Here is a 144179-nt window from a genome sequence, read left to right on the forward strand (position 1 = left end):
TTTAACGTATTTTCTTGTTAATGAAAAAGAACTACTTTACAGTGATCTATATGTTTATCTGACCAAGTGTTCTGAAAACCTTTAACAAGCTCCCCAAATATCAATTTCTAATTAAAGTTCTTTTAACCTCCAGTTAAGTTTGGGATGCTACAGAGGGCCCCTGAAACATCCCAAAGAGAGATTTTAAAGTAGTAAGTTTCATTTGGCATGCTAAATAACATGGTATTGTCAAATGAATAATAGATCTTCCTAGGTTATATTGTATGAGAAAATATTATTAATATAGATATTCTATAAATTATATGGATTCCCTAAAATTCTGGTATATCTGAAATGTTACCAGTCATAATTCTAGTTATAGTGACCAGCTTTCTTTATCGATTATAGTGTGACATTGTTTAACCATGCTTTTAAATCACTTGTCATTTATATACAGTTAATTGTTTCCTTCTGATGATTTTGCAAATTGCTTTCTCTTCAAGGAGATTTCTTGATTTCAAATAAATTTCGAACTATAGCACTGAACTAAACTGGGTAAGAAATTTTAAAGGTCTAATGAAAACTCTGAGTAAAAGAATTAGTTACATGGGACTGAGTAAACTGGGGAATATGGTTATAATTTTTGATTTTGTCTGACATACTACTGGCTTTTAACCTGTTTCCCAGACATAAAGAAACTCTTCTCCTTAAGCTAGTTATGATTCACAGAAATTTGATAAGTTATACCTATGTAAGCAGACTTGGAACAGTTATCTTTTCTCTCTATCTGATCCCTCAAGAGACTAAAAACTCTAAGGTCCCCAGTGGGTCTATCAGACAAATGAGGAAGATCATCTCCTAACAGATATAGCAATCTCAAAGTATTTTATGGATTTTAAAGAGAAAAGAATTTACCTAAATCTGTAAGGCAGAAATCCATGACAAGCCCTTGACGAGGCATTCCGGGCCTAAGAAAACCTTATTAACATTCTACCCTGAGACTCCTAATTAAAAGTTCCAACACAGCCAATTTAAAAAAAGCCTATATAATCAAATAATCAGACTTAGCTTGTAAATAAATTAATCTTGATTTGACTATATTTGAGAAAACTGAGGGTAACTTTAGAGAGAAAAAAGATTATATTTTAGTGGATATTAATTTCTAGTTTTGTTGATTGAGGTCTATATTTACTTAGACATTTCCCAGATCATTCCTTGCTGTTATGTCACATTGCTGTAAAGGTTAATTGAATTATGAAAAGAATACTCTAGGTTTGTTTCTGAGGCTCAGTAATCTATCCTTGGTAAAGTTCCAATGCCCCATGACCAGCAGCCAGGGTATTATAAATACTGGAACAGGCATGACTTAAAGAACTGTCTCCAACCTGAATGGAAGGACCCTTTATCAGGTACTCTTAACAAGACCATACACACCAAAGCTGAAGGAAACGGACTTTCAGATTCATTTCCTATCAGAAACAGCCCCTGCAGTGCACTGGCCTATAGAGCACTGCTCACCTTAAAACAATGCCCAAATGAAGAAAAATCTACCAGGTCAGGATGAGAAGAAGACAACATCTGAAGAAGACTGCAGACCCAAGACACCGAACCAGGCCTGTATGCCAATTACTTTGATAATTTCTCCTACCTTTGATTATGAACTACTCCAACTGTTAAGTTTATGGTAAATTACCTATGTCTAGTTCTTCTGTGTTACCTTGGTGGGTTTCCCTACTCCAAGGCTCTAACTAGATAGCCCTCAGAAACGTTACTCTAAAAAGAAATAATAGTTCTATTTAGGCCACTGTTGATCTTACAAGGTGGGAGACTTCACCTGGCCAATTAATACCTGCTCTGACCCTGACCATAAATATGAAATTTCTCATAAGATCACTCAAACTCAATCAGGAACACAAGGAAAATTTTAACCCAAAAATATAACTTCTCGACTATTAAATTCTTACTCATGACTTTATAAACATTACTATCTGAATTACTTATATCCTGTCTATATAATAAAATTGTTGTCTGTTACATTTCCCAATGTGTAACTAGGCCTACAAGATTGATGATGGCTAAACATCTTGAAGGAATAGATAAAATTTATAACCCTGTATAAAATAATTGTAATAGTGCGATTCTAGTTATGGTAATGAGCAACGAAGGGTAAACAATTCCTGGATCATAATAGACTAGTAAGACAGGCGATCCAGAGAACTTTTAGTATCAATAGGGTCTGATAAAAAACTAACACCTTGAATGGCAGCTCAGAAGATACTTCACCAGAAGTAGGAATGAGCCATCCTAGCACCGTGGGACAAAATTGGTCATGAAACCTCTCTCAAAATATTGGTCGAATTTAGGACAAAGGGGGAGCACTGTGAATGAAAGTACTACAATGTGAAAGAAAATACTGCAACCACGTCAGTAAACAAAGAATCCTGAAGCCAAGCCATCAGCAGCCGCTGCCACACCCCAGCGAGTACATGCCTGAAACCCAGCCTCTCAGCCACTCATATTGGTGCCCTCTGAGCAGACTCAGAATAAGAAAGGACAGGATACTTGCCCTAGATAGCTAGGTGCTTGTTAAAGTATGAATTCAGTGAGTCCAAATGTTTGCTTCCCCCATACATAGAAAACCACTAAATTCTTGAACTTGAGATACCTGGCTTTCTTTAGATAACAAGCAATCTTTTATTGTTCCAACTACCTGGTCTTTGTTGTAAAGCTCCTGTATATCCTAGCTCTTCCCATACCTCTTGGGAACAGTTCCTCAGAGTGATCTGAGAGGCTGTCATCCCGGCTCGAGTCCTCCCACCAAATGAAACACAACTCTTAATTTTAGGCTGAACGTTTATTTCAATCAAGTCCCAGAATAGACACAACTCATCACTTCTGTAATGGAATACACTGGATCAGGAACCAAAAGCGTGTTCTAGTCCTGAAAAACTACTGGTTCCTCTTTCTTCCTGTCATTATACAGTCCCACCAGAACTCATTACTTTGCTGTCTGCTCATCTGGTAACCAAACTCAGAGAAGAGTCAACTCAGCAGACTGCCCTACTGGGGAGAACAGCCGGCAAAAGCACTGTGGGCTGCCTGCCCTCCCGCACGCTCTGCTGACACCTAGTGTCCTCTGTGGAGACCAGGGCAACAGAGATGTTCCCAACAGCTGCAAAGTCCCACACGTTAAGAAAATCATTTTATTTTATATGATATGTTACGTATATACCCATCTCTGAAAACAGCTTTGCCAGAAGCCCAAATATTCAACATTAATCTGCAAAGGCATATCTGGTCCCTAAGTGAAAACAAGTCTTAAGACGATGCTAAGGACTCCAAAGTTCTCTCCACGACCATCAACCAAGCTCCCTGCAGGTCTGCAGCTGCAGGCGGCAACATGTCTGCTTTTAAAGCAAACCCATCCTGCCCTCGGGTGCTACAATGTCCCTCTACGCCCTCCCATCTCAGGGTAAGAGCAGCCGCTACAGAACCTCACAGGGCAGCACTGACAGGACTGGACACAGAGGATCAGAGCTAAACTAAGCCTTCTGATGACACGAGCTTGTCACTGTGTCACTTTACAGTTGAAGATATATATAGAGAGAACTGGGGTGATCTTGCTCAAAGTCACACAGCTAATAAGTGGCAAAGTCTATAACTCTGCTCCTCCCTCCGGCGTGACGCCCCAGCTGGGATGCCCACAGGGTTCTCTCATGCCTGCCTGACCAGTCCTTTCCTGTCACTCATAAAACACCACAGGGTCTGAACCTAGCCTGCCTTTTCAGCATCTTTTACCTCCAGTCTCTCAGGAACAAGGCTGCTCGGGCCACTGTATGACTTCTGGCTTCCCAAACACTCCGTGCTCAGGCTGGTCTTGCCTGTGCATCCTTCCCCCTGCTCAGAGGCTCTTCCTCACCTGCAGGAGGACGTTTCCACTCTCTGCAGGGACACCCCCTCAGGGAAGCCCTCTTTTCGCCCTCAGCATTGCAGGTGTCCCAGACCACATCCCGGGCTGCCCCATTAGGACTGCATGTGCCCAGGGGACTAATCAGACTAGCAGCCTCAGAGGCAGGGATTATGCCCGGGTCTCCCTGCAAACCTACTGCCCGCCTAACAGTCCCCAGCCAGCAGGTCACCTGGAAGTCACAGCAAGTGCCCCACCCAATCCAGAAGTCTCTTCATTTGCCAGCACCGCTGAAGAGTGGTTTCCAACCTTTGGTCAGTTTTGCACAAAAAGGACCTTCCACTGTGAACCGGGAGGGGTTTTGCTTATGCTACTTACCCTTACTGGAAACGTCAAGGGAAACCAAAAGGCCTTTTCTTGACACTTTTTTGATGACACCCTCCCACCCACAATACTCAAATGTTCAAGAGAATTGGGTCCACGTGATTTTGTTTTCCTTACGCTAAGTGGCTCAAAACACTGCAAGGTTCTTTCTCTTTTGAGGTTATTTGTACTAAGTTTATAGGCTTTAATCTGCTTTTGTCTCACTCTTCAGTATCCCTAGCAGTTGCCACTTCTTAATCCCTTCAGCAGCCTCCCTCCCAACATCAAGTCTAGGAAATCAGCTGTGATGAGGGGCCCAGGGGCAGTCACAGAAGATGCAACTAAGGCACAGAGAGGCGACATAATTTGCCCAAGGTGATCAGCTTCCACCCCTAACAGTGTGTGTCACGTCCCTCTGTTTAACTCTTATGTTAAGCAAGTTAACTTTTTGTAGATTATAGTTATAAACAGATGAGGTATCAAAATATACACAAGGACACACATCAAATCTAAGATGTTGATTAACTCCACTATTTTGTTTCTATTTATTTTATTTCTCTTAAAAAATTAAGAACCTCTGCAGTCAATAATGCAAAATGTTACTGGGTTTTAAATCCAGAATATAGAGGTGTTAAGTGTGTCATTGCTCATCCTTATTTGTATGTTCACAAGACAAAATGATTTGAAAGACTCTCTCCCCTCCCCCTACTCACTACTGGCTCTCACCAGAGCTCCATGTCCACACATCTAACAGCCTTTCATTTACCCACAGCTGAACTCATCAGATTTTCCCCAGAAATCCCTCTGCAGGTTTCCCTCATCACAGCACAGCAGGGCTATCATTTACCTCATTAATCCACCCAGAAACCTGGGCCTTACTCCATTCTAACTTCACAGAGAGCATTCATCCTTTCCTTTTTACCATCGAAACATGTCTTCAATCTGTTCGCTTTAACACACTGACCGTCCCACCGCTCAAGTGGAAGCCACCAACACTGCACTCCTGGACTCACGAGTCTCCCAATTGGCCCTACAGCCGCTCTCCCCTACTTGAGACAAATGGGATTGTGTCACTCCCGCGCTTTTAGGACTCTTTTCAAACCCACTTTTCTTAGAAGAAACTCCCAGTTCTTCACCTGGTGAAGGTCTTTGCCATCAAACTGTCAGCTCAGGGAGGGCAGGACACGCCCTCTCCCCTTGGCCCCACCCTCTGGCAGAGCATCAGCATGGGAGGACCTGCTGAGCTACACCAGCCTGTATTCTAAACCTGGTCTTGATTTCTTAGCAAACTGCTTCACTTATCCATACAAATCCAAGGTAGATTAGAAAGATTTTAGATGTTGATCTAGACTATTGATTTGGGGATTTTGCACTAGCAACCTGCAAGTACATGTTCTAATGATTCTGTCTTCTAAAAACCACACCCAGATTTAAGTAGTACTTGTGGAATGTCTTCGGAGTAAAAGGGATTGTAGTTTTACAGAATTTATATTTTATAACATGAACAACCCGCACAGGGTCACAAATGGAACTGCCTCACAAGTGACAGAAGACAGGTGAGAGGCATATAGCAACAGGTCACAAAGATGGTAAGAGAAACGTTGATTCTCCAACCCCCGAAAAAATTCCTCAATGAACTGAAAACTCTGAATTTTGAAAGTAAAATACTATCATATAAAGAAATAAAATAAATAATCCTCTTCATCAGGGTTTCAAGATCTGACTCCAGAATTTTTAGCAGGCTATACTGAATCGTAGCAAAGGAAAATCATTTACACTAGTGGTGAGTAAGTTCCAGGGAAACGGCAGCAATTCCTCCACTTGTAAAAAGACATAATTCACTTGTCAAGGTGAATGTAAACTGCATTCTGGAGAAATTCGGTAGCTCCCAGGCTCTGCTTCTGGGTGGCAAGTACACGGACAGCTTCGAAGCATGCTTCTAACTGAGTCTCCGGCATTCTTACACTGCAGGGGGAAACGGAGGCCCTCAGTCATGAGCTGAGATGTTCCTGTCTTGTCTCACTGCCCGTGCCTCGGGGACTCAGTGCCCTGCAGCAACCCGGCCCCAGGCCAGGACCCGTAGCGTGGCCAATCATGCATGAGGTGCACTGTGCTTGAGAAAGCCCATCCCCGATGGGGGCAAGAGGTGCTGGTGGGGTTGTGTGAACCTATAAATGCTCACAGAAATACACCTACATACAATGAAGTGATACAATTAAGAGTAGCAGGCTATTTAACAAAATTTCAATTGTCAGTGGAAATTTTACCATTCCTTTCCACTTGTCCCCTGCACTCTGAGACAGGCTTAGGCTCTCTCACACCTGCAGCTCTGATGCAATCGTTGTGAATTCATTTTGCTTTGCTGCAAGTGTCTTCGCTCCCCTTGTCGCTGTGAATGTCGTCTCTTAACAGAGTCAGATGTCTTCCTGGATCTCTCCCTGAATTCCTTGCTCCTGCTTCTCAGATCCTAAGATAAATGGCAAGTGAAGACACATGAGTATAAAAGGCACTGTGAACTTGACTAAAGCCTTCAGTGTCCCCTAGGTGAGTGCTGCCCACCCCTTACCTTCGATTCTCAAGGTTCTGCCCAGGGTGACATCCAGACAGGATAGCGTCCTGGGCTAATTAAATGCTGTGTGGCTTGGGCGCACGGACAGGTGCAGGAGCTGGTTCCGGAGCCGGGCATCTCCCCACCTCTGCTCGTCTCTCTCCCGAAGCCCCGCTTCCAAGCCCCCAGGCTCCCTAATCTTCTGTCCTTCTCTTCTACTTTACTCCAAGCCCTTTTCCTCTTCCTTTATTCCCTACTTATCCCCAGCTGGAGTGATTTTTCAATCACAGTATCTGAAAAATTTTCTGCAGCTGAAAAAGAGGTCTCTAGAGGTCAATGCCCATATGCTGGTTCTTGAAGAGAGCCCCAGGTTAGGGAGACCCTCACCAACACTCACAGGGCATCAGACTTGTTGCAGGGTCGACCACCCCCAACAAGAGTTTGCTGTGACCCCAAGGCACGCACAGCATCGCTGCTCACAAAAATGTAGTTGGCTCATTTATCCATTATTGAGAAAAAAATTAAAAATTGTTCATGTTCCTTACTAAAATTATTTATGAGGTGGAAAAAGGAATTGTAATAGAAAAGAAAAAATTTGACTTAATGTTAGATGTTTTCCTTTGGCTTTAAACCTGTGCCCTGTTTTCTAGGCTTAGACATGCTAGCTCTGCACCTTTTGTAAAAGAAAGTTGCCTTTAGCCTGAAATATCCAGGAGGGCCTATTCTGCGGGCTCTGATCTTTAAGGATGTTAGCTCTTCTACACTTATGTAGAGATGGCAATTTGCAAAATAGAGAATAACCTGTTTTTTTTTTTTTTGGAGGTTTTAAAGGGTCACCGTGATTTGACCCACATGGACAGCTGCAAGAACAAAGGATTCCAAGGAAATCAATTCGTACAGCAAGAAGTTTGCAACAACCAACCACATCCCCACCCCTGTTTAGTAAAAAAGGAGACTGAATTCTGACTTGGGGAAGAGGGTTCTCCAGGATATCAGTATGCCATCTTCTGGGTCTGCAAGCTTTTCAAATAAAGTCACTATTCCTTGCTCTAACACCTCATCTCCCGATTTAATGGCCTGTCATTCAGGAGGCAGAACTAGCTTTGACGTGGTAACTAAATGACTTAATTGGAGGTAGTATGTCTCCACTGTTTCCCCATTTCCAATATGTCACAACCTATAAATTTTATATGCTGTTTAGCAACACAACCAAAAAACCTAACATAGGGAATTGATTCCATGGAAATAAAATTATTTCTACTCCTTCAAATCTTTTTTCTTTTCTATTTTATTTTGTTTTGCTTATTGAAAAGAAAATAAAAGTCAAATCTATTTATTTCATGTATTTTTGTTATAGCTGCATATTTTAAATACTAAAAAGATATTTAAATTGCAATAAAAAATTGTTCATATATTAGTGTAAAGATATATAAACAATCAATGTGGATTAGGAAAGGTATGGATATTTACTAAAAATCCACTGCACATCCAGTCTTTTACAATCATATCCTGGAATATAAACTCTATGATCCAGGGGTCCACCACCCACATTCTCACTGCCGAGTTCCTTAGTAATCAACTACCAAAGCACCAACATAGAACCACGTGATCAGTACTTTAGGTATAAATGAGGGAATTAGCTCATTCAATTGTATAAAAAAAAACCTTAAAATATTTACTGAACTTACTTACAGACAAAGAAAATTGGACAGAAAGAAGTACAGTTTCTTCCCCAAGGTCACAAAGCTAATAACTGGTAAACGCAAGATTTGAACTCATCTGCCTGATTCTAAAAACCAGGTGGAAATCCCATTTGACTGTGGAGGGTCCAGCAGCACAGCCTATCACCATATCTTTGTTCAGATCTAGCCTTAGACAGCCTGAGACAGCACCCCATTCCTTTGGAACTCGAGGGCAAGTGATATCAATAAGGATTTTGTATTCAGTAGTTTCTTAGGCCTCATTTATATAAAGTGTCAGCAGGTCAGCAGAAAAACTCTGGGAAATATGAGTGGATCCAGAGCTTTTTGCTGATTAGAAACTCAGTCTACCAGGACATAGTGGCCTTCCCATGAGAGGCCACATGGACATAAACTAAAGGCAGGTGAGCAATGAAAACTAGCAAGACCCTGGAACTCAAGCAAGAAGGACCCCTGCCATCCCCTGCCCAGTTGCCTCTTCGCCCGCATGGACACGATGGCAGAAGACCCAGGTTTTTGTCCAAGTTACAACATCATGGATTCTCAACCATAAAAATTTACGGCTCTATGATCTTAAGTACTTTCCAACTCAAATATGATTAAACCAATATCTCAGCAGAATGTCTATATCTCCACTTCCTCTCTTCTATTAGGAGAATATTTCTATGGCAACAAAGCAGAAATCCAATTAAAAACACCATGCAAGAAGCCGGGAGAAATTCTGCATAAGAGACTTTGTTCTCACGCTCAGTGAATGGAAACACAGAAAAAGTGTTCCTTCTCCCTCAGCAAGTGGGAGGTAGCCTGATTGTGTGTGTGTGTGTGCGTGTGTGTGTGCGTGTGTGTGTAAATGAAATACAATGAATTCTGGGATATTTACAGATTTTTTTATCTTACAGTCATTTCATGAGGATGAGACAACCTTTAAAGTAATTTGAATCTAGTGTTCTGAGAGAGTCTCAGGCTCTTATGGTGAAAGAGGGGAAAGGGGAAAGGAAAGGAGGAAAGAAGTAAATGAAGCAAAGGAGTACGAATACTGCTAGGGAAAGGCAAGACATTAATTTTTTTCCTAATTACATCATACACAAATTATGGACTGGCTTTCCCCCAAGTCTTGTCAAGCACTGAGTTGCAGAAGAAAGGTGACAGCCCATTTCTTACTGAGCTTGTGATTGTACGTGGCATCTCATAGACACAAATCATTTACGCTGATCAAACACTCTAGCAGCAGGCCGTAATTCTCCTGTTTTGAGAGACAAGAAAACAGGAGTTCAAAGCGGATATATAACTTGACAAAAGTCAGAGGACCAGTAAACAAGAGAGGATGAATTCAAACTCAGATCTGAATGCAGAGTCTGCTCTTCCCACTCCCAGGACTGGAAAATCCTTAACACACAGGCTGCCTAGCTCCCCTGCAGTGTTCCTGGCCCCAAGCATTTCCCATGTTAATGGTCGCCAGTTCTCACAGTCACAGCGCTCTGTGCAGCCAATGGCCTCCATCGGACCTTGATCATCTACCTGTCACGCCCAACAGGCTTCTCCACAAAGGCAGGAAAGCTGGCTTTCCAGTGCATACAAAGCCATCCCTGGTCTAACCTGGGCTCTTCTGCGGTTTCTCCAGCCTAAAGGCAGCCATGAAACTGCTCAGAGTTTGTACATAAGCCACACTACCTCTCTCCATCTGTCTCCCCAAATATACTACTTAGCTATGACCATTTTGATAATCTTGGAAACAAATTTTTAAAAACAGAAAAGAAAGGATTCTGGAACAAGTACTTAATACTTACAATTTTAAATGACAATTTACAAAGTGAGTATTTACAAACCGATTCTGCCTTCCTAGGTGTCAGTTTTAACATTTACAAAATATAATAGCAAAAAATTCTCACTTACAGAATTAACAAAGACATCAACAATAATCTGGAATAAACTCAAAATTAAAGCCCATGTTCTACATGGAGAAAACTACTGGACTCTAATGAGGAGTAAAGTAAGAGGTGTGAATGTAGAGACATCAACATATTGCATGGAGGAAAGCAGTTATGTAAAGATGTACGTTCTCCTAAAGATAATTCAAAACTTACTAAAAAATCCCATGAAAACCCTTATCTGTGTTTTTTAACTTGAACAAAGTATTTTAGAATTCTTCAGGAATAATAAATTCATACTAGCCAAGAAAATTTGTGATGGAAGAAAAGAATCAAAAAAAATCACACTTTCAGTTATTAAATAAATTTTTACAATATGTAAGATATAGCGCTGGAGTAAGAAAGTAAAATTGACAGAAATAAACCATGAGCTCAAAAAGAGACTCTAGTGTACATAAGTATATTGTACAGTTGGGATTTCAAATCAAAGAGCAAAGTATGAATTCAATAATTTTCCTGGGACAATCAGAGAATCACCTGGAAAGAACAAATTCTATTCCTGTGCTAATGACCACAAGAAAATTTACAGATAGTGATGTAAATATTAAAATACTAATAACAACAAATGCAACTCTTTGCTCATATTAATTCAACTTCTCCTCACTATAACAAGTACTATTATCATCTCCATCTTAGAGATTAAAAAAACTTACAGAAGAGATTTATATCATTATAAGAAAGTGTTTCTAAGAATAATACCAAAGATAAAACCCAAAAAGAAGACATTTACAATCTTAAAAATATTTTGGGCCACAAAGAAAATAAAAAAACTACTGAACAAAATGAAAGGCAAGAAATGACAAGAAAAAGCTCTGTGATACATGTTGATGAAGACAAGGGGTTAATGTTCATAACATACAAAGAGCTGTCACAAAGCAACAAGAAGCTCCCTCACTTAAATGTGTGCAAAGGACAAAAGGGATCATTCACTTTTAAAAAGTCAGATGGCTGAGTGAAAAATGCTCAATACCTCACTGGTCATCAAATACAAACTAAAACAATGAAAAAGCACTTTTGTTCATCATATTGGCAAATATTTATAAACGATAATCTAGCTAGTGTCCATCTGTGAGAGAACAAACTGTGAGTGACATTTTGGAGGACGACATGTCAATGGATATGTAAATTCTGAAAAACGTGTGTACACAGACTCAACTCAACTTCTAGGAATCATTTCATTTAGAAAAAAATCAGTTCAAAAGATGTACTCATCAGAGCATTTACACAGCACTGTTTACAATGGTGGGATGAAAAGCTGAAGTGAAATCATATCCAGCGATAGAGAATTGGTTACATAAGTTATTCTACAGCTTTTCATTCCCCGCAGGAGGAGCAATTTCTAGAGTCACTTGAAAGGAGCCTGTGATGAATGTAAATGTCACATCCAGGGACTAAATTTCCAGAAGCCTTAACTAAAGGAATACTCATACAAGATCACAGGTAGGTTTGTACAAGAGGGATGCCAGTCAAACATCCTTTCTGAAAGTGGAAAATGGAGAAAACTTAAGGGTCCAACATCAAGAAAATGATGCGGTAAATCACGGCAAGATGTGGGCTCTGAAGGGGCCGGCGATTCGGCATTGTCCAGGGCCTTGTCCACATCACTCTCCCACCAAAGGTGTCCTTCCACAAGAGACCACACCTGCACATCAGGAGACCCCGCCTCTCTATCTGAAAGGACCGGGTGAGTCTGGAGTGGGAGGACGTCTATGATATACCCGTGAGTGAATAAAGCGAGCTGCAGAACACATATAGTACGGTCTTATTTTTCAATAAAGCATATATACACACACATATACATAGATTTCTCATATAAGTGTATGTATGTAGGTATGTATGTATTTATGGGTATATATATATGTCATAGGCATAAAGGTCATGAAATATATACACCACATTGTCAACAGCTTTTACACTCAGGAAATAAGGGGAAGGGATTTAGGGGCCTTTCGGTACCACCACAGTTCTCTTTTCAGTATTTCAGTTAAGTATACTTGAATTTAAAAGTTTATTTAAGTCCGAAGTAAAATGGACGATGCCTCCACAAGACATAATGCTATACTGGTCATTAAAAATCATGCCAGCGGAGATAGAATATTGCAGAAAAACATGTAATAAGCCGAATGGAAAATGGAGGTCTCCACACAATAAACAGGCACAGAGTGATCGCTGCTTTTTATGACAGAGGTGATACACACTGACGAAAAGGACAGAAAATAGATGTTAAAGTGTTAATTACTGTCTCTGAGTAGTGGGACAAGGATACCCTCTTTTGCCCCTTTTTTCAGACTTATTATATTAAATACACATTACTTTTCATCTGAAAAAAGCATTTTTAGATGTCTAGTACCATGCATTGGAGAAAATACATGAGTACTTACAGAAACAAATAACTAGGAGACACCGCAGCAGCTTCAAACAATGTAGAATGGGCGATCCTGAATAACAATGCGCAGTTACATAAGGACCCACAAAGTGAGAGCACCTGCTGTAACAGGGCATGGCCCCCTTCTATTTGTCAGTTGTGTCTTCAGGGCTGAGGCAGATCTGAGCACGGCCAGTGTCAGTGCTGGTGTCTGGATGGATGCCACTGGAGGTGAGGGCACCTGCAAGCCGAGAGGAAGAACAGAAATCATCCTCTGCTTTTTCTGTCTTGTTTCTTTCTTACTGTAAAAGAGAGGCATAAATAAGATAAACTAAATTTTCCCTGCTGAAATTTAAGTAATGAAACCGTTTTAAAGTCTTCACAGCTTATATTCTGCCTATAACTGTCTTTACAACAAAGCATCATATTTATTAAATGTTAATTAACTCAATTAACTCCCTGTTGAAACCTATTAAAGAACATGAAATGCACTGTGTGAAAGCACCACGCCTGCAGTGACTACCTCAGCTGTCTTGACGGCAGTGAAGTCAGCCCCCACCATCCCGTGGCCCTGAGCTCCTGATGCTGCAAAGAGAGCACGCTGCCTCCTCAGATGGAGAGGAACAGTGAAAGCATTTTCTGAAGTCAACAGAACTGACAAAACATAACTGACAAATCCCAGGCTTCTTGGAGGATGTCATTTTCTGTTTCTGGCCAACACCCGTCAATGAGCAGAACCACCCCATTCCGAGCCATGAGACTCACGTGGGAAGCAGTTTTGGAGAAATTTCCAGGTATAGAATGTAACAAACTATACATAGAACTCTGACAAAGGAAAAGATGAAATGCTGTGATTTTGGAAGACACTCAAAATATTCTCCTAAGCCTTAGTAGCTGGAAAGGCTGGGCTTCTCCTCATCCACTTTTTTATTTCACATCCAGTGAGAATCTCCCACAAATCCTGTTTCCCTGTGTCTGCTGGGAGCCTCAGGCACACTGTTGCTGTCGATCTTATAAGTCACAGCAATCTTATAAGTCTTATATTTCTCACGCCTGCAACCCTCACACAAGCTCGCCTCCTAGCCTCACTGTCTGAACTTGGCCCCATTTTCTCACCTGTTTTTTGGTATCTGTTCTTCTGTAAGCTGCCTGAAATGCTTTTTGGAACAAGTCAGAAGAATGAGTGGGTAGAGAACTGGACAGATGGACAGGTGAGAGGTGGGCAGACAGACAGAGAGACTCCAAGAAAAGGGGAACAAAGAAAATTTCCTATGCAGAACCCTCTTCTACTCAGGGAAGAAAACCGCCACGGAGACGTGTGAAGAGGCAGGTGGCTTAGGGCTGTTTCCCTGGATTCCATGAAAAGCCACAACAAGAGATGAGAGGGTAGAACTATAAATAATAAAAGAAAAAAAGCATGCATGCTTGAAAAATATATCTACAATATGTACTTTCTAAAGAATAGATTCAAATCAGCAAGTCCCAATAACACAATTTTTGGGTATTTAGAGAAGTGAGAATCCCACATCCAAACCAGAAGACATCCCTTTGGCACACTGAGAGTCTACACGGGGTGGTCATAAAGCTGTCTCCGCAAATCCATTCTATCCTGCACTTACGAGGAATGAACAGCTGTGCTCGGGCTGCCCACGTGCGTCATTTACACCCCACAGCACCTCTAATGGGGAGGGACGCCTAGCGAGACCCGTCTCTGCAGGACAGGAAACAAGTATGGGAGAGGCTAAGCCGACCTACCAGTTCTCCATCTCACAGGACTGGTCACTCCAGAGCAGGACTCGATCTCAGACCCATGTTTGTAACCACAGTACTACTGTGCTTTATGTGCTTTTTGTGTGTATAACACATTTGTTTCTGGCATGAAAGGATATTTAATAAATTTTCGGTTGTCTTGTCTATCTCATTAGCTCACAATCAATCTTTATACAGTTGAACTGTACTATTTCAAAAAGAGTACAACGGAAAGAGCAGGGGTCAGAATAAGAGGGGTTGCATTCTTTATCTGGTACCTCATCTCATCCAAGTCCCCAACCAGGGAGAAGGAGCAAATGTTTTCATCTTTTAAAGAGAGGTCTCCAGTGATGGTGACTTACTCAACTCCAAAACCAAGGCTGGGGGTAGGGCACAGGCAGCAACCAGAGCAGTATCACCTGTAGGAAGGAGAAAAGAGCTCACGGGAGGGCTCAGGGGCTCAGCCTGATTTAATTTCAATTGATAAAAGAATACCACAGTTTTAAAATACTACCATGCCATGGATTTGCGCTTTCTTGACATCTAGCAAGTTTCCACAGCCCACATGTAACATTATCATGTACCAGTGAAAGGAAGAGTGTACAGAGAGGGAAAATCAATGCCACAGGCAGGCTGAAAACCAGACTAGATGAAAGGAAGGCAAAGGGCATAGTTAAGAGGAGGGGAAAGGCTGGGAAAAAGACATCATCAGAAGGACTCTCAAGCATCATCCAACAATCATATAATCATTCATTCAACAGAGGGTTACTGAGGTCCTATTTTGTGCAAGATTTTTCACAGGGCAAAGAAAGAGCACAGCCTACATGGTGGCAGCAATTGGCAGGGCTCAAATACACTTCTGATCCCGGTAACTTGCACACTTTTACTCAGTATAAAGGCAAAGAAAAAAAGTAAAATAATACTCTATAAACAAAATGCATTGCTGAAAAAAATTAAAGAAGTCCTAAATACCTGGACAGACACAACACGCACATTCCTGGATCAGAAGACAGTGTTCTTGGAGTGGCAGTTTTCCCCAGAGCGATCCATACATACAACGTGGTTTCGATTACAATCCCAGCAGGCTCCTCTGCAAAAACTGACTAGCTGCTACTACAATTCATATGGGAATTCGAGGGTCTCAGTAACCAAAACGTACTTGTAAAAGAAAAACAACATGAGAGGACTTGTAATTCTCAATTTCAAACCTTACAACTGTATCTCCAAGTGATATTTGAGGCCATTTTTAAGTTATTATTGTGTTTATCCTTATTTTCCAAATTCTCTAAAATGAATATATCTTTTACAATAAGAAAAATAAAAAGTAAGGTATCTTTTAAAACATGCACACTGATTCATTCATTGGGAAAAAAAATATTTTAATTATAAAGAGGTAAACAAATATCTAGTGAAAAAGGACTACTTAAAAACAAGAGTGCATTTTCATTTTTCATAAATTGAAATCTGAAAGCACAAACACATCAAGATTCTAAGGAGACCGATGCAACATATTAATATTTATTTCCAAAATTCTAATTTAACAATGAAAACTCAAGAAAGGTAAAATCATGTTTGACAGCCAACTGCAAACACATGGAGAGCAAAGTCCTAGAAATCACAGTTCCTTTAACTCTGCTACTACCTCAGTAGGAGAGGAAATTCCTCACTGAGAGGACAGTGGAATCCCATGCATAAGACAGGATATGCAGTACAAACTGCACTAGAATCAGGGGTGATTTTCTTAGACGAACTCTAAGGCTACAACATTGCTGAAAAACTATAAAAACATTGACAGGCATATTAAAACACAGTCATATATATTATACAGAAACATATGAAGTCTGCTCTCATGTTGCATAGAAATACAAACATATTTGTTCATTTATGGGCACTGATTACTTTTTCCCAGGTAGAATATTTCAACTAAAACAAATAATCAATAATACAATCCTCTTGTCAAATCTAGTTGATAAGTTACTCTGCTATGTAACCATAATGTGTCTAAGATAGTTCTAAAATTAGTGAAAAAATCTTTTTATGGTTCCCTGAACTCTTCTCAAAATTCCAAGCTAAATTTTAAAATAGATCAGAGCAGTATTTCTATATGATCTTTTCCCTCGTGAAATGAACACAGTCTGTTGTCAAAATTCTGTCCTTAAAATGGTTCACGAGCACTGTATCCTAAAAAAAACTGCTGGACAGCAAGGCACTATCCAGACAATGTGACCAAACCAATGAAACACAAGGAAGACAGTGACCCTATTCTGGAGGGCTTATATATGTGTCAACACAGGGGTTTTTATTTGATTGGTTTGATTTGTTAGAAAAATAAAATCACTCAAGTACTTTCTTCTTTGAGCATTCTGTAAGTCATGACTGTGTTTTTAGTGTCATGAGCAGGAAAGACTTAAGCATGACTTGATTAGGTCAACTAGCAACAATCATCACTGGAGAGTGAGTAATAAAGAAGTAAACTGATAGCAATGCTTCTGCCTACATGAGACCTAAAATAAACCTACACTGACCTCTGCAAGGAAAATGAGGAGATGAAGTCCCCAAAGAGAAAACAAACTAACAAGAAATCAAAAACGGAAACACTTTTTCATTAACGATTCCAGGAAGGAGTGGAGCATGTTGATGAAAAGCACAGATGTTGGGGACAAACATGAGGGTCTGAACTCCCACAGCACTGGTAGCTGTGACACTGATATGACAGTGAAATTTTCTGCATCTCAGTCTCCTGTCCATAGACTGGGGACAACAACAGCACCCGTCTCCTAGAACAGTCCTAAATTAAGTTATTTTATATATAAAAGTTTAAATAAAATACCTCAGATTTTAAATATTACCCAAAAGCACAAGGAACAAAGAAAACAGAGATAAATTGGAGTTCATCAAAAGTGAAAACTTTGCTTCAAATGACACAATCCAGAAAGTGATAAAACAACACACAGGAGAAAATTTTTTCAAATCATTTATCTGATTAGGAATTTGTATCTCCAAAAAAAAAAAAAAAATCTCCTACAACTAAACAATACAAAGGCAACTCAATTAAAAATTGAATAATGGATCTGAAAAGGTATTTTTCAAGGAAAATATACAAATGGCCAATAAGCACAAAGAAACGATGTTCAATATCATTAGCTATAATTGAAAGCAAGTCAAAACCACTAGGAGAAACTGCTTCACACTCACTAGAGTAGTATATACTCAAAAAGAGAATAACAAACAGTAATGAGGCCACAGAGGAAGCGGAGATCCCAGCCCTTGCTGGTGAGGACTTAACACAGCGAGGCCACTTTGGAAAACAGCCTGGAAGGTCCTCAGAGAGTTAAACATTTGGTTTATGAATGACCCAGCCTTTCTGCTCTCTGGGCATACACGTAAGAGAACTGAAAACAAGTGTCCACATAAAAACTCCTACAGGAATGTTCACGGCGCCATTATTCATCACAGACAAAAAGCAGAAACAAACAAAATGCCTATCACCTGAGAATGGGTAAACAGTGGGGCCCAGTCATACAGTGGAATATTATTCAGCAATTGCAAAGCATAGAGTACTGACCCAGGCCACAAGTTTGACAAACATTGAAAACATTACTCAGTGTGAAAGAAGTCAGTCATAATAGACGGTTTCATTTACTTGAAATGACTCGATTTACATGAAAATGTCCAGCACAGGCAAATCCTCATAGAGAGAACAGTGGCTCCTTGGGGCTGGGGGAGGATGGGGAAGATGTGAATAACTGCTTATGTATACGGGGCTTCCTGTTGGGGGATGAAAATGTTCTAAGATTGACTGCAATGCACAATTCTGGACATAGAGTAAAAACCGCTGTACATTTTAATGAGTGAATTGTATTAAAACTGTTAAGAACAAAAGCACCTAGGGCCAGTACCTTCCCATAGTAAACGCAAATTGCTAATTTTATTACAGGAAGAAGAAACTGCCCTCAGCATGAAAGCAGGAGATCTTCAAATATGGGTAAACTGAAATTGGACAAGAGCATTTCACTTGAAACACTTGCTGAGTTTACACGAAATATTCAGAAATAGGAAAATCAGTTTGACATCACGAGGAAGCATTCTGCTTCAAATGAAGATCAAGGATTCCGCAAGCCCAGCTGCTAAAAATGACCAGAGAAGAAACCTGGTTCTTAAAACAAGCACCAGAGCCAACAAGGAAATGGTGGTGAGGAAAGCAGGAGGCCGAAAATCTGGAACAGTTAGCTACAAATAATTTCTCCACTGAAAATTCAAATATAAAATGAAAGCGACGCAATGCTGTGTTGACCTCACGTGAATGGGCTTCCTACGGTGCTCGACAGTTCTGTAACCCCGAATGAGAGACTCAGGAGAATCAGCATGGTTCCTGGGAGCCCCAAGTGACTGCCCACCAGCACGCAGACCACCATCACATCTGCCAGGTTTCAATTGCAGACAAGAGACCAAGTACTGAAAGGCACAGGAAATGTTGACCGGGGAAGAAAAGGCTGCAGTCAGTCCTGGGACAGAGGCCCTGTGAGCAGAGGCCAGAAGGCTGCAGGTGAACTGGAGTTGCCCTGGGGCAGGAAGGGACCACAAGGAAGCAGATCTCAATTCTCTACTCTCTCTCCCTCGGGTAGGAGAGATAAACCTGCATCTTTCTCACCTGGAACTGTGGGTTCTGGCTGGCAGAAATCTTACAGACACGGAATGATTATTGAAGACTGGAAAAAGTCCAGCAATCGATAGGGAGTAGGGAGCCAACTCCACGAGCCTATCAAATGCTCCCATATTTATTGTGTATAATCAAAGGAAATAGTCATTAACAGTTGTGTGATAGTAAGCAGAAACTGGGGAAAAGTGGATGAGACAGAGATTACAGAATCCACCATGAGTACAAAGTCTTAGTGTATCTTTAGGGAAGTCATGGGGTGAGGGGAACAAAATACATTCTTTAGATATGTGAATTTCAAAACAGACCACCAAACCTGCCAGTTCCTTGTTTTGCGAATAACAGACTATCTAACAGCATACAAGCCCAGCTTTTATAGCTGAGGTCCTGGGTCCTTGCTTTGCAATGAGCAGAGTGCTATCTAAAACCTCAACTACGCAAGCAAAGCATTGTCTCTGCTTTTTAAGGCAAGGAGACAGGAGTGAGGATGCACAGGCGCTTGCTTGCAAAGCAGTTACTAAGCATAGTTTTTCTTCTTAAAGTTGACAGGCGGCCTGGGTCTGCTACAATTTGTTAACCCAATCAAGGGCTCCCACATTGAACCATTATGGAGAATATCCTGGGATGACAAATCCTGGTTTTGGGTCTTTTCCTGCCAGCTTCAGCCACTCTACAAGGGTCTATGCACATCCCTGAATAACGATCCCACAGAACCACCCACACTCATAACTCCTGGTGCTTGAAACTTAATTTTAGCTCTACACAACTTAACTTAGAAAAGTTTCAAAAATAAAAGATATTATATACTTTTTATAGCTCATCATAGGATTGATTTTTCTGATTGCTCTAAGCTGCTTCTACTTGGTAAAGCACCTAAATCTGCCGGTGAATTCAATACTTTCCATTGGGCATAACTAGCCAGTTTGAGCTCGTTAACTTCAATTGGTCAAATATCGATACACTTAATTGATTTTATTGTTCATCAGTTTCAGCCGGGAGGAGAGGGAGTGTCACTCTTTTCCTCATCCCACCCTCAACTGTTTTCTCATCAGCAACTCAGGCCTCCTGAAAACAAACAAAAAAAAAGCATTTGTTTCCCTTCTTCTACACATTCCACAAACCAAACAGGAAACATCAGCCTGAAGAAAGAATTCAACACAAATGTTAAAACAAAAATCTATAAACCTGAAGTATCTCCATCTCCGAATCATGATACAAAATGACATGAGAGTAAGTATGTCAGGCACAAAGCATGCGTCAGCCTAACCACCTGATTTATATTCTTCAAAGGAAGGAAGGTTTTCGTATTTTTTGTTATCACTCTTTCTCATTGCTTCTGATTAAGCCAAAAAATAGTTTATGAAATTATTTAGCACTGCAATAACAGATTTTTGTTGTATCAATTACAGAAGGCATTCAGAGGGGTTAGGAAAACCCACCTCTGTAAAATATTCAAAATATCTTCCCCTGTTAAGAACACGTATACAAAATGCAACAGGGAATTCAAATTCTTGTGGAGAGGAGCAAAAGCCACAGAAAAAAAAACAAATACTATGAGTCAATTCAAAATTCACTGGACAAACATGCTCAATGCATTCAATGAATTTTAAAGGCACACGGCAAGCCATTCACTTAATGATATGCAGGCTAGAGGAAGAATTTCCCTCTTTAACACACAGCAGAAATCAATAGGGTGCTCCACCAAACAACGACCAAAGAACAATCAAGTTTTTAACAGTTCTGATAAATCAGCATGTTCTAAAGATGAAAATCCAAAAATTTTAAACATTCATTCACACCACAATGAAACAAGCACTTAAAAAAACCAAAAAACCCCAAAGAAACTAAGCACATAGATCATGTACATAGATCAATGAGAATTTCTTTTGCCGCTGGAAGAAAGAACAGGCTATAGCCTTTTCCTTGAAAAATAAAACTACTTTTAAAGATAAATGTTAAAACACATTTCATCATTCATGTTGCCTTGAAAAATCTGAGGCACTTATATCTGATTAGAAAAGCAATTCTGAGTAATAGTAAGTTACAATTCAGTGCCAGTTTGCTTTAGAATAAAAGAGAAAAGAAAACCTACTGTTCCTCAAATCCTGCACAAAGTGTGAAGTGCCTCCCTGCCTCTTTCTCCTCCCGTTTTCTAAGCTCATGCTCCCCAACCCTTCTGAAACAAGTATGAGAACCTCTTATTCCCAATATGCCAAATGACAAAAGAACATCAATTTATTTGTGTAAATATATGCCTACACCTTGAACTGGAGGAGAAAGGTATCAGAAGTCTATATGGAACTTATTTCTACCTTCCTGAAATCACACACACAATCGTTCACAGAGACACAAACATATTCCCCCTGGATTACTGGGCACTTCACAAGCTTAGGACTTCCAACTTCTAGAAGATAAATTTGTAATTAGTTTAAAATACAAAACTGTCAGCTTTTGAAAGCCTTGATCATCTGCTAAACCATCCAATTATCAAAGAGACCCAATTAGCCTTCTCTGTAGAATGTAATTTCCCATGATGACAAAACAGACCCTAAGAAGTACTGGATCCAAGTCTCGTGTTTATCACTAGCTATGATCTTTTTTAAGCACATTAACAGATTCAGAAAGGTTTGTCCCAACAACATTTATTCTTCTTGATATAGTATACGTGTTCAAATGCCTATACAGAGACTATGTCCCATGATGGTGTTTAAGAGCTCTTTTGTGTTTTACAATATTTATTTTTAAGTGCAGACAAGGAGGGTGGGTGTTACTCAGTTGTAGGCCACCTGCTTAGCATGCAAAATATCCTGGCTTCAGTCCCCAGTACCTCCAAAAAAATAAATAAAAACAAGTGCATATTTAAAAATGAGTAAAGATATAAAAAAAATGCAGACTAAAAACCACTGCAATCTAGGAGCCACAATTGGAATAAAAAAACAAGTGTTTCTATCAAATATTGACTATATGCCAATCACAGAGACAACCACAAATCACACCTGATAACCATCACGTGTGATTCTCAGCAACAATACTAAGTAGACATGGATGAGAAACCCGGCACTGCGGATTAGAAGACGGGGCTCGGAGGAGCCGGGGATGCTGACCGTCCTGCTCCCCGTGACACCGCGTCTGCCCAGGGCAAGCTCTGACAGACCTGCTCTGAGGGGACACCCAGCTGTATGGAACGTTGGGGCACGGCGGGGAGTCCCAGAAAACACAAAAATTGTTCAGTGAAAAACCAGCTCAAATATATTACACTGTGCCACATCCTTTAAACAGGGAACATGACTGAGAATTTTTGATGCCTCTGTGTCCTTTCTGCCATCATTAATATTTGCCCTCTCAGCATGACCATTGATGAACTGGACCCCATATGAAGTGCACTCAGATGGAAGATCATTTGAAGCTGTTTTATGAAGTTTGTAGGACTCTGTCTATGCCTCACACAGGCGGTCATCCATCACTTTTCCCCGGTGTGGATGTACCACCTGAAATCGCTCCTTTCTGCTTTTTAAAGTCCCTTCATCTACTGCAGACTTTTCAACAGCAAAGAATCAGCTCAACCACAGACAGTGGACAGCTTCTCACCAAAGGGATTTGAACAGCCCATCGGATTACCTGGAAGCCCTTTTCTTCTATTAAACCCACTTTGAGGTAGTTCATCATTTTCTGATTGGTGGACTTGGCCTCTGACTGGCCTTCTCAGAAAGCTTCCAGCCTCACATCCGGGGATGTGATAGGACCCTGATATTGGGTAAAAAAGTGCTGAAGGCGGACATCATCCAGTCAGGACTGCACGGGTAGAATTGCCACAACGTGCTCAAAAATTATGCAGTCAACACCCCTGGGCTCCCATGGACTGATTTCACATTAACCAAACGCATGAGACACTGATGCAAGAAAACCAGAAGCTTAACTTATTAATGTAACAGAAGACGTGAAACTATGAACCAGACTGAAATATCAGAGTTCAACCATGAGTACATTTTCTCCTCAATGTACCAATCACGGGCAGGCAGTCACATGGCAAGCATGGACAGAAGTAGAGCAGGAAGGGTTTTTAGATTAACTCAATGGACTAAACTTCTGTTATACCAACAGATCTACTGCCTGGAAAATAACGCTAATCACGGTGCACTCTTCATGGACAGTGGCCGAGACACGACTGTGAGCAACTGTGTGACTCTCCTTTCCCTGTCCTTTCTGGGCTAACGGATGCACAGACGTACAGTGATCAAGGCATGCAGATAGATCTAAACACCCAATGCCCGTCTCTGTGAGCCTCAAAAGCAGACAGCCAGGGTTTAAATACAAGCTCTGCCACTTACTAGCTCTGTGACCTTGGCCAACATACCCTCTGTGTGCCTCAATTTCCACACTGTAAAGCTGGGATAAAAATCAAACCTTCCTTACTCGCTTGTTGAGAAGATTGAAGGATACACTTCTGTAAAACGCTCAGAAAAGAATGTAGCACTTTTATGGTGCTCAACAAATGTCAACTTAATATTACAGTGGTTTACAAGTCTCCCTTCTAATCATCTTCTGTGTTTCCTGGCACGTCAAATTTCCAAAGAAAATCCTTATTTCTCCTTTTATAAACTCTTGGGGTGCACACTTCTGTTGATCCCACCACGTCTTTAAACTGAGGGAGGGGATGCCTCCTCCCCACTCTTCTGGGCCATGGAGAGTGCTTCCCCCTTCACACCCCTGACACCTTGCCCACAGCTAGCCCTCCTCACACTAACAGAGTGAGGTGTGATTCCAGGGAGATAAGCAGGGCATGTGAAACCCTTCCTTCCCCTCCAGGTTTGGCCACCCTTGGGAAGCACCTGGGATGCTCAGCTCCATGGCAGGACATCCCTGTGCATGATGGGGCAGATCCTCTCAAGGGAAGGCTCGCTGTGGCACAGAGATACCTGGGACAGGGTAAGTCTCTACTTCTGGGACACAGTATCACGACACTCATTTACCCACAGCCCTGAAGTTCATGGAGAACGTGGCTTCATCAGTAACAAAGAAGACATTTAACGCCTGCCTACTCTTTTGTGTCATCTCTCAGTTGGCTGCTGGAGACAACATGTGTATAAGTATTGGATCCCCTTAAGCCCCAACATATATGAAGTAACAAAAAATTCTGTGGCTTAACATTGTTTCAGGGCCACTGTGTAACAGTTCTGACTCTGCTGATGCTAAATTATGGGTATAGGATCTATGGAACCTCCTCAAATATCTTTCATCATAAAACCAGCTTTTCTTATTTTCGTGCTTCTTAGTAGTTGCCAAAGACAGTCAAATGATGGCTTCACACAAAACAGCAGCAAAAGTTTAAGAGCCCTCTTGACATACCCACTGTGGTAAACAATTTACATAACTTCTAATTCTCAGAATTCTACAAAGCAGATACGAGGGTCCCCATCTCACAGACGAGGGGAAGACTCAGAACGAACTGACTCAGGCTCAAGTGGCTCAGTGGCAGCACGTGCAGACAAACCCAAGTCAAAACACTACACCCCTTCTTATATGTACCAAATCATCTCCCACCAATAAGCACACAGCAGCGGGGTCAATACTCAGGGAACTCAATACACTTTTCACCTTTAAGGTGTTCCAGAGGGCGCTTAGAGCTGTTTTATAAAATTCACGCTCACTGGTTTCTAACACTGGAAGAAAAGTCCGATTTTGCCATTGTTTGCACAGCAAGTCTGAAAAGTTCACAGCGAGATGACAGAATAAAACTAAGATATAAGCAGAATAATTTTTCCAGGCAGACAGACACAATGGACATTGTGGTATTCTGAAGCATTAAGCAAAGTAATGAAAATAAAATCACGTTGTTTAAGCCTTCTTTTAAAAACAGGAAAATTAAGACTGTAAGAAGGTGCAACAGTGCCACCTATGGCTAAAAAGACCTTCCAGGTTGCCGGGAAACATGCAACACAAAAATTGCCTGTAGGATGAGAAACGAGAATCAGGTAACTAAAAGCTTGTGTACCACATACTGCACTTTGCTTCAGGGGAAGGGAGGGGTAGTCAGTATTTAATCTGATATTGCTAATACTCCTGAATATAAACAAAAGACACAGGCTCATGGAAACTCATCTTAGAAGAGGAAAGAATCCAGTCCAGCCACTTCATTTTACAGGAGGGGAGACTGAGACCTGGGATCTGTCCTCCTGTCAATCCGGAGCAAAGTTCCCCTAGGCCTCATGTCTTGAACTGTAGCAAAAACCAACAGATCTGTACTAGGCCTATATTCATAAAAGTCACGTCTGTATTTATCCAAAAGCAGATAATCTAAGTATCTTGCAAAATACTTCTCAAAGAGCCAGAAATCATATAAGTTTGTTGAAATACAAAAACATTTATTTACATAGTAAAACAGCATGAGCTTTATTCTCTCTATTAAAAAGTGACACGTCAAATCAATGTTTTGATATTTTAAACCTGTTAAGAGTGCAGGAAAAAAAATCAAAATTTTCTTTAATCACAAAATTGAGAAGCTTACTCCCTGAAAATGATCAATGTGGATTTTTCTAAATTTAATGGATCTGTTCAGAATCAGACGAATTTAAATGACTGAGGGGGTGGTTACACGGCAACATGAATTCTGAGATGTAACAATACATATTCTGAGTAAATAATCTTCAAGGTCGTCTGCTTAAGGCAATTTAACTAGTCCCTGTCTCATTAGAATGATACAGATTTCATTAAAACTTCATACTGCACACAAAAATAAAAAGAATCCTTGTTACCTTAAACCATATTCATATATATCATATATAAACATATTGAATATGCATCAGAAATAAGCCACATTCTTTAGTATTCAGAGTTGATCCTTCTAAACTATCTGGCGTTGTGACAGCATATTTTTATTAAGCACACCTTGGGTGCTTTGTATACAAGGCGTCTGTCTAACTCTCACAGTCAGACAACTTAAACAATATTACTCAAATTTCACAAATGAGGAAATATACTTAAGTCATGAAAACAAATTACCTATACATCATCAGGAAAGAAAAGAGTAAAGATTTTAGTTACAATATTCACTGACAATCTTTTCTTCAATACTAAGACTACATAAAACCAATTCAGTCTTTGTAAGTATATCTGTCAATAAGGGCCACTAGAGAAAAACATATAACATCATAAGCAATGGTTGGACTTTCAAAGCCCACTTCTCTTTTGCACAATAATTATTTTAAATGTTTTGTTTTAATGCTTACAGGGCACTAAAATAAAAAAATACTAAATTTTTAAGTCATTATCTGAGAATAAATCATTTCTGAAAATGTGCAATTTTAATTTATGCCACTCTGTCTCACATTCTCACTGGTGTCTCTCCTTTCAAGGCCTCATCAGGCTGAGATCACTAAAATCGGCCATTTATGGACTTAGAGGTGTTCGGGAATGCACTCAATGGGAGGCTGATTAGAGGAGCAATTAAAAATGCATCCTGTGCAGCCAGGGTTCCAGAACAGAGGTAGCCACCACCAGCTGCGTATGATTTGGGACAAGCTGCTCCATCTGAAAATCCTCAGCTGCAAAAAAGGAGACAATGATACTTACCCTCAAACACCTGCTATGAAATAAAACATGAGGAAAGCACTTTAGCCTTAGGCAGGTGTCCACTGAGAGCGAGTTTGGTCATTATGATGATGAGGATGGCTGTTAATAAATTAAGCTAGACCAAAAAGTAGAAATCACCATAAAGGAGAAATATTTTAAGTCAATGAACATTTCCTTTTGGATGGATTGCAGAATAATCTATTGATTTTTTTAATACACCAAGTATTGTCCATTAATTATAGATTTACAGATTCACGGATAAGTCTCCAGAAAAAGAATTAGAGGCCTCTAAACTCTGAATATTAAGAAACTAATGTTTAAAAAAAACAGGGGGGAGATTATACCTCATTTGGGAGAGTATGTGCTTAGCATGCATGAGGCTCTCAGTTCAGTCCCCAGTAACTCCATTTAAAAAAATTTTTTAAGAAATGGAGAATTAAAGCAAAATGATGGAGGAATACAGAATTTTTTTAGAGACTCAACTCAGATTTAAGATGGGGAAAAAAACATCCATTTCTCAGAGGAATTCTTGAGAACTATGTAAACTGGTTCTGAGATGTCTAGTCTTTTAACATTATTCAAGAATTCATATTACCAAGTCTTAAAACTACCTGATAACCCACAGTGGTGATAGTGATCGTAACAGCTGCCAACACGGATCGAGTTCCGGCTAGGACTGCTCTGTTCTGACATCTCTGCCCCTGAGGCCTCACCAGGCTGAGAGCACTAAATTCGGTCATTCATGAGCATCACGTGTAAGTCCTACATTTGTGGTTCTCACTCCCCCCTCCCCAGCCCCTCTGAGGGAAGCAATGTTATCATGTTCTCCACCCGCAGACAAGGCCACTGAGGCACTGAGACTAAACCCGTTCCAGGTCACATCGGCATTAAAGGACATCTGTATTTCTGCTGTTTTGCTTTTGACAAAGGAATCTGAGATATCAATTCAAGAGAGACTGTTAATTAATGAAGTCTGTCTGGTCTTCACCTCAAAGAGCAGATACTATAAATTCCTGATGTAGGATGAGGCTGCCGCCACAAACTGACTCAGCTTGAAATTAATATCCAAGATGAAGCAGCGGATACACGTAAATATTCACGAGTGTCAACTCCGCTCACGGGTCTGGGCCCTTCACTGCCTGAACGGGGGTGAAGTCCCCACCCGTGTCTGGGAGGGAAGCGTGGCTCTTCCAGGTCGCACCCAGGCTTCACGGGCTCTTTCCCCCCACAGACTGTCCTCAATGATTTAAAAGCTCTCAATATTTTTACACCATGCAAAACTGAAAGACATTTCTGCAGATGGAGTAATTTCTCAGGCTTAAACCTTTTTTGCCTACACTTAGCAAAGGGGAAAAATGAAACATGACTCTGCAAAGTGTCTGAGCCTCACCACTCACAGGAGTAGAAAGGCCACAGCAGAATATGACTCTTCACATTGCAGGATGAGGCCAAAATAAAGCAGCCCCAACAACAGGCACTCCCAGAGACAGCGCTTAGCAGTCTTCTGCACACTCACGGTTGTGCAGCCCTCACCACCATCTATCTCCAGAACACTCCATCATCCAAAAAGAAACCCCCTGTCCACTAGTAGTCACACCCCATCCCCCCTCCACCCAGCCCCTTGCAACCATCACCTGCTCTCTGCCTCTGTATGTGCCTATTCTGGGCAGTTCAGATCACTGAAATCAACAATATGTGGCCGTTTGTGTCTGGTTCCTTTCACTTAACATGCTGTTATCAAGGCTCGTAGATGTTGAAGTGGTATCAGCATCTCGCTCTATTTTTTTTTTTTTTTTTGAAAACGTTAAATTTTATTAGAAGGTGGTAAGTACTATCAAAAAGAGTAGAGTGGAGCATAAGGTATTGTGTTTCAAAGGGAAAAAGTCGGGTTGAGCAGTCAGGGTGGACTTCCCAGAACAGGTGGACTTTTTCATCTTCCCCTTTATTTTTTTTCTTTTTTATTCACTCTTACGTCTGAATAATGTTCCAATACATGGAGATACTACATTCTGTTCATCCATTCAGCAGCTATGTATGGACGAGGTCCAGAAGAATGAGTTTAAGAGGTGACTAGCAGGGATGACATTAAACAAAGGGCAAGATGTACCTTAAAAAAAAAGCCAACCAATGGAGGCACAAGGAAATTCACTGCGTTTCTGAGCAAAGTGCATGCTTGCTTTGGCAGCATTACCGTGCAGGGCTGGGGAGGATATTGGCAGGAATCACGGGGAGGGAATCACCTGAGAAGACGCCCCACTGCAAGTAGCTCAGCCAGTTCTCCTCCCTCATCCTGTATTGTTAGAGCCATGTTTCTTGGTTTCTCTTATTTCAAGTAATAGCACTTTAACTACACATCTGATCATCTGCATCAGACCACCTTACCTCCAAGCCACAGAAAATCATTCACTGACCGGAGCAGCTCCAGGACATAACGGTGATGTATCAGGGAGTACTGCAGCATCCCTGCCTGCAAGCACAAACCACACATGTGCCCTGGTGATGTCCGGAAAATAAAATGCATGGAAATATCTCACTGCTGTTACACGACATCTAACCCTAAATTTCCCCAAAATCATGCTGTCAAAGTATTACTCAACCCTCTTACTATAAACAACAACAACAACAACAACAACAAAAACAGCTAAGAAGGCAAATTTAGGCTCTTCCATTGAAAACCAGCAACCATCAATGCCAGTATCTGAGCTGGAATGCTCCTGACTTCAAAAACCACTGCGCAGTTACTTTTGAATCGTGAAAGGCCCATATGTATTCCGTGGATTATATTACAGTAGGATTTTTCATTTCAAAATTTCCAGTTGCAACTTTAGCACAAAAAAGTTTATGTTTCAGATTTCAAATAAATCAATTATCTTCCACATTCTTAATGTTGATCCTATTATTATTTTATAAAGGGAGCTATGCTGCATATTATAAACCAACTGTTTGGTTTCTGCAAACAAGACCTTTATGACCTCACTATTTCAGAGCAAACTTTAATGATGCTTTGAGAGGTGGGGCCTGGGGCGCTCCCTAACAGCTCTTTAAATACTGACAAGGATGTGCTATTAAGTAATGCAAAGGCTCTAAGTCCACATTAACTAGGAAACCAAAGAAACTACACCAAAGCCTTATCATTTTTAAATATTCCTATTTTTTGAATATTAATGTTTTTAAAAGATATGATTTTTTTTGAGAAAGATAACAGCTGTATTAAATTTCCTCTCACCAAGAAAGCAATTTTTATCAAGAATAAAACACCTATGGAAATCCAAAAGACGGATATTTCTACCAGAGTGTATATGCAGATCTGAACACAAACCTAAATCCTATCAGATCTCAAGCGAACGAGCTCAACAAAGTCCTGGGCTACACTGGAACTTAGCTCTTCTCTTCCAAATGTTGGCTGAGCTAAGATCATCACACAAGGCAGGGAAGGAGAGAAGAGGAAAGTCCACCTGGTGGCCTCCATCTGTTTTCTTCCAGCCAAAAGGCGCCGCAAGGGCGGCCCCGCTAACAAACCCTCCCCATAAGAAAATCCGTCATCCACACTGCCCCTGCCGTCCCCAAGCAGCCCCGACGCCCCTCTCCCACGGGTCACCTCCCAGCCTGTGAATGGTTTTCTAATGACCCACCCCAGTTGGTGGCACCCTCCCGCTCTTCCCCGCTACACACACACACACACATACACACAGAGCAAGGGCAGCCTTCCCAAAGCACAAATTTGATTACATCACCCCCACTTCAAACCCTTCAGAGGCTCCCTGGTGGAGTTCTAGCCCCACCCCCGACACTGCTCACCCAGCCTCACCACAGTTCCCAGGTCCCCAGTAACCTCAGGGGCCCCCTGACCTGCTCCTACTTCCCACTTGCCTCCAGGCTCATTTTGACTGTTTCTCAAGGAAGCCTTCCCTCCCCCCAACCTCCACACTTTGTTCCTCTGTTCCTAGAACATTCTAGGCTGTCAACTTCTGACACTGCTAAGCTCCCAAGAAGCAAATACATTTTGCTTACTAATGTGGGTCCACTCTCTCTCCCCTGGCCACTCAGAAGTGCTCTTGTAATGAATAAATGAATGACGGGGTGGGACTCCAAGTTACAGACATACCTGCTCTCACCCATCCCGACCCTTCTTTCTGTAGAATATCAGAAGCAAAACCAGAAGTACCTTTTCTGAGGGTCACTACCTGCTGACACCCTTCACTGCCTCCTGTGTCAGTTCTAGTAAAACCCAAACTCATCCAAAGCCCTCCACCCAAGGTCATCTCCAGTGTCCTCCCCAGCAGGGCACCCTCCACCCTGGACCACACAAGGCACACTCCCCGAGTTTCCACCCCACAAGCCTCCAGGCCTCTGCCCGGGCTGCTCCTGCCACGTGAGCCATCCTCTTGATGCCTTCTCCTGGCTGACACTTACTATGTCCTCACAACTGAATATAGAGCCCATTTCTTCCAGGAAGTCCTCTCTGATAATGTCCTTTAGGTCTTGACTGGGCTCCCTCTACATCAGCACTGCATGGAGACCAACTGGGTGTTTGCCTGCTCCTTTGAGACCACGACCTCTTGGGGGCCACGTGTGAAGGAGTGAGAGATTACAAGAGGGGTGGGAGAAGCAAAAAGCAAAAATCACAGCTGAAGTCCCAAATTCAAGGATTCTTTCTCAGAAAAAAAGAATAAAATATTTCACACGTATGCAATATGGTTACTATTTTTGTGGCTTGTGGACAGCAAGAGCTTGGTGTTCTAGTCCAAAATCCAGGTTACATGCAAAGAAATGTATATATTCATATCCAAAGGAAACCAGAGCTGCTCAACAACAGTTTGCAGTTAGAATTGAAAGGAATTTTGATAAGGGCAGTCTCTCTCTCTCTCTTTTTTCTTTTCTAGCATCATATAATTTTAGAAGTATTTGCGTGACTAAGAGATGTCTACAGCCCGTAATTCTGCACTGGAGTGTTTGGGGCTGAGGAAGCCCAGATTACATGCACTGTGTAAATGCAATCACACCAACACAAAGACAGCGCCCTGGTGGTGGAGCTGATGTTCCAAAGCAGGCAGCCTTATGCAGTAAGAGAACTCTAAATAGAAAGGAAGAAATGCAATGTTCTGTACTCAATTTCATTCGCTATAAGGGCCATGAACTGATAGTATATCTTGTCTAGTGAAACCCAAAAATAAATTGTCAACGTCGATTTTCTTCATCTGACCGTTTTATGCTAACTTTATATATGAAACCCTCACTCCATACGGAAAGCTCAGGCCTACGCTGCAGCACGTTTACATCCTGCGGAAGAAAGTCTATCAAGGGAGAACTAGAGAGTTTCCCTTCAGAAGCTGCTAAGTCTGGTTTTGCACTTGTATGTCATTTGCAACCACGTCATCGTCAAAAGAGTAAGACCTTACTTCTGTTGGGCGAAAAGCACTGCGGTGCCGAACCATCAAAGAACACTGAGATTTGTGAAACAGTCCTGAGGCACATAAGTTGCACTTTCTCTGAAAGGCTCCAAAACTGACCCACTTCACCATTCCACGTACAACAGGGAGGTACCGGAATTAGTAGAGAAAACATGCTCTTGAAATCTGACAAGGCCCTGCTTGAATCTTGCTACAGCATTTACTAGCCGCAAAACAGACCAATTCCTTAACCCCTCTGAGAAGGCTTCCCAATCTGCAAAAGGGGGCTGCCACCACCCACCTGGGAGGCATGGATGTGAATGCAACACGCAAGTAGGGCGGCCAACTGGTACCTGACACGGGGCCTGGCTCGTTTCCCTCCGCTGCCCTCCTCCCCCTTCAAACTTGCTCTGTTCCCCCCGGTAAGGGTCAAGCCCCCGGAACAGACTGCCTGATTCTTCTGTGTGTCCCCGGATACATGACTTACCCTTAGGAGGCCAGAAAAACAACTGTCTCCTCCCCAGTCACCATCAATGTTCTTAAGAGTCTGAGAATTTTTAACTCTATTTTGCAGGGAGATTATTCCAAAACTGTCCAAGCACCATTCTCCAGGTTGACTCCCCTCCCAGCCCCCATCACTTCTCACCTCAGATCCTCTGTCTGATTGCCTTCTGTTCATGGGAAAGCGAGTCCAGTAGGGTGGGGACTTCCTAGGCCTCCCTCTCTCCCTCACAGATGGGTGTGACTACCTTCTCCCCACTCCAACTCTAGCTTCTGAGGAGACTCCCCTGCCGGACCCTGGACACTGCAGCCACTGCATCGTCCCAAGACGCGCACACGTGGCCACAACCTTCCCTTCAGATTTCTTCCTGGGTGGCCCTCCCCATCCCCCCGCCCCTTAAGGTTAAATGGTATTGCTCTGAAAATCGCAAACGCTGCCGCTGACTGACACACCAAACCTGCATTGTCTGGGCTTTCCTCTAACCGAGGCACAGCCCTGCCCCCCCTCAGCCTCAGTCTGCACCTCTCGAGATGAGCTCATCCACCTACACGGCTGTGAACACCAGCTAAGAATGACGACTCACAACGTGTATCTCTAGACCGGCACCTTCACCTGGGCCCCAGGCTCATAGACGAGAGTGCGTCTTTGAAGTCCTAACTTGGATGACAAATGGCATCTTAAAAATGCCTCATGTCCACCATTTACTCTGGAATTCGATTTCTGGAGGTACCTCCCACGCTCCCCATATTAGTAACAGCCCCAGCACCCACCTATGTGTTTGAGGTCACATTAAATTTCCCCTGTTCCCTCCACCTAGCCCTGCACTGGAATCTGTCTTGTCATTTCCATCGCTAAGCCCATCTCAAGTCTGGTTCTGCAGGGACCACGGCCGGAACCCCACAAGCTCATAGCATGGTGCAGTGAGTCACAATCTTCTGAAGGGTGCTCCCTGGATGGGGAGGCATCTCCTGGCACGGGTCACCTCAGTAGGCACTGGATTCTCACAAAGGAGGCCCTGGAGAAGGGACTCAAGGTTCTCCCGTGGTCTGAACTTTGAAGGGCCCGATGTCTGTGGAAGCTCCTAATTAGCAGACACACTTGCCAGTGAGCAGATGAGGATGGAGGAACCCAGGCAAGGCTGTTCTCACTCTGAACCCTGGGCTCTCAGGAGCCACGGGAAAGGCCTGTGTCCAGGGCACAGCCCAGCCATCACAGATCCAAGCCTGCATTTGCCAACCCGGACAGCCTAGACTCCTTCTACTTGTGACACTTACATCTGTTCTCTTCCCCCCGAGAATGTGATGGACTCTTTCAGAAAGCCTGGCCTGTCTCAAGCGAGACCAAGTCAGTGAAGGGTGAAGTGTCGACATTTGGACCAGAGCATGAAAGGAGAACAAGGCCTCATGGCCAGCATGACGGTGGTGGCCAAACACTTCCCCCAGGTGAGATGAACCAGAGTGGGGGTAAAAATCCAAGGTCCTAGGTCGGTCAAAGCTTCTTCCTACACGGCTGATTTAGGTGTTGGAGACTCACTCGGCAAACTAACGACACGGCCGTCAGTGGTGGAAGTCAGCTGCAACAGACACAGAGTCAGCTACTTACTGAAAACATGTGTTAAAAGTAAAGTCCTGTGTAGGGAGGACTGCATGGCTGCTGAGCCAAACCACAGACCTGGCTCTGCATGCCAACTGGCTGAAGCAGAGAGGAAGCCACGGTCCCCTTTAGCGGACCCTGTGTCCACCAGATCCAGGTGAGCCAGCTACTTAGGAGAAGGCAATGTTGTCCTGATACTCAGAAAAAACAGCCTCGTAAAGGGAACAAAAGAGTGGCATGGATTTTAGACCCGCTTCTGCCCCTTTATGAAGGCAAAGTAAAGTAAATGGCACTGGGAAGTTGAATGCAAAAAAAAAAAAAACGGTGAATGCTTCCTCCAACAGCTGCTCACCCATGAGCCGGCCACTTCCTCACCAGTGACCGCCGGCCAGGCAGCACCATCACGCACGTCACAGAGCGACAGCCAGGAACCGCGTGCCGAGCACGTTTGTGGAAAAGCAGGAATTGAGCAAGATGCTGCAGACTTTGACTTGACAAGATTAAATACTCCATGAAAAGAATCCCTCAGCAGCCGCCTAAATCAATTCGTATCTCACTTCTTGAAAACAAGCAAACAAATTTAATAAGGGCGCATTTGTCACCAAATATAAGGAGGACCAAACAGGTTCCTCAAAGCAAGGATTTTAACAGGTATCAAACACCAGTGGGTGATGTGATAACAAAGCAAACATTCCAAAAATAAGAAAATAAAAAGATGACTAGGATAATACATGGATCAAGGCAGCTGTTAAGTTTTTGTCTTTTAAAGTGATGGAGACTGCACGGAGGGCGATCCAGCTATTTCCAATGCAGGGTGGGCACAGCCCACCTTTTCAGACGCAACAACATACACAAAGGCCAGTACAAGAGAAAAAGGGAAAAAGAAAAAGGAAAAGAGGAACAAGCGAAAATTAGAAACACACAAGAACAAAAATGAATTTGACAGCCTGTACAAGAATTTACGTGAGTGTGTGAGGCCAGGGACGCAGGGACAGTGAGACCCATTCTCACCTCCTGCTCCAGGGAAGGCAGGGGCCTGTGTGGAGCAGTGCTGCCGGGGGACACCAAAGTGGTCAGAGTCCCAAACCAAAACTCCACCTACATGCGTCTAGATAGATTTTGAGCTACAAATTATGGTCACATTTCAGGCTGGACAGTTTTACTCACTCCCACCAAGAGTAGCAGGAGAGGATTAGGCTCTGCTCCTGCGCCAAAGCATTGTTTTATAAATTAATGACTGTAGAATAGTAAAAGGAACAATGGAGTAAAAGTGACTGGAGAAGAACGTGCTTGACCCGAGCTCACAGGCCGCGTTATCTCACTGACGTTCAGATGCTGGCTGGGTGCTTTTTGTACCACAACAGACAGACCCACCAGGAGGGAGGTTTAATGCGCTGCTGTATTTTGATGCTGAGAACCATGCCTGGTACACGAGGTTCTGGGTAAACAATGGTGACAGTGTCAAACACTATGGGCTAAGCACACATCCAACTACTCTGCCAAATCCCAAGGAAAGACTTGAAAAAGCAAAAACAAGCTGGCATTCTCTGGTGGGTCTACAGACTCAGAGCCAAGCAGTTGCTGAGCAAATATGTCACCAGTGCCTCCTATGACAATAGAGGAGGCAATGGCCACGGGGCTGGGGCATATCTCCAGGCTTCCACTGCTCACGCAGCAGTCTGTCCAGGGGGAGAAGTTGGTCCCTGCTTACGTTGCACCGATGCACCTACCTGGACTAATGCCTGGGGGCTCAGCAGGAGGTGACAGGTGAGGTGAACGGAGCCAGTCTGGGAGAAGCCCGGTGCTGGCAGCTGTGCCTTCAGCAGTGCCCAGGCTCCTAAACCTGCCACCTCATCTCCAAGGAGCAGAAGGGTAGTGCGGACATGTAGATCACAGGACCCTGTGAGGACAAGTACAGATCATGGCCACGACATTACTTGCCCCTTCCTTAAGCCATAGAAGAATCTCCGGGGAGGAACTGAAAATTAATCCAGAGTTCGCCAGGCAACACACGCAGGTGGGACTCGGGTCCCCTGTGCCTCTCACTCACAGGGCTGTTCTGGACTTTCTTTTTATCAATTCTCTGGCACCTTCTCCTCCAACTGACCAACAACCAGAAATTAGGATCTGATCTTAAGTAAGTTCAAGAATCACAGATCACCGCCTCCACAGCGGACCCTGCTGCACATTCTAGGAGCTCCGACCGTCACCTGTGAGACCGCCATGAGCGCTCTCCAGACTCAAGGCCCAAGGCCGTAGGCCGGGGAGACACAGATTCCCTCACTCTCCACAGCAAAGGAGGACCACCTCTCTGCAAAGGCATCTCAACCTCTCCTGCCCGAGGGACAGCATGTTGGACACACGGGGAAACAGAGCAGAAGGTGGGGAGTAGGCAGCCCAGAAGAGCTCGTCTGCACTTTCGAGGCAAAGTGAGGCCTTTGACATAATCACAGGGACAAAGTGAATATGAACCTTTCCCTGCTCTGTCCCAAACTCCGTGACAAGCCTTTTCCTGCATAAGGAGTTCTTTCGGAAGTCCCTGGCGGTGTTTCTGATATCTTAACCTGGCATGGTGACTGTCAGGCATGAAGAGAGGGCCTGAGCCGTGCAGGTGCTGAGCCTAGGAGTCAGGAGACATAGGCTCCACCCCCACCTCAACCGGAGCCTCATTCTGCATCTTGGGATTCAGCATCTCATCTATAAGCAAAGGGATGAGACTATCCCAGGACACGCTGCCCATCAGTAATGAAATGAGATCCATGTAAAGAAAGTTTCCCAGTTGCCACATTTAAAAAGTAAACAAAGAACTAAACAAACAAACAAAAACAAATACTAGAAACTGATTTTAAGAACAGATCTTACTTATTCTACTGTATGTAAAATACTATCATTTTGACATGTAATCAATATATAAAGTAACAAGATAGTTTACATTCTTTTTCCTAGACAAGTCTCAGCATCTGATGTGCATTTGACCTACAGCACCTCTCAGCTCAGACCAGCCTCCTCCCCAGAGCTCCTAGCATCAGTGGCTGTGGCTAATCTATTGGACAGCAACTCCAAGTGTCCCACCAGGGTTCCTGTCTGAAAAGTGGGAGGCAGTGTCCACACTAACCCTAAAAGGATCTCTCTGAAACAAAGGCGGATTCACTTTTAAATGCCTGTAAGCCGGCGGGCTGCACCTCCCTCCACCCTTGGCTACTAGACAGCCCTCTTCCTTGTTGATCCCTTTCTGGATGTAGGGAAGCAACCTGGCACAGAACCAGGGCGGGCGGGCCGCCAGGTAAATTACCTTCAGTCTGTGTCCAGTCCCATGAAGTCCTCCTTCTCAAAGAGGATGCAGAGGAGCGGGATCTTGTCCCCAGAGTTGTCGGGGGCCCCATCCAGCCACTTAGACTTGAGCGAGATGAAGAGTGACTCAGTGAAGCCCTCGATCCTCTTCACCACACTGCAGTCCTTGTAGATTGAACGCCACGTCGGTGCGTGTCTGCTCGGCTACCTCCCCATGCAGCACAAAGACAAAGAGCTGAGAGTCATTAAGCGTGGTGCCATACAGCTCCTCTGCATGTGGAGCTTATCGAAGGCCTTGGCCAAGAGGCAGTCCGCAATGGTGACAAGGCCCACGACCTTGCGGTTGGTCTGGAGTTCGCTCCACCCATTCTCGGGCGCATAGTGGTGCCTATAGTAGATACAGAGTGCCCACTGGGAGCCGCAGGGGATGATCCGGCTCACCAAGGAGATTTGCTTATAAATGCAAAAGAAATTCTCCTCTGAGATGATCCCAACGGCTTGGACCACCACGGGGAGAGTCTTGTAGTCCTCAGCACTCTGAACGTAGTCAGGGATGCTCGTGTTGCAGGCCCTGCAGAGAGGGGAGAGGAGATCGAAGTACATACTGTGCTGCGGGCTGCGGGCCCCTCTGGGTTGCGGTGACCTGGTGTGTACCAGCCAGAAGGCAAGGGAAGTCCAAGCAAAGCTGGGGGTACAGTTTGTCCTCAGAGTCTGCACATGGCTACCGTAGCTCGGATCACATTACCCAGCTTTTGGTCTAGGCTTCCGGGCCCTGCAGAGAAGGATCATTTATTGTTTACTCTACCAAGCACCTAGCCAGACCCTTAAGCATAGTCAGTCCTCAAAACTGCTGAATAAAGAAATGAACAAAGGAACTGCTTTCCCGAACCCGCTTCAGCAGAATATAAACAAAAGAACCACAGTGGGATCAAAACATCTGGATTTCAACTCCAATTTATTTGAACTCCTAAGTTGCAGAATAATGGATAAGAAAACTTGCCTTGGGGAGGAGGGTACAGTTCAGTGGTGAGCACGTGCTTAGCAAGTACAAGGTCCTGGGTTCAATCCCCAGTACCTCATTTTAAAAAATGAAACAAATAAATAAATCTAATTACTCTCCTCAAAAAATATTTTTTAATTCAAAATTCAAAAAACACCTTGCAATTGACACAACATTGTAAACTTGAGTATACTTCAATTAAAAAAAAATCCTTGCCTTACAAGAATATATCTGGATTATTGATATGTAAAATGTAAAATGCCTAGGGTACCACCTGCATAAAAAATGGGAACTGTACAAATTTACTATCCCTCCTTTATGAACTATATTTCCTTTGGGGGGTTTATAACTTCGCAGAGCTAATTTTCTCAGATTAAAAAAGAAAATATTACCTGATTATCAGTACTGCTGAAGAATCAGATAACCCTATGAAAGCATCTGACCCACTGAGGTTAGTCAATAAAAGTTTGTTGAATGAATGAATAAACAAGCAAAGTGAATGCTGCTGCCTGCCACAGACCATCATAATGGTACTGCCTGGAAATTCCAAGCCCCCATTCCACCTGACTCTACATTAACCATGTGGGTGACCTGGGCATGCCTGTGTGCTTCTCTAAGACCCAGGTTAATCATGAATAGAAATGAGGGCAATAACACAAACCTCAAAGGGTTAGTGAGTCAGTAATGAATTGTATCCCAACTTTGCAAGGTGGAACCATTAAGGAAAATTGGGCAAAAGACCATAGGCCCTCTCCATATAATCTCTTACGACTACATGGGAATCTACATTACATCTTAAAATAAAAAGTCTAATTTTTAAAAGAGGCTATTGAGCTTAAATGAGCTCACAGTCTCAAATAAGGAACACACAGTACAAATAGAACAATGCCCAGCCCATGAGATACACTCAGTTAAATTTCAAACTGAACCCACTTGTCCCTCCAACTTAAGAGCACGAGGATGTGTCCTCTTGGCCAGAGGACATTGCACCTGAAACTAACAAAGCTAATGTTCCCCACTTCCAACAGCCCCTGTCACCACCCTAGGTCTTATTTTGTATTCATAATTTTTTTTTTCTTTTTATTAAATAGAAACCCCCAGTTGCATAGCCTTCAGGTCACCAAAAACTGACCACAGAGATCATGATGGCAGCCTTTCTTGGTGAAACAATAAAATGAAAAGCCATTTCCACAAGGCCTTTGTGTAAATATACTAGGGAACTTCATCCTGGACTGAGAGGAAGAGGACTGGGGAGAGGGGGCAATCTGAGGCACACAGACCCATGGGCCACCTGTCCCATGATGGACTTTAGACTCAACCCTCACTCCCCAGAAACTTCAAAATACACACAGACAGATTGCTATGGACAAGATTTTTTTTTTTTTCGAAGAAATCCCTGACTCCTTAGCAGGTCTTGTTTCTACCGAGACACAAATGGTTTATGTGTATAATGTTTCACAAAAGCCTTAAAATATTATCACCCCAACTTGACACATTAGGAAACTGAGGGAGAGAGGTTTATCACATTGTGCAAGATTAGAGAGAGGCCACGTCAGTCACCGTATTTAAACCCAAGCCCCTACTCCAGTGCTCACACTAGAAAGTGTGACATACTGACCCTTTTCTGCTTTCTCCTTGCAATAAATCACTGAAGAGTCTTTTCTATGCCACCTGGAATCACAATCACATCAATTTTCCACAAAGAGCTATGTCACTCCTTGGAGGACTTATCAAAATCTAAAGTGTTGGGATGGGAGGAGAGATTTGCATTTTTTGTTTCTCAAAGGAAACATGGCTTAAAAAGAAACTGAAAAGGACTTATCTAGTCTAAACCCTCATTGTGCAGAGAAGGAAATGGAGGCTCAGAAGAGATGAGGAAAGGGCCTTATTAACAGATATTGCCTCAGCATAGCACCAAACCTTCCCTCGGCACTTCTGGGGGAGGATCTGGGAGGCCCAGGAGAATATGTGTTAGAAAAAGGAAAGAGAAGAAGCATACACGTCCTTGTATCTACAACACAATACCATGAATTTCCACCAAATTACCCAGTATGGGTGCAGCCAATATTAAGATGGGCTAAACAGATTATAGAAACCTGGAATTCTCAACCATAGTGGAAATTCCAACATTTAATATGCTTTTTTCCCAGTTCAAGCATCAGCTCAGTGGGCGCTCCATACCAGGGACGACACTAGGCCTGGAGTTCTCCCAAATACAGATCTCTATTACCACGTGTGCAAAACACATAGAGGCCCACCAGAAGAAAAACGCCCACAGATAAGATGGAATTACTGAAACTGAAAGCAGCCAACCAGCATATATTATAGGAAAAACGGTGCTGCCAGAAATGGATTCATGTACATAGAAAGCAAACTGTGTTTAGCAGGCAGGAAAAGGGGGATTAACAGATACACATTAATAAATATAAAATAAATGACAAGGACCTACTATATAGCACAGAGAACTATATTCAATTTCTTGTAATGAGTTGTACTAAGAACAATCTAAAACATGTATATACATATGAATATGTTTATAACTGAATCTCTGTTGTACACCTGAAACTAACATTGAAAATTGACTACACTTCAATGAAAATAATTTAAAAAATAAGTAAAAATAAAAGCAACGCCATTAAGAAAAAAATAGAAGAAAACTCTAATCCCCTTAGCAGTAGGTGGTGGAGAATTCTGGTTGCAAGCACCAAGTCCACTGGATCACTCCAGCACTGACTGAAATCTTTCTCACCATCAGAGAGTTACTTGGCTTCACTGAGGTTACTTTTCTCTCCTGTGAAAGGCAACAGTTGCAACTAACGATGTATAGAATCTCATCATTCACAAGCCCCAAAATTAGTGAGGACTTCCCATGGGCCAGGCTCTGGACAGATGAAAAGATAGGATCCCAGATTTATTCATGCGTAGAAGAAGTTTAAGCCATAAAGACATTAATTCTTCCTGTCTTGATAGACATTTTCAATGCAATTCTGATTAGAATACCAACCAGATATTTCATGGAATGTAACAAGTTAATTTAGGGTCAGGAACAGCCAAGAAACTTCTTTAGAACCACCACTGGGGAAGGGTAGTTAGGTCATTCATTTCCACTGTTCTTTCTGAAGTGATGAAAACGTTCTAGAATAATAATGGTTGCACCACTGTGAATATGCTAAACGCTGCTGAATTGTACCATTTAAATGGATGGACTTCACAGTGTGTGAAGAATATCACAATAAAGCTGTTATATGAAAAAATATTTCTTGACAATTATTTTTCACTCTATACAACTAGTCTGCCCCACAATTTAAGAAAAAGAAAAAACCAAAACAAACCAAACTGTGCCAGGAGCTCTTTAGGACTGCAATGTCCCTAGGTCTTCAACGCCTCTGGTGGTGCTGTTCCTGTTAACACATACTAGCTGGGCTGGACTACTTAGGGACTGTAACTGTATTCCTAAAATCAGCGGTCACATGTTTCACTCTGGGAGAGGGAAGGAAGGAGGTTGTCGCAGCCTCATGCCTTCAGTTCATTTCTAACTGAACAAAGCCCTGCTTTCAACACTGTAATCCCTCTCACTACAAAAACACGTGTCATCAACAAGCACCGCCATCATAAAAACTGAAAGTGTTCAAGGTACTTACCTGGAGCAGAAACACTGAGGGAGGAGAAGGAAGCTCGCTCAGCACTGGCGCTCCCTTTTCCTGACTCCACCAGGAGAAGCTGGGCTTTACAGCTGGAGACTCTCAGCCCGGGAAGCAGCACCCACGCTGCTGAGCTTGTCCTCAGGGAGCGGGAAAGGGAGAGGAGGGGAGCCCCGGGGTCGCGGGGCAGGGAAAGTGGCGGTGTGTGGACGCGGGCTGCAGCCCCGCTCGGAGGCCAGCTCCAGCCCCAGCCGGCCGCCCCCGTTTGGGTCCACAGACCCCGCCTGCCCGGGACACAGCCCTCCCAGGGGCAGGGACGGGCCGGCAGCCGAGGAGAGGAAGCCCGGGAGGAGAGGACTCACGAGTGGGAGAGGGGAAGGGGACGCCAGCCGCGGACTGAGGGGAGCCCGGCTGGGGCGAGAGGCGGCAGGTGCACACCTGGCCCTGGGCAGCTGTGGCCGGGGCGCCGGGGCAGGTGGTGCGGTCAGAGGTGCCTGGTCCAATGAATTCAGCTGAACACACGCTGACTCATGCCCTCGCGTGCTGTGACACGCAGACCGCCCTCCCGCAGCCGCCTGACCCCTTTCCCGGGAGACCCCCAACTTGCACTTCCACAGCAAGAGGCCCAGGCTTCTGGAAGGAGCCAAAGCCTACAGGGAGACAGAGTTGAGAAGCCTTTGGGGCCGATCCCCGGCTTGGAGCTGGGGCTTCCAACCCGGCGGTCCAGCGTGCACCGACTTCGCATGCGCAGGAGGACCAGGGATCCTCTTGGTTCTGCGAGAAAAGCTGGGGCAGCAATGGAGGGATAAGATGGGAGAAGGAGGAGAGGAGGGGAAAGTGGAGTGAAACAGATGGACAGGAGGTGCAGAGAGAAGGGAGGGATCTGGAGAGGGGAGGGGAGTAGCGGAGATGGGGAGAAAAATCTTTACCTCTGGGGGCACCACAAAGGAGGAGGCAGTCCTGCCTCTGTACCCTTCTCTAACACTTCAAGGCCCGCAGCTCAAGTTTTACCTCCCTGGTCCAGCCCTCCAGCCAAGGCCTCTGCAGAACCCCTACAGGGATCACACCCGTTGCCCCCACGCAGAGCTGGGTTTTCTGTTGCTCTGGGAACCAAGCGCCCGAAGGTGTTGTCGCTCAGAACTACCTTGGGAAGAGTACATATTCAGCTTTTACACGCTGGGAAACAGGCAGGCACGATCTCTGCCTTGGCTCCACTGTCCCAGTTGTTGGGCTGGTGGGGAGCGGGAGGTAGATCAGAGCCCCAGACAGAGCAGACTGCCTCAGTGTTGGTGCATAGTCCCTATCCCTCCTGGGTAAACCACACCCCACCCTAGTGGAACCATCAAGGGCTCACAGCAGTTCCCTGGGTGTGGGAAAGATGTCCTCAGTTCCAGTGCCCAGCTTGCTAGGTAGATAGGAGTGTTACCGAGTCCAAATTCATTCTCCTCAGTTTAGGACAGGCCAATAATTTCGGAGACCAGGTGTTGGGGCATGGAATAGCAAGTTTCTTTAGACCTAGATGGCAAACTAATGTCCTGGAAAACCATCTCCCCAAGTCAGAATTCAGGCTCCTTTCCTACGTGCTTAGTTGTAGCAAACTTCTTGGTGTAGGAATTCTTTGTTTTTAGAATCCTTTGTTCTTGCAGCTATCTGCCTGGGTCAAATCTCTGTAAACCTCCAGCAAAACAAACGTTATTTTCTATTCTGCAACTTGTAATCTTTTTATGAATGAAAAAGTGTTAAATATCCTTAAAGGGCAGAGCCTTCAGAATAGGCTCTCCTGTATATTTCAGGCTCTAGGCAACATTTTTATACAAGCAAGATGAAGCCTAGGAGGCAGAGCACAGGGTTAAAATCAAAGGAATAGATCTAATATGGAGACAGATTTGTTCTTTTCTGTTACCGGGGAAGAAGCCACTTCAGTATTTACATCACTTTAAGTTAAATATAACTAAAACTTTAAAGGAATTCACATACATAGGTGGGAATGTGCATAGCATATCTGGAAAATCACACAAAGATTAGTAAACAGTGGCATCTCCAGGGAGGGCTGAAAGAACAGAGGATGAGGGAAAACTTCTTTCACTTGTGTATTTTTGTGCTCTGTTTGAATTTTTTTAACCACATGCATGTATTTCTTTTTCAGTAAAAAAAATTGTAATGGAGCAAAGGAGTAACTAGCACAGCAAATACAGCAGCCATGGAATCACTGAACCATCACTTTTGATTTAAGCCAGGAACCATTTATTGACTCTCTCCTATGTGCCCAGTGCTGTTTTAAGTATTCCATTATTATTATTATTATTATTATTATTATTATTATTATTATTATTATTATTATTATTATTATTATTAATTTTATAAAATTGTAACATGCTATCCCTCACCCCTGCCCTTGGTTTGTGTAAAACCCACTGAGTTTTTATTGAGTTTTTTTCAAGGTGTAGGGATGGGTTATAAACAGAACACATTTTCAGGGCAAAAGAGTCGGAGTGATTTCCAGCAAGCCAGATATATATGAAGAGTTTGTTATAGAGGCGCCCAGAGGCTGAGAGAGAAAGCCTCCAGGACCCTATAAAAAGTTGCCCAAAGTGCCTTCTCCATGGTACTACTGAAGTAGGAAAGAACAAATCTGACTCCATATTAGATCTGTTCTTTGACTTTAACAAAGCCAAGTTAATATGCTCCAATATTTTCATGGGTTATGATGTCACAGAGGAGACGGACAGGTCAACAAGGAACCACTCTGCCGTGATCACGGAGCCAGGGAACGGGAAGGGCGGCAAGACGTATGATGCATCCTCAGCTGTGCCTGCGCTTCTAGGCAGGTACCCAAAGTCACCTCGACAAGGTGTCAAATGCTTGTGACCACGTCCTCATCACCTGACATGAATTAAAGAGAAATGGAAACCTATAAAATTCCAATACACTTGGTGGGTACACCGTCCAAAGAACAAAGTCACAGTTTGACAACTGGCCATCAGAGTTCCCTGGGATTCATTCTTGGAGAACCTTAAAAACCACTCCTCTGTCCTCAAGGAGTGCTGAATATTTGTCCTATTTTTGGCTCAGGGATGGAGCTCATTCAAGTGAACTTCAATGTCTGCACAGATTTGACTGTCTTTGTCCAGGTTCACTTGTCCATTCTAAAGAGGCTTGAGCTAAGTCCATCCTCCATAAGATCTGTTCCCTCCAGTGAAAACTCATCGAGCCTGCAATTAAAAGCCAACTGAACAAGACTCTCCTCAGCTAAAAAGTTCACCCACTCTTCACTGATTTCTTAATCTCCTTTCCTAGCTAATTGCAACAGACTAACAACTCCCTCCACCAAGCTCCCCAACTATGTCAGTTTGTCTCCCCAAACAGAAAGTGAGGTCCATAAAAGAGGTGACTCCATAGTCACCTCTGAATTCCTAGCATACAGTAATGTCAATAAATAGAACTATGATTATGGCTTCTTTCCTTTAAAACCTTTCTGGTTATTTGAATGAGACCTTGGAAGAGAGGTGTTTGCGGTCCAGTATCTTGATCCACAAGACTCTGGAGGCCTTTTTCGGAATGGCGGTTCACTGATCCATTCAAAACACAATTTCTCATTCCAGGAGTAGCTGTTTTTTTCTGCCAGGAGTTTGTGGTCACTCTCATGCCAGAACAGCTTTAAATTAAATCCCTACTTTGGATTTGTTATTTTCCCCTCTCCCAACAAAATTGACTTTCCTTACTTTCTTGCCTTGAGGAATTTTTTTTTCTTAGTTCACCCTTTAGTAAACCAGGCTTCTCAGGATCTGCTTGGCCTTACATAAGATCAGCCACTCAACTCCCATTGTGAGAGGCTTGGGGCTCAACTCCTGCCCTCCTGTCAGGGCATTTGAAACCCAGCTCAGGAGCCAAACGGCCCCCCAAGCACTTCTAATGCTCGCTTACTTCCCAGAATCCCTTTCTTGTTTGTCTTGGATTCTGAGTATTTCCCCTCACTTTCTTGGCAATTAGCTGTGCAGCTGGAAAGATGAGGAAGGAAGGTTTTATTTCTTAATCAGCATTTTAAGGAACTTATGTAATGAAGGTTTTAACGAGTTTCTATATCACTCCATTGCCGAGACAGGAAACACACTAGATATTTTCTAAATTTAGGTATCATGTGCATTTTTTCTTTGCTTTTCTTTTCTTAACTAACAGATACTGTTTAATTAAAAAAATAAGGCCCCAAATAGGATAGAACCTTGAAATGGTATACAAAATTAAAGGGCAAAGACAGAAAAATGAGAAATACTCTACAAAGTTAATAAAATACATACATAATGGATCAGAGCAGCAATTCTCAGTAACAGCTAATTGAAACATGACCATGAGGTAGAACTTCTCTCTTGTCAGGAGATGGCCAACAGAAAATAGAATTAAAACAACAAACTGAAATTCTACGTCTGGCAAGGTACAGAAGGCTACCAGCTAAATGTGTCTTCTTCTGGAAAAGAGGGAGGCCCACCAGCTCTTTAATGTGGAGCCAGAGCCCAGGGGAGGGCGGTGAAGAACCGCCCTGTAAGTACCCAATTAGGAAAGTGGGTGATGAGTAAAGAGACGTGAGCTTTCATGACAGAGATGATACTACTATTCACTTGTCCTGTAAAGTATGTCTTCACGTTCAGTGATCAATACCTCGGCGTCCTCAGGGATTGAGATTATAGGAAAATGCACAGCCTGAGCCCAGACCTCCTCTTTGAGCTCGTGACATTGCACTTAGATGTCTCAAGGGCACCTCCAACTCCACCTGCAAAGAGCTGACTTCACGGATCTCCTCCCATAGCCGTCCTGCCCAGGGCCACTGGTTGGGGGGCAAGGTCTCTCTGCCTCTCCCAGCTCAGGCCCATCACTCACAGATGTGACTGGACCCATCCTTCAGGGCCCAGATTTCCTCAGTCACCGAGCCCCACCACCCACACCTGACCTACCAGGTACTCACTGGAACTCACTCAGCACTGACTTTGTGCTGGGGTCCATGCTGCACACTGTGAACACGTTATCTCACTGGATCTCCACAGCAGTCCTGGGAAGTCGGTACGTCACTGCTTTAATTGATTAGATAAATTGTTTCACTTCCTTGAGTGCGTCATCCAAAGTGAAACGGCTACTAAGCCACAAACATGGGACTGAAAACCACTTGAAAATTGAACACTGCTACACCTCGCAGCCACCCTACTCTGACTCATCACATCACCTCCTGCCGAGCCTTCTAAATGTTTCCCAGCATTCTACAATACAAAAGTGATCTATGAGAGCACCCTACTCCCCTATTTAAAATCTGTCAATGACGGTCCACTGCCCTTAAGAGAAAGCCCCACTGGGCCTGAGAACAGCCCAATGGCCCGGCATCCTCGTTCCCTGCATGGCCACGCCACCTCACCCACAACGCAGCTCTACACTGGCCATGACCAAGACAAGGATGCTGACTCCGTACAACCTGGGGCTCATCTCACTCGAACAATGATCACCTTCTTCAGTGGTCACCCTCTTCATTGCTGACTCTCAAAAAAATGTTTTTTCAGGATGAATCAATATCTTTTTCCTCACAACTTCCAGTCATTGATAATGAGCTCCCCCCAAAAGAGAGAAGACCTAATTCTCAGTCTCCTTATCTGTAAAGTGAGAATAACAAGGAAATATGTGAGGTTTTAAGAGAAATAATATTCATGTGAGGCTGAGGGACAATTCCACCATACAGTAAGCGCTCAATATGTGCTTACTTAATATTAATAAGAATATATTCCATTCCAGCAAACTTAAATCAACGTTTTATGGCTTTGTCCAACAGACTACAGACAAACTGTTGGATGAAACCCTTTGAGCAGATCAGCACAAGCGTACAGGGAGAGGTAAGCGCTGATTCCATTTACAGCTGCAGCCAACCAGCACTATGGGGCGGGGGCAGTTTGCTCAAACTCTTACATGTTGCTTGAGCATTTAGTTGTCATTATTGAATAAACATGTGTAGTTTAGTCAAAGCTCCTGAAACATAAATCTTCAAAGATTGATGCAAATTGGGTTTCAAGTACAACACTCTCACTAGAAATTATTTGAAAATGATAATCTTAGCTCCTCTGCACATCAAAAGGGCATGTTCTTAATGTATCTGACTAAATACACCGGAAGAGTTGTTTAAAAGAAATTAAGATAAAGCCATCCTGAATAAGCTGTCAGTATCATCTACACAAAGCCCCACACAAGGGTCTCATTTCTCATTTCTCACTTCCACATAGGTGTTCATGTAGCCTAACTTGGGTCTTGGTTTCTTATAACACAGGGTTGGGAAGAGATGTGGATAGATTTATGTAGCAAATTTAAACCTAGGGTATTTGTTGTGTAGGAATCCTAGAAATAAACAAATTGATATACAGTCCGCCTGAAGAAGCATAGCCTTTCCATTTACAACAGCATTAAAAATAAAATGAGAGATACATTTAACAAAAATTTACAAGATTTGTACATTGAACATTTTGAAGTATCACCGAAGAAAACTTTAAAAGATTTACATATATGGAAGGCATCCCATGTTCATGGAATAGTAGACAATATTGTTAAAAATGTTAAGACTCCCCAAAGTGATCTACAAATTCAGTGGAATCGCTATCAAAATTCCAGCTGAATTCTTTTCAAAAATTGAAAAACTGATACCAAAATTCATATGGAAGTGCAAGGGGACCAGGACAGACAAAACAATCTTGAAAAAGAAGAACAAAGTTGGAGGACTCACTTTAAAGTTTACTAAAAAGCTACAGTACTCAAGTCAGTGGAGTGCTGGCATAAGTTTTGATAAATAAGTCAATGAGACACAATAAAACCCAGAGGGGAAAAACTTACATTTACAGTCAGTTTTCCACAAGAGTGCCAACAACACTCCATTGAAAGAATAGTCTATTCAACAAATGGTGCAAGGACAGCTGGGTATCTGCAGGCAAAAGAATGAATATGGAATCTGGACCCCCCATAATGTATATAACAAATAAAAATTAATTCAAAATGGATCACAGACAGAAACATAATAACTAAACCTATAAACTTTCTAAAAGAAGACACAGTATAAATCTTTGTGGTCCTAGGATAGGTTTTGGTTTCCTAGATACAATACCAAGAGCAGAAGTGACAGAAGATAAAGGCAGATAAGCTGGACTTCATCAAAGTTAAAACCTTTTTCTTACAAAGGACATCATCAAGAAAGTGAAATTACAGGGGAAGGTTGTTTCTAAGGGATAGAGTGCGTGCTTAGCAAGAAAAATAAAATAAATCAATACATCTAATTACCTCCCCTATAAAGAAATTGTTTTAATGTTTAAGAAAACTAAAGTGAAATGAGAATCTGCAGAATAGGAGAAAAATTTTGCAAAGCATATATCTAATAAGAGACTAGTATCCAGGATATATAACAAATGCTTACAACTGAACAAGACAAAGAAAATCGACCCAATTTTTAAATTTGCCAAGGATTTAAATAGATACACAAATGTCCAATAAGCATATGAAAAGATGTTCAGCATCACTAGCCAAATCAGTATCAAAATGCGATCTCATTTTACACCCAATAGGATGGTTATAATCAAACATGGACAATAACAAGTGTCGTTCAGGAGGAAGAGATACCTTATATGTGGCCATTGGAAAGGGACAATGGTGCAGCTTCTTTGCAGAAGTCTGGTGTTTCCTCAAAAGTTTAGAGTTATATGGCTCAGCAATTCCCAACCTACATATTGAGCCATCCCTCAGTATCCTCGGGGGGTTGATTTCTGGAACCCCCACCCTGGATACCATAATCCAAGGATGTTCGAGTCTCTTTACAATCAGCCATCTGGATCCATGAAGTGGAAACTACACATAAGGTGGGCCAACTCTACAGCCAAAAGAATGAAAACATATTCTCACAAAAAACTTGTACATCAATATTCATAGTAGCCAAAAGTTACAAACAATATCCATCCAACAATGAATGTATAAACAAAATTACCAAGCATAGTCCCACAAAGTTTTGGTCTTTGAATCTTTGACAAAGGAGGTGAGAACATACAATAGAATAAAGATAGCCTCTTCAGCAAATGGTGTAGGGAAAACTGGACAGCTGCATGTAAATCAATGAAGTTAGACTACTCCTTCACAGCATACACAAAAATAAATTCAAAATGGCTTAAAGACTTAAATATGTAGACAAGACGCTATAAACCTCTTAGACGAAAAGATAGGCAAATCATCTGACATACATCTCAGCAATGTTCTCCTAGAGCAGTCTACTCAAGCAATAGAAATACAAGCAAATATATATAAGTGGGATCTAATTAAACTTACAAGCTTTTGAACAGCAAAGGAAACAGTAAGCAAAAAAAAAAACAACCTATGGAATGGAAGAAAATATTTGCAATGAATTAAACTGACAAGGGCCTAATTCCCAGAATACGTAAACACCTTTTACACTTGATAAGAAAGAAAAACAAACAATTCAATCCAGAAATGGGCAGAAGACCTAAACAAACATTTCTCCAATGAAAACATACAAATGGCCAATAGGCACATGAAAAAATGCTCAATATCATTATCAGAGAAATGCAAATCAAAACTGCAATCAAGTATCACCTCTCACCAGTCAGAATAGCCATCATTCAGAAGTTCACAAACAATAAATGCTGGAGAGGCTGTGGAGAATAGGGAACGCTCCTACAGTGTGGTGAGAATGCAGTTTGTTGGAGCCATTGTGGAAAACACTATAGATGTTCCTCAAAAGACAAAAAATTGACCTCTCATATGACCCAGAAATCCCACTCCTGGGCTTATATCCAGAAGTAACCCTAATTCAAAAAGACACCTACACCCCAATGTTCAGAGCAGCACTATTTACAATAGCAAGACATGGAAATAACCTAAATGTCCACTGACAGATGACTGGATAAAGAGGTTGTAGTATATTTGTACATTAGACTACTATTCATCCATAAAAAAATAATAAATTAATGCCATTTGCAGCAGCATGTATGGACTTGGAGAATGACATTCTAAGTGAAGTAAGCCAGAAAGAGAAAGAAAAATACCATATGAGATCGCTCACATGTGGAATCTAAAAAAAAATAAAACAACCAACAAACAAAAAGATAAAGTTATCTACAGAACAGAAACAGACACAGAGACATAGAAACCAAACTATGGTTACCAGAGGGGAGAGGGTATGGGAAGGAATAAATTGGGAGTTCAAGATTTGCAGATACCGACTATGTATAGAATAAACGGCAAATTTATACTGTATAGCACAGGAAAATATATTTAGTATCTTATAGTAAATTATGTTTAAAAAGAATGTGAAAATGAATACAGGTATGTTCCTATATAACTGAAGTGTTGTGTTGTACACAAGAAACTGATGCAGCATTATAAACTGACTAGACTTCAATTAAAATATGTTTAAATAGACCAAAAACGAACAAAAAGAAAAAGGATATTATCAAACCAAAGAATAAAGTACTGATTCAGGCTACAACATGGATGAACCTTCAAACTTTATGCTAAAAAAAGCCAGACACAAAAGGGCTAATTGTGCCCTTTTAGGTGAACTGTATCTAAGCGTTTATTGTACTATTCCTATAAATTTTCCGGAGGTTTGAATTCTATCAAAATCAAAATAAAATGTATTATTCATTAAAAACATAAAACGATTCCTCACAGGAGGGCTTTAATTATTAAATGCAGAAATGCATGTAAAGCTCCTGGAACAACAATTTGCATGTCCACAGACAGTCACTGCTGTCACTGCCACTCAGGGGGTGGTGCCAGCGCTGATGAGACCTGCCTCCACTTGCGGCCCTGCAGGCAGGAGTGAGGGCCTGGGCTCTGACAGGCAGGGTGAGCGTGAACCTGGGTCAGACACAGCCACGCCCCAGACTCTGCGATAACCAGCTTTCTTATACAAACTTCTCCATGTAACATAAACACACTACAGGGATGTATCTTACAACACAGGGAATATAGCCAATGTTTTACAAAAACTATAAAAGGAGCATAACATTAAAAATTGTGCATCTATTTAACACCCTGATACTTATATCATATTGTAAACCAGCTATACCTTTATAAAAAATTTAAAAAGTGATTTTAAAATGTTTTCCCTTTAATATTCCATTCGATTTTTAAGTAACTACTAAACAGCTTAGAATGTATAAAAGCATTTAAGTGTGATAAATTTGTTTACATATATATTTACTTTCAACTTCCTGCTAAAAGAGAATTTAAACAATTTTTTAAACACAGCTTAACAACCATAACAACAAAAAGACAAAGTGACAGTGAAGAGAAAAAGGAGATTCAATACTTAAATGAAACCAGGGGGAGGTAAAGTCATAAAAATGGATACCATGAAGTCAGGGTAAGTGTTAAAGGCCGACTAGAAATTCAGCTGTAAGATTCTTGGCAGCTAAAGCAAAAAGAAAAAGATGATGAGGTGGTGGTAGAGCTCAGTGGTAGAGCGAGTGCTTAGCATGCACGGGGTTTTGGGGTCAAGCCCCAGGGCCTCCACTAACAGATAAATACACCTAATTGCCTAACCCCCAAAAAGAGCCCCAAAGAAAAGGAAAAGAGAAATTTCTTTATGAAAGATATCTGATATTAAATTTCGATTAAATACTTAAAAAAAAATAGAAAAAGATGAGTGACACAAGCGATAATGCCCGTGAGATAAATCTGCGGTGGCTGCTGGCAAGTCCCCATGTCCCACGTGGGAAAATCTGAAACATCCTTCTCACCACTCAGAGTCATCCTCAGCCCACACCACCCCTCCCCCTGTTAAATGCAGGAGCACAAGCAGGGGCTGGCCTTTGCTCTCTCTGTGTCACCACAGTGAGACAGGATGGAAGGGGCCAGAGCACAGCCATTCAAGGAAGGCCACAGTAATTAACATCAAAATGGTGAAGCATTCAACCCCCAATAGGCCTTGAGGCTCAGGATGAAGAGATTTAACTTCTAGCAGAACTTGAGCATCATTTTACACCCACTGCAATAGTAACATGGTGAATAACACAACCCCAGGCATCATGGCAGTCCCAAGGCTAGCCAAAAAAGGTCAAATGGTGGGAAATGGCCAACTCCCTGGGAATTCCAACCCCTTGCCCCTAGGCAGGTCCTTCTACTTATTAGCATATGAAACCACCAAGCCCATGAAAACCAGCAACACAGCACCACCTCGCGGGCACCCCTCCCTCTCCCTCTTTGGAGAAGGCCCACACTCTGTCTGTGGAGTGTGTACCTGCTTTTTTTTTTAGTTAGCATTAAAGATTTTTATTTCAAAATACAGACGTTTTCTAAGCATTACAGCCAACAGATGACACTTAAAATTCAGCAACGCTTTGTTTACGTTTTAGCCATAGTTCTAACAGATTTCATGCTCAAAAAAAACAAAAAAAAGAGAAAGAAGAAATTGAAAAAAATAAAAAACCCTGCCATATTTAAAAGAATTAAGATCAACTATAGTCAAATTTCAAGTAAAAATGCATTTCACACAAAATAGAGAAAATGCTCAGAAAGGGTTTTATATCTGGAACCATTCCTTAAAAACTTCCTCACATTCTTTTTTTTTTATATTTTTTATTGATTTATAATCATTTCACAATGTTGTATCAAATTCCAGTATTCAGCACAATTTTTCAGTCATACATGCACATATTAACACTCATTTTCACACTTTTTTCTCTGTTAGTTACCATAACACTTTGTGTAAATTTCCCTGTGCTGTACAGTATAATCTTGTTTATCTATTCTACAATTATGATATCCCAGTACCTACTTTTAATCTGAGCATCAAACCCCAAAACCTCGTGGTGTTTCTCTTGCTTTTCAATGTATCTATCTGAATAAATCTACCTTTACTCAACAGTGGCTTGGTTTTGAATTCTTTCCTGCATGAAACCAAGGACCCACATCGGACGGGGCACATTCCAGGGGCTTAACCAAAGCCTGGGGCACAGCCCTTCTCATGCCCCATGTTTTTTTTGTATCAACAGGACTGGATTTTGAAGGGAGCTCTGAGGACCCAGCTAAGGGACAGAAGCAGCCCCCAGGGCTCGAATTGGCGGGCAGCCCCTCCCCCAGCAGGGGCCTGGGGTTTGCTCAGTTCTCTGTGGTTCTCTGTTGTGCTGACTCCCCAGCCAGAGAGAGTTCTCCCTAGGCCTATCCCCACAAAACCCTTCTCTCCAAAATACAAGCACATCATGTCACAGTCCTCTTGTTCAACCAGGAAATGTTCAGCCCACATTTTCCTTCCCCAGTAAAAACCTAACTGTCCTCCCTCCGATCCCACCACTTCTTTCTTTGTGAGAACTCTGCACTCCCCACACACCATCGTGAACGCAGGTGCCTTGCTGGTTGGGACCGAGATGTTTCAGTCTCACACAGCCTGCGTCCTTTCACTTTACCCTTGCTACCTTAAAAAAGTCTTTCCTGAGTCTCCCACCCAACTGATTCTGAACTTCACAAAGTGCTGAGTTTACGGTCACTATGTGCATACTACCCTGCTTTTGGCTAGGTTTCCTTCTCAAGATCTTCATTAAGGGGCTGCATCAAGACGTTTTAAAGAGGCTATTCTTACATCTGAGCAGATGAGCCTGCATAAAATTTAAATGACTTTGAAGAGAGAGTTAACCAGGGACAGAGAGGTCGCAGGTCCTAGTCAAGAGTGTCATGAGGCAAAATGTTCTTCAAAGGCTCAGAGTGGCTTCTGAACACGGAGTCAGAAGGGAGGAGGTGCCAGACAGTGAGTGGGGTGAGTGACACAGGGTACGCTTCCCCAGCTGGGGAAGAAATGGTTTTTATCTATTTTTCCAAAAAATTTCTTAATATCTTTTTCTCCTATTGTCACATACCATTTCCTATGAATTAAGAAAATCAATGTCAGTCATTTGGGCCACTTGGGAGAAGCTACATGATGCCATTCACAGGGCTGGGGCATGAGAGCCACACCAGTCTAAGTTGAAAGACAAGCGGGGTTATTTCCATGGTGATCACGGGCATGCAGCAAATTTCCCAGCTTCAATGACCTCATCTCAAAGGTGGGGCCAATAAAACTACCTAGCAAAATGCATGATGATTATGGCCAACATCTGTTTACTAGGTAAGTGACTGTGACAGCTGCCACTTAATGGGGAATGAGAATGATCAACGAGGCCCAGTCTACCTGGTCACAAGCACCCTGCCTTCCTGCCTTGGTGCAGCAGCAGAGCTTGTTTAGCTGAGATGAACGCCCCCAGAGCAGCCCCGACGAGAAAGATCCCAGCGCTGCACTGCGAGGCCTGTTCCTTTCCTTCTCAGAGCTGATCACAGTTTGCAGTCATCTGTTTTTATGTTTATCACTTTTGTAACTGCCTCCCCTCCGGAGTTTTCCTCAAGGAGCACAGGGCCAGGTGTGTCTTGCTACCTGCTGGATATTCTGTGCTGGGTGACAGTCGACCCCACATCTGGCTCTGGTGCTTAACGAAGAGGGTAGAAGGCCCAGGGGCCCATGCCAAATCGAGGCACCTGCACCCAAAATTATGGTCTGACTTTGGGCAAATTACACAGTCTTCTTTACCCTGAGATTCCTCATCTGTCCATGAAAATAACTGCCCATGGCACACAGAGTTACAAGGATTAATAGAAATCACCAAATTCACAACGTATTCAAGGGGCCACCAGTGCGCCCTCAACAGACACATGCTGTCTTTACGGCTCTGACACACGCGAAGCGGGGCGGCCGCACACAGTGAACACTGCTAAGTGCCAGTGTGTTAAGTGCTTCATGTGTGCTCTAATACTCTTTACAACTTACAACAATCCCAGGAACAAAAGAGTATTATCATGCGCATTTCACAGAATCACCAACAGGTTAAGAGAGGTTACATTCTATTCCAAGGCCCTATGGTGAGGAAATGGCGATTTAAACCTGAATCTGGGCCCAGACGTGGGCTCCATCTCTCTCCCATCCACCTGATCACTTGCCTATGAAATCCACCTGTCCAATACACAATTTCCAGCTGGCCAGCTCTTAAATGCATTGTGTTCCAACTTTTGTCAATGTTGGTTAATTACCATAAATTGTTCTCAGAAACCACTACAGAAAAGAAAGGTGGAATCACGTCCCTGCCCACAAAGGAGAGGAAATCTGCCTTGCCTTCTCCTGTAATGTGCAGAAAGCCTTCCCTACACCACCAAATCATTTTGTATCCTTCCTCCATGTTTATGTTTGCACGCAGCTTATTAAAGTAGAAGGTACCTGCAGTAATTCCATCTCGGTTGCTTTCCAAGGTTGCAGATTATCCATAGTCAGTCTGTGAAAGAAATTATTACAATGTGAATGAAAATACTGCAACCATGTCAGTAAACAAAGAATGCTGAAACCAAGTCATCAGCGGCTGCCAACACACCCCAGCAAGGACAGGCCTGCAGCCCAGCCTCTGCAGCCACTCACAACGGTGCCCTCTGAGCAGACTCAGAATAAGAAAGGACAGGATATTAGCCCTAGATAGCTAGGTGTTTGTCTAAAGAAGGAATTCAGTGAGTCCAAATGTTTGCTTCCTCCCATACATAGAAAAGCACTAAATTCTTGAACTTGACATACCTGGCTTTCTTTAGATAACAAGCAATCTTTTATTGTTCCAACTTCCCGGTCTTTGTTGTAAAGCTCCTCTATATCCTATTTCCTCCCGAACCTCTTCTGAGCAGTCCCTCAGAGAGATCTGAGAGGCTGTCATCCCAGGTCAAGTCCTCCTGCCAAATAAATCATAACTCTTAACTTTTAGGCTGCACATGTATTTCAGTCAAAAGTTTTGGAAACCATGAAAGGACCCAGAGCAGACTTCTCTCCAGCTGAACTCTCCGAGGAACTGGAGCCTTGGTACCAGCAGTGGCCCTTTGTGCCCGTCTGCCTCCTCGGGGAGTCCAGATGAATTTGAGTGAGTCTCTTCTGGTTCTAGGATCTCCCATATTGGTTGATGATCCTGAGTTTTATTTGGCAGTGTATCCAGGTACCTGGCCCTCCAGTTGAAAGATACTGGGGGGAAAATTACCCACCCAGTGGAGACATGCTGGGTGGGGCCTGGTTGAAAGATAACAGGAAACACCCAACTTGAGGAGACGTCCAAAGTGGGGCTGGTGGAAACATACCAGGAAAGTACTCACCCAGTGGAGACGTCCCGAGTTGGTCCAAGTTGAAAGACACTGGGTTCAGGACTGAGTGGTTAGGTAAGAGGCTGGTCTAATGTTTTCCTCAATTTGGTTACCTCTACTGAATTTTTCAGGATAAAAGTAAAACTCTTATGAGGAACCTTTCAACTCCAAAATTGGGACCCTCCTCCTGGCTGGTAGCAGCTTTCTCCAGTGACAGAGAAACTTGCAGGATTGGTAGAGGCAAATACTTCATGCCATATAGTTGTCCCTGTGGGAAAACTTACTAGCAATTTTATTTTGAGAACCCGACCTTAGAATGGGGAATAGAACTTTCAAAAAAAGAAAAAAAAAAGAAAAGAAAAGAAAAGAAAAAGAAATGACAGATTGCCAGCCTCCATCTTATACCACAGCCAGGTTTATATACGTACAAATCTTACAACATTAATTGCAAAAAAAAAAAAAAAAAAAAAAAAAAAAAACCTCACCCTGAAAGTAACTAACCAGGACTGTTAAAAACATTTTTAGGAATTCTGAACTTATAAAACAAAATCCCCTTTAGGGGTATCTTGGATGTTTTTTCCTATGTCCTTGAAATGAAAACTTTTTATCTTTCTCTGGGTATTTTATTTTTGTTTACGTATATATATATGTGTTTCATTTTTTTTTAAAGGAAACCTTGGAATCTGCCATACAAAAGGTAGAAATATTGTGTACATATGGTGGCCACGCAAATAAATTGGGATTCTCAACAATCCTTTGATTGTACCAATTTTCAGATATTTTGCCATCTTAACCTTTGTTTCATCAGCATGTACCACAAAGGCCTTTAGCTTTTGGAGAGTAAACTTTTGAATTTTATTTAGGCAACACACCCACTCTCATGTGGAAAATCCTCTTCATCTTATTGGTTTAAAAAATATATATATATTTTATTTTATATAAATGAATATATATAAATTGATGGCCATATGTTGGATCCTTTAATTTGGAAAAACTTTTAAATTGGTGAAAGTTGAAAGAGCTCTCTGTATAAACATCTGTTTTATTGGTAACTAATAAAATCAAGTTTAAAGGTCGAAAAATATATCTAATGTTTAACTTAATAACTCAGTTAAAAAAAAAACTGGTTTCAAAAGCTACATTTGTGTTTTTACTTTCCAATCAATGGTTTTAGACATGCTAATAAAAACTTAGAATAATTAATGTTAATTAGGTTGAATAACTGGAAAAAGAATTGTAAATATGTAGGAAAAAAAAAGATAAGGGGCTTATCCCAAATGGATAAATATTTTTATATGGTTATTTTGAATGAGATAAATAAAATGGACATTTTTGCATTTACATGCAAGGTTTTGATACTACACTACGTAAAGTTAAAAAAAAAAGAGCCAAAGATATCACCTACTACCTCCAACATTAAAGTTCAAACAAGTCCGTTTTATTTACCACAGTTTTAAATATATGTATTTATAGGGCTAAAATATATATATATAAATATATATAGACTGAAATACTTGATCAATGATTGGGACAACAGACCAATTAATGAAATTAAAATTGAGAAGGGCCTAAGCTCTTTGGCTCAAACTTTGGGATCCCAGAGACTTTTCTATAAAATTAGATACAATGCACGGAAAAAAAAAAAAGGCTTTTGGCATTCCTTCTAGAAATAAGAATTATTGATTAAACATAATAAATATAAAAATTAAAGGTATAAGATTTAATAAAATTGAGATAAAAGTTTGTAAAATTGGTATATTAAATGGGCTTTGTATAAACATCTTCCTTAATTATCTTTTGGGATAGATATGTTTCAATGGATAAACGCTTCCTTTTCTTGGTATTACAAGGCTGGGCACGTATCTATCCCTCAGAAAATATTAATTGAACACAGTAAAGGAAACCAATAGAGTTACATGAGCTGTCCAATATAACGTAAAACTAAAAACTAATATTCAGTAGCTAATAAAAAATATAATAAGAGGTTTACCCTGGGTTTAACTTATAACTCAAGGAAAAGAGACCTTACTAAATGCCTTATGCAAGCTTTCAAAGGCAAGATAAAGTAAACCTTAAAATTTTAAACATGGAATTCTTTGTTTACAGCTCTTCTCACTGATACAAAGAAGCAAATTAAGGAGATACAATTGGGCCTGCATGACAGAGAAATTCTCTGGGGAACTGGAAGCGTGTGTCTTTGTCTTGCAGATCAGAAATGTAAATACAGCAAACAGTGACCTAGGACTGAGCCTAATTGGCTCAACGAGATAAAACTCAGGGGCAAAGAAATTTGTGGCATTTTACAACTCAGAACCCTGATGGGTCCTTAAGTCTTTGTCAAGAAATCTTAAATGTCTGTTTCATAAATGGTAAGAGTGATTTGAGCAAGCAAATTCAGTTCACTACAACTATTATTATACTTATCTCATAAGTAAGTTTTGAAGTGAAGCTATGAAATCTCTAACTTTTGTCTGTTTATAAGCCTGCGTACACATTGTAGATGTGAGATAATTCTACAGCTGAAAAAATAAAAATCAATGTCAAAGAGCTCTGCTTAATTGGCGTAAAAAATAAGAGCTTACAAATTAAGTAGTTTTAAAATAAAAACTGACCAAATTGACCTTCACCTTCATGTGAACTGGAAAATATTCAATATTAAGATAATATTTGATATTGTTTAGTTTAAGTATGTTCTAATTAATATAGACATCTTTAAAGTCACCAATATTAAGTATAGTACTTTTACTGAACCTAGGTTTAATGAAAGTCAAATAAGATCCTGTTATATCTGGTGCAGATTTGTTAAAAAATATAATAGTAATTAGGTGTGGTAAAATTTAAATAAATTAAATGCAAATGAGATGAGAGCTTTGGGTAAATTTTTAAAATATATTTTTAAAATGTATATTTAAGATAATCTAAATGTTTGATATCTTTAAATTCTAGAGTTGTGCTACATTAAGTCAAATGATAGGATTTTATTAAATAGCTATGCCATTTTCAGATAAAATAAGATTGAAATATGAATTATTTAACATTTAACTTCCTCTTACAGAGAAAATAAAGGTGTTTAGAAGTATTAATAAATGGTTGGTGCCACCTTGAAATAGTCTTTATTATTAAGGGAATGATCTCAGTATCCTAGGAAAGTAAGATAAATGTGTAAAGGAAGATATAAGAATGGAATTATATTTTGTTAATGAAAAATAGTGACTTTGTCCTGAAGCTGGTTACTTCTGAATGGAATAGAAAATAAGTAACAAACTAATATGAGTATAGAAAGCTGTGGAAGGCTTGTGGAAGAGGAACCCTGAAGAAAGGGATTTGTACGTGGTCGGAATTGGCTAAATTTAGAATCAACTTGGGCAAAGTAAATGAATCTTAGACATAAACTGGTACAAGAGTAGATTTGGTTTACTCTCTGTTAAGAGGACAAAATTGTCTTGAAATGTTAATCCACCTTCAGTAACAAATTGTAAAGCTTCTTATACCACTTACCTGATCTGTTCTGCCTTTACCTTTGACGTATTTTCTTAATGAATAAGTACTACTTCACAGTGATCTATATGTTTACGTGACCAAGTGTTTTGAAATCTTTTAACAAACTCCCCAAATATCAATTTCTAATTAAAGTTCTTTTAATCTCCAGTTAAGTTTGGGATGCTACAGAGGGCCCCTGAAACATCCCAAAGAGAGATTTTAAACTAGTAAATTTATTTGGCATGTTAAATACACGGTATTGTCAAATGAATAATAAATCTTCTAAGGTTATATTGTATGAGAAAATATTATTAATATAGATACTCTAGAAATTATATGGACTCACTAAAATCTGGCATATCTAAAATGTTACCAGTCATATTTCTGGTTATAGTGACCAGGTTTCTTCATCGATTATAGTGTAACGGTGTCTAAATATGCTTTTAAATTTTTGTCATTTATAGACAGTTAATTGCTTTCTTCTGATGATTTTGCAAAATGCTTTCTCTTCAAGGAGATTTACTGGTTTCTAATAAATTTCAAACTATAACACTGAACTAAACTCGGTAAGAAATTTTAAATGTCTAATGAAAACTGATTAAAAAATTAGTTACATGGGACTGAGTAAACTGGTGAATATGGTTATAATTTTTGATTTTGTCTGACATACTACTGGCTTTTAACCTGTTTCCCTGACATAAAGAAACTCTTCTCCTTAACTAGTTATGATTCACAGAAATTTGATAAATTATACCTATGTAAGCAGACTTGGAACAGTTATCTTTTCTCTCTATCTGATCCCTCAAGGGACTAAAATCTCTTAGGTCCCCAGTGGCTCTATCAGACAAATGAGGAAGATCATCTCCTAACAGATATAGGAATCTCAAGGTATTTTAAGGATTTTAAAGAGAAAAGAATTTACCTAAATGTGTAAGGCAGAAAACCATGACAAGACCTTGATGTGGCTTTCCTGGCCTTAGAAAACCTTATTAACATTCTACCCTGAGACTCCTAATTAAAAGTTCCAACACAGCCAATTTAAAAAAGCCTATATGATCAAATAATCAGACTTAACTTGTAAACAAATTACTCTTGATTTGACTATATTTGAGAAAAATGAGGGTAACTTTAGAGAGAAAAAAGATTATATTTTAGTGGATATTAATTTCTAGTTTTGTTAATTGAGGTCTATATTTACTAAGACATTTCCCAGATCATTCCTTGCTGTTATGTCACATTGCTGTAAAGGTTAATTGAATTATGAAAAGAATACTCTAGGTTTGTTTCTGAAGTTCAGTAATCTATCCTTGGGTAAAGTTCCAATGCCCCATGACCTGCAGCCAGGGGATTATACATACTGGAACAGGCATGACTTAAAGAACTGTCTACTACCTGAATGGAAGGATCCTTTATCAGGTACTCTTAACTAGACCGTACATACCAAAGCTGAAGGAAATGGACTTTTGGATTCATTTCCTATCAGAAACAGCCCCTGCAGTGCACTGGCCTATAGAGCACTGCTCACCTTAAAACAATGCCCAAATGAAGAAAAATCTACCCAGGCCAGGATGAGAAGACGACGACATCTGAGGTAAGACAGCTGACCCAAAACACCGAACCAGGCCTGTATGCCAATTACTTTGATAATTTCTCCTACCTTTGATTATGAACTACTCCAACTGTTAAGTTTATGGTAAATTACCTATGTCTAGTACTTCTGTGTTACCTTGGTGGGTTTCCCTACTCCAAGGCTCTAACTAGATAGCCCTCAGAAACGTTATTCTAAAAAGGAAATTATAGTTCTGTTTAGGCCACTGTTGATCTTACAAGGTGGGAGACCTCACCAGGCTAATTAATACCTGCTCTGACCCTGACCATAAATATGAAATTCCTCATAAGATGACTCAAACTCAATCAGGAACACAAGCAAAATTTTAACCCAAAAATATAACTTCTCGACTATTAAATTCTCATTCGTGACTTTATTAACTTTACTAGCTTTATTACTTATATCCTGTCTATATAATAAAATTGTTGTCTGTTACATTTCCCAATGTGTAACTAGGCCTACAAGATTGATGATGGCTAAACATCTTGAAGAAATAGATAAAATTTATAACCCTGTATAAAATAATTGTAATAGTGTGATTCTAGGTATGGGAATGAGCAACGAAGGGCAAACATTTCCTCGATCATAATAGACTAGTAAGACAGGCGATCCAGAGAAATTTTAGTATCAACAGGTCCTGATAAAAAATCTAACACCTTCAATGGCAGCTCAGAATATTCTTCAACTTAACTAGGAATGAGCCATCCTAGCACAATGGGACAAAATTGGTCATGAAATGTCTCTCAAAATATTGGTCGAATTTAGGACCAAGGGGGAGCACTGTGAATGAAAATACTACAATGTGAATGAAAATACTGCATCCATGTCAGTAAACAAAGAATGCTGAAACCAAGTCATCAGCAGCTGCTGCCACTCCTCAGCGAGTACAAGCCTGCAGCCTAGCCTCTCAGCCACTCACAGTGGTGCCCTCTGAGCGGACTCACAGTAAGAAACAACAGGATACTGGCCCTAGATAGCCAGGTGCTCGTTAAAGAATTGAATTCAATGACCAAAATGTTCACATCCTCCCATACATAGAAAAACACTAAATTCTTGAACTTGAGATACCTGGCTTTCTTAGATAACAATCTTTTATTGTTCCAACTACCTGGTCTTTGTTGTAAAGCTCCTATATATCCCAGCTCCTTCCCTACCTCTTGGGAGCAGTCCCTCAGAGTGATCTGAAAGGCTGTCATCCCGGCTCGAGTCCTCCCTCCAAATAATACATAACTCTTAACTTTAAGGCTGAATGTTTCTTTCAATCAAGTCCCAGAATAGACACAACTCATCAATTATGTAATGGAACACACTGGATCACGAACCAAAAGCGTGTTCTAGTCCCGAAAACCACGGGTTCCTCTTTCTTCCTGTCATTATACAATCCCACCAGAACTCATTACTTTGCTGTCTGCTCAGACCAAACTTAGAGAAGAGTCAACTCAACAGAGTGTCTTGCTATGGAGAACCCCCTGCAGAAGCAAGGCGGTCAGCCTGCCCTCCCGCACGCTCTGCTGACCCCTACTGTCATCCGTGGAGACCAGGCCAACTTAGCTGTTCCCAAGACCTGCAAAGTCCCACACATTAAATAAAAGCATTTTATTTTATACCATATGTTATGTATATACCCATCTCTGAAAACAGCTTTGCCAGAAGCTCAAATCTTCAACATGGATCTGCAAAGTTAAATCCAGTCCCCAAGGGAAAACAAGTTTTATGAGGATACTAAGGCCTCCAAAGTTCTCTCCACTAACTTCAACCAAACTGCCTGAAGGTCTGCAAATGCAGGCGGCTACAAGTCTGCTTTTAAAGCAACCTCTTCCTGCCCTCAGGCTCTACAATGTCCCTCTGCGCCCTCCCATCTCAGGGTAAGAGCAGCCGCTGCAGAAACTTGCAGGGTAGCACTGACAGGACAGGACACAGAGGATCAGAGCTAAACTAAGCCTTCTGATGACACGAGCCTGTCACTCTGTCACTTTACACATCAAGATATATGTAGAGAGAGGTGGAGTGATATTGCTCAAAGTCACACAGCTAATAAGTGGCAAAGTCTATAACTGCTCCTCCCTCCGGCGTGATGCCCCAGCTGGGATGGCCACAGGGTTCTCTCGTGCCTGCCTGACCAGTCCTTTCTTGTCACTCATAACCCACCACAGGGTCGGACCATTGCCTGACTTTTCAGCATCTTGTCCCTCCAGTCTCTCAGGAACAAGGCTGCTCAGGCCACTGTATGACTTCCGGGTTCCCAAACCCTCCGTGCTCAGGCTGGTCTTGCCTGTGTTTCCGGCCCCGTGCTCAGAGGCACTTTCTCCCCTGCAGGAGGATGTTTCCACTCTCCACAGGGACACCCCCTCAGAGGAGCCCTCTTCTCGCCCTCAGAATGGCAGGTGTCCCAGGCTACATCATGAGCTGCCCCATTAGGACTGCGGGTGCCCAGGTCTGCTAATCAGACCAGCAGCCTCAGAGCCAGGGATTATGCCCGGGTCACCCTGCAAACCTACTGCCCTCCTCACAGCCCCCAGTCAGCAGGTCACCTGGAAGTCACAGCAAGTGCCCCAGCACCTGAAGTCTCTTCATTTGCCAGCACCGCTGATGACTGGTCTCCAACCTTTGGTCAGTTTCGCACAAAACAGCAGCTTCCACTGTGAAGAGGGGGTTTTCGCTCCTCTGCCCCATCCTTACTGGAAATGTCAAGGGAAACCAAAAGGCCTCTTCTCAACACTTTTCTGATGACATCCTCCCACCCACAATACTCACATGCTCAAGAGAATTGGGTCCACGTGATTTTGTTTCCCTTACGCTAAGTGGCTCAAAACACTGCGGGATTCTTTCACTTTTGAGGGTATTTGTACAAAGTTTATAGGCTTTAATCTGTTTTTTTGTCTCTCTTCAGTATCTCTAGCATTTGCCATTTCTTAATCCCTTCAGCAGCCTCCCTCCCAAAATCTAGTTTAGGAAATCAGCTGTGATGAGGGGCCCGGGGGCAGTCACAGAAGATGCTACTAAGGCACAGAGAGACTACAAAATTTGCCCAAGGTGATCAGCCTCAACCCACAACATTGTGTGCCCCATCCCTTTTTTTTAAATCTTATGCTAAACAAGCTTTTGTAGATTATGCTTATAAAGAGATGAGGTATCAAAATACATACAAGGACACACATCAACTCTAAGATGTTGATTAACTCCACTATTTTGTTTCTATCTGTTTAATTTCTATTAAAAATTTAAGAACCTCTGCACTCAATATAACAAAATGTTATTGGGTTTTAAATCCAGAATTTAGAGGTTTTGTGTGTCATTACTCATTCTTGTTTGTATGTTCACAAGACAAAATGATTTGAAAAACCCTCTCCCCTTCCTCTACTCACTACTGGCTCTCACCTGAGTTCCCAGACCACACATCGAGCAGCCTTTCACTTTACCCACAACTGAACTCATCAGTTTTCCCCCCGAAATTCCTCTGCAAGTTTCCCTCCTAAAAGCACAGCAGGACCATCATTTACCTGATTAATCCACCCAGAAAGCTGGGCCTTACTCCATCCTACCTTCACAGACAGCATTCATCCTTTCTTTTTACCATCTAAACATGTCTTCAATCTGTTCGCTTTTACCCACTGACCATCTCACCGCTCAAGTGGAAGCCACCAGCACTGCACTCCTGGACTCACGAGTCTCCCAAGTGGCCCCACAACCGCTCTCCCCTACTTGAGTCAAATGGGATTCTGTCAGTCCCGCGCTTATAGGACTCTTTTCAATCCCACTGTTCTTAGAAGAAACTCCCAGTTCTTCACCTGATGAAGGTCTTTGCCATGAAACTGTCAGCTCAGGGAGGGCAGGACACGCCCTCTCCCCTTGGCCCCACCCTCTGGCAGAGCATCAGCATGGAAGGACCTGCTGAGCTACACCAGCCTGTATTCTAAACCTGGTCTTGTGTTCTTAGCAAACTGCTTCACTTATCCATATAAATCCAAGGTAGATTAGAAAGATCTTAGATGTTGAGCTAGAGTATTGATTTGGGGATTTTGCACTAGCAACCTGCAAGTACATGTTCTAATGATTCTCTCTTCTAAAAACCACACTCAGATTTAAGTAGTACTTGTGGAATGTCTTCAGAGTAAAAGGGACTGTACTTTTACAGACTTTATGTTTTATAACATGAACAAACCAGACAGGGTCACAAATGGAACTGCCTCACAAGTGACAGAAGACAGGTGAGAGGCATATAGCAACAGGTCACATAGATGGTAAGAGAAAAGTTGATTCTCCAACCCCCCCAAATTTCCTCAAAAAACCAAAAACTCTGAATTTTGAAAGTAAAATACTATCATATAAAGAAATAAGATAAATAGTCCTCTTCATCAGGGTTTCAAGATCTGACTCCAGAATTTTTAGCAGGCTATACTGAATCCTAGCACAGAAAAATCAGATGGAATAGTGGTAAGTTTCAGAAAAACTGCAGTAATTCCTCCAATTGTAAGTGGACATGCACTCACCTATCGAAGGTGAATGTAAACCGCATTCTGGAGAAATTCGGAAGCTCCCAGGCTCCGCTTCTGGATGGCAAAGACACGGACAGCTTTGAAGCATGCTTCTAACTGAGTCACCGGCATTCTTACACTGCAGGGGGAAACGGATGCTCTCAGTTATGAGCAGAGATGTTCCTGTCGTGTCTCACAGCCCGTGCCTGGGGACTCAGTGCCCTGCAGCAACCCGGCCCAAGGTGAGGACATGCAGCATGGCCCACCCAAGCAGGAGGTGCACTGTGCTTGAGAAAGCCCATCCCTGATGGGGTCAAGAGGGGCTGGTGGGGTTGTGTGAACCTATAAATGCTCACAGACATACACCTGCCTACATTCAAGTGATACAATTAAGAGTAGCAGGCTGTTTAACAAAATTTCAATTGTCAGTGGAAATTTTACCATTCCTTTCCACTTGTCCCCTGCACTCTGAAACAGGCTTAGGCTCTCTCATACCTGCAGCTCTGAGGCAATAGTTGTAAAGTCATTTTACTTTGCTGCAGGTGTCCTCGCTCCCCGTTTCGCTGTGAATGTCCTCCCTAACACACTCAGATGTCTTCCTGGATCTCTCCCTGAGTTCCTTGCTCCTGTTCCTCAGATCCTGAGATAAAGGACAACTGAAGACACATGACCAGAAAAGGCACTGTGGACTTGAACAAAGTCCTCTGTGACCCCCTATGTGAGTACTGCCCACCCCTTAATTTTGTTCTCAAGGTTCTGCCTAGGGTGACGCCCAGACAGCAGAGAGTCCTGGGTCATTAAAGGCTGTGTGTCTTGGGCGCGGGGACAGGTGCAGGAGCTGGTTCTGGAACAGGGCCCATCCCCACCCCTGCTTCTCTCTCTCCGGAGGCCTCGCTGCCAAGCTCCCAGGCTCCATGATCTTCTGTCCTTCTCTTCTACTCTACTCCAAGCCCCTTTCCTCTTCCTTTATTCCCTAATTTTCCCCAGCTGGAGTGATTTTTCAATCACAGAATCTGAAAAAATTTCCTGCACCTGAAAAAGAGGTCTCCAGAGGTCAATGCCCATATGCTGGTTCCTGAAGATAGCCCCTGGTTAGGGGGACTCTCACCAAGGGTCACGGGGCAGCAGGCATGTTGCAGGGTCGACCACCCCCAACAAGAATTTGCTGTGACCCCAAGGCACGCACAGCATCCCTGTTCACAAAAATGTATTTGGTCCACTTATCCGTTATTAAGAAGCAAAAATAAAAAAAAAATTGCCCATGTTTCTTAATAAAATTATTTATGAGGTGGAAAAAGAAATTGTAATAGAAAAGAACAAATTTGACTCCATATTAGATGTGTTCCTTTGGCTTTAAACCTCTGCCCTGTTTTCTAGGTTCAGACTTGTTAGCTCTGGAGCTTTTGTAAAAGAAAGTTGCCTTTAGCCTGAAATATCCAAGAGAGATTATTCTCCGGGCTCTGATCTTTAAGGATGTTAGCTCTTCTGCACTTATATATAGATGACAAGTAGTAAAACAGAATAAACTTTGTTTATTTTTGGAGGTTTTACAGGGGCACCATGATTTGACCCACATGGACAGCTGCAAGAACAAAGGATTCCAAGGAAATCAATTGGTACAGCAAGAAGTTTGCAACAACCAACAACACCCCCGCCCCTTTTTAGTAAAAAAGGAGACTGAATTCTTACTTGGGGAAGAGGGTTCTCCAGGATATCAGTATGCCATTTTCTGGGTCTGCCAGCTTTTCAAATAAAGTCAGTATTCCTTGCTCTAACACCTCATCTCCCGATTTACTGGCCTGTCATTCAGGAAGCAGAACTAGTTTTGACGTGGTAACTAAATGACTTCATTGGAGGTAGTATGTCTCCACTGTTTCCTCATTTCCAATATGTCACAACCTATCAATTTTATATGCTGTTTAACAACACAACCAAAAAACCTTTGTTAGGGAATTGATTCTATGGAAAGAAAGTTATTTCTACTCCTTCAAACCTTTTTTTTTCTTTTCTATTTTATTTTGTTTTGCTTATTGAAAAGAAAATAAAAGTGAAATCATTTTATTTCACGTATTTTTGTTACAACTACATATTTTAAATTCTACAGAAATATTTAAATTGCATTATAAATTTGTTCATATATTAATATAAAGATATATACACAATCAATGCGGATTAGGAAAGGAATGGATATTTACTAAAAATCCACTGCACATCCAGTCTTTTACAAGCATATCCTGGAATATAATAAGCTCTAGAATCCAGGGGTCCCCCACCCCCTTTCTCCCTGCCGAGTGCCTTAGTAATCAACAACCAAGGCACCATCATAGAGCCACGCGATATATATTTTAGGTATAAATGAGGAAATTAACTCATTCAACTCTAAATCAAAAACCTTAAAATAAATACTGAACTTATTTACAAACAAAGAAAATTGAACACAATTAAGTACAGTTTCTTCCCCAAGGTCACTAAGCTAATAACTGGTAAAGGCAAGATTTGAGCTCATCTGCCTGATTCTAAACACTAAGGTGGAAAACACATTTGATTGTGGAGGGTCCAGCAGCAAAGCCTATCACCCTATCTTTATTCAGATCTAGCCTTAGACAGCCTGAGACAGCACCCCATTCCTATGGAACTCGAGGATAACACAAAGGATTTTATATCCAGTAGTTTCTTAGGTCTCATTTATATAAAGTGTCAGCAGGTCAGCAGAAAAAACTCTGGGAAATATGAGTGGGTCCAGAGCTTTTTGCTGATTAGTAACTTTATTTATCAGAACAGCGTGACCTTCCCATGAGAGGCCACATGGACCTTAACTAAAGGCAGGTGAGCAATGAAAACTAGCAAGACCCTGGAACTCAAGCAAGAAGGATAACTGCCATCCCCCACCAAGTTGCCTCTTCACCCTCGTGGGCACAATGGCCGAAGATCCAGGTTCTTGTCCAAGTTACACTATCATGGATTCTCACCTATAAACAGATACAACTCTATGCTGTCTTAAGTCCTTCCCAACTCAAATATGATGACACCAATATCTGAGCAGAATGTCTATGTCTCCACTTCCTCTCTTCTGTTAGGAGAATAATTCTATGGCCACAAAGCAGAAATCCAACTAAAAACACCATGCATGAAGCCAGGTGAAATTCTGCGTAAGACACTTTGCTCTCACGGACAGTGAATGAAAACTCAGAATAAGTGGTTCTTCTTCCTCTGTAAGTGGGAGGTAGCCTGATTGTGTGTGTGTGTGTGTGTGTGTGTGTGTGTGTGTGTGTGCGCGCGCGCGTGTGTGCGTAAATCAAATACAATGAATTCTGGGATGTGTACAGATTTTTTTATGTTACTGTCATTTCATGAGGATGAGACAACCTTTAAAGTAATTTGAATCTAGTGTTCTGAGATATTCTCAGGTTCTTTTGGTGGAGGAGGGGAAAGGGGAAATGAAAGGAGGAAAGAAGTAAATGAAGCAAAGGAGTAAGAATACTGCTAGCGAAAGGCAAGACATTAATTTTGTTCCTACTTGCATCACACACAAATTAGGGACTGGCTTTCCCCAGGTGTCTTGTCGAACACTGAGTTGCAGAAGAGGCAACAGCCCATTTCTCACTGAACTTGTGACAGTACGTGGCATCTTATAGACACAAATCATTTACCCTGATCAAACACTCTAGCAGCAGGCCGTAATTCTCCTATTTTGAGACACAAGAAAACAGGAGTTCAAAGCGGATATATAACTTGACAAAAGTCAGAGGACCATTAAACAAGAGAGGATGAATTCAAACTCAGATCTGAATGCAGAGTCTGCTCTTCTCACTCCCAGGACTGGAAAATCCTTAACACACAGGCTCCCCAGCTCCCCTGCAGTGTTCCTGGCCCCAAGCATTTCCCATGTTAATGGTCGCCAGTTCTCACAGTCACAGCGCTCTGTGCAGCCAATGGCCTCCATCGGACCTTGATCATCTACCTGTCACGCCCAACAGGCTTCTCCACAAAGGCAGGAATGCTGGCTTTCAAGTGCATAAAAAGCCATCCCTGGTCTAACCTGGGTTCTTCGGAGGCCTCTCCAGCCTAAAGGCAGCCATGAAAATGCTCACAGTTTGTACATGAGCCACACTACCTCTCTCCATCAGTCTCCCCAAATATACTACTTAGCTACGACCACTTTGATAATCTTGGAAACAAATTTTGAAAAACAGAAAAGAAAGGATTCTGGAACAAGTATTTAATACTTACAATTTTAAATGACAAGTTACAAAGTGAGTATTGACAATCCGAATCTGCCTTCCTAGGTGTCAGTTTGAAGAGTTAAAAAATATAATTGCAAAAAATTCTCACTTACAAAATTAAGTAAAACATAAACAATAATCTGGGCTAAACTCAAAAATAATGCCCATGTTGTACATGGAGAAAAATACAGGACTATACTGAGGGGTAAAGTAAGAGATGTGAATGTAGAGACATCAACATATTGCATGGAGGAAAGCAGCTTTGTAAAATGAATGCTCTGTTAAAGATAATTCAAAACTTACTAAAAAATCCTATGAAAACCCTTATCTGTTTTTATTCTTTAACTTGAACAAAGTATTTTAGAATTCTTCAGGAATAATAAAGTCATAATACTAGCCAAGAAAAATTGGGATGGAAGAAAAGAATCAAAAAAAAATCACACTGTCAGATATTAAATAAATTTTTACAATATGTAAGTTATGGTGCTGGAGTAATAAAGTAAGATTGACAGAAATAAACCATGAGCTCAAAAAGAGACTTTAGTGTACATAAGTATTTTGTGCATGTGGGATTTCAAATCAAAGAGCAAAGTATGAATTCAATAATTGTCCTGGGAAAATCAGAGAATCACCTGGAAAGAACAAATTCTATTCCTGTCATAATGACCACAAGAAAAATTACAGATAGTGATGTAAATATTAAAAAGTACTAATAACAGCAAATACAACTCTTTGCTCATATTAATTCAAATTCTCCTCACTATAACAAGTACTATTATCATCTCCATCTTAGAGATTAAAAAACCTACAGAAGAGATTTGTACCATTATAAGAAAGTATTTCTAAAATAATACCAAAAATAAAACCCAAAAAGAAGACATTTACTATCTTAAGTATATTTTGGGCCACAACAAAAGTAAACCTACTGAATAAAATGAAAGGCAAGAAATGACAAGTAAAAACTGCATGATACATATTGATGAAGTCAAGGGGTTAATGTTCATAACATACAAAGAGCTGTCACAAAGCAACAAGAAGCTCCCTCACTTAACTGTGTGCGAAGGACAAAAGGGATCATTCACTTTTTAAAAGTCAGATAGCTAATAAGTGAAAAATGCTGAATACCTCATTGGTCATCAAATGCAAACTAAAACAATGAAAAAGCACTTTTGCTCATCATATTGGCAAATATTTTTAAAAGTTGTTCTAGCTAGTGTCCATCTGTGAGAGAACAAACTGTGAGCAACGTGTTTGGAGGACGACATGTCAATGGATATGTAAACTCTGAAAAACGTGTGTACACACAGACTGAACTCCCCTTCTAGGAATCGTTTCGTTTAGAAAAAATCAGTTCAAAAAGATGTACTCATCAGGATATTTTCACAGCACTGTTTACAATGGTGGGATGAAAAGCTGAAGTGAAATCAAATCCTGCTATAGAGAAATGGTTACATAAGTAATTCTACATCTTTTCATTTCCCACTGGAGATGGAATTTCTAGAGTCACTTTAAAAGAGCCTGTGATGAATGTAAATGTCACATCCAGGGACTAAATTTCCAGAAGCCTTAACTAAAGGAATACTCATACGAGATCACAGGAATATTTACAGAAGAAGGATGCCAGTCAAACATCTTTTCTGACAGTGGAAAATGGAGAAAACTTAAGTGTCCACCATCAATACAATGAAGCGGTAAATCACGGCAAGCTGTGGGCTCTGATGGGGCAGGCGTTTCGGCATGGTTCAGGGCCTTGTCCACAGCACTCTCCCACCAAAGTTGTCCTTGCACAAGAGAACACACCTGCACATCAGGGGACCCCTCCACTCTATCTGAAAGGACCGGGTGAGTATGGAGTGGGAGGACGTCTATGTTATACCCCTGAGTGAATAAAGCGAGCTGCATAAAACATGTATTATGGCCTTATTTTTCAATAAAGCATATATACACACACATATACATAGATTTCCCAGATTCGTGTATGTATCTATGTATGTATGTGTATATACATAGGCATAAATGTCATGAAATATATACACCACATTGTCAACAGTTTTGCCCTCAGGAAAAAAGGGGAAGGGATATAGGGGCCTTTCAGTACCACCACAGTTCTCTTTTCAGTATTTCAGTTAAATATACTTGGAATTTAAAAGTTTATTTAAGTCCGAAGTAAAATGGACAATGCCTCCACAAGACAGAATGCTATACTGGTCATTAAAAATCATGCCAGGGGAATTAGAATGTTGTAGAAAAACATATAAAAAGCCAAATGGAAAATGGAGGTCTCCACACAGTAAACAGGCACAGAGTGCTCACTGGTTTTTATGAGAGAGTTGATACACACTGATGAAAAGAACAGAAAATAGATGTTAAAGTGTTAATTATTATCTCTGAGTAGTGGGATAAGGATAGCCTCTTTTGCCCCTTTTTTCAGACTTATTATATTAAATACACATTATTTTTCATCTGAAAAAAGCATTTTAAGATGTGTAGTACTACACATTGGAGAAAATACACGAGTACATACAGAAACAAGTAACTAGGAGACACCGCAGCAGAGTCATGTAATGTAGAACGGGCGATCCTGATTAACACCGCACAGTTACATAAGGACCCACTAAGTGAGAGCACCTGCTGAAGCAGGGCGTGGCCCCCTTCTATTTGTCAGTTGTGTCTTCAGGGCTGAGGCAGTTCTGAGCACGGCCAGTGTCAGTGCTGGTGTCTGGATGGATGTCACTGGAGGTAAGGGCACCTGCAAGCCGAGAGGAAGAACAGAAATCATCCTCTGCTTTTTCTGTCTTGTTTCTTTGTTACTTTAAAAGAGAGGCATAAATAAGGTAAACTGAATCTTCCCTACTGAAATTTCAGTAATGAAACCGTTCTTAAAATCTTCACAGCTTATATTCTGCTTATAACTGTCTTTTCAAAAAATTATCATATTTATTAAATGTTAATTAACTCAATTAACTCCCTGTTGAAACCTTCTATTAAAGAACATGAAATGCCGTATGTAAAAGCACCACGCCTGCAGTGACTACCTTAGATGCCTTGACGGCAGTGCAGTCAGCACTCACCATCCCGTGGCCCTGAGCTCCTGATGCTGCTAAGAGAGCACACTGCGGCCTCAGATGGAGAGAAACTGTGAAAACATTCTCTGAAATCTACAGCACTGACAAAACATAACTGACAAATCCTAGGCTCCTTTGAGGCTGTCATTTTCTGTTTCTGTCCAAACACCGTCAATGAGCAGGACCACCCCATTCCTGAGCCATGGGACTCATGTAGGAAGGAGTTTTGGAGAAATTTCCAGGTATAGAATGTAACCAACAATATGTAGAACTCTGACAATATAAAAGATGAAATACTCTGATTTTGGAAGACACTCAAAATATCCTCCTAAGCCTTAGTAGCTGGAAAGGCTGGGCTTCTTCACATCCACTTATTTATTTCACAGCCAGTGAGCATCTCCCACAAACCCTATTTCCCTGTGTCTGCTGGGAGCCTCAGGCACACTCTTGTTGTCGATCTGATAAGTCACAGGGCAGAGGCGTGTGTCTCACGCCTGCAAACATCACACAAGCTCGCTTCCTAGCCTCACTGTCTGAACTTGGCCCCATTTTCTCACCTGTTTATTTGGTATCTATTCTTCTGTAAGCTGCCTGAAGTGCTTCTTGGAACATGTCAGAAGAATGAGTGGGTAGATAAATGGACAGATGGACAGGTGAGAGATGGGCAGACAGAGAGAGAGACTGCAAGAAAAGGGGAACAAAGAAAATTTCCTATGCAAAACCCTCTTCTAGTCAGGGAAGAAAACCACCACGGAGAAGTGTGAAGAGGCAGGTGGCTTAGGGCTGTTTCCTGGATTCCATGAAAAGTCACACCAAGAGATGAGAGAGTAGAACTGTAAATAATAAAAGAAAAAAAGCACGCATGCTTGAAAAAATATATCTACAATATGTACTTTCCAAAGAATAGATTCAAATCAGAAGAGCCCAATAACACAATCATTGGGTATTTACTGAAGTGAGAATCCCATCTCCAAACCACAAGTCTTCCCTTTGGAGCACTGAGAGTCTACACGGTGCGGCCATAACGCCGTCTCCGCAAATCCATTCTATCCTGCACTTACGAGGAACGAGAAGCTGTGCTTGGTCTGCCCATGCACGTCATTTACACCCCACAGCACCTCTATGGGGGTGGGACGCCTAGCGAGTCCGTCTTTGCAGGACAGGAAACAAGTCCGGGAGAGGCTAAGCTGACCTAACATTTCTCCATCTCACAGGACTGGTCACTCCAGAGCAGGACTCGAACTCGGACCCACATTTGTAAGCACGGTACTAACGTGCTCTGTGTGCTTTTTGTGTGTATAATACATTTTTTTCTGGCATGAAAGTATATTTAATAAATGTTCGGTTGTCTTGTCTATCTCATTAGCTCACAATCAATCTTTATACTGTAGAATTGTACTCTTTTCCCCTGGAGAAAGGAACGGAAAGAGCAGGGGTCAGAATGAGGTGGGGCTCCATTCTTTATCTGGTACCTCATCTCATCCAAGTCCCCAACAAGGGAGAAGGAGCAAATGTCTTCAAATTTTAAAGAGAGTACTCCACTGATGGTGACTTACTCAACTCCAAAACCAAGGCTGGGTGCAGGGACATGCAGCAACCAGAGCAGTATCACCTGTAGGAAGGCAGAAAAAGCTCATGGGAGGGCTCAGGGGGTAAGCCTGTTTTAATTTCAATCGATACAAGAATAACACACTCTAAAAATACTAGCATGCAATGGATTTGCTCTTTCTTGTCATTTAGCAAGTTTCCAAAGGGCACATGTAAGATTATCGTGAACCAGTGAAAAGAAGAGTCTACAGACAGGGAAAATCAATGCCACAGGCAGGCTTAAAACCAGGCTGGAGGAAAGGAAGGGAAAGGGCTTCATTATGAATAGGGGAAAGGCTGGGAAAAATACATCATTACAAGGACTCTCAAGCATCATTCAACAATCATATTATCATTCATTCAAAAGAGAGTTACTGAGGTCCTATTTTGTGCAAGATTTTACACAGTGCAAAGCAAGAGTGCAGCGTCCATGGTGGCAGCAAGTGGCGGGGCTCAAATACACTTCTGATCCCGGAACTGGCACACTTGTCCTCAGTATAAAGGCAAAGAAAAAAAAGTAAAATAATTCTCTGTAAACTCAAAGCATTTTTGAAAAAAATTAAAGAAGACCTAAATTCCTGGACAGACACAGCACGCACATTCCTGGATCAGAAGACAGCGCTCTTGGAATGGCAGTGCTCCCCAGAGCGATCCATAAATGCAACGTGGTTTTGATCACAATCCCAGCGGGTTCCACTGCAGAAACTGACTAGCTGCTGCTACAATTCATATGGGAATTCGAGGGTCTCAGTAACCAAAATGTGCTTGAAAAAGAACAACGTGAGAGGACTTGTAATTCTCAATTTCAAACCTTACAACTGTATCTCTAGGTGAGGCTAGAGGCCATTTTTAAGTTATTATTGTGTTTATCCTTATTTTCTAAATTCTCTACAATGAATATAACTGTTACAATAAGAAAAATAAAAAGTAAGGTATCTTTTAAAACATGCACACAGATTCATTCATTGGGAAATTAATATTTTAACTATAAAGAGGTAAACAAATATCTAGTGAAAAAGGACTACTTAAAACAAGAGTGCATTTATATTTTTCATAAATTGAAAACTGAAAAGTACAAACACATCAAGTTTCTAGGGAGACTGATGCAACATATTAATAGTTATTTTCAAAAATTCTAATTGAAGAATGAAAACTCAAGAAAGGGAAAATCGTGATTGACAGCCAACTGCAAACACATGGAGAGCAAAGTCCTAGAAATCACAGTTCCTTTAACTCTGCTACTACCTCAGTAGGAGAGGAAATTCCTCACTGAGGGAAGAATGGAATCCCATGCATAAGACAGGATACACAGTACAAACTGCACTAGAATAGGGGGTGATTTTCTTAGAAGAATTCTAAGGCTACAACATTGCTGAAAAACTAAAAACACTGACAGACAGATTAAAACACACAGTCATATATATTATACAGAAACATATGAAGTCTGCTCCCATGTTGCATAGAAATACATATATATATGTTCATTTATGGGCACTGATTACTTTATCCCAGGTAGAATATTTCAACTAAAACAAATAAACAATAATACACTACTCTTGTCAAATCTTGTTGATAAGTTACTCTGCTATGTAAACATAATGTGTGTAAGATAGATCTAAAATTAGTGAAAAAGATCTTTATATGCTTTCTTGAACTCTTCTCAAAATTCCAAGCTTAATTTTAAAATAGATCTGAGCAGTATTTCTATATGATCTTTTCCCTCGTGAAATGAACAACACAGTCTGTCGTCAAAATTCTGTCCTTACAATGATTCACGAGCACAGTATCCTAACAAAACTGCTGGACAACAAGGCACTATCCAGACACTGTGACTAAACAAATGAAACACAAGGATGACAGTGACCCTATTCTGGAGGGCTTATAATCTATTCCAACATAGGGGTTTTTATTTGATTGGTTTGATTTGTTAGAAAAATAAAATCACTCAAGTACTTTCTTCTTTGAGCATTCTGTAAGTAATGACTCTCTTTTTAGTGTCATGAGCAGGAAAGAGTTAAGCATGACTTGATTAGTTCAACTAGCAACAATCATCACTGGAAAGTGAGTAATAAAGAAGTAAACTGATAGCAATGCTTCTGCCTACATGAGACCTAAAATAAACCTACACTGATCTCTGCAAGGAAAATGAGGACTTGAGGTCCCCAATGAGAAAACAAACTAACAAGAAATCAAAAAAGGAAAGACTTTTTCCATAACGATTCCAGGAAGGAGTGGAGCATGGTGGTGAAGAGCACAGATGCTTGGGACAAACATGAGTGTCTGAACTCCCTCAGCACTTGGTAGCTTTGACACTGATATGTCAGTGAAATTTTCTGCATCTCAGTCTCCTATCCATAGACTGGGGACAACAACAGAACCCGTCTCCTAAAACGGTCCTAAGAATTAAGTTATTTTATATATAAATGTTTAAATAAAATACCTCAGATTATAAATATTACCCCAAAACACAAGGAACAAAGGAAACAATGATAAATTTGAATTCATCAAAATGTAAATCTTTTCTTCAAAGGACACCATCCAGAAAGTGAAAAAGCAACAGGAGAAAATTTTTTCAAATCATTTATCTGATTAGGAATTTTTATCTTCAAATTAAAAAAAAAAAACTCCTATAACTCAACAATAAAAAGGGAACTCAATTAAAAAGTGAATAAAGGATCTGGAAATGTATTTTTCAAAGAAAATATACAAATGGCCAATAAGCACAATCAAACGATGTTCAATATTATTAGCTGTAATGGAAATCAAGTCAAAACCACTAGGAGAAACGGCTTCACACTCACTACAATAGGTTATAATAACAAAAAGTGTAACAAGCTCTAATGAGGACACAGAGGAAGAGGAACTCGCAGCCCTTGCTGGTGAGGATGTAACGCTGTGTGGCCACTTTGGAAAACAGCCTGGCAGGTCCTCAGAGATTTGAACATTTGGTTTATGAATGACCCAGCCTTTCTGCTCTCTGGGCACACACGTAAGAGAACTGAAAACCAATGTCCACATAAAAACTCCTACAGGAATATTCACGGCGCCATTACTCATCACAGCCAAAAAGCAGAAACAACACAAATGACTATCACCTAATGAATGGGTAAACAGTGGGGCCCAGCCATGCAGTGGAATATTATTCAGCAATAGCAAAGCATAGAGTACTGACCCAGGCAACAACATGGACAAACATTTAAAAGATTACTCAGTGTGAAAGAAGTCAGTCATAATAGACGGTTCCTTTTACATGAAATGACTCGTTTTACATGAAATGTCCAACACAGGCAAATCCACAGAGAGAGAACAATGGCTGCCTGGGGCTGGGGGAGGATGGGGAAGATGGGAATGACTGCTTGTGCGTACGGGGCTTCCTGTTGTGGGATGAAAATGTTCTAAGATTGACTGCAATGCACAATTATGGCATAGAGTAAAAGCCGCTGTACATTTTAATGGGTGAATTGTATTAAAACTGTTAAGGACAAAAGCACCTAGGGCCAGTACTTTCAAATAGTAGATGCAAATTGCTAACTTTTATCACAGGAAGAAGAAACTGCCCTCAGCATGAAAGCAGGAGATCTTCAAATGTGGGTAAACTGAAATTGGACAAGAGCATTTCATTTGAAACACTTGCTGAGTGTACACGAAATATTCAGAAATAGGAAAATCAGTCTGACATCACGAAGAAGCATACTGCTTCAAATGAAGATCAAGGATTCGGCAAGCCCAGCTGCTAAAAATGACCAGAGAAGAAACCTGGTTCTTAAAACAAGCACCAGAGCCAACAAGGAAATGGTGGTGAGGAAAGCAGGTGGCCGAAATTCTGGAACAGTTAGCTACAAATAATTTCTCCACTGAAATTTCAAAAATAAAATGAAAGTGACGCAATGCTGTGCTGGCCTCACGTGAATGGGCTTTCTCTGGTGCTCGACAGTTCTGTAACCCCGAATGAGAGACTCAGGAGAATCAGCATGGTTCCTGGCAGTCCCCAAGTGACTGCCCACCAGCACACTGACCACCATCACATCTGCCAGGGTTGTATTGCAGAGAAGAGACCAACTTCTAAAAGGCACAGGAAATGTTGACCAGGGAAGAAAAGGCTGCAGTCAGTCCTGGGACAGAGGCCCTGTGAGCAGAGGCCAGAAGGCTGCAGGTGAACTGGAGTTGCCCTGGGGCAGGAAGGGACCATGAAGGAGCAGATCTCAATTCTCTACTCTCTCTCCCTCGGGTAGGAGAGATAAATCTGCATCCTTCTCACCTGGAACTGTGGTTTCTTGCTTGCAGAAATCTTAGCTACAGTAAATGATTACTCAAGACTCTGTGGAAAAAACCCAGAAATCGATAGGGAGTAGGGAGCCAACTCCACGAGCCTATCAAATGCTCCCATATTTATTGTGTATAATCAAAGGAAAAAGTCATTAACAGTTGTGTGATACTAAGCAGGAACTTGGGGAAAGAAGGGATGAGAAAGAGATTGTAGAATCCACCATGAGTACAAAGTCTTACTGTATCTTTAGGGAAGTCATGGGTTGAGGGGAATAAGATACATTCTTTGATATGTGAATTACAAAGCAGACCACCAGAACAGCTAAGTCCTTGTTTTGGGGATAACAGACTATCTAACTGCACACAAGCCCAGCGTTTATAGCTGAGGGCCTGGGTCCTTGGTTTGCAATGAGCAGAGTGCTATCTAAAATCTCAACTATGCAAGCAAAACATTGTCTCTGCATTTTAAGGCAAGAAGACAGGAGTGAGGATGCACAGGCGCTTGCTTGCAAAGCAGTTACTAAGCTTTTTTTTTTTTCTCCTTAAAGTTGACAGGCGGCTGGGGTCTGTTTCAATTTGTTAATCCAATCATGGGCTCCCACATGGAACCATTATGGAGGACACCCTTGGGTGACAAATCCTGGCTCTGGGCCTTTTCCTGCCAGCTTCAGCCTCTCTAGCAGGGTCTAGGCAGATCCCTGAATAACGATCCTACAGAACCACCCACACTCTTAACTCCTGGTGCTTGAAACTTAATTTTAGCTCTACACAACTTAACGTAGAAAAGTTTCAGAAATAAAAGGTATTATATTCATTTTATATCTCATCATAGGACTGATTTTTCTGATTGCTCTAAGCTGCTTCTTCTTGGAAAAGCAACTAATTCTGCAGGTGAATTCAGTACTTTCTTTGGGCATAACTAGCCAGTTTGGTCTCGCTGAATTCTATTGGTCAAATACCGATACACTTAATTGATTTCATTGTTCATCAGTTTCAGCTGGGAGTATAGGGAGTGTCAATTTTTTCCTCAGCTCACCCTCAACTCTTTATCATCAGCAACTCAGGCCTCCGGAAACCAAAAAAAAAAAAAAGCATTTGTTTCCCTTCTACACTTTCAACATACCCAACAGGATACATCAGCCTGGAGAAAGAATTCAACACAAATGTTTAAACAAAAATCTATAAACCTGAAGTAACTCCATCTCCGAATCATGATACACAATGGCATGAGAGTAAAGCATGGGTGGGCCTGACCACCTGATTTCTATTATTCAAAGGAAGGAAGGTTTTCCTATTTTTATTATCACTCTGTCATTGTTTCTGATTAAGCCAAAAACTAGTGTATGAAATAATGAAGCAGTGCAATAACAGATTTTTGTTGTATCAATTACAGAAGGCATTCAGAGGGGTTAGGAAAACCCACCTCTGTAAAATATTCAAAATTTCTTCCACTGTTAAGAACACGTATACAAAATGCAACAGAGAATTCAAACTCTTGTGGAGAGGAGCAAAAGCCACAGAAACAAAGCAAAGTCAATAGAATGAGTTAATACAGAATTCACTGGACAAACATGCTCAATGCATTCAAGGAAATTTAAAGGCACACTGAAAACCATTCACTTAATGATCTGCAGGCTAGAGGAAGAATTTTTCTCTTTATCAGACAACAGTAATCAATAGGGTGCCCCATCAAACAAGGACCAAAGAACAATCAGTTTTTTAAAAGTTCTGATAAATCAGCATGTTGTAAAGATTAAAATCCAGAAATTTTAAACATTCATTCACACCACAATGAAACAAGCACTTAAAAAAAAAAACAAAAAACCCAAAGAAACTAAGCACATAGATCATGTACCTGGATCAATGAGAACTTCATGTACCGCTGGAAGAAAGAACAAACTATACCCTTTTCCTTGAAAAATAAAACTACTTTTAAAGATAAATGCTAAAACACATTTCATCATTCATGTTGCCTTGAAAAATCTGAGGCACTTGTATCTGATTAGAAAAGAAATTCTGAGTAATAGTATGTTACGATTCAGTGCCAGTTTGCTTTAGAATAAAAGAGAAAACAAAAGCTACTGTTTCTCACATCCTGCAGTGTGTGAAGTGCCTCCCTGCCTCTTTCTCCTCCCGTTTTCTAAGCTCATGCTCCCCAACCCTTCTGAAACAAGTATGAGAACAACTTATTCCCACCAATATGCCAAATGACAAAAGAATATCAATTTATTTGTGTAAATACATGCCTACAGCTTAAACTAGAGGAGTAATATATCAGAAGTCTATATGGAACTTCTTTCTACATTCCTGAAATAACACACACAATCGTTCACAGGGACACAGACATATTCCCCCTGGATTACTGGGCACTTCACAAGCTTAGGACTTCCAACTTCTAGAAGATAAATTTGTAGTTAGTTTAAAATACAAAACTGTCAGCTTTTGAAAGCCTTGATCATCTGCTAAACCATCCAATTATCAAAGAGACCCAATTAGCCTTCTCTGTAGAATGTAATTTCCCATGATGACAAAACAGACCCTAAGAAGTACTGGATCCAAGTCTCGTGTTTATCACTAGCTATGATCTTTTTTAAGCACATTAACAGATTCAGAAAGGTTTGTCCCAACAACATTTATTCTTCTTGATATAGTATACATGTTCAAATGCCTATACAGAGACTATGTCCCATGATGGTGTTAAGAGTTCTTTTGTGTATTGCAATATTTATTTTTAAGTGCAGACAAGGAGGGTGGGTGTTACTCAGTTGTAGGCCACCTGCTTAGCATGCAAAATATCCTGGCTTCAGTCACCAGTACCTCCAAAAAAATAAATAAAAATAAGTGCTTATTTAAAAATGAGTAAAGTTATTAAAAAATTCAAATAAAAACCACTTCAATCTAGGAGCCACAATTGGAATAAAAAAAACAAGTGTTTCTATCAAATATTGACTTTATGCCAATCACAGAGACAACCACAAATCACCCTTGACAACCATCACGTGTGATTCTCAGCAACCCTACTAAGTAAACACAGATGAGAAACCCGGCACTGAGGATGAGGAGACGAAGCTCGGAGGAGCCGGGGACGCTGACCGTCCTGCTCCCCGTGACACCACGTCAGCCCAAGGCAAAAGCTGACAGAGCTGTACTGAGGGGACACCCAGCTGCATGGAACCTTGGGGAACTGGGGAGTCCCAGAAAACACTAAAAATTTTTCAGTGGAATACCAGCTCAAATATATTACACTGTGCCACATTCTTTAAAAAGTGAACGTGACTGAGACCTTTTAGATGCCTCCGTGTCCTTTCTGCCATCATCAGTTACTTGCCCTCTCAGCAAGACCAGTGATGATCTGGACCCCTTATGAAGTGCACTCAGATGGCAGAGCTTTTAAAGCTGTTTTATTAAGTTTGTAAGACTCTGTCTATGCCTCACACAGGCGGTCATCCATCAATTCTCCCCGGTGTGGATATACCACCTGAAATCATTCCTTTCTGCTTTTTAAAATCCCTTCATCTAATCCAGACTTTTCAACAGCAAAGAAGCAGCTCAACCACAGACAGTGGATAGCTTTTCACTAAATTACTCGAACAGCCCTTCGGACTACCTGGAAGCCCTTTTATTCTATTAAACCCACTTCCAGGTACTTCATCATTTTCTGATTGGTGGACATGGCCTCTGACTGGCCTACTCAGAGAGCTCCCAGCGTCACATCCAGGGATGAGAGAGGACCCTGCAGTTGGGAGAAATCATTGAGGAACGCGAACATCCTCCAGTCAGGTGTGCACTGCTAGAAGTGCCACAACGTGCTAAGAAATTATACTGTCTTTACCCCTGGGCTCCCATGGACTGGTTTCACATTAACCAAACTCATGAGACACTGATGCAAGAAAACCAGAAATTTAACTTATTAATGTAACAGAAGACGTGAAAATATGAACCAGACTGCAATATCAGAGTTCAACCATGAGTACATGTTCTCCTCCATGGCCCAATCACGGGCAGGCAGTCACATGGCAAGCGTGGACAGAAGCAGAGCAGTAAGGATTTCTAGATTAATTCAATGGACTGAATTTCTGTTATACCAACAGATCTACTGCCTGGAAAACAACGCTAATCACGGTGCACTCTTCGTGGACAGTGGCCGAGACACGAATGTGAGCAACTGTGTGACTCCTTTCTCTGTCCTTTCTGGGCTAACTGATGCACAGATGTACAGAAATCCAGGGATGCAGATACATCTAAACACCCAAAGCCCGTCTCTGTGAGCCTCAAAACCAGACAGCCAGGGTTTAAATACCAGCTCTACCACTTACTAGCTCTGTGACCTTGGCCAACTTACCCTCTGTGTTCCTCAATTTCCACACTGTAAAGCTGGGATAAAAATCAAACTTTTCTTACTCGCTTGTTGAGAAGATTGAAGGATACATTTCTGTAAAACGCTCAGAAAAGAATGTAGCACTTTTTTGGTGCTCAACAAATGTCAAATTAATATTACAGTGGTTTACAAGTCTCCCTTCTAATCATCTTCTGTGTGTCCTGGCTAGTCTAAGTCCCAAAGAAAACCCTTATTTCTCCTTTTATAAAATCTTGGGGTGCACCGTTCTGTTCCATCCCACCACGTCTTTAAACTGAGGGAGGTGATACCTCCTCCCCACTCCTCTGGGCCATGGAGAGTGCATCTCCCTTCACACCCCTGACCCCTTTCCACACAGCTAGCCCTCCTCACACTAACAGAGTGAGGTGTGATTCCAGGGAGACAAGCAGGGCATGTGAAACCCTTCCTTTCCCTCCAGGGTTGGCCACCCTTGGGAAGCACCTTGGATGCTCCGCTCCATGGCAGGACATCCCTGTGCATGATGGGGCAGATCCTCTCAAGGGAAGGCTCGCTGTGGCCCAGAGATACCTGGGAGAGGGTAAGTCTCTACTTCTGGGACACTGTATCACGACACTCATTTACCCACAGCCCTGAAGTTCATGGAGAACTTGGCTTCATCAGTAAAAAATAAGACATTTATCGCCTGTCTACTCTTTTGTGTCATCTCTCAGTTGGTGCTGGAGACAACATATGTATATTATTGGATCCCCTTAGGCCCCAACATATATGAAGTAACAAAAAATTCTGAGGCTTAACATTGTTTCAGGGCGACTGTGTAACAGTTCTGACTCTGCTGATGCTAAATTATGGGTATAGGAACTATGGAACCTCCTCAAATATCTTTCGTCATAAAACCAGCTTTTCTTATTTTCCTGTTTCTTAGTAATTGCCAAAGACCATCAAATGAATGCTTCACACAAAACAGCAGCTAAAGTTTATGAGCCCTCCTGACATACCCACTGTGGTAAACACTTCACATAACTTCTAATTCACACAATTCTACAAAGCAGATATGAGCGTCCCCATCTCACAGACGAGGGAAAAACTCAGAACGAACTGACTCAGGCTCACGTGGTTCAGTGGCAGCACGTGCACACAAATCCAAGTCAAAAAACTACACCCCTTTGTATATGTACCAAGTCATCTCCCACCAATTAACACACATCGGCGGGGTCAATTCTCAGGGAACTCAACACACTTTTTAGCTTTAAGTTGCTCCAGAGGCCGCTTCTTGCTCTTTTATAAAATCCCGGCCCACTGATTTCTAACACTGGAAGAAAAGTCCGATTTTGCCATTGTTTGCACAGCAAGTCTGAAATGTTCACAGCGAGATGACAGAATAAAACTAAGATATAAGCAGAATAATTTTTCCAGGTAGACAGACACAATGGACATTGTGCTATTCTGAAGCATTAAGCGAAGAAATCAAAATAAAATCATGTTTTTTAAACCTTCTTTTATAAACAGGAAAATTAAGACTCTAAGAAGGTGCAACAGCGCCACCTACGGCTAAAAATACCTTCCAGGTTCCCGGTAAACATGCAACACAAAAATTGCCTGTAAGATCAGAAAAGAGAATCAGGTAACTAAAAGCTTGTGTACCACATACTGCACTTTGCTTTGGGGGAAGGAAGGGGTAGTCAGTATTTAATCTGATATTGCTAATACTCCTGAATATAAACAAAAGACACAGGCTCATGGAAACTCATCTTAGAAGAGGAAATAATCCAGTCCAGCCACTTCATTTTACAGGAGGGGAGACTGAGACCTTGGATATGTCCTCCTGGCAATCCTCAGCAAAGCTCTCCTAGGCCTCATGTCTTGCACTGTAGCAAAAACCAACAGATCTGTACTAGGCCTATATTCATAAAAGTCACGTCTGTAATTTTCCAACAGCAGGTAATCAAAGTATCTTGCAAAATACTTCTCAAAGGGCCAGGAAATCATACAAGTTTGTTGAAATAAAAAAACATTTATTTACATATTAAAACAGCCTGAGCTTTATTCTCTCTATTAAAAATGTGACATGTCTAATCAAAATGTTGATATTTTAAAACCTGTTAAGAGTGCAGAAAAAATATCAAAAGTTTCTTTAATCACAAATGAGAGAAGCTTATTCCCTGAAAGTGATCAATGCGGATTTTTCTAAACTTAATGTTTCTGGTCACAATCCCACGAATTTAAAAGTCTGAGTGGATGTTTACACGGCAACATTAATTTTGAGCTTTAACACTACACATTCTGTGTAAATAATTTTCTAGGTCGTCTGCTTAAGGCAATTTAAGTATTCCCTGTCTCACAAGAATGATACAGATTTCATTAAAACTTCATACTGCACTAAGGAAAAAAAAACTGAATCCTCGTTATTTTAAGCCATATTCATATATATCATATATATACATACTGAATATGCATCGGAAATAAGCTACATTTTTTAGTATTCAGAGTTGATACTTCTAAAGTATCAGTCATTGTGACAGCAAGTTTTTATTAAGCACCTCTACGGTGCTTTGTATACAAGGAGTCTAACTCTCACAGTCAGACAAGGTAAACGATATTACTCAAATTTCACAAATAACGAAATGTATTTCAGCCATGAAAACAACTAACATATTCATCATCAGGAAAGAAAAGAGTAAGGATTTTACTTACAATACTCACTGACAATCTTTTCTTCCATACTAAGGCTACATAAAAACAATTCAGTCTGTGTAAATTTTTCAGTCAATAAGCTCCCCTAGAGAAAAACTGTAACATCATTAGCACCGGTTGGATTTTCAAAGCCCACTTCTCTTTTGCACAATAATTATTTTAAATGTTTTGTTTTTAGTGCTTACAAAGCACTAAAATAAAAAATAATTACCTTTTTAAGTCATTACCTGAGAATAAAACATTTGTGAAAATGTACAATTTTAATTTATGCCAGTCTGTCTCACATTCTCACTGGTGTCTCTCCTTTGAAGACCTCATCAGGCTGAGATCGCTAAAATCGGTCATTTATGGACTCAGAGGAGTTCGGGAAACCACTCAATGGGAGGCTGATTAGAGGAGCAATTGAGATTGCATCCTGTGCAGCCTGGATTCCAGCACCGAGCTAGACACCACCAGCTGCGTGTGATTTGGGACAAGCTGGCCCATCTCTCAATCACTCAGCTGCAAAAAAGGAGACACTGATACCTACCCTCAAACACCTGCTATGAAGTAAAACATGAGGAAAGCATTTTAGCCTTAGGTAAGTGTCCAGTCACAGAGAGTTTGGTCATTATGATGATGAGGATGGCTGTTAATAAATTAAGCTAGACCAAAAAGGAGAAATCACCATAAAGGAGAAACATTTTATGTCAATGAGCATTCCCTTTTGGATGGATTGCAGAATATTCTATTGATTTTTTTAATAAAACAAGTTTTGTCCATTAATTATAGATTTACAGGTTCATGGACAAGTCTCCAGAAAAAGAATTAGAGGCCTCTAAACTCTGAATATTAAGAAACTAAAGTTTAAAAAAAAAAGGGAGGAGATTATACCTCATTTGGGAGAGTATGTGCTTAGCATGCACGAGGCCCTCAGTTCAGTCCCCAGTAACTTCATTTAAAAAAATTTTTTAAGAAATGGAGAATTAAAGCAAAATGATGGAGGAATACAGAATTTTTTTAGAGACACAACTCAGATTTAAGATGGGGAAAAAAACATCCATTTCTCAGAGGAATTCTTGAGAACTATGTAAACTGGGTCTGAGATGTCTAGTCTTTTAACATTATTCAAGAATTCATATTACCAAGTCTTAAAACTACCTGATAACCCACAGTGGTGATAGTGATCGTAACAGCTGCCAACACGGATCGAGTTCCGGCTAGGACTGCTCTGTTCTGACATCTCTGCCCCTGAGGCCTCACCAGGCTGAGAGCACTAAATTCGGTCATTCATGAGCATCACGTGTAAGTCCTACATTTGTGGTTCTCACTCCCCCCTCCCCAGCCCCTCTGAGGGAAGCATTGTTATCATGTTCTCCACCCGCAGACAAGGCTACTGAGGCACTGAGACTAAACCCGTTCCAGGTCACATCGGCATTAAAGGACGTCTGTATTTCTGCTGTTTTGCTTTTGACAAAGGAATCTGAGATATCAATTCAAGAGAGACTGTTAAATAATCAAGTCTGTCTGGTCTTCACCTCAAAGAGCAGATACTATAAATTCCTGATGTAGGATGAGGCTGCCGCCACAAACTGACTCAGCTTGAAATTAATATCCAAGATGAAGCAGCGAATACACGTAAATATTCACGAGTGTCAACTCCGCTCACGGGTCTGGGCCCTTCACTGCCTGAACGGGGGTGAAGTCCCCACCCGTGTCTGGAAGGGAAGCACGGCTCTTCCAGGTCTCACCCAGGCTTCACGGGCTCTTTCCCCCCACAGACTGTCCTCAACGATTAAATGCTCTCAAGATTTTTACACCATGCAAAACTAAAAGACATTTCTGCAGATGGAGCACTTTCTCAGGCTTAAACCTTTTTTGCCTACACTTAGCAAGGGTGAAAAAAGAAACATGACTCTGCAAAGTGTCTGACCCTCACCACTCACAGGAGTAGAAAGGCCACAGCAGAAGATGACTCTTCACATTGTAGGATGAGGTCAAAATAAAGCCGCCCCAACAACAGGCACTCCCAGAGACAGCGCTCAGCAGTCTTCTGCACACTCACGGTTGTGCAGCCCTCACCACCATCTATCTCCAGAACACTTCATCACCCGAGAAGAGCACCCCTGTCACTAGCAGTCACTCCCTAACACCCCTCCACCCAGCCCCTTTCAAACATCACCTGCTCTCTGCCTCTGCATGTGCCTTTTCTGGGCATTTCAGATCACTGAAATCAACAATATGTGGCCGTTTGTGTCTGGTTCCTTTCACTTAACATGCTGTTATCAAGGCTCGTAGATGTTGAAGTGGTATCAGCATCTCCCTCTTTTTTTTTTTTTTTTTTTTGAAAATGTTAAAGTTTATTAGAAGGTGGTAAGTACTGTCAAAAAGAGTATAGTGGAATATAATGGATTGGGTTTCAAAGATAAAAGGTCGGGTTGAGCAGACAGGGTGGACTTCCCAGAACAGGAGCCCTTTTTCATCTGCCCTTTTATTTTTATTTTTTCTTTTTTTGTCACTCTTACGTCTGAATAATATTCCACTACATGGAGATACTACATTCTTTTCATCCATTCAGCAGCTATGTATGGACGAGGTCCAGAACAATGAGTGAAAAATGTGAATAACAGGGATGGCATTTAAACAAAGGGCAAGATGTACCTTAAAAAAAAAGCCAACCAATGGAGGCACAAGGAAATTCACTGCGTTTCTGAGCAAAGTGCATGCTTGCTTCGGCAGGATTACCGTGCATGGCTGGGGCTGATATTGGCAGGAATCACGGTGAGGGTGTCATCTGAGAAGACTCTCTACTGCAAGCAGCTCAGGTAATTCTCATCCCTCATCCTGTATTTTTAGAGCCATGTTAGTTGGTTTCTCTTATTTCAAGTAATAGCATTTTAACTACACATCTGATCATCTGCATCAGACCACCTTACATGCAAGCCACAGAAAATCATTCACTGACCGGAGCAGCTCCAGGACATAACGGTGATGGATCAGGGAGTACTTCAGCATCCCAGCCTGCAGGTATAAACCCAACATGTACCCTGTTGATGTCAAGAAAGTAAAATGCATGGAAATATCTCACTGCTGGTGCATGACATCTGCCCCCAAATTGCCCCAAAATCATGCTGGCAAAGAACTACTCAACCCGCTCACTACAAAAAAAAAAAAAAAAGAAAAAAAGCTAAGAAGGCAAATTTGGGCTCTTCCATTGAAAACCAGCAACCATCACTGCCAGTATCTGATGTGGAATTCTCCTGACTTCAAAAACCACTGCGCAGTTACTTTTCAAACGTGAAAGGTTTATATGTATTCCAAGTAGATGATATTACAGAAGGATTTTTCTTTTCAAAATTTCCAGTTGCAACATTAGAACAAGAAAGTTTTTGTTTCAGCTTTAAAAAAAATCAATTATCTTCCACTTTCTTAATGTTGATCCTATGTTTATTTTATAAAGGGAGCTATGCTGCATATTATAAACCAACTGTTTGGCTTCTGCAAACAAGAACTGTATGACTTCACTATTTCAGAGCAAACTTTAACGATGCTTTGAGAGGTGGGGCCTGTGGCGCTCACTAACTGCTCTTTAAATACTGACAAGGATGTGCTATTAAGTAATGCAAAGGCTCTAACTCCACATTAACTCAGAAACCAAAGAAACTACACCAAAACCTTACTTTATCATTTTTAAATATTCTGATTCTTTTGAATGCTAAATTTCTTAAAAGATATGATTTCTTTTTGAGAAAAACAACAGCTGTATTAAATTTCCTCTCACCAAGAAAGCAATCTTTATCAAGAATAAAAACCCCTATGGAAATCCAAAAGACGGGACGTTTCTAGCTAAGTGAACATGCAGATCTGAACACAAACTTATGTCCTATCAGATCTCATTCGAACGAGCGGAACAAAGTACTGGGCTACCCTAGAACTTACCTCTTCTGTTCCAAATGTTGGCTGAGCTAAGATCATCAGGCAAGGCAGGGAAGGAGAGAAGTGGAAAGTCCACCTGGCGACCTCCATCTGTTTCCTTCCAGCCACAAGGTGCCGCTAGGGCGGCCCCGCTAACAAGCCCTCCCCAAAAGGAAATCCGGCATCCATACTGCCCCTGACTTCCCCAAGCAACCCCGACGTCCCTCTCCCACTGGTCGCCTCCCAGCCTGAGAATGGTCTTCTAATGCCCCCCCCAGTTGGTGGCACCCTCCCCCTCTTCCCCGCTACACACACACACACACACACACATAGCCAGGGCAGCCTTCCCAAAGCACAAATTTGATTACATCAACCCCCACTTCAAACACTTCAGAGGCTCCCTGGTAGAGTTCTAGCCCCACCCCTGACCCTGACCCTGACCCTGACCCTGCTCGCCAAGCCTCACCTCAGCACCATGGTCCCCAGTGACCTCAGGGGACCCCTGAATTGCTCCTACTTTCCACTTGCCTCCAGGCTCATCTTGACTATTTCTCAAGGAAGCCTTCCCTCCCTCCAACCTCGGCACTTTGTTCCTCTGTTCCTAGAACATTCTAGGCTAAGTCAACTTCTGACACTTCTAAGCTCCCAAGAAGCTAATAAATTTTGCTTATTAATGTGGGCTCACTCTCCCCTAGACACTCAGAACTGCGCATGTTATGAATAAATGAATGACGGGATGGGTCTCAAAGGGAGAGACTTACCTGCTCTCGCCCATCCCTGCCCTTCTTTCTGTAGAATATCAGAAGCAAAACCAGAAGTACCTTTCCTGAGAGTCACTTACTGCTGACACCCTTCACTGCCTCCTTGGTCAGTTTTAGTAAAACCCAAGCTCCTCCAAAGCCCTCCTCCCAGGTCCTCTCCATTGTCCTCCCCAGTAAGGGCACCATTCACCCTGGACCACAGAGGGCACTTTCCCCGGGTCCCCACCCCACAAGCCTCCATGTCTCTGCCCGGGCTTCACCTGCCACCTGAGCCACCTTCTTGACTCCTTCTCCTGGCTGACTCTTACTCTGTCCTCAGAACTGTATGTAGAGCCCATTTCTTCCAGGAAGTCCTCTCTGATAATGTCCTTTAGTTCTTGGCTGGGCTTCATCTAGAGCAGCAGTGCATGGCGAACAAATGGTGTTTGTCCACCCACTCCTTTGAGACCATGACATCTTGGTGGCCACGTGGGAAATAGGAGTGAGATGACAAGAGGGTAGGGAAGAGCTAAAACCAAAATCAGAGACTAAGTTCAAAATTTAAGTATCCTTTCTCAGAAAAAAGGAATAAAATGTTTCATACGTGTGTCATTTGGCTACGATTTTTGTGGCTCATGGAAAACAAGAGCTTGGTGTTCTAGTCCAAAAACCAAGTTACATGCAAAGAAATGTATATATTCATATATAAAGCAAGCCAGAACTGCTCAACAACAGTTTGCAGTTTAATTCCAAAGGAACTTTGATAAAGGCAATCTCTCTCTCCTTTTTTTTTTTTTTTTTTTTGGAATCATAGTTTCAGAAGTATTTGTATAACTAAGTGATTGCTACAGCCCATGATTCTGCACTGGAGTGTTTGGGGTTGAGGAAGCCCAGATTACATGCACTGTGTAAAAGCAATCACACCAACACACTGACAGGCGCCCTAGTGGCTGAGCTGAATTTTCAAAGCAGACAACCTTACAATGGAACACAGTTCTAAGTAGAAAGTAAGAAATGCAATGTTCTGTACTCAATTTCATACGTTATATGGGCCATTAACCGATAGTGCATCTTGTCTAATGATACCCAAAAATAAATTGCCAACGTCGATTTTCTCCATCTGATCGTTTTATGTTAACATTGGTTATCAAACCCTCAATCCATACGGAAAACTCAGGCTTACGCTGCAGCAGAGTTACATCCCGCAGAAGACAGCGGATCAAGGAAGAACTGGAGAGTTTCCCTTCAGAAGCTGCTAAGTCTGGTTTTGCACCTGTATGTCATTTGCAACCACGTCATCGTCAAAGGAGTAAGACCTTACATCGGTGGGGCGTAAAGCACTGCTTTGTTTCCGAACAATCAAAGAACACTGAGCTTTGTGAAACAGTCCTGAGGCACTTAAATCGCACTTTTTCTGAAAGGCTCCAAAACTGACCCACTTCACCATTCCAGGTACAACAGGGAGGTACCGGAATTAGTAGATAAAACATGCCCCTTAAGTCTGACAAGGCCCAGCTTGAATCCTGCTACAGCATTTACTAGCCGCTAAATGGACCGATACCTTAACCCCTCTGAGAAGTCTTGTCAATCCGCAAAAGGGGGCTGCCACCGCCCACATGGGAGGGATGGATGTGAATGGAACAAGCAATTAGGGCGGCCAACTGGTACCTGACACAAGGCCTGGCTAGTTTACCTCCGCTGCCCTTCTCCCCCTTTAAACTTGCACTGTTGCCTCTGGTAAGGATCAAGCCCCCGCAAGAGACTGCCCGATTCTTCTGTGTATCCCCGTATACATGACTTACCCTTAGGAGGCCAGAAAAACTGCCTCCTCCTCAGTTACTGTCAATATTCTTTAGAGTCTGTGTTTTTTTAACTCTATTTGGCAGGAAGACTATTCCAGAACTGTCCAAGCACCATTCTCCAGGTTGGCTCCCCTCACAGCACCCATCCCTTTTCATCTCAGATCCTCTGTCTAATTGCCTTCTGTTCATGGGAAAGAGAGTCCGGTAGGGTCGGGACTCCCTAGGACTCTTTCCCACCGTCACAGGTAAGTGTGACTACCTTCTCCCCACTCCCCAATCCAACTCCAGCTTCTGAGGAGTCTCCCCTCCCGGACCCTGAAGCCTCTGCATCTTCCCAAGACGCACACGTGGCCACGACCCTCCCTTTATATTTCATCCTGGCTGGCCCTGCCCACCACCCGGCCCTTTAAGGATAAATGACATTGCTCTGAAAATCCCAAATGCCACTGACTGACACACCAAAGCTGCATTATCTGGGCTTTCCTCCAACCGAGGCACAGCCCTGCCCTCCCTCAGCCTCAGTCTGCCCTCTTGAGAAGAGCTAACCCACATGTAAGGCTGTGAACTCCAGCTAAGAAGGACAAATCCCAACGTGTGTCTCTAGTCCGGCACCTTCACCTGAGCCCCAGGCTCATAGACCCGAGTGCCTCTTTGAAGTCCTAGCTTGGATGACAAATGGCATCTTAAAAATGCCTCATGTCCACCATTTACTCTGGAATTCAATTCCTGGCAGGTACCTCCCAGGCTCCCCATTTAACTAACAGAACCATCACCCACCTAGGTGTTTGAGGTCACATTCAATATCCCCTGTTCCCTCCCACCAGCCCTGCCCTGGAATCAGTCCTGTTATTTCCATTGCTAAGCCCATCTCAAGTCTGGTTCTGCAGGGACCATGGCCGTCACCCCATAAGCTCACAGCATGGTGCAGTGAGTCACAGTCCTCCAAATGGTGCTCCCTGGAGGAGGAGGCATCTCCTGCCGCTGGTCACCTCAGAAGGCACTGTATTCTCACACAGGAGGCCCAGGAGAAGGGACTCAAGGTTCGTCCATGGTCTGAGCTTTGAAGGACCCGAGGTCTGGCGGAGCTCCTAATTAGCAGACACACCTGCCAGTGAGCAGAAGAGAATGGAGGAACCCAGGCAAGGCTGTTCTCACTCCGACCCCTGGGCTCTCAGGAGCCACGGGAAAGGCCTGTGTCCAGGGCACAGCCCAGCCATCACAGATCCCAGCCTGCAATTGCCAACCCGGACAGCCTAGACTCCTTCTATTTGCGACATTTATTTCTGTTCTGTTCCCCACCCAGAATGTGGTGGACTCTTTCATAAATTCTGGCCTGTTTCAAGAAAGACCAAGTCAGTGAAAAACGCAGTGTCGACATTTGGACCAGAGCATGAAAGGAGAAACAAAGCCTCAAGGTCAGCATTATGGTGGTGGCCAAACCCTTCCACTGGGTGAGATGAACCATGGTAGGGGTGAGAATGCAAGGTTTGGTCGGCCAAACATCTTCCTTCAAGGCTGACTAGGGTATTGGGGTCTCACTACCGAAAAGTAACTACATGGCCGTCAGTGGTGGACGTCAGCTGCAAGAGACACTGAATCAGCCATTTACTGCCAACGTGGGTTAAAAGTAAAGGCCAGTGCAGGGAGGCCTCCACGGCTGCTGAGGCAAACCACAGACCCAGTTCTGAATGCCCACTGGATGAAGCAGAGTGGAACATACGGTCCCCTTTAGAGGTCACTGTGTCCACCAGATCCAGGTAAGCCAGCCTCTTCGGAGAAGGCCATGTTGTCCTGATACTCAGAAAAACCAGCCTCGTACAGGGAACAAAAGAGTGGCATGGATTTTGGACCCGATACTGCCCCTTTATGAAGGCAAAGTAAAGTAAATGACATAGGGGAATTTGAATGCAAAAAAAAAAAGTGACTGCTTCCTCCAACAGCGTACCCTGCAGCTGCTCACCCCCGAGCATGCCACTTCCTCACCAGTGACCACCGGCCAAGAAGGGCTATCAGGCACGTCACACAGCGACAGCCAGGAACCGCGTGCTGAGCACTTTTGTGTAAAAGCAGATATCGAGCAAGGTGCTGCAGACTTTGACTTTAGAAGTTTAAATACTCCATGAAAAGAATCCTTCAGCAGCCGCCTAAATCAATTCCCATCTCACTTCTTCAAAACAAACGAACAAATTTAATAAGTGCGCATTCGTCACCAAATATGAGGAGGACTAAACAGGTTCCTCAAAGCAAGGATTTTAACAGGTATCAAACACCAGTGGGTGATGTGTTAACAAAGCAAATATTCCAAAAAATTAGAAAATTAAAAGCTGTCTAGGATAATACATGGATCAAGGCAGCTGTTAAGTTTTTGGTTTTTAAAGCGATGGAGACAGCATGGAGGGCGATCCAGCTATTTCCAATGCAGGGTGTGCACAGCCCACCTTTTCAGATGCAACAACATACTCAAAGGGCAGTACAAGAGAAAAAGGAATAAAGAAAAAGGAAAAGAGGAACAAGCGAAAATTAGAAACACACAAGAACAAAAATGAATTTGACAGCCTGTACAAGAATTTACGTGAGTGTGTGAGGCCAGGGACGCAGGGACAGTGAGACCCATCCTCACCTCCTGCTCCCGGGAAGGCAGGGGCCTGTGTGGAGCAGCGCTGCCAGAGGACACCAACGTGGTCAGAGCCCCAAACCAAAACTCCACCTACATGCGTCTAGACAGCTTTTGAGCTACAAATTGTGGTCACATTTCAGGCTGGACAGATTTACTCACTCCCACCAAGAGTAGCATTAGAGGATTAGGCTCTGCTACTGCACTAAAGCGTTGTTTTATAAATTAATGACTGTAGAATAGTAAAAGGAACAATGGAGTAAAAGTGACTGGAGAAGAACGTGCTTGACCCGAGCTCACTGGCCGCGTTATCTCACTGACGTTCAGATGCTGGCTGGGTGCTTTTTGTACCACAACAGACAGACCCACCAGGAGGGAGGTTTAATGCGCTGCTGTATTTTGATGCCGAGAACCATGCCTGGTACACGAGATTCTGGGTAAACAATGGTGACAGTGTCAACCGCTATGGGCTAAGCACACATCCATCTACTCTGCCAAATCCCAAGGACAGACTTGAAAAGGCAAAAACAAGCTGGCATTCTCTGGTGGGTCTACAGACTCAGAACAAAGCAGTTGCTGAGCAAAAATGTCACCAGTGCCTCCTATGACAAAAGAGGAAGCACTGGCCATGGGGCTGGGGCATGGCTCCAGGCTTCCACTGCTCACCGAACAGTCTGTCCAGGGGGAGAAGTTGGTCCCTTCTTACGTTGCACTGATGCACCTACCTGGACTAATGCCTGGGGGCTCAGCAGGAGGTGACAGGTGAGGTGAACGGAGCCAGTCTGGGAGAAGCCCGGTGCTGGCAGCTGTGCCTTCAGCAGTGCCCAGGCTCCTAAACCTGCCACCTCATCTCCAAGGAGCAGAAGGGGAGTGCGGACATGTAGATCGCAGGGCCGTGTGAGGACAAGTACAGATCATTGCCACGACATGCCTTGCCCCTTCCTTAAGCCATAGAGGAATATCCGGGGAGGAACTGAAAATTTATGCAGAGTTTGCCAGGCATCCCCACGCAGGTGGGACTCAGGTCCCCTGTGCCTCTCACTCACAGGGCTGGTCTGGACATTCTTTTTTTCAATTCTCTGGCACCTTCTCCTCCAACTGACCAACAACCAGAAAGTAGGATCTGATCTTGGGCAAGTTCAAGAATCACAGATCACCGCCTCCACAGCGGACCCGGCTGCACGTGCTAGGTTCTCCGACCGTCACCTGTGAGACCGCCATAACTGCTCTCCAGACTCAAGGCCCGAGGCCATAGGCCGGGGGTACACAACTTCCCTCACTTTCCCCAGCAAAGGGGGACCACCTCTCGGCAAAGCATCTCAACCTCTTCTGCCCGAGGGACGGCACAATGGACACACGGGGAAACAGAGCAGAAAGTGGGGGTGGTGGGTAGGCAGCCCATAAGAGCTCATCTGCACTTTCGAGGCAAAGTGAGGCCTTTGACCTAATCACAGGGACAAAGTGAGGATGAACCTTTCCCTGCTCTGTCCCATACTCCGTGACACGCCTTTTCCTGTGTAAGGAGTTCATTCGTAAATCCCTGGCGGTGTTTCTGATGACCTAACCTGGCATGGTGTCTGTCGGGCATGAAGAGAGGACCTGAGCCGTGCAGGTACTGGGCCTAGGAGTCAGGAGACACCGGGTCCACCCCCAGCTCAACCAGAGCCTCGTTCTGCATCTCGGGATTCAGAATCTCTTATCTAAGCAAAGGGATGAGACTGTCGCAGGACAGGCTGCCCAACAGAAATGAAATGAGATCCATGTAAAGAAAGTTTCCCAGTTGCCACATTTAAAAAGTAAACAAAGAAACAAACAAAAAACAAATACTAGAAAGTGATTTTAAGAACAGATCTTACTTATTCTACTGTACGTAGAATACTATCAATTTGACATGTAATCAATATAGAAAGGAACAAGGTAGATTACATTCCTTTTATTAGATGTCTCAGCATCTGATGTTCATTTGACCTACAGCACATGTCAGCTCAGACCAGCCTCCTCCCCAGCTCTCCTAGCATCAGAGGCTGTGGCTACTCTATTGGACAGCAACTCCAGGGGTCCCACCAGGGGTCCTGGCTGAAAAGCTGGAGTAAGTGTCCCCAATATCCCTAAAAGGATCTCTCTGAAACAAAGGCGGATTCACTTTTAAATGTCTGTAAACCAGCGGGCTGCACCTCTATCCACTCTTGGCTACAAGACAGCCCTCTTCCTTGATGATCCCTTCCTGGATATAGGGAAGCAATCTGGCACATATCGAGGGTGGCCGGGCCTCCAAGTAGACTTACCTGCTGTCTGTGTCCAATCCCATGAAGTCCTCCTTCTCAAACAAGGTGCAGAGGAGGGGGATCTTATCCCCAGACTTGTTGGGGGCCCTATCCAGCCACTTGGACTTGAGCATGATGAAGAGAGAGACAGTGAAGTCCTCGATCCTCTTCTCCACCAGCCTGCAGTCCTCGTAGATTGAAGGCCACGTCGGTGCGCTTCTGCTCGGCTACCTACCTATGCAGCACAAAGAACTGAGAGTCATTAACGATGTGCCATACAGCTCCTCTGCACGTGGAGCTTCTCAAAGGCCTTGGCCGAGAGGCAGTCGGCAATGGTGACAAGGCCCACTACCTTGCTGTGGGTCTGGAAGATTCCCCACCCATTCTCGGGTGCATAGTGGTGCCTGTAGTGCATACAGAGTGCGCCCTGGGAGCTGCACGGTCTGATCTGGCTCACCAAGGAGATTCGCTTGTAGATGCAAAAGAAATTCTCCTCTGAGATGATCCCCACTGGTTTGACCACCACGGGAAGAGTCTCATTGTCCTCAGCACACTGCACGTAGTCAGGGGTGCTCATGTTGCAGCCCCTGCCGAGAGGGGAGAGGAGATCGATATACTTACTCTGCTGTGGGCTGTGGGCCCCTCTGGATTGCGGTGAGCTGGTGTGTATCAGCCAGAAGGCAAGGGAAGCCCAAGCAAAGACGGGGGTACAGTTTGTCCTCAGTGCCTGCACATGGCTACTGTAGTTCGGATCACATTACCCAGCTTTTGGTCTAGGCTTCCTGCCCCTGCAGAGCAGGGTCATTTCTTGTTTTCTATTCCAAGCACCTAGCCAAACCCTAATGCAAAGACAGTGCTCAAAACTGCTGAATAAAGAAATGAACAAAGGAACTGCTTTCCACACCCCTTTAAGCAGAATATAAAGAAAAGAACCACAGTGGGATCAAAATATCTGGATTTCTATCCAATTTATTTGAACTCCTAAGCTGCAGAATAATGAATAAGAAAACTTGCCTTGGGGAGGAGGGTACAGTTCAGTGGTAGAGCACGTGCTTATCAAGTATGAGGTCCTGTGTTTAATCCCCAGTACCTCATTTTAAAAAATGAAACAAATAAAAAAACCTAATTACCCTCCTCAAAAAATATTTTTTAATTCAAAATTCAAAAAACAGCTTGAAATTGACACAACATTGTAAACTTGACTATATTTCAATTAAAAAAAAAATCATTGCCTTAGAAGAAATTATCTGGATTACTGAAGTTTGCAAATGTTAAATGCCTAGGTTACAACCTGCATAAAAAGGGGGGACTGTAGAAATTTACTATCCCTCCTTTATCAGCTATATTACCTTTCGGGGGGTTATAACCTCTCAGAGCTAATTTTCTCAGATTAAAAAACAGAAAACATTACCTGATTTTCAGTACTGCTGAAGAATCTGATAACCCTATTAAAGCATCTGACACACAGAGTTTATTCAATAAATGTTTGCTGAATGAATAAACAAGCAAAGTGAATGCTGCTCCCTGCCACAGACCATCATAATGGTACTGCCTGGAAATCCCAAGCCCACTTTCACCCGACTCTACAATAACCATGTGTGTGACCTGGGCAGGACTGTGTGATTCTCTAAGCCCCAGTTTAATCATGAATAGAAATGAGGGCAATAACATAAACCTCAAAGGGTTAGTGAGTCAGTAATGAATTGTACCCGAAATTTGCAAGATTGAACCGTTAAGGAAAATTGGGCAAATTGTCCATAGGCCCTCTCCATATTATCTCTTACAACTACATGGGAATCTAAGTTACATCACAAAATTAAAAGTCTAATTTTTAAAGAGGCTATTGAGGTTAAATGAGCTCACTGTCTCAAATAAGGAACACACAGCACAAATAGGACAATCCCTAGACCATGAGATACACTCAAATTTCCCACTGAACCCACTGGTCCCTCCAATTTCAGAGCACGAGGATGGGTCCTCGTGGCCAAAGGCCACTGCACCTGAAGCTAACAAAGCTAATGGCCCCCACTTCCAAGAGCCCCTGTCACCACCCTAGGTCTAAGTTTGTATTTGTAATTTTTTTTCTTTTTATTAAATAGAAACCCCCAATTGCATAGCCTTCAGGTCAGCAAAACCTGACCACAGAGATCATGATGGCAGCCCTTCTTGGTGAAACAATAAAATGAAAAGCTATTTCCACAAGAACTCTGTATAAATCTACTAGGGAACGTCATTCTGGACTGAGAGGAAGAGGACTGGGGAGGAGGGGGCAATCTGGGGCATAGAGGACTATGGGCCACCTGTCCCATGATGGACTTTAGTTTCAACACTCACCTTCCAGGAACTTCAAAATACACACAGACAGAGTGCTATGGACAAGATTTTTTTTTTTTTTTAAAGAAATCACTGACTCCCTAGCAGCTCTTGTTTCTACCGAGAAACAAATGGATTATGTGTATAATGTTTCACAAAAACCCTAAAATACTATCACCCCAACTTCATACATGAAAAAACTGAGGGAGAGAGGTTTATCACATTGTGCAAGATTAGAGAGAGGCCACATCAGACACCGTATTTAAACCCAATCCCCTGCTCCATTGCTCACACCAGAAAGTGTGACATACTGCTCCTTTCCTGCCCTTTCCCTGCAATAAATCTCTGAAGAGTCTTTCCTGTGCCACCTGGAATCACAATCACATCAGCTTTCCACAAAGAACTATGTCACTCTTTGGAGGACATATCAAAATCTAAAGGGTTGGAATGAGAGGAGAGATTTGCATTTTCTGTTTCTCAAAGGAAACATGGCTTTAAAAGAAACTGAAAAGGACTTATCTAGTCTACGGTCTCATTGTGCAGAGAAGGAAACGGAGGCTCAGAAGAGATGAGGAAAGGGCCTTATTAACAAATATTGCCTGAGTGCAGCACCAAGCCAGCCCTGGGCACTGTTGTGGGAGGATCTGGGAGGCCCAGGAGAATGAGTGTTAGAAAAAGGAAAGAGAAGGAGCATACAAAGCCCTGTCTCTACATCACCATACCATGGAGTACCACCAAATTACCCAGTATGGGTGCAGCCAACATTAAGGTTGGCTAGAGAGGTTATAGAAACCTGGAAGTCTCAACTATAGTGGAAATACCAACATTTACTATGCTTTTTTCCCAGTTCAAGCATCAGCTCAGTGGGCGCTCTCTACCAGGGACTACACGAGGCCTGGAGTTCTCCAAAATACAGATCTCTATTACCACGTGTGCAAACCACATACAGGTCCACCAGAAGAAAAACGCCCACAGATAAGATGGAATTACTGAAACTGAAAGCAGCCAAGCAGCATATATTAACTAGGAAAAATGGTGCTGCTAGAAATGGACTCATGGGCATAGAAAGCCAACTGTGGTTAGCAGGCAGGAAAAGGGGGATTAACAGATACACATTAATAAATATAAAATAAATGACAAGGACCTGCTATATAGCACAGGGAACTATATTCAAGTTCTTGTAATGAGTTGTACTAAAAACAATCTAAAACGTATGTATATACATATGAATATGTTTATAACTGAATCTCTGCTGTACACCTGAAACTAACATTGTAAGTTAACTACACTTCAATAAAAAATTATTAGAAAAATAAAAGCAAGTCTTTAAAAAAATAAAAGAACACTGTAATCCCCGTAGCTGTAGGTGGTGGAAAATTCTGGCTGCAAGCAGCAAGTCCACTGTATCACTCCAGCACTGACTGTCACCCTTTCTGACTATCAGAGAGTCACTTGGCTTCACTGAGGTTACTTTTCTCTTCTGTGAAAGGCTACATTTGCAACTAACATTGTATAGAATCTCATCATTCACAAGCCCCAAAATTAGTGAGGACTTCCCATGGGCCAGGCTCTGGACAGATGAAAATGTAGGGTCTCAGATATATTCATGATTAGAAGAAGTTTATGCCGTAAAGACATTAATTCTTCCTGTTTTGATAGACAGATTCAATGCAATTCTGATTAGAATTACTACCAGATATTTCATGGAATATAGCAAGTTAATTTATGGTCAGGAACAGCCAAGAAACTTCTTTAGAACCACCACTGGGTAAGGGTGAATAGGTCATTGATTTCCACTGTTCTTTCTGAAGTGACGAAAACGTTCTGGAATAATAATGGTTGCAGCACTGTGAATATGCTAAAAGCTGCTGAATTGTACCATTTAAATGGATGGACTTCACGGTGTGTGAACAATATCACAATAAAGCTGTTATATGAAAAATAATCTCTTGACAATTATTTTCCCCTCTATACAACTAGTCTGCCGCACAATTTAAGAAAAAGAAAAAACCAAAACAAACCAAACTGTGTGCCAGGAGCTCTTTAGGACTGCAATGTCCCTAGGTCTCCAACGCCTCTGGTGGTGCTGTTCCTGTTAACACACCCAAGCTGGGCTGGGCTAGTTAGGGACTGTAACTATCTTTCTAAAATCAACGGTCACACGTTTCAGCCTGGGAGAGGGAAGCCTGGAGGATGTCACATACTCATGCCTTCAGCTCATTTTTAACTGAACCAAGTCCTGCTTTCAACACTGTAATCCCTCTCAGTATAAAACCACGTGACATCATCAAGCACCGCCATCATGACACCTGAAAGTGTTCAAGGAACTTACCTGGGGCAGAAACACTGAGGGAGGTGACGGAAGCTCCCTCAGCACTGACGCTCCCTTTTGCAGACTTCACCAGGACAAGCTGGGCTTTACGGCCGGCCGGAGGCTCTCAGCCTGGGGAGCAGCGCCCACGCCACCGAGCTGGTCCTGAGGGAGCGGGAAAGGGAGAGGAGGGCAGCCCAGGGGTCACGGGGCAGGGAAAGCGGGGGATTGGGGACTCGGGCTGCAGCTCCGCTCGGAGGCCAGCCCCAGTCCCAGCTGCCCCGTCCGGGTCCGCAGACCCCGCCGTCCCGGGACACAGCCCGCCCAGGGACGGGGACGGGCCGGCGGCTGAGGAGAGGAAGCCCGGGAAGAGAGGACTCGCGGGCGGGAGAGGGGAAGAGGACTCCAGCCGCAGACTGAGGGGAGACCAGCTGGGGCGAGAGGCGGCAGGTGCACACCTGGCCCTGAGCAGCTGTGGCCGGGGCGCCGGGGCAGGTGGCGCGGGCAGAGGGGCCTGGCCCGAGCAATATAGCTGAACACACGCTGAATCATGCCCTCGTGGGCTGTGACACGTGGACCGCCCTCCCGCAGCCGCCTGAACCTTTCCCGTGAGCCCCCCACCTTGCACTTCCACAGCCGGAGGCCCCGGCCCCGGGGCAGGAGCTAAAGGCTTACCGGGCGACATAGCTGAGAAGATTTTGGGGCAGATCCCCGGCTCGGAGATGGAGCTTCCAAACCGCGGTTCACCTGGCACTGACTGCGCATGCGCAGGAGGGCCAGCGATCCTCAGGTTTCTGTGAGAGAAGCTGCGGAAGTGAGGGAGGGAGAAGATGGGAGGAGGAGGGGAGGAGGAGAAAAGTGGAGGGAGACAGATGGACAGGAAGTGCAGAGAGAAGGGAGGGATCTGGAGAGGGGAGGGGAGTAGCAGAGATGTAGAGAAAAAGGTTTACCTCTGGTGGCATCCTGAAACAGAATTCAGTCCTGCCTCTGTACCCTTCACTAACACTTCAAGGCCCGCAGCTCAAATTTTCCCTCCCTGGTCCAGCCCTCCAGCCGAGGCCTCTGCAGAACCCCTACGGGATCACACCCGTTGATCCCACGCGGAGCTGGGTTCCCTGTTGCTCTGGGAACCAAGCACCCGAAGGTGTTGTCGCTCAGAACTACCTTGGGAAGAGTTCATATTCCCCTTTTACACGCTGGGAAACAGGCAGGCACGATCTCTGTCTTAGCTCCACTGTTCCAGGTTTTGGGCTGTTGGGGAGCGGGAGGTACAAGATCAGAGCCCCAGACAGGGCAGACTGCCTGAGTGTTGGTGCATAGTGCCCATCCCTCCTGAATAAACCACACCCCACCCTAGTGGAACCATCAAGGGCTCACAGTAGTTCCCTGGGTGTGGGAGAGCTGTCCTCAGATCCAGTGCCCAGCTTGCTAGGTAGATAGGAGTGTTACCGAGTCCAAATTCATTCTCCTCAGTGCAGGACAGGCCAATAATTTCAGAGACCAGGTGTTGGGGCATGGAATAGCAAGTTTCTGTAGACCTTGATGGCAAACAAATGTCCTGGAAAACCATCTCCCCAAGTCAGAATTCAGGCTCCTTTCCTACGTGCTTTGTTGTAGCAAACTTCTTGGTGTAGGAATTCTTTTTTGTTAGAATCCTTTGTTCTTGCAGCTATCTGCCTGAGTCAAATCTCTGTAAACCTCCAGCAAAACAAACGTTATTTTCTTTTCTGCAACTTGTTATCTTTATATGGATGGAAAAGTGTTAAATATCCTTAAAGGTCAGAGCCTTCAGATTAGGCTCTTCTGTATATTTCAGGCTCTAGGCAACATTGTTTCACAAGCAAGATGAAGCCTAGGAGACAGAGCACAGGGTTAAATTCAAAGGAAAAGATCTAGTATGGAGTCAGATTTGTTCTGTTCTATTACCCAGGCAGAAGCCACTTGAGGATTTAAACCCCTTTAAGTTAAAAATAAGTAAAAGTTTAAAGGAATTTACATACATAGGTGGGAATGTGCATAGCCTATCTGGAAAAGCAAACAAAGGATAATAAACAGTGGCATCTCCAGGGAGGGCTGAAAGAAGAGAGGATGAGGGAAAACTTCTTTCACTTGTGTATTTTTGTGCTCTGTTTGAATTTTTTTAACCACATGCATGTATTTCTTTTTCAGTTAAAAAAATGTGTAATGGAGCAAAGGAGTAGCAAGCTCAGCAAATACAGCAGCCATGGAATCACTGAGCCATCAATTTTGATTTTAGCCAGGAAGCATTTATTGACTCTCTCCTATGTGCCCAGTGCTGTTTTAAGATTTCTTTTATTTTTTTTTTATAAAATAATAAAGTGCTATTCCTCACCCCTGCCCATGGCTGGTGGAAAACCAACTGAGTTTTTATTGAGTTGTTTTCCAAGGAGTAGAGATGAGTTATAAACAGAACGCATCTTACGGGCAAAACAGTCGGAGTGGTTTTCCAGCAGGCCAAACAGCTATGAAGGGTTTGCAATAGAGGCGCCCAGAGGCTGAGAGAGAAAGCCTCCAGGACCCTACAACAAGCTGCCCAAAGTGCCTTCTCCATGGCACTACTGAAATAGGAAAGAACAAATCTGACTCCATGTTATATCTGTTCTTTTGAGTTTAACCCTGTGCCCTGTTTCCTAGGTTTAGTCTTGTTTGTTCTGCACCTTTTGTAAAACAATGTTGCCTAGATCCTGAAATATACAGGAGACCCTATTCTCAAGGCTCTGACTTTAAAGGATATTAACACTTTTCCATTCATATAAGGTAACATGTTACAGAATAGAAAATAACATTTGTTTGTTGGAGGTTTACACGGATCTGACCCAGGCTAAGAGCTGCAAGAACAAAAGGCTCTAACAACAAAGAATTCATAAACCAAGTTTGCAGCAACCAAGCATTCCTGCTTCCCCTTTTTAATATAAAAAGAGCCTGAATTCTGACTTTGGGGAATGGTTTTCCAGGACATTAGACTTCCATCTTCTCAGCTGGGTTTCCAAATTAAAGTCGCTGTTTCTTGCCCCCAAATCCTGGTCTCCCGATTTATTGGCCTGTAATGCACGAGCAGAACAAGTCTGGACTTGGAAACACAAACATTCATTGAAAGTACCCATTTGGTATATTAAATGACCTGCTTCCACTTGTCTTCCTGACGTTTTCTTCTCTTGACAACTCCTGCTATGTTTATGAAAACCCTGTCATGTGGACACATTTGCATCTCTAGCCACTACCCTTCCAGGTAAGAACTGATGCCAAGAAGTCAATGGAAGCTGCTAGAATGTATTACCTGGCCAGAAAAGAGCAGATGTTGTTACTGGCTTATGTTCAGGAGCAGGCTGGGACACCTGACAAGATGTCATAAGTACGAATAGACAGCTGGGCACCAAAGGAGAAGCTTCTAAGCCTCCATGAGGGACTTGTTGGATAGGAAGGAAAAGTCACAACCTATATCTCTGATCCCACCACTAGCTTCCTGGGCGAGGCTGGACAAGTCACTTAAATTTTCTAGGCCCGTGCTGTCCACCATGGGAGCCACCAGCCACATTCAGGATTATGAAGTTATTCTGTAGGCAGACAGAATTATAAATACACATTTTATTGCAAAGGTACAGAAAGTATAATATTTAAAGACATTATTGGTTATCTTGCCCTAACGAGTTATTTTTGTATGTGTAGCTTACTGTGGTTTGCAATGCCTGCGACTAATGTTTCCCTTACAGTGAGTTATTTTGAAATTATAAGTTACTGGACACAGTACCCTCATATCACACTTGAAAAAAATTGATCCACATAAGCAAGGTGATCTGACTTAGTTGTTATGAGCAGGGGCTCTCGGGTCAGCCTGCCTGAGTATAAATTCTCACTCTGCCTCCAGGGGTTCTGTGTGAATCTTGGAAAAATTGTTGTTGTTGTTGTTGTTGTTGTTGTTGTTGTTGTTGTTGTTGTTATTTGTGCCTCTTTTTCCTTCCCTTTTAAATAACGAGGAATATGTAGACTCTATCTCGTACCGTGTTGCCAGGATTAAATGAGTAAACGTCTGTGCTGCCCACTTCCCTGGGTTTCAGCATTCTCCAGGCAATCAGTGTCAAACTCAGAGGCATTCTCCACTGTCTTCGTCAGTCTGGGATGCTGTAACAAATTACCATGGGCCAGGTGGCTTAAACAACCAGCATGTTCCTTAAGTTTTGGAGGCTGAGGTCAATGCATCTGGGAGATGATAGCCTTCATGACTCGAAGATGGCTGTCTTCCCACTATCTTCATGGGCCAGAGAGAAGCAAGCAATCTGGGGCCCTTTATAAGGGCACTAATCCCATTCATGAGGGCTCTACTCTCATGACCTTATTTTATCCTAGTAATCACTTCCCAAAGGCCCCGCCTCCCAATACCATCACCCTGGGAGATGGGGTTTTGACATACGGATTTTGAGGGGATGCAAACATTCAGTCCACACATCGGCTAACTCTCCCCAACATGCAATCATCAAACCTGTAGCTAATTTCAAAGTAATGTTTATATCTCTCTGCCCATTTCCATTCCTGCATCCACTAACACTGAAGCACTGTTATATTTTATTCCTTATTTTTCTGGTAGAGATTTATTTGATTCCTCTACTCCAATGCTCTCCTCACACCAAACAGTCCTATTAACAGCCCTGCCAGGTAGGTCTTCCTTAAAACACCTTTCCACTGCACCTGGTTGTTTTTTAGGTGTAAATGTCAGAATCCTCTCCACACCCCAGCCTAGAACTTTAATCCCTTACACTACCGCTCACTATGTTATTTTTCTATTACCACTGTAACAAACTTCCATAAGCTTAACAGCTTAAACCAGCACAGATTTATCAGCTTATGGCTGTGGAGGTCAGAGATCCAACACAGTTCTCATTGAGCTAAATTCAAGTTGCCAGCAGAGTTCCTTCCTTCTAGAGGATCTAGAAGAGAATGTTTCCTCGTTTTTGTTTTTTTTTTCCAGTTTCCAGAGGTCACCCACCTTCCTTAGCTTGTGTCCCACGACTTCCTCCATTTTCATGGCCAGCAGCCTTTCTGAACACTGCTCCATGGCTACACCTCCCTCTGATTTTAAACTCAGCTGGGCTACGTCCTCAATTTTAAAGACCCCTGTGATTACATTGGGCCCACCTGGACAATCCAGGCTACTCACCCTATTGTCTCATCTCAGGATCCCCTTCTCCCCTCCCATTCAGGCATTATGTATGTGGCTGTGACACTCACCTTGTGTGACATTTCCTCCCATGAGCAATTTAAGGTTCAAGGCACTTATGAATGACTTTTTGTTTTTCTTCCTTAGTCTTTCTACCTTCAGTATGTGTGGTGAGATTATATGAATCCTTTTTATTTGTGGCCCTCCACTAAACTTTAATAATGTATCATGGGTTTAAAAGGCTAATAGAGAATTTAGAATACCGAAATCCTCTAAGATATTTCTCCTAATATATCTGTCATCCCTTTTGCCATGTACAGAAACATGTCACTGTTGGCTAACCTGTGGCAGGGGAGGAACATGATTCTGCCACCACACTCCCCTCATTCACACCAATTTGATGATCGGCTAACCAAGGATCTATGCTCCCCGCTTCGCTCACTTCCTCCTCCTTTCCACTGACTATCCTGTTCCCACTGCTCCTTCATTCACCACATCAGGATTTCATGACCACATTCTTCTCTAAATAAAATGGATATCTTGCATCTAATGTCTGATAACTCTTCTTATTGTATATGCACACATTGACCTACACATAACCCCACACATCTGTTTATTTTCCTAGAACTTTCCAGAGGAAACAGTTCCATGATGATGATGATGATGATACTGACAGTGATGACAGGGGCCTCTCAAGGATTCTGACAAAGAGGGAATCAACAAAGGGAGGGAATCATTGCAAAATTGCCCCAGAAGCAGGATTAAAAGTAAATAACTGCTAAAGTGTTTAATGGAATTGGCTAATATTTAACTATTTTTAAAACTTTGTAACACTGAATTTAAAATTTTAATGGGAATTTTCATTCACCCCTAACCAAGATTCAACTCTAGGACCAAAATCTAAGGATTTCTATCTTCTAACAAATTGTCCACTAGCCTTTTAAACACGTGATCCTTTAAAAAGGGTAAGTGCTGGGCTGAAAATAAGCAGGATTCATATAATCTCACCAGACACAGTAAATGTGGAAAGACCAATGAAGAAAAACAAAAAGCCATTCATAATGTCTTGAAACTTACATTGCACACAGGAGAAAATGTTAGCCATGGTGAATGTCACACCAACATGACGCCTGAGTGGGATGGGGAAGCTGATCTTCCTCATCAGACATTTATGCTGATTTGTTAGATGCCAACACAGTTTCCTCATTGGATTTGCTTCTAATAAGTATGGAAGAGTTTAGGCTCTACCAAGAGCAGACTAAACATTTTCCCCTGCTGTCAGGTCACTGGACTGAATGTCCCCACAAGAAGGATATGATTATGTTTCATAGGGAAGTCTTCCTGAGAAGTAATAGGCATTTCGAGGGCAGAACTGCAGGTTCGGGCATGGAGGGCTGGAGGAGGGCTAGAGGGGACACTGGAAAAACAGCAGGAGTGAGTTCAGATACTGCTGCTCAAGTCGCCAAAGTCAGCAGTGTTATCTCTAAGGATATGTCATTCTCCCAAAAGTTCCATGAGTGAAGGGGCCTGTGAACACTAAGCAGGTTTTTAAGACACAGCAGCACATAATTTGCATCACAACTCAATTACAGTATGTTTAGATATTTGGAAAATAATTAGCCCATTGTTCTTTGAAACTGCAGCAGTAGTAATAGAAATAAAAAAGACCTAGCCGTCTTGGAGACAACAATCAATAAACAATTCCAAATCTGCAGGATTCATTGACAATATGCAAACAATGAGATAGACGTGTGCTGCAGATACCTCTTACTGCAGGGCTCACTCCTGCAAAGCATAGAACTAGTTTTCTCAGCAGACAGAGGGAACCAAGTCAAGATTCCTAATCTTGAGAGGTTTACTATATGTCAGGAAAGATCAGACAAGTGCATAAAGCCAAATATGAATAAATGTAATCAAATATTAAGAAATGTGAATGGAGCACAGATGAAAGAGGAATTACTTTCACCTAGGATCTAGAGAGACCTCTTCAGAAAATGTGGCTTTGGAGATGGCCAAAGACATGGGTGGAATTTTGGCAGAAGAGGATGTAAGGAATTTAAAAACTGATTCTAAAATTCACATGAAAATGTAAAGGATCCCAAATATCCAAAACAACTTTGAACAAGAAAAACAAATTTGGAAGACTTACACTATCTGATTTTCAGACTTTTTTTATAAAGCTACAGTAATCAGAAAGTATGGTGTTGGTGTAAAACAGGGAAGTAGAATAATGGAGCAGAATAGAAAGTTCAGAACTAAACGAACACTTATATAGACAATTGATTCTCAAAAGTTTGCAGTGGAGAAAAGGATCTTTTCTACAAGTAGTGCTGGAATTGTTAGATAGTGATATGCAAAAAAAAAAAAATGAACTTTGATCCACACTTCACAAAATATACAAAAATTAACTCTAAGTGGATCATAGATCTTAATAGGAAATCTAAAACTATAAAACAGCTAGGAGAAAAAGCATAGGCTTAAGCTTTATGATCTTGGGTTTGGCAAATATTTCTTTGCTATGACACCAAAAGTATAATCTATTTTAAAAAAAGTAACTGATAGAGTGAACTTTACAAAAATGAAGACTCTTCAAAGCTCTTCTAAACACTGCAAAGCAAATGAAAAGACAAGCCATAGACAGAAGCTATTTGCAAATCATATATCTGGTAAAGGTCTTTCTTTGTGTCTGATCCAGAATAAAAAGTTTTCAAAACTCAATAATAATGCAAACACCTGAATGAATGAATGAGGCCAGAAAACACACTTCAGTAAAGATATCCAGATGGATAATAAGCATATGAAAAGATGCTGATTAAAGATGCCATTAGTCATTAGAGAAATGCTTTTAAAAACCACAGTGAGATACTAGTACACATACATACAAGAATGAATACGATTAGAAAGACCGACCTTACAAAGTGCTGGCAAGGAAGTAGAGCAACCAGAGCTGATACACACCACAAGGAATTTACAATAGCACAACCATTTTGGAAAACTGTTTAACAGTTTCTTTAAAAATGGTAAACACCAATCTGCCATATAAGCCAGATATTCCTCATCTGATGCTTTAGAAAATAAAAGCATATGTCCATACAAAGACTTGTAACTAAATATTCACTTCAATATTATTTATAATAGCTCAAGTTGTAAACAACCCATGCATCCATCAAGAAGTAAATGAAGAAACAAAGGATGTTCTATCCAAACACTGCTCACAATAAACTATTCAGGAAAAACTCAGCAGTAAGCAATACTCTGCTATAAGAAAAATAAGCTATTAATACAGGAACACAGATGACTCTGAAAATAATTACACTGAATGAAAGAAGTCAGACAACATAGAGTAGATACTGCATGAATCCATTCATACAACGATCTTGAAAATGCAAACCAGTATGTTGTGATAGAAAGCAGATCAATGGTTTCCAGGGGAATAGATGGGGAGGGAGGGAGGGACAACAAAATGCAGGAGAAGAGTTTTGTGGGTGATGGGTATGTTCACTCTCTTGAATGTGGTCATGGTTTCTTGGGGATACACATGTCAAAATGTATTAAGTTGTACACTTTAAATGTGTGAAAATTATTTTGCCAAGTATACCTCAAAGCTGTCTTAAGAAAAACGGCACTTCTCTCCTGACACAACTCAGGGCCTGATTGGAGTGAGATGATCAGTCCCTCACCCTGTCTGCCTAACGGGAAGGTAGAAAACCTCTTACGGAAGATAAGATATGGATTTTTCATTTGCAATATCTTCCATGTAATAAAGAATTTCTAGACATGCAACATGTCAAGACTATATGATGGATAAAATGAGAATAAGAAATATTAGACAAAGGATGCAAACCCCAGGTGATGTAGGCATCAGAGTTAAAAATAAAGGCTATAAAATACTTTTAACACATTCAAGAAAATAAGGAAATGATGGGAGAATATATAACAGGGTCAAGACTTTCACCAGAGAAATATACTGGACTGTATTTTTAAGAAAAATCAAACAGATACTCTAGAACTGAAGCTTTCAGCTCTGGAAACAGGTAAACAGAGCTAATTAGGATCCCTTTTAAGTAAAACTTTCAGTAATGCCGGATAAAATACAACAAAAGTAACACAGAGCTAACTATGGAAAGAGAAGTTCCCAGGTGACAATACAAAGAGGACACTTAATGCCAAAATGGTAATCTTGTGAGCTGATGCCACCGCACCCTGGAGGGAAGGGGTTTTCATCTGCACATAAATAGGGATACAATGTCCATTTAGGAAACAGGGTCCATACCAGATGTAGAAGAGTCTTCCTTTATAGAAACCTCTGCATAAGACGTATTGGAAGACTTGCCTCTTCACTGAAAGGGAGACTCAAAGTTCTCCACATGTGCACACAGGAAAGGGGTGTAAAAACCGGTTCTCTAGGGAAAAACAAAGTCTCCCTTAAAAAATCTAATCTCCACGCCCCTGCTTTATATGAATGTGGAATCCAAATTGATACTCCACTGAAGATTCCGGAATTCCCAAACCAAAAATATAATAATTCAAGGTTGATCATATCACCTGGAGCCTTAGGATAAGCAACACAAAATTGTTCTCTAGGGAAACTTTAAAAACCAAGATGTAAGGGACAATCATAGGAAAAAATATGTACTCACTATAGAGAAGCTCCCACAACTCTACACACACACAGACACACAACTAAAAACAGAAGGAAATCAGTGCCACTGGGAAGAAAGATCTAACCGTAAAACACAAGATGATTAATATTCCAGAGCCTAAAATTATGAAACAATCTAAGAGAGAGCATAAAAGAAGTATGACTGAATCATTAAAAGATAAAATGAATCTTATATAACATAATGAACAATCAGGACATCATGAAAAAGAAAACAGATCAATTTTTTAAAGAACCAAACAGAACTTATGGAAATAAAACACAGATATCATTTGGTATATAAAATTCAATGAATGGGTTAAGTAACATTTTAATCTTCAATATCTAGGGTGTTCATTAAAATTCAACAGTAATCTCTAAAGTAATTGTTTAAAAAGAGAATAAAAATAAAGAAGTCAAAATGAAGAACGCAAAATAGGCCGGTCACTATTCTAAGTTCTTCATCTATTTTATCACTTAATGCTCACAGTCTTTGAGGCGGATAGTACCACTTTTTGTACATGAAGAAAGTGAGTCTCAAAGGGATTACATATACTGGTTACATGGTTAGCAAGGGAGGGAACCAAGCCCGGATAGGCTGTCTCTAGACGCCATGCTCTTAACCATGACTGCAAGGTATATAACAGGCAGGAGAAAAGCAGAGCAAAGCAAATAGAAATCACAAAACAAGATGCCAGAAATAAAACATCATCACTAATCACAATGTATTTAGATGAAATATATAATGAGTTGAAAGATTTACAGATTTTATTTGTTTACCTGAGACAAAGCAGAATTAAAACTTAAAACTGGTTGAAAGCTTAGAAGAATAACAGAAAGAAGTCAAAAGTTAGAGCCAGAAAAAGAGACACCTGAGAAATACTAATCAATGGAAAGAGAATCACTCAAGCCTCCCTCAGGTTCATAGGTACCTGAAACCCACCTTGGCCTGACACTTACCAGCTCTGTGCCTGAGCGAAACTCTCAGTCTCCCGGAATCTTCGTTCACTCACCTGTGAATGTAAGGAACGATCCCTCCTTCCATCCGGCCAATTTGTATTGACTGCTGTGCCACGGGTACAGGTCAAGCCACCTGAGGTCCATCAGTGAACAAATAAGGATCCTTGTCCCTGTAGGACTGAGGAGGAGCAGAACATAAACTACAGTCTTGACAGTCATGTGAAATATATGGTATTCTAGAAGGTGATAGAAATAATATGATCAGGGAGAGGGGGTTTCTGGGGCAGAGACAAGGGGAAGGCAGTTTCCAGGTTAAAATGAGATGGCCAGAGCTGGGCTCACTGAGGACCTTGAGAACGCGGTGCTAGTTGCTGAGCTCCCTCTAACACAGCACCGCACACTGGGTGACATGAACCACAGAGGCTCACTGTCTCACAGCCCTGGGGGCGGGGAGTCTGCAGGCAGGGTGTCAGCAGGGCAGGCTCCTCCTGAGGGCTGGGAGGGAGAGGCTGGTCCAGGCCTCTCTCCTTGGCTTGGAGACGACCGTCTTCTCTCCACATCTCATCACGTCATCTCCCATGTACACGTGTCTCTCTGTCCACATTGCCCCTATTTATCCGGACACAAGTCATACTGGATTAGGGCCCAACTTAATGACCTCTTCTTAACCAATGACATTTGCAACAACCCTATTTCCAAGTGGGGTCATGTTCTGTAGTCCTGGCGTTCAGGACTTCAGCATATGAGTTGGACAGAGACCGGCCAGGGCAACAGGCCTGTGGGTGCATGTCTGATATTCCCAAGGGACAGCAGGGAGGCCAGTGTGGCTGGAGCGGAGTGAGCCAGGGAGAAAACCGGAGATGAGCTCAGCTTCGGGAGGGGGAGGAAAGCTGTAAGGTCACCATAAGGACACTCGCTTCTTCACTGAGTGAAATGAGAAGCCATTGCAGGAATTTGAACAGAGAAGATCACACCCAGGGTCTCAATCATGCCTGACTTAGGTGTTGAGGATGAAAATACTTAGGCTTTTGAGCTGATAATAGTTAGACTACATGTTGGACTTTGAGTTGATGGTGTAGTAAATGAGACTCTGGAGGGTGTTGGGATGAGGTGGATGCATTTTTCATGTGGGATGGACAAGAATCAGTGGGGCCAAAGGGAAGAACTCAGTAGAATAATGGCCCCCAATATGTCCACGGTCTGATCCCTAGAACCTAGGAATGTCACTGTGCATGGCAAAAGGGACTCTGCAGGTGTGACTGTCAAGGACCTTGGGATGGCAGATCACTGTGGGAAGCAAACGTCATCACGGAGGTCCTTAGAGGAGAGAGGCAGATTGGTCAGAGACAGAGATGTGATGTGGCAGCAGAAGTCACAGTGACACAGGGCTCTGGGCCAAGGAGTGTGAGCACCTCTGCAAGCTTGGAAAGGTAGTAAGATGAATCCCTCCCAAGAGCCTCAGTGTGGAACGTAGCCTTGGCCACACGTTGGTTTTAGCCCACTGACATTGACTTTGCATTTCTGCACCCTAGAACAGTGAGAAAATGGATGTGTGTTACTTTAAGCCACTGAGTCTGTGGTCCTTAGTTACAACAGCAATAGGAAAAGAGCTCAGGAAGCAACATGAACATGAACCCCAGGCTGCCTGCTGTGCCGGCAGGAAGTCCTTTGTCTCTGATCCTGGGGGAGTGTCCTGTGTTCTTGCAGCATCCACAGACTACCTCATGCTAACCTGGCAGCTTGCAGGGGGTCAAATCTTAACCCTGCACAGTTCTTGATATTTAGTTAATAAAAAAGATGGTGTCATCATGGGTATTTTTCCATCTTTTAAATACACTTCAGTCTTCTAATTGAGAGACTGTGTAAATAGTTTTCAATCTTAATAATAAATAACTGTGGTATTATTTGGTTAATTAAATAATGAATAATAATATTCACATTAGTAAAAGTTATTAAAGTCAACATTTTTCAATGAAAATATCAAATTTCTTTTTTGCATGAACATGTATTAACTACAAGAAATGTTCCATGCTTTCTTCTACGATTTAGTGTTAGAGTCTTAAAGAATAATATTTTCCTCAAAAGATATTATGGCGAGGGGATTTCTTTTGGTGGTACAGTTCCTACATAAAGTCTGCTGCATGGCTCAGGCCACTGGGAACCTAGAGATGATAGAAATAAGGAGGCATTATAAACACAACATTTTTAAAGGAATTAAAAAACTGGATGAGTGAAAACAAAGAATCAGAGAATATTCTGGTGAAATAAAAGTATTTTTCAGCTTAAGCAAGACACTGGGTGAATAAATCTAAAATGAAAAAACCACCCAGAGATTAGCAGCGAGTCATGCATGCAGTGTGACTGATCAAAACCAAGTTGTTTCCAAACCAGTGTGTAGGCTTGATGCCTTCATTAATCAAGTCTGTGTGGCACCAGGCCACCTCGAATAAATGTTGATGAGGTATTTATAAGCTCTTCACCATCCCAGCTCAAAGCCCACACATGAGCTACACGACCATCACCTACACATCTGCAAAACACCCATCATGGTGAATAGCACTTTTCTTGCTCAGTAGCCGGAGGCAGGGCACTGTGAGCAGACAGAGATACAGGGACGCAGAGAAACAGAGGCACCTCACCTCACTCAGCTGATAACCTTCCGTGCATTCCTGGGGACAGGATTGTCATAAAATCCACCATGGATTGATCCTCCTCCTAGGAAAGAAACGGTAGGGCTGTCCTCAGGTTGGAGCAAGGGTGGCCGGAGGATCTCAGAAGAGCTGTTTCAGCACAACCAATAGAAATGATGGCCACCGTGACCACGAGAGACGTCCCCTGCCATCTCGGTAGGCTCTTGGGCTCCTGACAAAAGCTGGGCTCAGTAAAGGGTTGGGTAGAAGGCACAGGCCTAAGGGATGCCCCAGCAAGAGACAGGAGGTAGGGCCTGGTTTATACTGCTCTGGGTGTATCCCAGCCTCATCCGAATACGAAATCAGAAATTTGCAAAACAGCAGAGCTGGGATGGATCACCTACTCCAGACTCCTCTCCTTACAGTTAAAAGGGTGGCAGCCCTGAGAGGCAAAGCAACGTGCTAAAGGCAGAGCATGGATGTGGCAGCGCCAGATGAAATGCACCTTGCCAATCCCCATTCAAGGCCGCTAACACTGAGTATGGGGCCAAGGTTTCCAACTAGGAGAATGAGACAATGTAAATACTTTGTTCCCCCCAAAACCCCAAATGTTTTTAAAGGCACAAAACTCACCTTAACTAGCTCTCTTCTGAGGGGGTGCTCTTCTGTCTCCGTCTTTCTGTCTGTCTCCATTTCTCTCTCTCAGACACAAACATATACAATTTTGTGAAAGGGGAATTCCTGCCATACAAAGACAAACTTCACATCTTCAGAAAGACACTTGACAAAGCACGTTTCTCAATTCAAGTCTATGTGTGAGGTCTGAGCAACTGGCTTATCTTCTAGAACAATTGGTGGTTCCAAAATCAGGAGATCATCTTCCCCAAAGGAAGAGTTCTGGTCCGTATTGATGAAGTTGGGGATGTCACATTTTATGAGCCCGTTCGCCTCCTCCTCTGGCCACCTGCTGCATCTGATGGCTTCCTGGAGCTGAATATCTCTGTCAAGGGCTATGGTTGGGATAGCAAATTTGGCCTTATCCAAGTGGCCCACATGATTGATGTAGCAGTGAAAGAGGGACCTAGATTCGTCATTGCCCTGCCAGAGAACACCTTGGGCACCAGCGGTCTTCCAAAGTCTGACACAAAGCTGTTCAGACTGAATCTCTTCTCGGGAGACTCTGCATTGCTATAAAGAAAACCAAAATAAAAGATCACTCACACTCTAGCTCGGTGACCTGAAGAATCATAGTTTTTGCCATCTACTGAGTGCAAGTTCCTGCACAGAGCATGCTGACAAGCACTGGAAATGAGAGACATCACTTCAGAACACATACAATTAAACCCAAGGCAAAAGTCTCAAGTGAGGGACCTTGGACCAACCTGAAAAGACATCGTTCCCTGAGAATCCTCAGTATTGCTGAATCGCACCCCAGTGTTTCTCATTGGGACACTCAGATCATCTTCATCAGAATTAGTTAAAGTGCTTCTTAAACTGCAGAATTCTGAGGTGCAGACCCTCAGCGTCTCCAGAGTTTGGGACCTGTAGTCTGTATTTTTAGAGCAGCCAAGATCACTGAACACGCTCAGGTTTAGCACCACGGTCTACATCGGGTCACCTGAGCATCGACAATGCTGTCTCACATGGTGGCGTGTTGCCTTGTGTGTCACGGTTCTGTCCTACCCACGAGACTCCCCTGATTCTCAGAACTGTCAGTGCTGCCCCATTGGGCAAAAAATACCACCATTTCACAATGCATACACAGGGCGCCCGACTGACAGATACAATCAGTGATGGGAGAGGGGACAAAATTCATGTTCCTGATCCCTTGTTTCACTTACTATGGGACAAATGATCAATTCAAGGGTAATAAATCAGTGAATGAGTGAATAACATGACTCTCGTTAGTCCCAAGAGTGCCTGGAAGAGTGAGCCTGGGCATACTGAGGACCATAACAGCCCATCTACTTAATTGCCATCCTTCCCAGATTTGTGTAAAGGTTACTTCCACCCAGGCAGTGACCCCTGAAGGGCAAGAATCATGTCTGAACACACTCTCAAATCCAGAACAGAACCTGACAACAATTAGGCTCTGGAGTCTGTGTTTAGCGAGTGTGGAATCTCAGTGATTCCAGCTCTTAGACCTTGCCTTCCAATCCCACCCCTCACGATATGGACCTTATGACCAGCTCTCCCGGGGCTGGGGCCACGGAACCCATTTACAGGACTGGAAGAATCTGATCATGTAAACCAAGCCCCAGAATATCATCAAGAGTCACCTGCATTTCAGGGATCAGTAATCCCAGAAGCTTTGCAGTTCAGGCAGCTGAGGGATTTTTATATCAGTTCTGTCTTCTACTGTGACTGCCTGGGTGATATCAGACAAGGAATTCTCAAAAGCCTGAGCTTTTCCTTTCAGGAATAATCTACTTAACAAATCTCATTGACCATTTAACAAATGTGATCTGAAGATCAATGATTTACACAGGAGTACAACATTCATTAGGTCGTGGATTTTGAATCCGAGAAAAATCATTTGAGAAAGATTGACAGAATGTAGCTTTAATGCAAATTTAAGTATTCTTACCTTTCAGCAAATCATCTTCTTCCCCTACTTATCACTTCATCCAAGTTTAAAAGATGTTTGAGAACAGGGATGATTGTGCCAGGAATCTGTGACCCAATAACCTAAAATGTCACCTAGGAAAAAAAGGGGAGTGACACATTTTTAAAAAGTATGGTGAGGACAGCAGGGCCACCCCCCAACTCCACACTAAGGAGCTCTGAGTAATAGCTTTCCTGCCTGCCTTGGGCATCAGCTGATGTGAAAACCCACCTAGAAACCACACTGTCCAGCAGCTCTTCCTTAACATAGGCTACACATTCTCAGAATTAAGAATTGGGTCCAGTAACCCCTTCGCTGAAGAATAAAGACAAATGGGAACAATAGAGTTCTGCCCCACCCCAGGGGAGAGCCCAGACCTTGGGCTGCATGCACTTCGCCCACCTCCCAGGAGAAGGAAATACTGGAGAAGGACGTCCTGCGAAACTAGGGCAGCAAAGGTAGAGATGGGAACAAATAGACCAGCTGGCCTGGGACAGCCCCCTCCGTCGCTGCCTTGGCAGCTGCCTCTGCCCCCTCAGCACATCCTGCCCACCTCAGGTGTCTAAGCTGTCAGGGAAACTGTGCTTTGCAACCTGGGGCAACAGAGGCTGCCCCCAGGCCAAGCTGCTGGGGAGATGGGAGCTAAACCACCAGCTCCCAAGCGGCAGGCTCCATACCTTCGACATCACCCCGCTACCCCCGCACCTTAACGCACCCCCGGGGCAATATGACCCTGAGAAGTGTGACCTGGGAACGAGGGGCGGCAGAGGCCGCCCCCATGTCAGGCCTCCAGAGAGATGGGAGGTTATCCTCCAGCTCACAATAGGCAGCACCCCTCTCCTCCCCACCCCCTGATCTCACCGCGCCCACCTCCCAGGAGCAACCTGACCTGGTGTGGTGTGTCAGACGAATCTTGGGCGGGAGAGGCCGTCCCCAGGCCAGGTCAGGGGAAAGGAGAAGAAGTGGCCCCATTAGGAAGCTGCGACGGCCGGCTGCCCCTGCCCCTCGACCTCATCGCGTCCGCCTCCTAGGAGCAAGCTGACCTGGAGACGGGCATCCAGCTTCTTGGGCAGCAGAGGACACCCCCAGGATTGGCCGCGGGGAAGAGGGGAGCAAATTGACAAGCTCCGCGCTGCAGGTCCTCTACCTCCGCCTTTGCCACACTCGCACCTTAAAGGCACCGCCCAGGGCGACCCTTCCCAGCAGGCTGAATGGGACAGGTGTGTCTGGTGATCTAGGGCAGGAGAGACGACTCCCACACCAGGCCATCAGGGAGACAGAAGCCAATCCACCAACTCCCCAAGGCATCCCCATCCCCCCGTATCAGCCACCGCTCCTGCCCCCTGACCTCTCGGTGGCCGCCTCTAGGGAGCAGGCTGACCTGGAGATGGACGTCCGGTGAACTTGGGGCAACAGTGACCGCCCCCAGAGCAAACCATGAGGGGAAATGGGAGCAAATGGACCAGCTTCATGGGAAAACCCACCGCTGCTGCCACCACCCCCAACGTACCACGCTAGCCTCCCGGGGTCAGGCCGACTAGGATACACGTGTCCCGTAACCCAGGGCAACAGAGACCGCCCCCAGGACAAGCCGCGGGGAAGATGGGAGCAAATGGGCCAGCTTCCCAGCTGCAGGCCCCCGAACCCCGCCACCCCTGCACACTGACTACCCTGCCTCCCGCCCCCAGTTAGCTAAGTGGGACAGGGGTGTCCCAGGACCTGGGGCAGCAGAGGCCGTTTGCAGGCCATGCGGTGCAGACATGGAGCTAATACACAAGCTACCCCGGGGCAGCCACCCTATCCCCGCAGCCACCACCTTACCAGCTCCCTGACCGCACCGCACCCATCTCCCAGGAGCAAGCTTACCTGGAGTCGGACCTCAGGGAAATCTCCGGCGGCAGAGGTCGCCCACAGGCCAGGCCGCGGGGGAGAGAAGAAATGGAGCAGCTCCCTGGAAAGGACCCCCTCCCCCTGGCGCCGCTGCTCCCACCTCCCAGGGCCAAGCTCACCTGGAGACCGGCGTCCCCCCTCTAGGGCAGCGGAGGCCGCCCCCAGGCTCCGCCGCGGGGGAGTGCGGAGAGAATTGACCAGCTCCCCCGCGGCAGCCCCCCTACCCCCGTGGTCCCCGCACATTAACGGCACCGCCTCCACTCCCCACTCAGCAAGCTGAGTGGGACAGGTGTGTCCGGCGACCTGGGGCAGCAGAGGCTGCTCCCAGGCCCGGCAGCCGGGAGAAGGCAGCTATTCCACCAGTTCGCCAGGGGCAGCCCCGCTCCGCCCCCCTACCGCTGCCGCCGCCTGCTGACCTAACCGCCCCACCTCCCAGGAGCAAGCTTACTTGGAGTCCAACATCTGGCGAATCTCCGGCGGCCAAGGCATCCCCAGGCCAGGCTGCAGGGAAGAGAAGAAATCGACCGGCTTGCCCGGGCAGCCTCCCACCCGCCGCCGCCTCCGCTTCCGCCGCCCCAAACCATTGCACTAGCCTCCCGTGGTCAGGCTGACTGCGAGGATGTGCACTTGCCTGAGCACCTCCCTGCACCCCTACACTCCCTGTACCTCTGCACCCCTGACACTCCCTGCACTGCCTGCACCCCCACAACCCCTGAACTGCCTTCACCCTCCACAGCCCCTGCACCCCTGCCACCACTTACACCTTTGCACTGCTTACAGTCCTGCACCCCTGTATGTCTCACACACCACCTCTTGGGCCTGTGGCAGAGTCTCTGCTGTTAGACCAATGCACATGAACTCACATATTTGCCAGTATATGATGCATCAGTGGACGTCTGGGGTTGGCTGCAGGAAGGTACATGTTCCCGGTCACTAGCCTGGGCCACTAGAGTGATCTCTGTGAGGTCACCCAGGACGGGCTCAGAGATGCTGTTCTCTGGGAAGAGAGGAGTAGAAACAGGTCTTGAGGGCAGAGCTGTGCTCACCAGGCCGTTCACGCTTCATGTTTTACACAGGGCTTCGGAGAAGTGAAATGGATCCGGCTAAGTAAGACATGCCTGCTATGCACCCACCTCAGTCCTGGGCTCTGAGGCAGACCAACTGGCTCCCACCGTCAAGACACCTGAATGGGCACCTGAATGGTCCCTTTGAGGCATCCCATCAGTTCTCAGGAAGAAGTCTATCTGCTTCCACCCCATGGCCCTCCCTCCCACTGTGCTGGCCTCAGGAAGGTTCCTTATTTGGGGAAGGCAGCCCACCCCTTACCCCACCCCTCACCTTTCTCTAACCCAGGCTGGTGCTTTCTCTGCCCTTCAGAGTCTGGAAAGCCATTCCTCTTCAGTTATGTCCCTTCTGAAATGGACTTGCTTCCACTCAATTCTAGGTGAGGATGCACCATGGAATGCACTGGGTAAGAGAACCAAAATAAATAGTTTTTTCTGTGAGGTTTTCTGTTTATCTACTGGGATGGGCTGTGTGTAGTTTGCTACAGCCATTGGTGTGAGAGGCTAAAGCTGCCTGTGTGTCCTTGTTTTCATCCGCCCGCTGTCTTTGGGTTTTCCCTAGACACTCCTGAGACATTAACTTCTTTTAATTTTATTCCTGTTATTACACAGAGGCCCTACTGACATGGAGGTAAGGTGTTGGGGTAGTGGAACAGAGCAGGGCATCTATACTCCTGTGATTAGTTCTCATTGAGCCTGTGCCCTGAGCTGTGACCTCCACAAGTGTGTCTCTTTCCCTTCACCCCAATTTGGGTGAGACAGAAGGGATTTCCCTTCCCCCAGGCTGGTTAGGCTCTGGTAAAATAATTTCTCATTTAAAAAAAGAACACAACCCCCCACAATGGAAGAGAATGTTCTGGGTGTATTTCATTAGAGTTATTTTATCCTTTCCTGGCAGGAAGCATGAGGAGTTTTCCTATGATTTTCACTCTGAGAACAGGCTACTGTCCTCGAAGTAAAATGCATGAAAAAGAGCAGGGGGCCCCTCTGACTGGCCCCCTGAAGTTGTCACACTCAGACTTCCCCACGCTGTTTCCAGCTGGCCTCAGGGACCTGTTAAATCTGCCTGCCCCCTAGTTTCTTACAATAGCGGGTTCTGCCCTGGGAGCTGTGACTCTCCAAGCCTGCCCGGCTGCCTCTCTGGGTTGGGAGCAGCTTTACCCCTCAGTTTTCTTGTGGGTCTAAGAACAGCAGTGGGTTTTCAGCTCCCTCAGCTCTGGTGTTGTTTTCAGGACAGAAGGAGCAACTTCTGAGCTCCACACGAGCTGGACCAGAGGCTGGAAGCCTCCCCTCCTCTGCCTCCATGCAGACAATCAGTGGCTGTGGTTCTGGCCGAGTTTCTGAAGATGTGGATTTAAACACACACATCCCAGCCCCACAGGAGCACACAGTCCCATAAATCCCTACAACTTCCACTGGTAACTAAGGAACTGATGAGGACACGCGTTTCGGGGCTGCAGAGGCCTGAATGCACGACTTTCTCCGTGGCCTATTAATGTGGTTGTTATGGGCCTTGTCTGAAGTGGCTTGCATACCGCACCTGGTACATGGGAAATATAAAATAAGTACTAGAACCTCCACTTTTTCTCCCTCTTGGGCCTTCCAACCTAAAAAGTAATACGTGAACTCAGACGGCCTAGTCACCACAATGAGGTCAGGCCAGCCCGGCTCTCCTGAGTGATGGGCACTGACTTGCGCATTAACTCGGAACAGTAGGGGAACCGTCTTCCTCTAACTGGGCCTCTCCCCACACCAGTCACGCCCTCAGCTGAGAAGGGGCCAACTCCCCCATTGAGGTGTGTGCTGGTGGCTTCAGTGTGACCTGGCCCTGCCGGGACAATAACCTGCAGTGAGGTGGAGTGTCAGGAGGAGGGGGGGTCCCTGCTGGGGCAGCAGGGGGCCCGGTATCACCCTGCGCAGCCTGGTGCCTGGGGCTCCCCAAAATCTCCTACGGCCCCAGGGTCGGCTCTGGTCTGGGCCACTCCATGCACCCTCCCAGTATCTTTTCATTAAGTCCCTTTTTGGTTTTTATCAGCCAGAGGTGGCTTCTGTTGCTTGTTCAGTGAAACAGTGCATCAGGAAACCAGACTATTTCTAAGATCAGTAAAATATGAACTATGGTCAGCTCGCCGGGCAGACCGTGCAGCACAAATTCCCGCACAGGGCTGTGCAAATGCCTTACGTGAAGGGTCCTCATCATCTGTCTTCAGAGATACAGAAGCTCGTGGTTCAGGTAAAACCTCAGGGAGGGATTGAGGAATCCAAAGCTGGTTGGTTTCAAAGACTAACCGGTCGGACCAGACCCCTGAGCTGTGGTCAGAAGCCTGGCTCAATGTCACGCAGACTCAGCACCCTAAGTGTCCAGTGGGGCTGGTGCTGTTTCCTTTACAAGCTCTCGTTGGGGAATCACTGTAGCCCCTTACACTCAGCAGGGAATCCAGCCCTCTTAGCCCCCACCCTGAGTTTTCCATGACACAAATCTCGGGAGTGTATAATTTTCATCTTTGTTTAGGAGGATGAAGGTGGGGCAAGAGGAGAGATAAATTCACACTTAGTGACACAAAGTCACAGCCAGTACCTCCTCCTCGGAGAGCTATGTGTTCCCACAGTGGTGGCTGGGGGGCTGGGCAGAGCCCCTCCTCTGGTCACAGAGGGACTCACTCCTCTGACTGCAACTGATGGGTTGGATAACCAATCCAGAGAGGACAGAGCATCTTTCCCAGGAATTTGGAACTGACACACAGAAATTAATTTCACTCATCTGGGGATTGGGAGGAGGGTGGGAATCAAATGAAACCAGAGCAGGTGAGAAAGTTACAAGTGAATGAGAGAGAGACAGAGAGACTGAAATTGTGAGAGTAAATAGTGTGAAGGAAGGATAACAATCAGGGCACAGAGGAATTCCAGCTCCTGGCTGTCTAGTGTGTCCCAGCCCATCAACAAACCTGCGGGATGGTTAACATCATTCCAGTTTTGCAGATTAGGAAACAGGCTGAAACAGACAGGGGTTGGCTTTGGGTGCACAGTCAATTTAATTGCTACTGGACCCCTTAATTCCCACTGCCTGAAGGCACCGTGATCCTCACAGGGACCCTGCAGTGCTGACAGCCTAGCACCCTGATCAAAGGGACCCTGCGGGAGTGGGAACCTCTCTGAGTTTGGAGAGTTCCTTGCACCGAGATTCCATGCATCAGCCGGCTCCCGCTCACCCCAGGTTAACGTCTCCCCAGCTGTGTAGTCTCCCGACCCGCTTCCCTCCCTGCCAGGCACCCCCGTTCTTACCACCGAGTGTACTGCAGGAATTCAGGCACAGGGATGCCCAAAGCAACACGAGCCCACCGGCTGTACAAACAGCAGACTCCCAGGCCCACCTGGGCTCCATGGGGATAGTAGGTGTCCTCACCTTTCATGTACCTAAGGCAATCTGTTTCTTCAGCTGGAGGCTATAGAGAAAAATAAAAGGTCCAAACATTGTTCAGTGAGGAATTCCTCCAAGGACCTGACTTCAGAGTCTACAACCAGTTGTGCTGGCCGCTCTTACCCCCGGACTTTGGGTGAGGTGGATTATTGATCAGCACATTCGCCGGTGGCCCAGCTCCTGGGCTTGGCTGCCCAGAGGGGGCTGGGGGAATGGGTAAGGCCAGGGCACTCAGGAAGAGCACAGAGGACCTGACATCTCGCCTCGGCAGTTGTAAACCCTTCCCCATATCTCAAGGCATCTGACAGAGTGCAGCCACCACAATAATGAGATGTTCCCATCTCTTCACTCACTCCTGTTGGTTCACATACATGCTGAGCATCCACTGGGTCACAGGACATGACACACAGGATGGCCGATGGGACAGGCTTGGTACTTCCCCCTGGATCCTGTTCAATCTGATGGAAGAATGATCACTCATAAACGGTTTCTCAAAAGGATACATAGACAGGAGACAAACTGCAGAGTGAATCAAATTTTAAAATATAAATGAAGATCCCCCAGTCTCCCCGCCTAAGGTTAACAGCATAAAGAAAATAGATCTTGCCTTTGGTCACCAAGGAAGTGGTCACCCCCTCTCAGGAGGAAAGGAGAGTTAATCTTTGAGCAGGACACAGAAGTGCTCCATCGAATTGGACCAGGACCTCTGCATTCATTCAGCAAATCTGTATAAGCTCCTACTACTTATGGGAATCTAGTAACTATACCCGTTCCCAAGGCTCTTGGGCTTTATTAGTCAACAAAATAGACACGACTCCCCATCACTGGGGGCTCAGAGTTTTAGCAGAGAAAACAGGCAACATGATGGGGGTAGCAAGAGCTTGGGGAAAAATAAGAGTGATATGAGCAAACTCAGGTGATGGTGGTGGGGTGGGAGGGAGGCAGGAGGGAATAAGGCAATCCTGGCAGATCTCACGGAGTAATGAACTTGAAGCAGAATAGATCCGGAGGAAGAAGGAAGAGCCGGAGCCAGAGGCCCCCAGATTGATGGGGAGAGTGTGGGCGGAGAGGCAGAGCAGGCCGGGTCCTGGAAGACTTTGGGACGACTTTGGCTCCTAATGGAATGGTGACCCTTTTAGTGAGTTTTGATGGGATGGGTGATGTCCAATTTATGCTTTTGTTTTGGGTTTTCTTGGGAGGAGGTTAATTTATTTATTTTAGTGAAGGTGCTGTGGTTTGAACCCAGGATCTCATGCATGCTAAGCATGCACTGTATCACTGAGCTACACCCACCCCCTCAATGTATGCTTTTATAGGCTCCCTCTGACTCTGTGTGGATGAGATTGTAGAAAACAAAGATGGAAGAAGGAGGCTATTTGGTGTCCAACAAGGGGTTGAAGGTGGCTCCTAGGAGGGTGGGGAACAGGGAGTAGGTGGTTAATGAATTGAGAGTAGCCAGGATTTTCTAACAAGCTGTATTTGCTCTGTGTGTGTGTGTGTGTGTGTGTGTGTAAGTGAAAGAGAGAGAAAGAACATGGTTCCAATATCTGGACCTGGAAAATGGGATGGATGTCCTCTCCATCCACAGGGGATGGGACAAGATGGGGCTGAGCAGGTGGAAAGGGGTAGGAATCAGCTCAGTTCTTCAATGTCATGGTTAAGGAGTCTATTAGATATTGCCACAGAAATGCCTAATAAGTAGAGGAGTTTGGGTTTCTTTTTCTTTCTTATTAACATTAAAAAATATAATTTAAATGTATTGATTTTATTATGTGAATGATTTTGGAATTTTATTTCATGCCAATGTATATGTTATAATAGCCAAATGGAAAATATATCAGAAAAGAGGAGAAATGAGGGCTTTCACATAAACTGACTGTCCATAACGTAGGTAAAATTTCAATACAACCAGTCTTCATGCAAAAACCTCATCTTGGTGTTACATAAAATTAAATGAAAAAGGACTATGTTGATGTATCATTATTTCATGTTACATAATAGCCCCAAACAAACACACTGTTTAACTATGAGGCTTGTAGAAATACTATTCAGTTTATTGACATAAATACAGAAATGCAGAAAGGTTCTAAGGTAGAATAAGCATCTTAGTGGAAATAATAGAGATCTGAGCATTTTACATGATATGTATGGACTGATTCAAAATTTGGAAAAGTAATTTACACAGTAGAACATATGTATGAATGTGAAAGCAAGATGAATGAAAGAAAAAGAATATGAGTATCAGGGAGAGAGTTCCAAATGGAAAGGGCAAATCAGGGAGTTTGGACAAAACGAAAAATTGATGGCATGTCAATTTCCAAGTCTGGTTGCTTCCACCAAAGTTATAGCAGAGAGATTGAGGAGAGACCCAGGAACCAACTCCGGGGCACATTCGCAGTAAATGTTTGGAAAAAAGAGGAGACGTTGGCAAAAGACCAGCCAGAAGATCGAAAGCAGAGCGATAGGCTGGAGGTCAAGTAAAGCAGGAACACGGGGGAGGAGGGATGGAAGAGCTGGGTCAAATGCTGCCAAAGGGCCAAGCATGATGAAGACTAAAAACTGACCACTATATTTAGCAACGTGGGGTCACTGATGGCCTTGACAGAGAAGTTTCCATAGAGCGAGGGATCAGGGGAAAAGCCAGAGTGGGTGCAAAAGCGGATGGCTCAAGAAAATATTTAGACAGTGAGTTTAAACTACTCATTAAAGATTTGCTGCAAAGACATGGGGTGGCAATTGGTGGGGGCGAATTAGGGTCAAGGAGTGCTGTTTGTTTCTTTTAAGAGGATGGACTTTTATATACTGATGGGAGCCAACTAGCAGGAGAACAAAATAGATGAGGTAGTGACAGAGAGGATGGATGTGGGAGAGACAGCCCGGAGAAGATTGGATGGATGGGCCCCCTGGCGACTTTTGGATGATATGGCTTTTGATGTCACCTGTAATAAGAGGTGGGGAAGCGAGAGTGAGGTCACAGACATCAGAAGGTGAGCGGATGTGCTAGGAGTTGCTGGTGAATGTTCTCTTCTGTTGGCTTCAGTTTGCTTGGTTAAAGTAGAAAAGTAAACTTACCAGCTGAGGAAAGAGGAGGAAGAGTTACTGGAGTCATGAGCAGAAGATACGAAAGAGCAATCAGGGACAATGGGACAGTGAAAAGAACAGAGGGAGACGGGGGGAGTGTGCTCTCAGAAAGTTACATTTTATCTTTGAGGTCCCCAATTGTTGAATGTGTGATTGTCCTTCCTGCTGTCTACGAAATAAAAATTGAGTATGGTTCAGGGAAAATGCTATTTCATTCTAAGAGGCTGCCTGTTTCTCAGGAATGGTCATCTTAAACTGCAAACATTACAAAAATGTTGAAAAGAAGAACTTGTGTACCCAATGACCCACTATTTTCTATAAAATTGGTTGCTATTTAGTTCCCCTATCAATACCACAGAACCGATACTGCCTAGGATGGAGATACATCGATGCTTAAATGGAAATGAAATCTGTATCTTTTTCCTAAACTCCATGGCTTCCTTAACATCCCATTCCCCTTGGAATATAGGGGTGTCTGGTATAAGAAATGAGAAACAGTTTGAGAAAATCCTGGCTCAGAATTACACAGCACAACTACAGTTAAGTATACAGCCGTAAAAATGTTTAGAAGCAAAACTCCATAACTACTCTTAAAGAATTTTGAAAACCTGGGCCTGCCCAGATGTTTCCAAACTGGAATGGTACTCCTATCACTTGACCGGTACGGGAACCAGAGGCTGGTCAGCCTTTTCTGTAAAAGCCAGAGAGTAAATATTTTCAGTTTTGCAGATCATTTTGTTGTAACCATGCAGGTCTGCAATAAGAAAGCGAAGAGCACTGGGAGACAGGAAACAAATGGGCATGCCCACACCCACCCTTCCACTCAGGGCAGCTTCTCTGTGGTGGGGAGATTTGCCACAATGATTTGTTTCTTTGTTTCCATTGGTTTCTTTGGTTCCACCTTACTGCTCAAGCTCAGAACTTCAAGTGAGCCTGGTCCTTCATCATCCATGCAGAGAGAAGGCTGAGTGGGGGTGGGGACCCCACCTGACAGAGGAGAGATGGCTTGTCACCATGACATGAGACAATCACACCTTCCGGGATGAAAGGGAACAAAGATAAAGGAGGGGAACAGCAGTGGGACCCCTGGGTCACCTGCCAGGCTTGCTCTCCCTCCACGGCCACCCTGGGGGCCTGAGTGGTGTTGGAACTGAGCTACAGTGATTAGGCTAAAGGGACTCAGGATAAACGACCCTCCGTCTCCACACCGGGTTCCAAACGCAGCCTCTCTAAATCTACCCTCTGAGTTTCTGGAACTCAGCTGGAAGAATACATGATCAGGCCAGACCCAGAGCCCAAGCCAAACACGACAGGGGTCATGTGGGGTTGTAACCCCGTGCTCAGTGGTCGGGGTCTCCTTGCAAATCTGCAGAAATACCTGTTCTGCCTCATTCCTGGGAGAAACCCCATATCTCCTCCTACTCTGTTCTTCTCTTGAGGCTATTGTCCTGGAGGGATGCAGAGTCCTTGAACCTGGCCCTCCAAACGTACATAAGCAGCCTGTTCAATAAAACAAATTATGCACTTCTTCACATTTGCCAGTTTTTTGATTCCAGAAAGGCTGCGGGACTCTTTCTCACTGTCTCCTGTGCCCCCACCACTTGGTGGCCCGCTCCTCATGGAAACACGATTTCCCACAACTGCACCCTGCCTCCCAGCTTGTCAGAGGGGAGTGACCCACAAAGACACACGTGTTTGTGAGGATCCTGTCGCCCAACAGAAAGCCTACTCCTGGAGCCACGGACAGAGATCTGGCCTCCTGAGCAGCTCAGCTCTAGTTGAAAACGTAAACTGGGGACCCCAAACATTGCTGAATGACTTTCTGAGTCACCTGGACTGGAGGGGCCTGATTTTTCTTTCCAGGAATGGATGTAGCGCAGCCTCCATTTTCAGGGCTGACATTCATGATGGATTTATTTCCCCCAACTGCACCCCAGGAAGGAAAGGCCCTTCCATCCCACTGGTTAGAAACCCAGCCCAGGGGAGTTACGAAGCACCACATCGCTGTCAGGTCCAGCATCCCTGCAGAGTGGCCCCTGCCCCTGAGTGAGCCCCTTGCCTGGGCCTTCCCTGCCCCGACATGACCACACCCCAGATGGTGCTGGGGAAGGCAGGGAGTGCAGTGAGGGGTGAGCAGAGCCCCTTGCTCTGGAGTGAGGAGACCACAGAGAAAGGCACACACCTCCCCCACCCTATACCCCAAACTCTTAGCCCCGCCTACACAGGGGCCGCTCTGAGTCCTCTCACCATGGCTCTCCTGTCAGACTGCACCTAACCCGGCATCTGGCACCCCAGCCCTACCTCCCCTCTTATGACAGATCCCGTCTTCTTGGAAACTGCCTAGCAGCGAGTATTCAAGGCCGGCAGCGGGCCTGGCGGATCTGCACTTCAGGTGCCCTACCTGGCCAGCCGTGCGTGCCTGGGCTCAGTCCTCTATCTTGCCCACTGGTAGCCTGGGTCCACGTCCGGTGCAAGCGGAGGCCACGGAGCCCAGGCTGATCCCCACACAGGGACAGGTGAGGGTGTCCCCGTCTCGCTGCCCCGCTGCCCCACTGCCCCGCCCAGTGGTGGCAGCACCGCCCCAGCCTCCGGCCGGCGCCACCTGCAGGTCAGGACTTCCGAGCGGCCCCGCCCGGCTGCCCCATAAGCCTCCCCCACCTCCGTCCTGGCCGCGCCCTGGCTCCCATTGGCTCCGCAAGTTCTGCCCTAGCACATCTAGACTCGGGAAGACACTCGACGCAAGCGCTAGAGGATGGCCCTGCGGCGTTGCCATGGTTACAGGCGCCGCGCTCCGCGCGGGCCGGCCTGAGCTTCTGGGGCGGGCAGCGGGCTCCGGAAGTGTGCAGCTGCCCGGGACCATGGCGGTGCTTGCTGCTGGGGATGGCGGCTTGCTCGGCCAGGCGACTAGTTCTGGCCTGGTCAGTAGGCGGCCGACATCTTGTCTGGGGCGGCGTCTCACAGGTGGTAAACGTGCATCCGTGCCGTCGGCGGGGCCGGTGGACATGAACCAGGGTGGGATCTGTGTTGGGGTGGTGGCCGGGGAGGGCTGTGGTGCCGGGGAGTGTGTTGGGGCGGGGCGGGACAGGGCTTGGGCACAGACTCAAGCTTTCCTCCCCCTCAGGCCCTGGGGCTGGGGCCGCGAGTCTGGGTCGCCCTTGGTGGCCGCGGCCTCCCAGAACCCACCGGGACGGGCAGGCGGAGGACCCCTCTTAGATGAAGCGGGTCCTTACACGGGTTTTGAAGAGCCCCAGAGTCAGATGTTGGAATGATGTGGTTTATCAGCCTTGTTTATCTGCAGGGAAATTTCAGTTCCATCCAGATGTTGGTTCCTTCAGTCAACCTCAGGAATAAGACACAAGGGTCTGTGCCGATAAGTAGTTATCTAGGGCTTGACTCAAAATAAACTATGCGGGGTGTAGGGATGGTAGATGGGACCCTCTCTCTTGAAGTTAGCAGCCTTCTGGGATTAGAGGCCCCAGCTGAGGATTACATCCTCATCTGCAGTAATGGAGTTTGTGAGAAACACACAGAAAAGGGAGGGGTGTGGTGGCGGTAACTCATTACAGAATCCAGGACCCTTGCCTGGCTCTTGTGTAGAAGAGTCTCGCCTTGGATAGGGCAGCAGTTATCAAAGTGTATCCAAGGCCCCTGAGGTGCAAAACCATTTTCATAGAAACGCCGGGATGTCACCTGCCTTTTGCACACTCTTGCTCTCCCGAGTTCCTGTGGGGTTTTCCAGGGAAAACCTGGCCTGTGATATCACAAAACAGGGAACGCAGAGACAGATAGGAGAATTCAGCTCTCACCAGTCCAAAAGAGATTTGCAGAAATTAAAATCACTGCTATTCTTCTCACTAATGATTTTTCTTTTGAAAAATAAAATTATATTTTGTTTAAGAGTATTAATGGTAACATACAGTAGATTGTTAATATTTTTAAGTGAATTCATACACTTTTTCTAACTACTTATTTAACTTCTAACACAGGAAATATTGATAGATTTAACTCACATAAATAGCAGCCTTTTGGAGTTCTCAGTAATTGTTAAGAGTGTATAGGGTTCTGTAGAACAAGAAGTTTGAGAGCCCCTGGAGAACGGGTGCTCAGGTGCTAGTCAGGTGCTTGGTGTTAGACGGATGCCAAGATGTCTTCCACAACTGCTCCCGGACTTGAAGTAATTGGCCACATGGAGATGGGTGGGCAGTGCCTCCACTTTACAAACCAGAAGCTGCTGAATGTGTCTGGATTGTAGGCCATGGGCTGTGCAGGGATTCCCGTTGTATCTGTTCTATCTAAGCCGGGATTCCTGTGCAGAGGCCTGGCCCTGATGACCCGCTCTCCTTTGCTCCCAGCCAGGTACCTTCTGTGTGACGTCAACCCTCCAGAGGGATTCAGCCTCCGTAGGAACGTCTGCATCCACATTGCCTTCCTCCTGAAGACCCTGCTGAAGATGGAGGAGCCGGTACTGGTGCTATTCCCTTGGGGCCACCTCTACCACTGGCAGAGCCCCGATCCCTGGTCCGACCCCTTTGACCTCCCAAGTCTCAAGAGAAACGTCCCTGACATTGAGTACGAGCAGTTCATTGCAGGTGAGGTGGTAATTTAACTGGGGCCAGGTGGTCGTTGTTCTGGTTCCGATCTGAACAACGGGCCATCTTACTTTGGGTTTGTCGGTCTGCTTAGGGGCCCTGCTCATGTTTCCCACACTGCAGGTGAATTTGGTTTTTCCATAGTTTTTTCGGGAAATCAATTTGAAGTGTATGAGCTCTATGTCCGCTCACCTCTGAAAACCCTGGCCTCCTGGTGAGATGGAGCGGTGACAAGGAGGCCACAGCCACAGAGGCCTTGTCCCAGAAGGACTCACTCCCTGTGCTGTTTTGTTAGTTTTAGGTATACAGCATAGTGATTAAGTTGTAAATATACATAGTCTATTCTTTTTCAGGTTCTTTTCCATTATAGGTTGCAAGATACTGAATACTTTTCCCTGTGTTCTACAGTGAATCCTTGTCGTTTGTCTGTTTTACACATAGTAATTTGTATCTGTTAATCCCAAACTCCTAAGTTTGTTTTACAAGTCTGTGAGTCTGTTTTTGTTTTATAAATAAGTTCATTTGTATCATTTTTTTTAAAAATTCCACATATAAATGATATCATACGATATTTGACTTTGTCTGACTTATTTCACTTAGTGAGATAATCTCCAGTTCCATCCAAGTTGCTGTAAATGGCTTTATTTCCTTCTTTGTTATGACTGAGTAATATTCTGTTATATCTAAATACCACATCTTTATCCAGTCATCTGTCAGTGGACGTTTAGTTTGCTTCTATGTCTTGGCCATTGTAAAGAGTGCTCCTGTGAACATTGGGGTGAAGTTATCTTTTGGAATGAAGGTTCCCTCTGGATATATGCCCAGGAGCAGGGTTGCTGGACTAGGTGATAAGTCTTTTTTTTTTTTTTTTTTGTCTTTTGAGGAATCTCCATACTGTTTTCCACAGTGGCTGCACCAAACTACATTCCCACCAACAATGTAGGAGGGTTTCCTTTTCTCCACAGCCTCTCCGGCATTTATGGTTTGTGGACTTTTGAATGATGGCCATTCTGACTGGTGTGAGATGATAACATTGTAGTTTTGAGCTGCAATTCTCTGATAATTGAGCGATACTGAGCATTTTTTTATATGCCTATTGGCCATTTGTGTGTCTTCATTGGAGAATTGCTTGTTTAGCTGTTCTGCCCATTTTTGGATTTGGTTGTTTATTTTTTTCTTATTAAGTTGTATGAACAATTTATATAGTCTAGAAATTAAGCCAATGTCAGTCTCATCTTTTGCAAATATTTTCTCCCATTCCATAAGTTGTCTTTTTGTTTTACTTATGGTTTCTATTGCTGTGCAAAAGTTTATAAGTTTAATTAGGTCTCATTTATTTATTTTGGCTTTTATTTCTGTTGCTTGGGTTGCTTAGATTGCCCTAGGAAACCATTGCTGAGATGTATGTCAAATAATGTTTTGCCTATGTTTTCTTGAGAGAAGTTTGTAGTGTCTTGTCTAATATTTAAGTCTTTAAGCCATTTTGAGTTTGTTTCTTTTTGGTTTTTTTGTGACTGTATTGTATGCTTTTGATTTGTGGTTACCTTATTCTTCAAATATATCAACCCATTACTATATCTATTTTCTTTAGACTGATAATCGCTTAGGCTCCAACACATCCTAAGAATAATGAAGAAAAAAAAGAAAGAAATAAATCTATATTTTCTTGTTCCGCTCTCCCATTCCCACCTTTTTTTATTTTGATGTCCTTTTTCATTTTTACATCTTTATGTTTATTCTCTTGTAACACGTTATTGCATTTCCAACTATGGTTTTCCTGTTTCTACAGCACCCTGCTTCCTTTCTGTTTAGAATAGAACATTGTAATGTCTCTGTTAGGTTCAATATTGCTGAGTTATCTCCCCTCCCCCCTCCCCTTCCCACCCCAGGCCTCTGAATACTCAGTCCAGGAAAGCTAAGTCCATTCTAGCCTTCATCGGTTCTGGGAAAGCAATCTTCAGAGTGGGAAAAAACATTGAAAAATAATATTCTGTGAGTTGCTTTCTACCCTAGTCCAGAGATGAGAAACATCTGAAGGTGGAGGAAAAATGTTGGAGGTGGGGAACAAAGTCTTTTCTCCTTTTGCTACTGAAGAAATGATTGCTTTTGTAATTAGTGATGGTGCCCTTTAAATTGGTGAGATCGAGATTCCACAGCTTCAGCGCCTGTGAATAACCAGCCGGGAGAAAGCTCTCTAGGGCCCCTGCAGTGGGAAAGGCAGCCCCTCTGAGCACCTGTTGTTCTGTATTCTTCCTGCCTCCACACGGGTTCGCTAGGCACTGTGCAGGACAATGCAGTTACCCAAGGTGGAGGACTGGGAGACCCCTGCTGTGTGGCGAGCCACAGGAGCCCACACTTGTAGGACAAAATGTAGAGTAGTGGGGCGGTCATATGAACAGAGGACGGTTGAGACCCAGGATAGTGTCCTGGATTCCAGCAGGCGAGGCTGGCGGGGCAGATGGGGCCCTGGGGCATGGGCAGTCCTTGAGGGATATGAAACAAAGATAGGAACAAAGAGACTGGATTCGTGTGGGGGTACGGCGCCCCCGGAGGCTGCGGGGCAGCTCAGCGAGCACAGGGGGAGCGGGCACTTCCCCAAAGCTGGGTTGACAGGTCACAACCAACTCACTGGGGACCGAGAGGCACTGAGACATTTTAACCTTTTGTCCCTCTTCCTGGAAAAGAAACTGCTGCCTGTTAAATAGCCTGTGTCATTAGTGAGAATTAAAGACATGAAGCAAGAGTGCCTCAAAAGTCATCCATTGTGTAGTTGTTAATAAGTGTCAAATGCAAACTTGAATAGATGAAATGAAGCATTCATCAGAGGATTTTAAAATCCTTTAAAATAAAAATTCTTGCTGCCTTTGTTCTTCATTTCAGGGTTCAATTGATGATAATAATAGTAACCAAAGCAATAGCAAACCCTTACAGAACTCTGTCCTGCTGTTCCATGAACGCTGTGTTCATGACAACCCAATGAGTTCGCACCACTATGAGTTCCACTTTAAAGGTAAGGACATTAATTAATCACACGGCTAATAAATGGCAGAGCTGGGAATTGAACCCAAGATGTCTGACCCCAGAGCCCCCTCTCAGCCCCTTCACTGCAGCTCATCACTTGGCATGCCCGACAGAGGCCAGCATTTAAGAGCAGCGTGACCTTGGCCAAGGCTGCTTCACCGCTTGGTCTCGGATTCCTCATCTGTAGAATGGGGGTGTGGGCAGTGAACTCTGTGGGCTCAGTGATCACTTCCTCTGGCTCTGCTATTCTACTGCTTTGAGTTAGTTTGGTAAGTATCCGAGCCCCTACATGGCCCACACATGGGCTGGCTCTTTGCTAGGCTCTGGGTTACGGAGAAAAGTAAGATCAGCCTGCTTCTCCGAGGAGCCTGTGTCCCTCCACGGGAAGCAGCTTCGAGGCCCAGGCTCCCTCGCTGGCAGTCGGGGGCTGGGCAGGAAAGTCTGATAAGAAAAGATGGAGGCAGGGCCCCTCCGGGAACAGTGGTGGCCACACAGACCTCAGGAGCGGGAGCGTCTGTCCAGGCTGCTGAGAGGGGATCCTCATGAGGCCAGTAGTCCCCCCAACCTAAGCCCTCAGGACAAAGATCCAGCCATCCCTTCAGTGTCACCATAGAGCCAGGCCATCCTCATCACTGTGCCCCTGTGCTCCTTTGTCCTGGGGCCTCTCTTCCCCCTACAACCAGAAGACTCTTCTCCCTCTCTTCTCTGAGTGTCCCCTCACTTCACCCGTGTTCCCTGCTTCCGGGGTAACCATCTCTGGAGTTGACACTTTGCCCCCTCACAACCCCAGTTTGACCAGGAGCCTGGGTTGGCCTCCTTGTGCTCACTTTCCACCTTCAGATGATTGCTCCTCCCCTCGTGGGAGCACCTGGAAAACACGGATCCTTTCCTATCAGTGCCTGCCACCCTGGCCTCCCTGCTCATCTTCCTCAGTCAGGAACACCTGGACCACCAGCTCTGTATTGCCTCGCCTCCTACCATCAAGACGTCAAAGTTCATTCTCCCTCCTCCACCCAGTGTGGTCATTTTAGGGTCTTCTTCTCCGTCAGCCTGAGCCAGCCACCCCCCATTCACCCTACCCCCGGGCTCATACCCGGGTGTGTCTCCACCCAAGTTCCATGCTCTCTCCTTTAAGTGCCCACCTCTAGCCGTCAAGCTGCTTCTCCACCAGCCTCCCTGGCACTCCTTCACCCTCAGTGGGGCATCATGCACTGACTCTGCTTGCCTGCCTGTCCTCGTTCCTCTTACTTCCACTTCCCCACCTTCCAGCTCTGCATCCACAGTCAGCACTCTCTTTATGACAGACAAAACCCCCTTGAGCCTTGACTTTTTCAGTTCCTCACCAGGCCGACTTCCATCTCGGTTCACCCAGCTCTACTTGTTCTGAGCCTGCAGGCAGCAGGCTCTCCCAGCACAGGTTTCTAAGACTACAAATCAATTCCCACCATGTTGCCGCTGCCAGGCAATCCTCCAGGATTTATCTAGTGTGCACATTTCCCCACTTATCACTCAGTGGTGTTAACGTTCTCTGCTCTCTGCACACCTTGAAGCTTCCCTCTGTCTCTTCCCTGACTCCCAGCAGATGGCCTTGCCTCCTGCTTCAGAGAGAATGATATGTTACTGGAAAGGATCTCGCTCACCTGCAGCAAACCTGCTCACCTCAAATTTTATCTGTCTCTCTCCCACCTGGACTCTAGCTGTAGTTGTTCTTAATTTATTGTGTTTAGTTGTCATATATATACACAGTTAAAAGCATAGCACACTATAGGCCACCTTCTAGGGCTTACTTTTTCAATTTAACATAGAGTGTATGATTCATCCATTTCATTGCATGTACCTGCAGTTCATTTGTTTTAACTGATCTTAAATATTGTGTGTGTGAAAATAACACAAGAGAAGGGTAAGCCAGGAGTCAGGATGATGGTTATTTCCTATGAGAAGAGGCCAAGAACAGGATAGGGAAAGAGGACACAGTATGTCTCTGTCAATATTCCTGTTATGATGCTGGGTGATATGTTCATAACTGTGTCTTTTAATATTAATTTTAATACATAAATACCTCTGACAGGCATCTATGATGAGAATGTGTCATGAACCAAGACATACAATGGGTAATATTACATCATTATTGTTATGTAATCTTGTTATATTATATATTAATGATAATCTTACATTATTTGTTATGGGTTATATATTACATAGATGCATGAATTATATGTTATGTATATAAACACCTACATATATATTATATACTATCTGCTAATAAATAAACAGAACATAATATGCTAGTATATCTTCTATTATGTATTATTTAATAAATAATAACATACTATATCTTGTTATATGACATGGCACATAATCTTTAATAAAATAAGAAATCTGTCAATATATATTGGTAATTAATAAAATTTTAAAAAAAAGCCCTCAGCTTTTAACACCAACACCGCTCCAGCTGTCACTGTCTTTTCTCTTCCCTTTCATGGTCGAGGTACTCACGGTGCTATCCATTCCCCCTTTCATCTCCTTATCCTGAACCTTCTTCCTCCTCCCTTCCCATGCTGGCTTCTGCCGCGTGGTCCCTCTAGTCACCAGCGGCCTCTGGGGCACTTATTTGTGGGCACTGTCTCAGGCCCCATCTCACCTGCCTGTCCGCCGCCTCTGCCACCGCTGGTGGGGGTGGGGTTGGGGGAAGAGTGCACCTCTTGTCCTGGAAGAGAACACAGCACAGACTCAGTGACCAGCAGCAGGTGTGGCCGGGAACTGCAGGACTGGGTGGAGAGCCAGACTGTCTGCATCCAGACCGGGGGCACTTGGAGTGTGAAGAAGCCCCGTCTTCACTGCCCCTGAAGTGAGGAAAACACCCTCAGGTGAGTTAAAGTGCTTATGACCTAGGTCTGTTGGCTGGAAAGGACAAACGGGCCCCTAAGGGGAGGGTAGTTGATGTTCCAGGCCCCACAAAAGCCCTAAGGGCTGGCGGGGAACCAGGCTGGACGCTCCACTGGACCCAGTGCCCCCTCGGGGGTGGGGCTTTCGGGAACAAGCAGAAAGCCCTCGGTCTCTGGGGGGAATGGGGTAGTTTGGGAGCATCCCTGCAGTGAGTCAAGTGAAGTCAGGGCCTGTGGGATCCGTTTCTATGGCCACATCGAGCCTCAGTAGAAGCCACAGCAGGAGTGGATTCCTATCTCTCCAGCTGTCATCCTCGTGTCGGAGTGCCAGGCTTCAGACCCGATCCCCTGGGGCGCTAGGACAGTTACAGAGAGAGGCGGTTCTGGGAGACGTCAAGAGGGCGGTACTGGCCTTCCTGCCGACACGATTACACAAAGATCAAACAATCCATCGATGGGAAGAAAAGAAGAACCATGGTCACATCTGGACGCGAAGCTTAGACGTGGTGCATGGGTGACATTTATCGACAATCCAGCGAGGTTCTGGCCAGAGTTAGAGGCCAGGGCAGCAAGCCGGGAGTGACACTGAGGAGCATCATTGTGCAGAGGCTGGACTGGTGGTCTGCAGGCTCCTCCCAGGAGAAGCCTCAGTGTTTGTGAGGTGGCTAACATGTCTCCTTCGAGTCACCAGCAAGTGATGCCACCTGCAGAAAATCAGCTGTGATCGTGAGATGGGTCAGCCCTGGGTGATGTGATAAAGCCTCCTACAAGAGGGGGCACCAGATGGACAGTGAACCAACCAACAGGCTGATGATATTCCCACCTGTGTTTATCGTGCTTTCGTAGCCAAGAATGAGGAGAGAGTTGCATGGCTCACCATGAATATTTTAACAACTTGAGAGGGTTCCATGTCTCACTGCATTTAAGTGTCACCTGGAGGAATTCAGGCATTGTTTAGACCCAGTGGAGAATAACGGCCTCTCGGTTCCTCGTCAACCTGGCAAGCCCACCAGCCCTCTATGGCCAGACGTTGGCAAGTGCATTCCCTTGTTAGAACAAAACCCTTCCCACGCACGCCTGTGGTAAGCTTTTGTTTTTTTTTAATTAATGGGAATGATGATACATTACAGCCTCCTCAGAACTTTCCTTAGGGCTTCTCGCCTTAGACCCCTGCAAGGGGACACGCTGCCCTCGGTCCTGCACTGTAGACTGTCCCCCTGGCCTTGACACTTCCTCTGGCCACCCCCTCCATCGGGTGGCGTCAGCAGGACCAAGGGGACATGGTCATTGGCTCCACCCCGTGCTCTAGAAACCCAGGACCCCGAATGCCCTGCCTCAGCAGCCCCTGACCCATTTCTAGTGCCTGCACTGGCTCTCCCCGGATTTCAGATACCCAGGACTCACAGAGAGACTAAAGGGCAGCTGTTTGCATGGAGGTTATAGGCAGAGCCCGGACGTGAAATCTGAGTGTCCCCCTGTGCACATCCAAGGCCCCTTATGGCAAGGGATGGACCCAGCATTGGGAAGAAAAGGGTCAGGCTAGTGATCAGAGTCTGGGAATCAGCTCTCCCCATACGCTCACTTTCTTTGCAGGACTCCCCTGTGTCTGGGAATTCTAATTTTGAACCTGGCCTTCCTGCTTATAATAAATATATATTTGTAAAGGCAGGACTTTAGAACCTACTGCACTTAAAATGTTTAGATATATAGGATGTGAGCTCCCAGGTAGGCTCTGGAACTGCACTTCCAAAGGTCCAGAGCATTTATGTTGGCTCTACTGAGACTGTAAGTGGCAAAGACCGTCTCCAGCGACGAAGGGCTCCTGCTTCACGCTCCGAAGTCAGGATCTTCTGAGAGGATAAAACAATGGACACTGAGACCCTCAATTGTAAATTGATTTAGAATAATGCCAAAGGTGGTTATGACGTGTGTGTGCGCACGAACGCACCTGGGGAAATTTGTGGTACATGACTGTGAGTGTGTGTGTGGCTGTGCACAGGCGCCCCTGGGGATATATGTGGTTGTGTGCATGCTATGTGTGTGTGTGGTACATGAGTCCATGTACATGTGTGTGTAGGGATGTATGTGGATCAGAGTCAGTGTGTCTGCACGTGTGTTTGTGTGTACGTTCATGCATTAGTTTTAACAGTAGAAGCTGTCCTTTAGAATTCTGAAGTAGTAAAATTTGTATGATGTCTTTTGCTGTATAATTCAAAATTTAAAAAATCTTCAGTCATCAGAAATTTATTCCGCCCCGATTCTGATTTTTTTTTTTTACCATATTGATATGTTTTCATTTTACTGATGAGGAAACTTAGCTTAGAGATGTTAACTGACTCAACCAAGGGCATGGAACTCGCGCGCCAAGGGCCAGGACGCAGTCCAAGCCACGCTGCTCCAGAGGCCTGGAGCCCTGCTCACGATCACGCGTGGCCTCATGGCAGGGGAACAGATTTTGATGGGCTGTGGCCAGCGTGCAGGCTGCCCAATCAGGGGACTCGGGAAGCCGGGCAGAGAGTACCAGACAGCAGACAAGAGTGAAGCCCTGCTCAGAAATCAGATAGGTTCCTAGGTCTTGGATGAGTAAGGAGGCTTACTGCTCATCCTTGATCCCTTTGCTGGTGGCCAAAAGGGACCAAGACCCAAGAGAGCACTTCTGGGAGCTGTCTGCCAAAATCTGGAAAAGGACTGCTCAGGACTGGCTCTGCAGTAGGAGCAGAGGAAGGAAATGCCGTTTCTTCGTGGACATTATTGGTGATGGCAGTAGGAGGCCTAGCAGCCTTGTTATGGGGGTGGCAGGACAGGGTCCTAGTGGATGATCGTTTCACCTCTCTTAAAAATCATTGCTTCATATATTGTATCCATTTTGTGGTTTAATTTAGGATGGTAAATATGGTCTCTGTTACTCCATATTAGCTGGATTGATTAATTTTTTTATTGTTAATTTTCTCTTCAATGATTTGGAAGCTATATTGCCTTTTAATGAAAATTCTCTCTAAATTTTTATAAATATCTCTAAGTTCATAACTTTCTATGTAATTGGACCAGTATTCCTATAACACTATCAAAAATGAAATAATTATTAGATCCTGTTCCACAATAATGATAAATTTAGCATATTTTACCTCTCTGCTGTTCCAGATTGTGTGTGTGTGCGTTTGTGTGTGTGTGTGTGTGTGTGTAAGTGTCCTCCAGTTACTACTTTTTGAGAGTTGCTTTCAGTTTGTTATATTAACAATGAAAATATAGGTATAAACTTCTTGGATTTCATTGCTCACTATCACTATTTAATACCATGTCTTTCCCACTTTTGAGTTATTTACTTATCGGGATTTTCAAATCAACTGGACACATGATTGGCTAAGTTTTTCCGAGCGGTGGACTTGGAAACCATTCATGTCTATATGCAGCTTTATGTTCTCCTCCTCAACAACTCTCAGGGTGTTGTTGATGGCCCAAGCCTTGTTTTAAATTATGGCATTGTTTTTCATCACCAAAAAACAAAAACAGTTTTCTTGATTTAAAGTGCTGTCTTTTTATGACTGGCTAGTCTTGTCTGCTTGATAGAGATTTCCTTAACCTTCCTCCTTCTTTTCGCCATAACTCGGATTCATTGAGATGCATGTTTTTACCATTTCTCAGATGGGCTTCCACTTTGACTTCCGCTTTAAACCATCACCCCACTCTTTTTCTCCATGCTTATTCCTGAAAAAGTGAGCTCTCTATTGGATTAAAATGGTTCCCATCCGAGATTTGTGGCTCCCTGTCCAAAGGTCCAAATGAAGAGAAAAGGAAAGATTCCTGTTTCCATTGGTTACATTTTGTCAGCTTAGAGATCTAGTTATCCGTGTGGCTGCGGTGGAATCTGCAATATCTTGGCTCAGAGTTTCCTTTTTCTGGCTTACTAGGGGAGCTGCATTAGCTGGGGTCACGGCGCTGTGGCCGTTGTCAGGATCCCGGGGCTGAGGCAGCCCCTCTCCCCCCTTTTTATTTTAATCTTGCAAACTGGGTCCCAGCTATGCGAACCCTGCACATGGTGGCCAGGATCGCCCCCCATGTGACGTGCCTCCAGTTCCTCGGCGTCCCTCACTGCTATCAGCTAGCTCCAGTAAGGGTGCGAGCTGGCTTCCACTGCGGTCTTTCCTCCTTCCTCTCCAGGCAGGCCGTCCTTTCCGACTAGTTGTCCCTATACATTCTCTCCTGTGCTACATAAGCTGAAGGAATTCCTCAGGGTTTCCAGCAGGTAGATGGTGCTCTTCTATGTTTGGACCCCTTAAGTGCTTGCAGTGGAAATTTAGGGGGTGGAAAGGAAGAGCTTGGGGGTTCTCCATATCTAGGGGCTCCCTATCCAGCAGATTCAATTAACAGTGGTTTGAAAATATTCGTGGAAAAACAGAAAGTTTCAAAAAGCATCACTTGAATTTGCCATACACTGACAACTACTTACATAGCTTTCATGTTGTATTAGATACCGTGAGTAATCTAGAGATGATTTAAAGTGCACAGGAGGACACAGCAAAAGAGAATGTGACAACGAATGTACGTGTATATTCATGTATAACTGAAAAATTGTACTCTAAGCTGGAATTTGATGCAACATTGTTAAATGACTATAACTCAATAAAAAATATTTGTGTATATATATATATATATATATATATTTACTTTACAGGAATCATACCACAATAAAGGTGCCTGTAAATAAATAAATAAATAAATAAAAGATTGGCGGCATTGTGTCCTACGTTTTTATGTGTCTTTAGTGAGTGGGTCTTCAAGTTTCCGGTCTGCCATATTTTCTGAACCAGAAGTGCCCTCCTTCCCTTTTCTTTGATAAACTGTCAGTGGGTGGCATTTATTCCCGTGGCTTCAACTGCTCTCTGTCCACTGATTAACTGTCAAATCTTTTCCAGCAAGGACATCTCAGTTCAGTCCCAGAAATATACTTATAATTGACAAGTAGACATTCCCAATTGATTAGCCCATAAAAATCTCAAGCTCTGTGTGTTTGAATTTACACTCGCTCAGTAGTAGGTTTACTTCTTCAAACAATGGCATCACTATCCCATCTGTTTTCCGTGCCATACATCTGGGAGTTTTCCTTTACTTTTCCACTCCCTCACCCCCGTCAGTACTACAATTCTATTCCTTAATATCCCCCAACTAAGTCCACGCCCCTCACTCCCCAGTGCATTAATTCCCACCCCTTGCTAGTC

The 144179-nt window shown here is 43.6% G+C and overlaps 2 long non-coding RNA genes across 3 annotated transcripts; both read right to left on the minus strand.

Annotated features, from left to right (window-relative positions):
* Positions 1-6197: 6197 nt before the first annotated feature.
* Positions 6198-103749, minus strand: LOC135320992 (uncharacterized). Its single transcript, XR_010380341.1, has 10 exons — positions 103684-103749; positions 103030-103173; positions 98406-98619; positions 56788-56936; positions 56443-56497; positions 15512-15697; positions 14902-14958; positions 12807-13031; positions 6517-6716; positions 6198-6214 (listed from the first exon to the last, which is right to left on the minus strand). It is a non-coding gene; the product is annotated as an uncharacterized LOC135320992 (long non-coding RNA).
* An 18000-nt stretch (positions 103750-121749) lies between these two features.
* Positions 121750-125988, minus strand: LOC135320986 (uncharacterized). Of its 2 annotated transcripts, XR_010380331.1 has the most exons (4): positions 125759-125988; positions 125252-125412; positions 122244-122372; positions 121750-121902 (listed from the first exon to the last, which is right to left on the minus strand). It is a non-coding gene; the product is annotated as an uncharacterized LOC135320986 (long non-coding RNA). The 2 variants fall into 2 exon arrangements; XR_010380330.1 differs by lacking the exons at positions 121750-121902; positions 122244-122372 and adding an exon at positions 124771-124961.
* Positions 125989-144179: the final 18191 nt, after the last annotated feature.

This window comes from Camelus dromedarius, unplaced genomic scaffold (genome assembly GCF_036321535.1).
Source record: "Camelus dromedarius isolate mCamDro1 unplaced genomic scaffold, mCamDro1.pat HAP1_SCAFFOLD_200, whole genome shotgun sequence".
NCBI lineage: Eukaryota > Metazoa > Chordata > Mammalia > Artiodactyla > Camelidae > Camelus > Camelus dromedarius.